At 35.6% G+C, this 144,179-nt stretch overlaps 11 protein-coding genes and 1 pseudogene across 13 annotated transcripts in view; 7 read left to right on the top strand and 5 right to left on the bottom strand.

Annotated features, from left to right (window-relative positions):
* Positions 1-36,360: 36,360 nt before the first annotated feature.
* On the top strand, positions 36,361-41,924 carry LOC143609002 ((+)-neomenthol dehydrogenase-like). The gene is made up of 5 exons (XM_077083879.1): positions 36,361-36,750; positions 39,951-40,100; positions 40,186-40,251; positions 41,043-41,231; positions 41,318-41,924. Exons 1-5 carry the CDS (start codon positions 36,361-36,363, stop codon positions 41,717-41,719), a joined length of 1,197 nt encoding a protein of 398 aa, XP_076939994.1. The 3' UTR covers positions 41,720-41,924.
* Positions 41,925-46,659: 4,735 nt separating this feature from the next.
* LOC143609001 (uncharacterized) lies at positions 46,660-48,268 on the bottom strand. The gene is made up of 2 exons (XM_077083878.1): positions 46,800-48,268; positions 46,660-46,689 (listed from the first exon to the last, which is right to left on the bottom strand). Exons 1-2 carry the CDS (start codon positions 47,154-47,156, stop codon positions 46,660-46,662), a joined length of 387 nt encoding a protein of 128 aa, XP_076939993.1. The 5' UTR covers positions 47,157-48,268.
* Positions 48,269-66,828: 18,560 nt separating this feature from the next.
* On the top strand, positions 66,829-75,361 carry LOC143608973 (putative WRKY transcription factor 14). The gene is made up of 3 exons (XM_077083856.1): positions 66,829-67,737; positions 71,009-71,149; positions 74,809-75,361. The coding sequence occupies exons 1-3, from the start codon at positions 67,187-67,189 to the stop codon at positions 75,293-75,295; spliced, it is 1,179 nt and encodes a 392-aa protein (XP_076939971.1). The 5' UTR covers positions 66,829-67,186; the 3' UTR covers positions 75,296-75,361.
* A 1,796-nt stretch (positions 75,362-77,157) lies between these two features.
* On the bottom strand, positions 77,158-80,680 carry LOC143608957 (coatomer subunit epsilon-1-like). The gene is made up of 7 exons (XM_077083845.1): positions 80,429-80,680; positions 80,262-80,351; positions 78,667-78,818; positions 78,411-78,546; positions 78,173-78,328; positions 77,852-77,931; positions 77,158-77,364 (listed from the first exon to the last, which is right to left on the bottom strand). Exons 1-7 carry the CDS (start codon positions 80,594-80,596, stop codon positions 77,271-77,273), a joined length of 876 nt encoding a protein of 291 aa, XP_076939960.1. The 5' UTR covers positions 80,597-80,680; the 3' UTR covers positions 77,158-77,270.
* A 7,459-nt stretch (positions 80,681-88,139) lies between these two features.
* LOC143608968 (BTB/POZ domain-containing protein At1g30440-like) lies at positions 88,140-92,650 on the bottom strand. The gene is made up of 4 exons (XM_077083851.1): positions 92,110-92,650; positions 90,914-90,983; positions 89,492-90,703; positions 88,140-88,824 (listed from the first exon to the last, which is right to left on the bottom strand). The coding sequence occupies exons 1-4, from the start codon at positions 92,166-92,168 to the stop codon at positions 88,222-88,224; spliced, it is 1,944 nt and encodes a 647-aa protein (XP_076939966.1). The 5' UTR covers positions 92,169-92,650; the 3' UTR covers positions 88,140-88,221.
* A 3,695-nt stretch (positions 92,651-96,345) lies between these two features.
* LOC143608972 (cysteine proteinase inhibitor 12-like) lies at positions 96,346-98,726 on the top strand (annotated as a pseudogene). The gene is made up of 4 exons (XR_013149358.1): positions 96,346-96,586; positions 97,902-98,114; positions 98,165-98,335; positions 98,410-98,726. The product of XR_013149358.1 is annotated as a cysteine proteinase inhibitor 12-like (transcript).
* A 572-nt stretch (positions 98,727-99,298) lies between these two features.
* On the bottom strand, positions 99,299-102,382 carry LOC143608967 (UDP-arabinose 4-epimerase 1-like). Of its 2 annotated transcripts, none has more exons than XM_077083850.1 (8): positions 102,199-102,361; positions 101,230-101,324; positions 101,049-101,156; positions 100,861-100,952; positions 100,629-100,770; positions 100,412-100,506; positions 99,906-100,035; positions 99,299-99,796 (listed from the first exon to the last, which is right to left on the bottom strand). In XM_077083850.1, the coding sequence occupies exons 1-8, from the start codon at positions 102,245-102,247 to the stop codon at positions 99,413-99,415; spliced, it is 1,095 nt and encodes a 364-aa protein (XP_076939965.1). In that variant the 5' UTR covers positions 102,248-102,361; the 3' UTR covers positions 99,299-99,412. The 2 variants fall into 2 exon arrangements, with proteins under 2 accessions (XP_076939965.1, XP_076939964.1); XM_077083849.1 differs by having other exon boundaries at positions 99,300-99,796; positions 101,230-101,343; positions 102,199-102,382.
* Positions 102,383-105,266: 2,884 nt separating this feature from the next.
* On the top strand, positions 105,267-109,936 carry LOC143608955 (gamma-soluble NSF attachment protein-like). Its single transcript, XM_077083844.1, has 9 exons — positions 105,267-105,386; positions 107,940-108,007; positions 108,115-108,200; positions 108,281-108,438; positions 108,646-108,783; positions 109,022-109,100; positions 109,231-109,310; positions 109,456-109,585; positions 109,679-109,936. The coding sequence occupies exons 1-9, from the start codon at positions 105,340-105,342 to the stop codon at positions 109,778-109,780; spliced, it is 888 nt and encodes a 295-aa protein (XP_076939959.1). The 5' UTR covers positions 105,267-105,339; the 3' UTR covers positions 109,781-109,936.
* Positions 109,937-113,184: 3,248 nt separating this feature from the next.
* Positions 113,185-123,538, top strand: LOC143608997 (protein unc-13 homolog). Its single transcript, XM_077083875.1, has 27 exons — positions 113,185-113,298; positions 113,407-113,582; positions 114,195-114,259; positions 114,889-115,228; positions 115,862-115,928; positions 116,174-116,327; positions 116,435-116,602; positions 116,744-116,854; positions 117,384-117,593; positions 117,738-117,839; positions 117,971-118,201; positions 118,429-118,503; positions 118,867-118,941; positions 119,030-119,215; positions 119,296-119,445; positions 119,553-119,645; positions 119,791-119,862; positions 120,012-120,129; positions 120,236-120,414; positions 120,609-120,690; positions 120,807-120,887; positions 120,968-121,074; positions 121,166-121,243; positions 121,321-121,416; positions 122,042-122,137; positions 122,300-122,749; positions 123,396-123,538. The coding sequence occupies exons 1-26, from the start codon at positions 113,291-113,293 to the stop codon at positions 122,459-122,461; spliced, it is 3,282 nt and encodes a 1,093-aa protein (XP_076939990.1). The 5' UTR covers positions 113,185-113,290; the 3' UTR covers positions 122,462-122,749; positions 123,396-123,538.
* Positions 123,539-125,031: 1,493 nt separating this feature from the next.
* On the top strand, positions 125,032-128,197 carry LOC143608999 (putative ADP-ribosylation factor GTPase-activating protein AGD11). The gene is made up of 10 exons (XM_077083877.1): positions 125,032-125,057; positions 125,323-125,428; positions 125,690-125,770; positions 126,164-126,248; positions 126,352-126,427; positions 126,578-126,741; positions 127,047-127,263; positions 127,408-127,524; positions 127,620-127,715; positions 127,786-128,197. Exons 2-10 carry the CDS (start codon positions 125,386-125,388, stop codon positions 128,071-128,073), a joined length of 1,167 nt encoding a protein of 388 aa, XP_076939992.1. The 5' UTR covers positions 125,032-125,057; positions 125,323-125,385; the 3' UTR covers positions 128,074-128,197.
* Positions 128,198-128,217: 20 nt separating this feature from the next.
* LOC143608998 (uncharacterized) lies at positions 128,218-134,719 on the bottom strand. The gene is made up of 10 exons (XM_077083876.1): positions 134,529-134,719; positions 133,155-133,291; positions 132,093-132,227; positions 131,855-131,965; positions 130,328-130,597; positions 129,905-130,104; positions 129,549-129,786; positions 129,123-129,233; positions 128,775-128,966; positions 128,218-128,686 (listed from the first exon to the last, which is right to left on the bottom strand). Exons 1-10 carry the CDS (start codon positions 134,689-134,691, stop codon positions 128,342-128,344), a joined length of 1,902 nt encoding a protein of 633 aa, XP_076939991.1. The 5' UTR covers positions 134,692-134,719; the 3' UTR covers positions 128,218-128,341.
* Positions 134,720-141,618: 6,899 nt separating this feature from the next.
* The window catches only part of LOC143608981 (protein MEI2-like 2), a 3,031-nt gene continuing 470 nt past the window's right edge, over positions 141,619-144,179 (top strand). The window contains exons 1-5 of the mRNA XM_077083865.1: positions 141,619-141,881; positions 142,571-142,615; positions 142,702-142,848; positions 142,930-143,351; positions 143,994-144,152. Coding sequence (XP_076939980.1) covers positions 142,585-142,615; positions 142,702-142,848; positions 142,930-143,351; positions 143,994-144,152 — 759 coding nt within the window. The 5' untranslated portion in view covers positions 141,619-141,881; positions 142,571-142,584. The remainder of the gene's footprint in view (positions 141,882-142,570; positions 142,616-142,701; positions 142,849-142,929; positions 143,352-143,993; positions 144,153-144,179) is intronic.

Raw genomic sequence — 144,179 nt, 5'->3', positions numbered from 1 at the left:
ATCAATATATCATCAATGAAGACGATAACCGACTTATCCAACATCGGCCGACACACCCTATTCATCATGTCCATAAATGATGCAAAAGCATTTGTTAGACCGAATGATATTACGAGGAACTCGTAGTGTCCATACCGCGTTCGGAACGCTGTCTTAGGGATGTCTGCCTCCTTCACCTTCAGCTGATGATAGCCTGATCTAAGATCTATTCGTGAGAACCAACTTGAACCTTGCAGTTGGTCAAACAGATCATCAATCCTTGGCAAAGGATATCTATTCTTTACCGTAAGCTTATTCAACTCACGATAGTCTATGCACATTCTCATACTTCCATCCTTCTTCTTCACGAACAACACTGGTGCGCCCCACGGGGAAACACTTGGTCTTATGAAACCTTTGTCGAGGAGTTCTAGAAGTTGGGACATGAATTCTTTCATTTCGGACGGCGCTAGACGGTAAGGCGCTTTCGCGACAGGCTGGGCTCCTGGTACTAAATCTATTTGGAATTCTATCTCTCGCTCCGGTGGCAACCCCGGAAGATCCTCAGGGAATACTTCTGGGTAGTCGCACACAATAGGAACATCTTTCATTTCTTTCATCTCGGCCGTAGCGTTGACGACATACGCCAGGTAGGCATCGTACCCTCGCCTTAACAATCCTTCGGCTTTTATCATCGAAATGACATTAAGCCCATAACTTTCCTTATCACCATAAACCGTCACCGCACTACCATCCAAGGACTTTAACCTTATTATCCTACTCTTACACACTATCTGAGCTTCAAACTCAGACAACCAATCCATACCCAAAACCACATCGAACCCTCATAAGGTCATAACATACAAGGTAACAGGGAACTCATGTCCCTCCAATTCTATCTTGCAGTCCTTAACCATTTTCATTATTTCAACCGAAGTGTCGCTAGCGGTTTCTACTATAAGAGTTTCAGACACTCGGCAACATTTCATTTTAGCTATTTTACTAAATGGTGTGGCTACGAAACTTTTGTTTGCGCCCGAATCAAACAATACTGAAGCGGAAATACCGTTTACTAGAAACGTACCTGTGACGACATCTGGGATCTGCTTAGCTTGCTCCTGGGTCAGCATGTAGGCTCTGGTTCTTGGCCTAGCTTGCTCAGTTTCCTTTTTCCCACTCCCTCCAGCTTCACCCTCGGTACACTCCCTAGCAAAGTAACCTATCTTACCACACTTGTAGCATGCAGGCTTAGCACTGCACTCATGAGCATAATGACCCGCCTTCCCACACTTGTAGCAAACATTCGACCCAACTCTACACTCTCCAGCATGAATCTTTCCACACTTATGAAATGTATCCGAACCCTTTCCCCACCTACACTCACCACTGTGTGCCTTGCCATAAGTCTTGCACGACCTGTTCTCCCAAACTCTCGGCTGCTTGTTCTTAGGGTTCCACATCTGGGTACCGGATCGTTTAACAGGAGCGACCCATTTCTTCTCTTTCTTCTCGTCTCCCACCACCACATCATCTGCAGCCAAGTCTGCATAAACCATCTCTGCGAGTTCGAAAGCAGAGTCAAAGGTAGCAGGTTTACTTGTCCTGACTAGCGTGCGGACTTTCTGAGGCAATCCCCTCACATAACATTTGATCCTCTTAGCCTCAGTGTTGACCATATCGGGTACCAACCTAGACATTCGGTTGAACTCGGTGGTATACTCACGATGTGTCATTGTCCCAGCCTTCAAATTTAGGAACTTCATCTCCGCCCTCTCAATCTCTGCGTCAGCACAAAATTTCTTCATAACCAGTCCTTTCAAATCCTCCCACCTCATAGCTTTGATTTCCTCTCGACTCCTTCTCTGCTCAACCGATTCCCACCAATACATCGCCTCATCTTCAAACGATTGGGTGGCATAACCGACAGCTTGATCGGGACGGCACTCGCTAATGCGGATAATTTTATCCATAGCGGTTATCCACTGAAGAGTAGCGATTGCGTCTCCCAAACCAGTCAGCTTCGGTGGGTCGCATCCCTTGAAGGACTTATAGTTGCACCCACCTCGGTCTCTCTTCCTGTCACCAGCTTTCCCAGACTTAACCACACTCGAGGCCTCCCTCTCTTCTTTCTCATCTCTCCTACCCTCGCCTCCTGCCCCTCCAGCAGTTCTTTCACGACTTCCAGCAGACCCTTCAGGGGTAATATTCTTCACAGCAATGGCTACAGCTTGGACAATAGCTGCCTGAATTGCAGGATCCAGTTGAAACCCTTAGTTGTTATTCGGGTCTCTTCTAGTTGCGCTTCCTTCATCTCCGGTGTTGGAAGCGGTCTCAACCGAAGGTTGTTGGGCACGACGAGGCCTGCCACGACGTCTTGCGGGGCCCTCAGTTCTCGCAATCACTCCAGCTCCTGCATCGCCTCCCGTTCCAGCCATCGTATTCTAAAAAAAGGGAAAACACAAACATCATCACTCAAGGAACTATTTAGTACAAGGATAGTAAGGCTAACAGGTAATAACAGTGGCCAGCTGTGATTAGCTGATCACGTTACCTTCCGTGTCCTATACACTTCTTTTTATGAGTCCATTTGTGCTGATCTACTTAAACAGTTAGTCAATCAAAACAATCAATTAATCCTATCCTTATCGATCACATATCCTTTCTTTATCTGTTATCATACATCATTTAATCATACATCTTGCCTTTGCTGAGCTTGCTTGAGCGACCCATGGCATTCTTGAACTGGCATCTTGTTTCTTTTCTTACTTAAATCTCATTCTCTGTTCGAGTCTAAGCATGTAGGATGCTTAAATCTCTCGAACTTTGCTCTGATACTGATGTGTAGTGAAACACACTTACTTTCCGTATCATTTTTTATCATGTTTTAATTGTTTTGAGTATAATTATTAAGTTTTATGGTTTGTTTATCCTTGATTTTACAAATATAATTGTTTACTTGTAGGTTGTGAAGTTTGGTGGAAAAAAGAGTTAAATTGAAGAGTTTAGGGGTCTAATTGTGCAACTTTCAAACTTATAAGTCAAAGCCCGACCCAAGCCCACTTCTTAAAAGCCTTTTATAATATTATATTTAACTAATAACAAGGATAATCAGCCATAATCTCACCATAATCCCGAAATCACACAAAACCCTAAAGCCCTAGCCTAAGTTCCGATCGGAACTCAGCCGGCAGCAAGAAAAAGAAGCAAAAAAATAAAGAAAGGAGGCGGCTGTGGTCTTTGGACGGCTGGAAATCAAAGAGGGATATCAGGGCAGCTGCTAGGGGCTTCAAACAAGCAAAGATCTCAGCCATAATACTTAGTAAAACATTCATAAACTTTATTTATTGTTCAAGAACCCTAACTTTGTTAATTTGATCTTTTGGTTTGAATTGTTTTGCAATTGATTGATTGTTTGTCTTGTGATTGATATTGTTTGGATCTTGAATGAGTTTTATAATGTTTATGATGATGTTTATGGTGTTTTTCTTGAGTATGCATGGCTGTCCAAAATTAATGAGTAGCTAAACTTGCTTGTTCTACCTAGGATAGATGATTGTTGAATAGTTTTAACTTGTTTAATGGATTGTTAATGTTCAAGACTTAAATTATTGATGTAAAGTTTAACTAAACCATAAATTAGATTGTGTGTGATGGCTGTGTTTTATTACTTATAATCCTCTTGCATTAGTTAATTGAATTGGTTTTGATTAATTGATTGCTTGTTAAACTCTTTACTTGGTGTTTTGGGTTTATTTGCGGGAAGTACAACCGTAGGGATAAGTGGGTAATATAATCATCTAAAATCAGTTAAAATACACCTTCTTTGAGACCGAGAGGTGATAAGAAGTAATATTGTCTCGTTGCTTTTACTTGTTAGAATTAAGACCGCGCGAGAGCGGGTTTTTGTCTTGTCAAGTTTGAGTGTTTATGTGCAATTAGTTGGTTTAATTTGGGTTAAGTTAAATTGTTCCTCTATCCTTGGTTGCGTAGTATTCGTTTCCATTAGGTTAGTGTGTCGGTGAGACCGAGAGGTGAGTCGGTATTAGAACACGTTAATAATTGTTTTTCCGGTTTGTTCTTTAAAATCAATTAAAACAAGTTAGAGTTTGTTAGAGAGACTGAGAGGTAATTTGACTTTCTTAAACAAGTTTTAGTTGTGTCATCTTTTATAACCGGTGTCTTGAATATTTTCAATCCGTTGTCTTGTTATTTCTATCAACATGATTCATTCCTAGGTAGACGTTTTTATCACTGCAGTCAAAGTTTTCAAAGAGTTTTGTTAAAAGTTTTCGTTTAATTAAGTTAAGTAGTTTAATCAATTTTAAATATTAAAAATCATTTAAATATTATTTTGGTGAGTCTTAGTTAGAGTTTAGTAATTAAAAACGTTTTCACGTGTCTTCGAGTTCGATATCCGGACTTTCCTTATCTGTGCTATACGAGATCGGTACACTTTCCGTTTGTGTGAACTAGGATAGATTGTTTGGTTTTTAAAGCTTAGTTGCGACTTGTGTTTAATATTTATATATATATTTTCGCACATCAGGTTTTTGGCGCCGTTGCCGGGGACACGGTTTGAGGCGTATTAAGAACGACTCGAGTTAGGACTTGCCTTGTTGACTACTTGTTTTTCTTATTTGTTTTGTTTGTTAGTTTAAAATAATTTATCTAATTTTAGTTTATTTCGCTTAGTTTAATAGTTGTATGCGACGTACTCGATCTCTAGGACCACCAGAAACCGAAGGATTTGTGGAGGATCTGCCTCCGACACCCAGATTCTCGATAGGGAGATTCCGGAGATTGAAATGGTTGCCGTAACAAATCAGTCTTTAAATGACGACACCGAGTCGCATACCCCTGAATCTGGCGTGTCTGCTGAGATCGTACGAGACGATCCGATGGACCGACCCTCGGTCGAGAGTCCTCCTCTTTCCTTAGAGCTTAAGGATTTACCTTCCCACATTGAGTATGCTTTTCTAGATGAAGAGAGGAAGCTTCCGGTTATCATTGCATCTGCGTTGAAAGAGGTCGAGAAGGAGAAGTTGTTGAGAGTGCTACAAGAGCACAAGGAGGCTATTGCTTGGAAGATTATCGACATCAAGGGTATCAACCCTTCGTTCTGCACTCATAAAATCCTCATGGAGGAAAATTTCAAAACTGTCGTCCAGCCGCAACGGCGGCTTAATCCGAAAATGCAAGAGGTCGTAAAGAAGGAGATCATTAATGTAACACCCCAACCCGGAGCAGGCTGACGTGTCACTATTACAGATATCATAGACCAAACAAAAACCATTTAAATGAAATGAAAAGAATCCCATGGCAATCAAAAAAGTTAAAAACACTTAAAGAGATTCTAAGTCAAATTTATTAAATGCTTAAAGAAAATTAAATCAAGTCCTTATTCTTGAGCTTCATTTTACTCTCATCACTGATCTCCCCGATTTCCCGAATTACCTGTTAGCAAATAAGACAGACACAAACAAGAAAATACGGCTGAGCCAAAAATTGCCCAGTAACGGAGAGAACAATAGTACAGGTAAAGGCATACGTAAGACAAAACACATACTGAAATAAAATTGAAACTATTGCGGATATAAAACCACGTTTTAGACCGAACTATAATTAGATGCGAAACATTATCCGATACACGATCGGGACGTAATCTGAATATACTCAAATTTAACCAAATGCGTATACACATATCAAAACGGACCTAAAATATAGCGAAACAAAATATAATTACTAAAATACACGACGATGATGTTAAAATAAATAGGTCGTGTAATACGGAAGCACCCAGAGCCTAAACAGAGGGGTACACAGCTAGCTAGTCCATGCACCAAGGAGACGGTGTGGGTGGCGTGCTCACATTGTTCCATCTCAAACAGAAGTCAGGAGTCAGGAGTCGGAGTTAAGATCGATCTATACGCCTCTAAGTAGCCAAGGTACTACATGCGTACTTTCAGAGACGCCGTGAACTTTGATTACGCACTGTCACGATAAGTGCCATGTCGTTGACGCCCCAACGACAAGTCAGAAATGCTCGGGTAACAGAGTACTGAACTAAAGTCGTATAACTAAAAGATATTTAAACAGGAACATGCAATAATGAATTCAAAATATATATAACCTATTGCATGCTATAAAATTAATATAAACCGAACTAGATAACAAAAATCCGCACTACGAAGTGACGGACATCGAATATAAAATGGACTAGAACCAATACTATGAGTGAAGAAAACATAATCCGTACTACCAAGTAACGACATATAATATACTATGAGTGAACAAAAACAGAAACCGTACTATGAAGTAACAAGAAACAGAATCTGTACCTCAGTAGTCAATAAGTAAGCACGCAACGTCGAGCCACGTTAAGTTGTACTAACACCTACATTTTATTTATAGTTTGAATTATATTTACAAAACTTAATTCAGTTTCGCTGGTACCTTTAGCTCCGGCGTCGGAGGCGTTTTTTTTTTTTTTTAAACTTTACTATAACATACTCGACGGTGGAAAGTTTCACCAATTAATTCCTCTAACACTAATATACAATATGTACCAGTTATGAAGTATGTTGACGTAAGTGTAAACAAACATTTATAATTTGAAGTTCATTAAAAGACCCTATTTTAATTATTGTATCAATATTAACAAAAGAATCAAGTTTACTAAGACACGGTTTTACCAATACAAATGTATACGATTTTAGTTAAAAAGATGTTAAAAAAAATTATTAAGTTTATAAAATGTTATTCACATTATTTGACAAAATAAACCATGTGACAATTATTTAATCTGTTCATACATGTAGGAACATAAAATAAACAATCAAAACACACTTAGACACAAACTCCATACACACACAACCACCACCACCCACACAACCCTACATACACCATGCACACACATTCACTTACACACCTGCAAACACACACATACACTCACCATGACCGCACACACTCAATACCCAAATACGAGTAGACTTTTCTTTGCGGAACCAAAATTAAACGAACCACGGTCGCCGGAACAAATCGAAACGATACCAAAATTTATATCTTTAAATTCAAATGAGACTAAGGTTTTGATTCGGTACCTCAATATATAGCCGAACACAAACTGAACGTATCAAAGAGCGAGAGCGGTGGAAGTACACGAGCGTGTGATGGTTATGAATCCGGTTATAACATAATGTTAGTTGCGCGGCGTCGGCGACGACTCTCTTCGTCACTTAATTACAACAGAAGGTGATGGTGGAGAATGCGGTAGAGATAAACAGAGGTTTGGGATGGGTGGCCAGAAAACACATAACCGAGATGAAGCTTTGGCGGCAACGCAACGGAACCGGAGAAGGATGGCGAGCAGTGACGTCGCATGGAAGCCCTAGAATGGTTATGCTTTAAGAGTTGAGGATTTGAGAGAATTTAAATTGACAAAAGGAAACTTGATCAACAAGAGATTCATTCCAAAGAATTTGTAGGTTGTTAGTTGTAGCTTACGTAAATAAGTTGGAAGGGATAAGGGTCATTCAAAATATATACATCTAGCAAAAATAGGATTAAGCTTGGTTCCAAGGATTTGGATAATTATTCATACATATATTTTTTTTATTCATAAATCAAATATCACATTACGTTCAAATACTAGCTATTGACAATATGCACAAATTAAAATTTATTATTACTACTATTATATGAAAAATATATGTTCAGATTAACAAATTTTCAGTTACTCATCATTTATTAAGTTTTTTTTTTCTATTTGATCACTCCAAAATTCCGTATATTACAATTCTACCACCCTTAAAAAAAGTTTCGTCCTCGAAATTGCTAAGTGCAGGCAAAGCAGGAAAATTTATTATTATTATTATTATTATTATTTTGCTACGTGAGATTACCTTAAACTTCTCAAATAAGATATGTGAAACTTTAAACATGAAAAATACAAGTGTCTTGATATAAGAGATAGAAAGGAAAACTAATTTTTAGTGTTTCGGAAAATGACGTCTAACTCTAGACTATTAACTGATAGGCATATAACTATGCGATAAAACGTAACTTAAACATATTACTTTATTATAGCCATAGTGATGTTGAATGAAACTAGTAACGCATTTGGTAAACTAAAACATGTAACTGATAAAACTTGGTCTTTTTACCTGAAAACATAAAATTTTATCTGAATACATAATCATATAATCGATGACTAGTAAATAAAAACGAAAATAACTGAAGACACCTGACAGAAACGTTTAGTTAATATCAGAAGCGAAAAATAAATAATTGATACATGTGACTTATAAATAACCAATCAGACACTTCAAAAATCCAAGACTTGAATGTATATATAAATTCAAATAACACATTTTAAATGTTACTATACATTTCTTAACTCGTGTATTATTATTTAAACAAATAACAAAAGACACATAACAATAGTGTGGAATAGTGAAAACTTATGATGTCATATCTGAATATTAAAGAAACCTTAATATGCATAGTGGATTTTTTTTTTAGTAGCACACATACGTACCTGTAAATTCACGATTACGTTCGCGACCATAATCGTCAATTTACCTTACGATTGTGTCCTAACTGTCCTTCCATTATGCACCTTAAAGACACGACTTAGCTTATAACAAAAAAAAATGACGTGACGACAGGCTAATTAAGAAATGATGTTTATTCAAATGTATAATTATTTCGGAAAACGTCGAGAGGCGTGCATGGTAGCAAAGTCTGAATCGAGCATAGAGGGCTATGTCAAAGTCGTGATCCTTTTAGTTGTGTCAAACGTTGTCTTCAAAAGTCATTTCCATATTTGTATAGTGTAAGCATGAACAATTTATTCAACTAAATGAAATCCGGAAAGTCAGAGATTGACGTAGGTGCCTAGAAAGGACTCTAAAAATAGACCGAAAATCACAAAATGATCGGCACGAAGATTGATATGAAATATTAATCCTAACCCAACGTCTACCCATTATCTCACAAGTCTGATTTTAAGGTTTAAGTTTTCTATAGGAAAGAGCCTTAGCTCTGATACCATAACTGAACTAACTGAAACTAATACATATACTAAATATAATACTAATACGAATGCTGATTAACCCAATATACTAAATAACATAATCGGATATAAAACAATAATAATAATAACCATATACAGAAACAGAAACAGATGCAGAAACATATATCAAACTACACGACAATAATATATCCATAAAATAAGTCGTGTACACATAATCACCCAGAGCCAGAAACAGAAACAGACTGGTACTCAGCTAGCTAGTCCATGCACCAAGGAGACGGTGTGGCTGGCGTGCACACATTGTTCCATCTCAAACAGAAGTCAGGAGTCAGGAGTCGGAGCTAAGATCGATCTATACGCCTCTAAGTGGCCAAGGTACTACATGAGTACTATCAGAGACGCCGTGAACTTTGATTACGCACTGTCACGATAAGTGCCATGTCGTTGATGCCCCAACGACAAGTCAGAAATGCTCGGGTAACAGAGTACTGAACTAAAGTCGTATAACTAAAAGATATTTAAACAGGAACATGCAATAATGAATTCAAAATATATATAACCTATTGCATGCTATAAAATTAATATAACCATATCATACGAATAAACCGAACTAGATAACAAAAATCCGCACTACGAAGTGACGGACATCGAATATAAAATGGACTAGAACCAATACTATGAGTGAAGAAAACATAATCCGTACTACCAAGTAACGACATATAATATACTATGAGTGAACAAAAGCAGAAACCGTACTATGAAGTAACAAGAAACAGAATCCGTACCTCAGTAGTCAATAAGTAAGCACGCAACGTCGAGCCACGTTAAGTTGTACTAACACCTACATTTTATTTATAGTTTGAATTATATTTACAAAACTTAATTCAGTTTCGCTGGTACCTTTAGCTCCGGCGACGGAGGCGTTTTTTTTTTTTTTAAAACTTTACTATAACATACTCGACGGTGGAAAGTTTCACCAATTAATTCCTCTAACACTAATATACAATATGTACCAGTTATGAAGTATGTTGACGTAAGTGTATACAAACATTTATAATTTGAAGTTCATTAAAAGACCCTATTTTAATTATTGTATCAATATTAACAAAAGAATCAAGTTTACTAAGACACGGTTTTACCAATACAAATGTATACGATTTTAGCTAAAAAGATGTTAAAAAAAATTATTAAGTTTATAAAATGTTATTCACATTATTTGACAAAATAAACCATGTGACAATTATTTAATCTGTTCATACATGTAGGAACATAAAATAAACAATCAAAACACACTTAGACACAAACTCCATACACACACAACCACCACCACCCACACAACCCTACATACACCATGCACACACATTCACTTACACACCTGCAAACACACACATACACTCACCATGACCGCACACACTCAATACCCAAATACGAGTAGACTTTTCTTTGCGGAACCAAAATTAAACGAACCACGGTCGCCGGAACAAATCGAAACGATACCAAAATTTATATCTTTAAATTCAAATGAGACTAAGGTTTTGATTCGGTACCTCAATATATAGCCGAAAACAAACTGAACGTATCAAAGAGCGAGAGCGGTGGAAGTACACGAGCGTGTGATGGTTATGAATCCGGTTATAACATAATGTTAGTTGCGCGGCGTCGGCGACGACTCTCTTCGTCACTTAATTACAACAGAAGGTGATGGTGGAGAATGCGGTAGAGATAAACAGAGGTTTGGGATGGGTGGCCAGAAAACACATAACCGAGATGAAGCTTTGGCGGCAACGCAACGGAACCGGAGAAGGATGGCGAGCAGTGACGTCGCATGGAAGCCCTAGAATGGTTATGCTTTAAGAGTTGAGGATTTGAGAGAATTTAAATTGACAAAAGGAAACTTGATCAACAAGAGATTCATTCCAAAGAATTTGTAGGTTGTTAGTTGTAGCTTACGTAAATAAGTTGGAAGGGATAAGGGTCATTCAAAATATATACATCTAGCAAAAATAGGATTAAGCTTGGTTCCAAGGATTTGGATAATTATTCATACATATATTTTTTTTATTCATAAATTAAATATCACATTACGTTCAAATACTAGCTATTGACAATATACACAAATTAAAATTTATTATTACTACTATTATATGAAAAATATATGTTCAGATTAACAAATTTTCAGTTACTCATCATTTATTAAGTTTTTTTTTTTTTCTATTTGATCACTCCAAAATTCCGTATATTACAATTAAACTCCTTGATGCGGGGATCATTTTCCCCATTTCTGATAGTGCTTGGGTAAGTCCAGTCTAAGTGGTTCCTAAAAAGGGTGGCATGACTGTCGTCACCAACGAGAGGAACGAGCTTATTCCCACGAGGACTGTGACGGGATGGCAAGTCTGCATTGACTATCGCCGATTAAATGATGCCACCAGGAAAGACCACTTTCCTCTCCCATTCATTGATCAGATGTTAGAGCGTTTAGCAGGTCAGCAGTACTACTGCTTCCTAGATGGTTTCTCCGGGTACTTCCAGGTTCCGATAGCTCCCGACGACCAGGAGAAAACCACTTTCACCTGCCCTTACGGAACGTTTGCTTACAAACGTATGCCGTTCGGACTTTGTAACGCTCCGGCCACATTCCAGATGTGTATGGTGGCCATTTTCCATGATATGATCGAGGACTCCATGGAGGTGTTCATGGAAGATTTTTCCGTATTTGGGAGTTCCTTCGATCATTGTTTATCAAATCTCGAGAGGATGATGTCCCGCTGCGTTGACACCAACCTAGTCCTTAACTGGGAAAAATGTCATTTCATGGTTCGCGAGGGCATTGTTCTAGGTCATCGAATCTCAAGTGCGGGGATAGAGGTTGACCGGGCAAAGGTCGAGACCATTTCTAATCTTCCCCCGCCTACTTCTGTGAGATCAGTTCGTAGCTTCCTAGGTCATGCTGGGTTCTACCGCCGGTTCATCAAAGATTTTTCTAAAATCGCGAGACCCATGACCAAACTTTTGGAGAAGGATGCTCCATTTATTTTTTCTGAGCAGTGTATCGAGGCGTTTGATCTTCTAAAAGACAAACTAATTAACGCCCCGATCATGGTTGCTCCCGACTGGTCGTTACCATTCGAGTTTATGTGTGATGCAAGCGACTTCCCAGTCGGAGCGGTTCTTGGACAACGAAAGGATAAACATTTCCATCCGATCTATTATGCGAGCCGGACCTTAAATAGCGCACAGGAAAGCTATACCACCACCGAAAAAGAGCTTTTAGCTGTGGTGTTCGCTTTCGACAAATTTAGGTCCTATCTGGTTTTGTCCAAAACGATAGTTTATACGGATCATTCCGCTATTAGATATCTTTTCAGCAAGCAGGATGCTAAGCTTAGTCTTATCCGATGGATCCTGTTGCTGCAAGAGTTCGATATAGAGATCCGTGATAAAAAGGGGGCCGAGAATGTGGCAGCTGATCATCTTTCACGACTAGAGGGAGTTGATTTAGGAGACTCGGTAGTTAGGATCGACGATCGTTTTCCGACGGAGAGTCTGATGTTCGTTACTGCACAGGAGGAAGGTTTTCCATGGTTTGCTGATTTCGCGAACTATCTTGCTGACGGATACCTCCCAAAGATGCCTTACCAGCAAAAGAAGAAATTCTTTGCTGACATCAAATTTTACCTTTGGGACGATCCTTATCTTTTCCGCATTGGTGCTGATCAGCTTATTAGGAGGTGTGTAGATGTCAAGGAAGGATGGCAAATTTTGAGCCATTGTCATGTGGGACCGACTGGAGGTCACCACGGTGTGAGTTCTACGACAAAGAAAGTCTTTGATTCTGGTTTTTACTGGCCGTCTATCTTTAAGGATGCTCACCTGTTCGTTAAGAGTTGCGATCGTTGCCAGAGTGTCGGCAACATTTCTTCGCGAAACGAAATGCCCCAGAATTCCATTCAAGTTTGTGAGGTTTTTGATATATGGGGTATTGATTTCATGGGACCGTTTCCATCTTCGCGTGGAAACAAATACATACTCGTGGCCGTCGATTACGTGTCTAAGTGGGTTGAGGCCAAAGCTCTACCCACCAATGATGCCCGAGTGGTAGTCCGTTTTCTGAAAAATCTATTTGCTCGTTTTGGAGTCCCGAAAGCCTTGATCAGTGATCGAGGTACTCACTTCTGCAACTCGCAGATGGAAAAGGGTTGAAGCGTTATGGGGTCACCCATCGGCTTGCGACCGCCTACCACCCACATACTAGTGGGCAAGTAGAAGTGAGTAATCGGGGAATCAAACGTATTCTCGAGAAAACGGTTGGTTCAAATCGTCGGGATTGGTCCGATAAATTAGATGACGCTCTATGGGCCATCCGTACAGCCTACAAGACTCCGACTGGTTCCACACCATTTCGGATGATTTATGGGAAGGCTTGTCATCTTCCTGTTGAATTGGAACACCGCGCTTCATGGGCCCTTCAAAGGGTTAATCTGGATTTACCCGCCGCAGAGGGTAATCGTTTCCATCAATTACATGAATTAGAGGAGCTCCGGGATCACGCATATGCACAATCATTTCGGTATAAGGAGCATACGAAGGAACTGCATGACAGGAAATTGAAGGGTAATAAGCAGTTCAAGTGTGGGATAAGGTTTTACTATATAACTCACGATTGAGGTTATTCCCGGGAAAGTTGAAATCCCGATGGTCGGGACCGTTCACGGTCACTGAGGTTTTCCCGTATGGCACGATTGAGATACAAGATCGAAGCGGGAAGTTTAAGGTGAACGGCCATAGATTGAAGCACTACATTGGAGAGCCGATAACTGATCAGACAGTCGAGGTGTTCTACCTTGACTCATTCACCGAGGAATAGTCGTGATGGATGCATCACTCGGGAGACAGCCCGAGTTGTAGAGTTTGTATTATGATTCCCTTTACTTTCTGTTTTTATTTGTTTTATTTCTATATATAAAAAAATAAAAATACAAAAAAAATAAAAAAAAATAAATATTTAATAAAAAAAATCAAAAAAAAAATTAAAAAATTCAAAAACACAAAAATATGTTTATTTCTTATGTTTCTGTTTTCTGTTTTGTACGCCGCTACATGCGAGCGAGTTTGAGTTGTTACAGGTATTATTATGCGCATGGTAGCTCTGATGGCGTTTTGGAACTGGTTCACCCGAGGTTGCGGCCGCGAATGAAATGCTATACGGTCGTTCGTTTGAGTCATATACAGCTGATGAGGAATTTGCATCTAAACCAGGTGAGTAACCCGTTCTCTATTTTAATTTCTGTTCTTTCAAGTTTTAATTTTATGTTTTACGTTTTATTTTTATTTTATTTCTTATCATTGTTCTCATCGAGGACGATTTCGTTCTAAGTGTGGGGATGGGAATTCATTTTACTTAGTTGTAGAAAAATAATAATAATAATAATAATAATAATAATGAAAAAAAAATGTCCCTTGTTTTTAGTTTCTTTTCCATTAAAGTGGGAGATGATGATATTTATCGGAAATCATTTTTTCAAACTACTAATAATATGAGATAAATAAAAGAAAACGCACTTAACTTGGGATGTGTCGGTAGGCTCAGCCTTGAAAATGAAAGGGCAAATTTGATAAAACGGTTAAACGGAAATCTTTTGTGGGTAAAGCGTTTTGTCCGTGGAAAATAAGCAATGAAAGGTCGGGCCATACTCAAGCCTCAAATTTTGGTATGAAAAAAGTGGAAATATCATGAGTTTTTAAAAAAATCTGAATACGTTATCATATGATGCTTGGGTAGGTTTAACGTTAGAGTATGCCGTGTAGCCTGTGATATAAATCTAAAAATGCTAGCTTAGTGTTTTACACCTCATCGGCGTATGGTTTTATAACCTTAAATCCTGTATTGATGGGATGCTTCGGGTCCGGAGACCATGGGTCTGTATGCAATCTATTTAGCTGGGTATGCACAATTCCTAAGTGGGGTTGTGTATATTTAAAATAAAGCCAAAGAGCAAACCCTTATAAGTCTATAAACATGATCACAAACAATACGAAAGTACAAATACACTACAGACTTGATCATCCACGCTGTTAGTCATGTGGGGTCCCCTTGCTCGCGTCTCATTACCATTAAGAAACGGACCACAAGGGACACGCTACATGTAAGCCCTACAGATAAAATTTTGCATACTCACCTATGGTTATGGATTTGGGGTATTGCTTGATAACGGGGGTATGTCATGTTGTGGGGAGCACTGGCTATAAATAATTGAACCTTAATCATATCTAATGGCTGCTTGGTGGACTTTGATGCTTAAGCTTAAGTGGATAAACAATACCCTTGATCGTCTTAACTATTCATAAATATTGAGCAACAAAGTTTTAATTCTGCTAATTTTGAGGTTTAAGTCAAGTTGGGGTGGTCTGGTCCGGTAAAAGCAGAAAATAAGCGGGTCTTAATTGTGTAAACCACTAAGTAATATTATTGTCGGATCTTATTTGTCCCGGTAAAGATTAAGGCATGGGTTTAGGTGGACAACAATATCGATGATCGCGGTTTTTTCGTTTTTCTGAGCTTTAAAATATAACCTATATGTTTGATTTAACTTTGATTTTCCGATTCTGATCCAACTGCATTAGACTTTTTCAGGGACGAAAAAGGTTTAAGTGTGGGGATGTTTGATGTGTAGTGAAACACACTTACTTTCTGTATCATTTTTTATCATGTTTTAATTGTTTTGAGTATAATTATTAAGTTTTATGGTTTGTTTATGCTTGATTTTACAAATATAATTGTTTACTTGTAGGTTGTGAAGTTTGGTGGAAAAAAGAGTTAAATTGAAGAGTTTAGGGGTCTAATTGTGCAACTTTCAAACTTATAAGTCAAGGCCCGACCCAAGCCCACTTCTTAAAAGCCTTTTATAATATTATATTTAACTAATAACAAGGATAATCAGCCATAATCTCATCATAATCCCGAAATCACACAAAACCCTAAAGCCCTAGCCTAAGTTCCGATCGGAACTCAGCCGGCAGCAAGAAAAAGAAGCAAAAAAATAAAGAAAGGAGGCGGCTGTGGTCTTTGGACGGCTGGAAATCAAAGAGGGATATCAGGGCAGCTGCTAGGGGCTTCAAACAAGCAAAGATCTCAGCCATAATACTTAGTAAAACATTCATAAACTTTATTTATTGTTCAAGAACCCTAACTTTGTTAATTTGATCTTTTGGTTTGAATTGTTTTGCAATTGATTGATTGTTTGTCTTGTGATTGATATTGTTTGGATCTTGAATGAGTTTTATAATGTTTATGATGATGTTTATGGTGTTTTTCTTGAGTATGCATGGCTGTCCAAAATTAATGAGTAGCTAAACTTGCTTGTTCTACCTAGGATAGATGATTGTTGAATAGTTTTAACTTGTTTAATGGATTGTTAATGTTCAAGACTTAAATTATTGATGTAAAGTTTAACTAAACCATAAATTAGATTGTGTGTGATGGCTGTGTTTTATTACTTATAATCCTCTTGCATTAGTTAATTGAATTGGTTTTGATTAATTGATTGCTTGTTAAACTCTTTACTTGGTGTTTTGGGTTTATTTGCGGGAAGTACAACCGTAGGGATAAGTGGGTAATATAATCATCTAAAATCAGTTAAAATACACCTTCTTTGAGACCGAGAGGTGATAAGAAGTAATATTGTCTCGTTGCTTTTACTTGTTAGAATTAAGACCGCGCGAGAGCGGGTTTTTGTCTTGTCAAGTTTGAGTGTTTATGTGCAATTAGTTGGTTTAATTTGGGTTAAGTTAAATTGTTCCTCTATCCTTGGTTGCGTAGTATTCGTTTCCATTAGGTTAGTGTGTCGGTGAGACCGAGAGGTGAGTCGGTATTAGAACACGTTAATATATGTTTTTCCGGTTTTTTCTTTAAAATCAATTAAAACAAGTTAGAGTTTGTTAGAGAGACTGAGAGGTAATTTGACTTTCTTAAACAAGTTTTAGTTGTGTCATCTTTTATAACCGGTATCTTGAATATTTTCAATCCGTTGTCTTGTTATTTCTATCAACATGATTCATTCCTAGGTAGACGTTTTTATCACTGCAGTCAAATTTTTCAAAGAGTTTTGTTAAAAGTTTTCGTTTAATTAAGTTAAGTAGTTTAATCAATTTTAAATATTAAAAATCATTTAAATATTATTTTGGTGAGTCTTAGTTAGAGTTTAGTAATTAAAAACGTTTTCACGTGTCTTCGAGTTCGATATCCGGACTTTCCTTGTCTGTGCTATACGCGATCGGTACACTTGCCGTTTGTGTGAACTAGGATAGATTGTTTGGTTTTTAAAGCTTAGTTGCGACTTGTGTTTAATATTTATATATATATTTTCGCACATCAGATACCAACTTGTAAGGCCCCGTTACCGGTAGCCCTACTTTCGTGTTGGATTTACTCATAAACGCAGTTCTAAATATCAGAGTTAATTAAAACATTCGCGGAACATTAAAACTTTCATAAAACATTTCGTAACAATACAAAACGTGTCTTAAACAAACAACTTGTCTTTCAAAAACAAAGTAATTAAAACATATCACGTCTTGAGCCTTCTGATGCCAGCCTCTTATTCAATGCCACGTGCCACCTCAAGCGAGCTGCCTCATCCTACTCACCTGCGTACATAATAAAAGTCAGCTACGCTGAGTGAGTTCTAGTTAATCATACATTATACAATACACACAAACTTATCTTCTTTCATTCATACTTTCATACTTTCTTTTGTACTAACTTGCTTTCATATCTTGCGTTATAAAGAGCATTACGCCCTACATTCCTCGAGTATTATTAGGGCTCGGTACCCTCCTTCCTCGAGTATTATTAGGGCTCGGTACCCTCCTTCCTCGAGTATTATAAGGAGTCGGTACCCTCTTTCCTCGAATATTAGTAGGGTTCGGTTCCCTAGTTCTCGAATATTAGTAGGGTTCGATTCCCTCTTCGTTACCATACAACCATACATCATACCTCGAGTATTATTAGGGCTCGGTACCCTTTTCGTAACCATACAACCATCCTTTCCTTCTTTTATTAACTTTATCACGTTCATACACATAAGCATACATATCATACTTACCTTATACATAGCGTTACAACCTGACAGTACGTGCAATATCCGAAGATCGTTCACGTACCATCAAGCAATCATTCAGACATTTCACATTATTCACATAAGGCATACACTTATCTCTTAGGATAAGCGTATTAACAACCATATTGAGTATGCACACAGCCCCGAAAACAAAACACATAAATGGGGCTAGAAACTCACCTGAATGCGGTTCCTTTCTCCGTTTATCATGGTTCCTCTCTTTAACTGTGCTCTGCTAACTGTATATAGGTTACACGTATCAATACTCGTCCTATCGTATCAGATTATTTCAACTTAGTGCTAAGTTAAACTTAGGTGAAGTTAAGCTTAGGTGAAGTTAACCTCAGGCGAAGTTAACCTTAGGTGAAGTTAACCTCAGGCGAAGTTAACCTTAGGTGAAGTTATCAACAGGTGAAGTTAACCTTAGGCGAAGTTAACCTCAGGCGAAGTTAACCTTAGGTGAAGTTAACCTCAGGCGAAGTTAACCTTAGGTGAAGTTATCAACAGGTGAAGTTAACCTTAGGCGAAGTTAACCTCAGGCGAAGTTAACCTTAGGTGAAGTTAACTTCAGGCGAAGTTAACCTTAGGTGAAGTTATCAACAGGTGAAGTTAACCTTAGGCGAAGTTGTCATCAAGCGAACTTAACATATGGCGAAGTTCTCATCAGGCGAACTTAGCTTGGCGAACTTAGCTGCAGGCGAGGTTACCTGCAGGCGAAGTTGCCCAGCTGCCGCCTCTGTTCAATCTTAATCCCCCACAATCATATTTGTTTTAACGTGAAATTCTTGGATGCAATTTTTAACCAACTCGCGATCAATCCTATGGTCGTTTTTGGATAAGGTTTGGCCCGAAAACGCATAAAGTTGGGACCTTTAAGTGTTCAAGACTATATCTTTCCATTTAATCGATTCGCACAGGTGTAAGGGTTCATTAGTTTCGTTTTAGCATCAATTTTACAAATTTACATTTCGTTTACCCCCGATCTATTCTCGTTCTAAGTTTCAAGGCTAAACATTTATAAAAACGTAAACTTTAGGATCAAAACATACCTTTTATCCGTTCGGTTGGTCGCGTTTTTCTTGGTTATCTTGTATCTAGCTCGTATATGAGAGATCTATTGCTATTCGATGTTCGTTGGTCGTTTCACCCTCTTCCTCTCTCTCGGCCGTAAATAGTAGTAAGGAAGTGTGTGTGTGTGTGTTTGAGTGTGTAGAGATTAGGATGGATATAAATGAGGGTTTAGGGTTTTAGGTTGGTTAAAGAGGGTATTTATACCTCTTGAAGCCCATGGACCTAAAGCCCATTACCACTTAATCCACCTTAATTAATTCAAGTCCATGCTTTTTATTAATACTAATTAATTATTCAAGCTCGATAACTAAACACAACTTTCTTTTATTAAATACGAGAATTTAGGATGTTACAGACATGCTTAAGAAGCTCCATGTGAACATTCCATTTATTGAAGCTCTCGCGAACATGCCAAAACACGCCAAGTTTCTTAAAGATTTGTTCACTAATAAAAAGAAACTTGAGGAGCTTTCGACTGTTACTCTTAGTGAGGAGTGTTCTGCCGCCGTACAGAACAAGCTTCCTAGGAAGATGACAGATTCGGGCAGCTTTACCATTCCTTGCTTGATTGGTAATCTTCATGTTAGCAATGCTTTGGCCGACCTCGATGCAAGCATTAACCTCATGCACTATTCTGTGTTTTCCAAACTTAACGTGGGAGAGCTGCTTCCCACCCGAATGAGTATCCAGCTGGCAGACCGATCTGTGAAGTTCCCAAGGGGCATTGTGGAGAACATGTTGGTGCAGGTGGACAAATTCATCTTCCCGGTCAACTTTGTCATTCTCGATATAGATGAGGACTCGAACGTCCCGCTCATCCTCGGTCGTCCATTCTTAGCCACCGCACGCGCTCTCATCGATGTCGCCGATGGCAAATTAACTCTTCAAGTTCATGATGACACGGTCACATTCGACGTGCAGAAATCCATGAGGCATACTCAGCAGCATGATGACACTCTCTAGTTTATCGACACTTTCATGATGCATGTAGGCGACTATCTTACGAAGGTCTGCCAGAGAGACACGTCCGACACCCAGATCATCGATGTGGAAAATCAGTCATCGAGATGACAGAATTTGCTTTTGAGTTGCAGGAGAAGGAGGAGCAGCAGTTACCTGAGACAGGAGGACACGAACCGATCATGAGTTCCCAAATCTTTTCTAATGTCTTTGCGGTTGAAGAGCGAGAGTTCCCCATCGAAAAACCATCAGTTGAGAACCCCCCATCTTTAGAGCTGAAAGATTTACCATCTCACCTTGAGTATGCGTTTTTAGGGGAGGGGTCACAACTTCCCGTCATCATCTCTTCGAGTTTGGAGACGGAGGAGAAGGAGAAGTTGATGGTTGTTCTGAAATCTCATAAGCATGCCATCGCTTGGAAGCTTATGGATATCAAAGGTATAAACCCGTCATTCTACACACATAAAATCTTTATGGAAGACGAGTTTAAACCTGTGGTTCAGCCGTAGAGGAGGCTTAACCCGAACATGCAGGAGGTTGTCAAGAAGGAGGTTATTAAGTTGCTCGATGCTGGTTTGATTTTTCCGATCTCCGACTCCGCGTGGGTTAGTCCAGTCCATGTGGTCCCTAAAATGGGCGGCATGACAGTTATCATGAATGAAAAGAATGAGCTCATACCGACACGGACTGTAACAGGGTGGCGAGTTTGCATCGACTACCGCAGACTTAACGAGGCCACACGAAAGGACCACTTCCCACTTTCATTCATCGATCAGATGCTTGAGCGTTTGTCAGGACAACAGTTCTACTATTTTCTTGACGGCTTTTCTGGTTATTTCCAGATCCCCATCGCCCCGGGTGATCAGGAGAAGACCACATTTACATGTCCCTTTGGCACATTCGCGTACCGACGCATGCCATTCGGATTATGTAACGCTCCAGCCACATTTCAGCGGTGCATGGTGGCCATTTTTCATGAGTTAATAGAGGATTCCATGGAAGTCTTTATGGATGATTTTTCTGTCTTTGGGAATTCCTTCGATGATTGTTTACGTAACTTAGATCGAGTGCTCGCTAGATGTGAAGAGACGAACCTTATGCTTAATTGGGAGAAATGTCACTTTATGGTTCGTGAGGGTATTGTTTTAGGTCATAAGATTTCTAGTGCGGGGATTGAGATAGATAGAGCTAAGGTCGACACCATTTCCAAACTTCCACCGCCCACTTCCGTGAAGTCTATTCGTAGTTTTTTAGGTCATGCGGGATTCTACCGCCGATTTATTAAAGATTTCTCAAAAATCTCCCGTCCGATGACCCAGCTTCTAGAGAAAGATAGGCCGTTTGATTTTAATGAGAAGTGTTTGAAGGCCTTTGAGTTGATTAAGAAGAGGTTAGTGAGTGCTCCTATTCTTGTTGCTCCCGATTGGAATCTTCCGTTTGAGATCATGTGCGATGCGAGCGATTTTGCTGTTGGGGCCGTTTTAGGGCAGCGTCGAGTGAAACATTTTCATCCCATCTATTACCCTAGCAAGACCCTTAACGATGCTCAGGAGAATTACACCACGACAGAGAAGGGAACTTCTTGCAGTTGTTTTTGCGTGCGATAAATTCTGTTCCTATCTCGTGCTTTCTAAGACTATCATTTTCTCTGATCATGCGGCTTTGCGGTACCTGTTCTCTAAGAAAGATGTGAAGCCTCTACTCCTTCGTTGGATCCTTTTGCTTCAGGAGTTCAATATAGAAATTAAAGATAAAAGAGGAGCTGAAAATGTCGCCGCCGACCACTTGTCACGACTAGAAAATTCCAACATGGACAAGACCCGGGAACAGGGAATTGATGATGATTTCCCGGGTGAGACTTTATTGTATGTAAAGGCGAGTGAAGAGGGGTTTCCATGGTTTGCTGATCTTGCTAATTATCTATCCTCTGGTGAGTTAGTGCTCGGACTGACATATCAGCAAAAGAAGAAGTTCTTTGCAGATATCAAGTTCTACATTTGGGAGGATCCATACTTATTCCGTGTTGGCGCAGATCAATTGATTCGAAGATGTGTTTTTGGTTATGAAGCTCGTAGTATTCTTCGACATTGTCATGAGGGCCCGACTGGTGGCCATTTTGGTGCGACTTATACCGCCAAACGGGTGTTTGATGCAGGATTCTATTGGCCGACTATTTTTCGTGATGCGTATGAGTTTGTTCGTTCATGTGACGCGTGTCAGAGAGCCGGTAACATCTCATCCCGAAATGAGATGCCCCAAAACCCCATCCAGGTGGTTGAGATCTTCGATATATGGGGCATTGATTTTATGGGTCTGTTTCCTATGTCTAGAGGGAATAGATACATCCTTGTTGATGTCGATTATGTGTCCAAATGGGTGGAGGCTCAAGCCTTGCCTAGAAATGACGCGCGAGTTGTAGTGGGATTCCTTCGAAAACTCTTTGCTCGATTTGGTACTCCTAAGGCCCTGATCAGTGATCGGGGTACCCACTTTTGTAATGCTCAGATGGATAACGTTTTGAAACGTTATGGGGTCACCCATCAACTTTCTACGGCCTACCATCCTCAGACTAGCGGTCAAGTGGAAAACACCAATCGTGGCATTAAGAGGATCTTAGAGAAAACAGTAGGGAACAGTCGCGGGGACTGGGCTGAAAAGCTAGATGATGCACTCTGGGCCTTTCGTACTGCATTCAAAACGCCTATCGGGACCACTCCTTTTCGATTAGTTTATGGAAAGGTGTGTCATCTTCCTGTTGAGTTAGAACATTGTGCGTATTGGGCTTTAAGAGCCATAAATCTTGATTTGTCTACGGCGGGAAAGAGTCGTCTTCTTCAGATTCATGAGGTTGAGGAGTTACGGAATGAGGCATATGAAAGAAGTTGGGGGTATAAGGAGCGGACAAAGGAACGTCATGATAAACATATTAAGGGGCCCAAAGAGTTTAAGTGTGGGGATAAGGTACTTCTATATAATTCCCGGTTGAAGTTGTTTCCAAGTAAATTGAAATCCCGATGGGCTGGTCCATTCGTTGTGAAGGAGGCGTTTCCTTATGGAGCGGTTGAGATAGAGGCTGATGATGGACATTCTTGGAAAGTGAATGGGCATAGATTGAAGCATTATGTTGGAGGTCCAATTGGTGATCGCGAGAAAGAGGCAATCTACCTTGATCCTCCTAGAGAGTAGAGGAGGAGAGCACACTCGGGACTTTGCCCGAGATTTAGAGTTTGTATAAAATTTTAGTTGCATTATTTTTACTTTCTTTTATTTTTATTCTGCTTTATTTTATTTTTCTTTGAGTCTTTTAGTCCTTAGAGTCTGTTTGATGTCTGCTTTGGGTTGTTTTGAGTTTTATTTTGCAGGATTGGATTTTCTCGTTCGTACTCAATCTTCATTCGGATGAGGATTTTTCTGAGCATGTCATATTGTAGAGGACACCCAGAAGCTGCGGCCGCGAATGAAATTTTATACGGTCGCCTTGGAACGAGACTTGTGAAGATAACTGCATTATTACCAGGGGAGTCTATTCCAATTTATTGTTTTCTTTGCTTACATTTTTTTTATTCTGCTTTATTTTCTATCTTTTTCTATTCCTACTTTGGGGACAATGTAGATTTTAAGTGTGGGGATGGGAACTGACGTTTTCTTTTGGTTTAAAAAAAAAGTTTAAAAAAAATAAAAATAATAAAAATAAAAAAAACAGTTTAAAATTTTATTAAAAAAAATATAAAATATAAAAAAAATTCAAAAAAAAAATGTCCCGAAATTTTAAGGAATTTTATTGCAAATAATGGAAAATGATAGAAAAATTTGAGATTGGTTTTTTAAACTACTATTATATATGAGATTAAATAAAAGATAACGTACTAAACATGGGATGTGTCGGTAAGCCCAACTAGCTTTGATGGTCTTCTTTAGCAGATTTTATATATCTAATAATTTGAAAAACGATGAAACCGAATTTCGATGCTTAGAGAGGATTACCCTAATCTAAAAACTTTGAGATGGTAAGACTTAGATGCACTCAAACAAGCACACCACTATATGGTTTAAAATATACATGTTATTATATAAATATTTCCTATCCTTTCAAGTATTTTGAGCCAGTTTTTTATTAAATATATTTCTATTTGGCTCATAATTGGATTTTAAAGTTTAAATTTTTACACGAGCTAAATTAAAGTATTTATGCTAAACTTGAGACCACAATGGCATCAAAGTAATAATTGGTGAAATAAATGGCCACATATTTTATGGAGTTTCATGTTAGAATGCTTATTAAAAGATAAAATTTCACGTTAACCATGCTTCAGTTACTTATGAGTTTTATTTTTTTACAAAGTGCAGGGGAGCTCGTTGAACTATTTCAAATGGACTCCAAGGCTAATCAACTAAACAAAAATAGAAAGAGAAGTTGGCCTATGAAATTAAACTTGTTGGTGGAGTTTGGAGTGAGACTTAAGTTTGGTTAATTATAGAGAATTATTCAAAACCCTAACATATTAATATAAAGAGACAGCCGAGACAAGAGAGAGGGGATAGAGATTAGAACAGGTGTTGCGGCTACTATTTTGTTTTGGTTTGGTGAAGAGCATGTTAAGTCACAAAAGTGTAATAGGCCTGCCACTGTGCTTGATTGAAAATAAGTCAACGAGAAAACAAATATATATAATAAGCTTGGTTTTGGTCGGCTGTGTTTGACGTGAAGACAGGGAACAAAGTCAAAAGTGAAGAACTCAAGGAAGAAAGAATTAAAAAAGGTCATCTCGTTATTTTTTTTAGCTCAAATACTTAGATCTTTATTTTATGAATCATAATTTCTATATTAGTTTTGTTTCATATCTTTATTATGAGTAACTAAACTTTTATACTACCTAGGTTTTGGTTGAGTACTATGTTAGTTTAATGGTTTGACGAACTATTATTTGATATTGGTTGATTTGGTATTATGGTAAAGTTTTTAATTGGTTTGTTCACAATATTGTTGAGTGATTAAATCTAGTTTATTACTTTAATATTTATTCCACTTGTGTTTAATAGTTTTTGGTGATTGTTAGACGCATGATTAGGTTGTCTACTTTGTGTTTTCAACTTGTTTGCGGTTTATGGTCGAAATAACCGTATGAATAATTATTGAAAGTTTATTAGATTTTATTGTTCTTTCACTAAAGAGACCGGGAGGTGATTTAGTGTTGTGTTATCTTTGTCTTTTGTGAGTTTGGGTAATAATTGCACGGGAGTGAGTTATCCTATGTCCCTTAAGATTATTGTGATACAAGTTGTGTTCAAGTTAATTAAAAATACCCTCTTTATATTAATATATATTGTATTCGAGGAGACCGGGAGGTGATTCGGGTTTTGGGGTACCATAATATTATTAGGCAATGTGAGACCGGGAGGTGATCCAAACCTTTAACAATTGAGCTTCACATGTCATTAGAGTTCTAAGGTGTCGTTGGTGAGGCCGGGAGGCGATCTAGCATATTTTAATGGTCTTTAATGTCATATTTTTAAGATATTGTTTTTCAACCAAGTCAAGTTCGTTAACTATTAATTTAACTAGTATGATTCCATTACCTAGGTAGTCGTTTCTCATATCTGTTTAAAACCCGATTTTTATAAAGTATTATTTTTATTTTAAATTTTAATTAGTTAAGTATTATTAGTATAAATAATATAAAAAAATTCTAAAAAAATCAAAAGAAAGTCTAGGTTAGTAATCATTTAAGTTTAATAATTAGAGTTTACCCATAGTGTCCTTGGTTCGATATCCGTTCTTACTTGCTAGCTACATTGCGTCCGGTACACTTGCCGATTGTGTGTGGTTTTTAGGTGAATTCGGTAAAACTTGGTTTTTAATATTATATACGATTTTCACACATCAAGTTTTTGGCGCCGTTGCCGGGGACATTGTCAAATTCTTTGTTTAAACCGAGTTGATTATCTGATCTGTTTATTTGCTTTTTAGTTGTTATTTTCCTTTAGGTGCCTTTACTTGCTATTTGTGCCTTTAGGTTTTTTAAAAAAAAATAATTAAATTAAATAAATTTTGTTTTAGTTCATGCATAATACCCGTTCTCAAGGCCCACCTTTATTCACTGCATCAAAAGAGCCCGAGAGAGAGTTTCAGGAACGAGTTAAGGAGACTACAGATAGCGAGAGCGATTCACCCGACATCCAGGTTAGCGTCTCTATTCCTAGAATAGATATGGGTGACGCCGTTCCACCGCCGAGACAAACCGTTCATGCTAGAGCCAACGATGGTTATATATTATAAAATTTAAGAAATTAAATCATGTTTAATATAATTAAAACATAAATTAAAAATAGTTTAATGGGGTTTTCAAAATGTTTAACTATTTTAATCAATTTTATATTAAAACATTCATTAGTTTTTGTTAGTTAAGTAACTTATGAAAAGATGATGATGATGATGATGATGATGATAAAAGTAGTAGTAGTTCAAGAATAATTCAAGTAAATTGCATGGGACATGTACATGAATATTTGATATTGATTATGAATGTTTTAAATGAGTATGCAATACCACAAGGGTGGTGAAAAAGTATAATTGCATAGAAATGATCACAAAAAATAAATGAAACGAAAACTGAGATTATATATAAAGTTTAATAGAAACAAAACTGAAAATTTAAAACGGGTCGAGTTTTTGGGTTTGAAAATTAACGAATGTTACAGTTATTTAAAAGGATCAGCCTTATTTTAATGTACTAATTTAAAAATTGACTTCAACAGACAGACCTTAGTTGTTGGTGTTTTGACGGATCGTTTGGTGTGAACGACAGTGTCGATCGTTAAGATGAACAAACGAAGGCGGAGATGGAGACATGCTGGAGATAAGAATCAGACGAATAGAATTAGGTTTTTAAAATGTTTTCATTCTACCCGTTTAAGATAACCATACCCGTAACCCGACCCGTAGCCCGCGAATTTTCGATTTTAGGATCATCGAGAGGGTTTATTCTCAAATGAAGGCATGTGATGGCTAACGAAAAAGAAGAGTGCGACGTGAGAGCTTGGAACACTTTCAGTTATATATAGTTGTAATTTTCAATATCATTGTAGCTACTAGCAACCTCCGAACATTGATTATGGAGTTTGTATAACCAAATTTATGATTTGAGTATGATCATATGGGTATAAATAACTAAATACTTGATTCAAATAATGATTTAATATTCCTAATGCATTATAATTTTTTTGTTAATGTTAAATTGCATTTCTCCTCTCCATCTAAAACTTTTAAGATATTTGTTGTTTTTGCTATTTGACTTAAAAAAAATTTGATTTATTACTAAACAGGTTTGAATTGACTTAGGTGATTACAGTTTACTAAATTAACATAATATTGTGGGGTTTTTTTTACCAATTTTGTAACTTTAGTCTCTTTTAAGTTTTAATGTACCTCGCTATAAGTCGTTATAAGGCCGTGCTTCAACGTTAAGAGCCATATATCGCGAGGGGTTCAAAATTTTAAACATATATATTATAAAGGCATTTTTTAATATCATTCGGGCACTCGAAATCTTAAATACGACCCCGCCTCTTGAAACAATTAAAGCTCAAACGTGTATTGTTTATCCTCCCAACATTGGTTAAAGGGCAAAAAAAAAACTCTTCTTTTATTTTTACCTTTCTTCCTCGTTTACCTTGTTTTTTCCAGTGAAAATATTTATGGTCAAAGTTGCAAAAGAAAAACTTGAAAAGTCAAACTAGGACATTTAAATTGGGACGGAGGGAGTACATTAAAAGTCACTACATATTAATTTTTATCTTTTCAACTAAATAATATTGTTTTATACAATATCATTAAATTTTCTTTCTTATCCACCCATAACCATTTTCTAATACAAAATAAATAAGTACAAAAAGTCACTATATTTTATGTCTTCTACTTACAACCTTATCCTATAATTATAATTTGGAAAATCGTCTCCCTTTTTTTTGGACCGGTTGAGAATGCTCTAAGTCAACAAAACACCAATTTTAATCAAAGTGACGGACGATACATTTTTACTAGGACAAAAACAAGCTAGTCAAGCCAAAAACGAGTTAGTTCAGATAAAACCTACATATCTCAAACCAAGTGATTCATAGAACCCAAGAGCAACAATTACAGCAAACTAATTGAAAAAAGAAAAAAAAAAGAAAAGAATGGGACTAATCTTTTTTGTGCTTAAATCAACCCATAATCGTCTACAAAGTAGGATAAAAAAAATAAAAATAAAAAATATATCTACTAAAGATTTAAATTTTATACTTTCAGATCTAAATTGTTACTTTTTTCAGACTATAAAATACTATTTTTCTAAGAACATAAATCATAGAAATCCGAAGATTTAGTAAGAAATTAGTATGTTCTTTTCAAAAACATAAATTGGGTTTGTTTAAGTGAATGGACCTCTTAGTCTATGTGTAGTAGATGACTAAAGAAAGATTTTTTGAGTATTTTTAAGTGGAACAACCCCCACCCACCACCCCACGGGCGACTTTTGGGCGATAAGTGGGGAGGGGGATATAGATTTGTTGCCGGTAGTGCGTTAAAAATAATAATAAAATAAGTTGGGGCGATTTTTGAGATACAAACCACTACACTTTACCGTGTCCCGAAACCTCGATTTCCGTTCCGTTACCTCGATATACGTACCACTTTCCAACAACGTTCCAAGAGAAGAGGAGGTGCTGCCCGACATCCCGACTACTACCTCGAAGTACGTGCCGAGAAGTATTGGTGCCTCGAGAAACGTGCCAAGTGTGGAAGGAAGTGTTGATCAAGTGAGAGTTGAAAAGCGAGTAGTGTCGGAGTGCTGCCCAAGTATCTAGGGTATTTCTAAGCCGACAAAGGTAGGCATAATGCCCGACAAAATAATAATAAAATATTACAACGGCTTAATACCCAAGTCGATGTTATTCTCGATAAACAAAGAAAGAAATAACAAAGAAAATAATGAAAGAGAAATAAAATATATATGAGTTTATATATGTGTATAAATATTCTTTGTTATAAAATATATTATTTAAGTATAATGAGTATACTTAAAATAATAAAGAAAGAAGTACGTTTCTTAATGAAGAAGAAACGTTGGGTTTTATAAATAAACTAAAGGTTTATAAAGATTACTTTATAACTAGAAGTTTTAAAGTAAAAAAGAAATAATGAACTAAAGGTTCATCGAGATGATAAGACTAAAGGTCTTAAGCCGGATCGTGTATCCGACTAATGAATGTTATACTCGTACTATAGGTGCGAGATAGCGAAGAGAAGAACTTACGGACGGTGTTGGAAACCGATCCCTATCAAAAGGTGAATACGCCCCACTTTTACAAACTTGTTTTCAAACAAACAAACGTGTTATGTGTAAAACTTTACATGAGGCTACGTGTCTCTAAAAACATTATAAATAAGAGAATAAGCCAGCCCTCAGGCTATGGTATACGTTTGTCTGGATCCTTACATATGTGGAACGCGGTGGGCACATCGCACCACGCTTGGTCAGGACCTCCAGCCATGATGGGCCGGACCTAAGTTACGTCCGAGTAGGGAATGGCCATGTGTATATTTATGGTACCTAAGTTATGTCATAAACGCTGCGGTGTTTCGCTGAGGTGACCTAGTGCAAAGACTCGAGTTAATGATGATTGTTTTAACTTGATTATTCCTAAGCCAAGATGGGCCGAGACTTACGTGGTCTTGAGGGGTAATTAAGTAAAGAAAATATTTTAGCGTCAGCATATTCACCAGCATTCGTTGCTGACGTATTTTAATAACATTTTGCAGGTAATCAAGATTAGAGCTTGAATGACGAAGAAGCTCTAGAATCCGATGGCTCGGATAATTTTTTGTAAATATTAAAACATGGTATTTTTGTAAACTAAAAACAAGTAAATACTAAACGAGACTTTTGTTTCGTCTTTTGTAATGTAAATATTTTATATTATCGATCCTTATGTTTTTATAAAGACTTCCGCTATAACCCGTTACTCTGATTTATTTACAAATATGGTACCAACTATGGATCATACCCCTAGGCCTAGAATGGGGGTGTGACACATTGTGTTTTTTACATTGTGTTATTTAATTGTGTTTTTATTTTCATACTGTTTTTTCCATTGTGCTTTTTTCATTGTGTTTTTTCATAGTGTTTTCCATTGTGTTTCCGGCGAAATTTCTGAAGACTTTTTTGGCAAGGTGGTGGCGGTGGGCGGTGGTGGTTGTAGGTAATGAGTGAAAATTTAAGTGGGTTTTTAAGATTAATTAAGTAGATTTTGAAATAAAATTAAGTGGGTTTTCAATATTAAGGTAGTAGACTAAAATACCCTTCTTCTTAGCCTTCTTAAGATAATCAAACTTCTTATTTAAACCTTTCTCATTATAATAATATATAACTAATCCTAACTTGATAATGCAAAATATAAGCTTAAATCAAGTAAATGCATAGAGTAATAAAAGATAATAAGAAAAAATAAGTTAATTTTTTCTAACCTTGGTCCCAGGGATTCAGCTCGGTATCATGCCCATATTACACAGGAATGCAAATCATAATTTTCTCTTGGAAAATTGGTTTTAAATAATCCCAACTATGCCCTATTGGCAAATAACAGTCCCAACTTAACACTTGCTTAGTGGCGCTCCCAATTAAATATACATTTGTTTACAACGGTCCGCGACTAACGGATGGTTAACTCTGTTAGTTTGATGCTTACGTGGCATGCTTAGTGGTCAAAAAAAGATTTACGAGGCAGCTTACGTGGAAAACCAACCTTCTTCATCATCCCCTACTTCTACACCCACAACCAACCGGCAACCACCACTACCACCACCATATTTCTTCTTCACACATCAGATTAGCACCATTGTCTAGTTTAGCAAATTCAAAGTTCAATATTTGGGGGATTATTCTCGTCGACGGATTTCCAACATCATCTTCCTCGTTGATTGGTTTCTTTAGTAGATTCTCAACGGAACATCATCCACCACTTCTGAGCTCGCCAGAATCTCAATCCCTTACTCCGGGGACATGCAACTCACAAAAACCCCCCAAAATCGTTTTTCCGAGTTCTGTTATAATTTGTTCACAAAACCCAGATCCGTTTTAAACCTTGCCAGAGTTTTGCCCTAATCACATCCTCGCCAGAAACCGCCTACATTTGATGCTCTGATTGCTTGTTTTCTATGGTCTTCAGATGGTGATCTACGGGATTTCAGATGATGGTTAAAAATAACGGACGACGTGGGTGCTGCAGTGTGGTGGTGGTGGTCCGTTAGCGATCAGGGTGGCGGCGGTGGAGCCCTTCGTGAGCAGAGTGATGATGGCCGGTTGCTTTAAGTTATGTTCTATGAAGTTGAAAGGTGGGTAGGGGTTAATTGAAGATCCTTGTTTGTTTGTTTTTTGTTTTTTAAAAGATATAAGATTATTGCCACATAAGCTGCCACGTAAATGTTTTTTTGACCACTAGGCGTACCACGTAAGCATCAGACTAACGGAGTTAACCATCCGTTAGTCAGGGACCGTTGTAAACAAATGCATCTTTAATTGGGACCGTCACCAAGCAAGTGTTAAGTTAGGACTGTTATTTGCCAATAAAGCATAGTTGAGATTATTTAAAATCAATTTTCCTTTTCTCTTTATTATAAGTTCTTCTTGTTGGAAAATTTGTTACGTGTGCATTAGTAGGTTGTTATGACACAACAAATGCACACTAATAGACATTGATGAATGAGATATCCATGTGTGATTGTGTATATTTAAAAGAAAATACTATAGTGGTGTATCCCACATCGGTGGGATGGAGAAATTGTGCCTTGTTTTTCCTCTATAAATAGAGAGGTAAACTAAGTTGCAACACACACCAAAACCTTACACACAACACAAGCATTGTTGCAAGGTTTTTCCAACTTCTTCTTCTTCTACATTTCTGGTTTCTTTTATTCAAACCTTTTTCAGGTTTACGGTTAACTCCGGCAGTACTACTGCTCCGGCTGTTGTACCCTGGGAAACAACGAGTTCTCTTGGGAGACTCGAAATATTGTTTTAAGGGCCCCGTGTTCAACACGATCCTCAGCCAAACCGTTTACATTTTTTTTTGTATTGTATTTGGTTTATTTCTTTGATTCTGTATTATATTTCAGATTCTTGTATTGTATTGTATGAGTAATAAAACTGTTTGTTAATTTTCTGTTTATTTACTCAATTCACGAATTCGATTCCTACAATCTTAAAACAATATTTTTAAAACCGTTATCGTGAAAACTTTGTTTAAATTTTCAGAAACTATTCTATTTTGATCCAAACCAGTTTTGTTTCAAAATAGTATATGTTTTATAAACAGTTTTTTCTTTACTGTTTTGGTCTCAGAATCAAGAATTGGATCTTCAAAGTTGGACTTAGACAGATTCGTTCTTGGTTTAGCATTCTGAAATCAGAAAAGGCTCCTTTTTTGGGCTGTTTTGGCCATCTCGCACGAGATAGTGTTATCTTGCACGAGATAAAGCTATCTCGCACGGGATAAATTTATCTCGCAAATTTCAGAATTTTCTGAATTTTTTTTCTAAGTTACTAACTTGGTATGTTTTCTGTGTTTAAGAATGACAGGACCAACCCCAAACACTTCTAATGCTACCCCTGCTATCCATTTCACCCCAGCCAATGTGGGAGCGACCACAATGGCTAACCATGCTGAAAAACCCGAAAAGTTCACGGGTGTCCACTTTAAGAGGTGGCAGCAGAAAAGGTTTTTCTACTTGACAACCTTGAACTTAGCACGGTTCTTGGAGAAAACAGCCCCCATACCCACTGCCCAAGATGATGCCCAAAGTGTGAGTGCTTTGGACGCTTGGAAACATTCTGAATTTCTATGTCGTAATTACGTGCTTAATGGTTTGGCGGATCCATTGTATAATGTCTATTGTGGGATAAAGAGTGCCAAAGAACTATGGGAGTCTTTAGACAAGAAGTATAAAACCGAAGATGCGGGAACAAAGAAATTTGTTGTGGCCCGTTTTTTGGACTTTAAAATGGTTAACTCCAAGACTGTGATCACCCAAGTCCAAGAACTACAAGTTATACTTCATGAAATTCATGCCGAGGGTATGACACTTAGTGAAACGTTCCAAGTTGCAGCCATAATTGAAAAGTTTCCTCCTAGTTGGGTTGAGTTTAAGAATTATCTTAAGCACAAATGAAAGGAGATGACTATTGATGAATTAATTGTTCGTCTTCGAATTGAAGAAGACAATAAAACGGCTCAAAAATCAGCTCGTGTGGAGCCAATGGCTAAGGCCAACATGGTTGAACTTGGACAATCTTCTAAGGGGGGCATAAGGGTAAGGGTAAAATGGATAAGGGAAAGGGAAAGGTGAACCTTGGACCGAAGAAGGAGGTTGTGAAAAAGAAACCTCAATCTTCAAACTTCCAAGGTGTTTGTTACAATTGTAATGAGAATGGCCATCGTGCGAACCAATGCAAGAAGCCTAAGCGTGAGCGTGCGCATATGGTGGATGAAAATGGTGAACCGTTGGTGGCAATGATCACCGAGCTCTCGGCAATGATTGAAGAAATCAATCTTGTGGGGGACAAACCGCAAGGATGGTTCATTGATACGGGTGCGACCCGTCATGTGTGTGGTGACAAGACCCTCTTTAGCACCTTTAAGGAGGCTGCTAGTGATGCTAAGTTGTTTATGGGAAATCAAGCAACGGCCGACATCAAGGGTGAATGGAATATGATCTTGAAGATGACTTCGGGAAAAGAGCTTACTTTGAGCAACACTTTGTATGTGCCCGAAATTCGTAAGAATTTGGTTTCGGGTTGGTTGCTTAATAAGTTTGGTTTTCGTTTAGTGTTTGAGTCGGACAAGTTTGTCTTGACTAAGTGTGGAATGTATGTTGGTAAGGGCTATGCCCTCAATGGTATGTTTAAACTTGATGTAACCGTGATTGGAAATGAAATGAATAAGGTATCTACTTCTGCTTATATTATTGAGTCTTTAAATTCAAATGTTTGGCATGGTAGATTAGGACATGTAAATTTCAATTCACTTCGTCGTTTAATTAAATTAAAAAGCATAACAACATTTCACATTTATACAAACTCGAAATGCGAAACATGTGTTAAATCCAAACTTACAAGATCATCCTTCAAATCGGTTGAAAGAATAACTGAAACACTTGATTTAATTCACACCAATGTGTGCGATTTAAAAATGTGCCCAACAAGAGGGGGAAACAAATATTTCATCACGTTTATTGATAATTGCTCAAAATATTGCTATGTATATTTACTTAAAAGTAAAGATGAAGCAATAGAAAATTTTATCTTGATTAAAAATGAAGTTGAGTTACAACTTAACAAGAAAATTAAACGTGTGAGAAGCGATCGAGGAGGTGAATACGTTTCACCATTTGCGGATTTATGCGCAAAAGTGGCATAATACATGAATTAACCGCTCCTTATTCTCCACATTCAAATGGCATGGAGGAACGAAAGAACCGTACATTGAAAGAGATGATGAATGCCATGTTGGTTAGTTCTGGGGTGAGCCATGACATGTGGGGGGGATGCCATTTTAACGGCAAATTATCTTTTAAATAAGATACCTCTCAAGAATAGGGACGAGACTCCTTATAAGTTATGGAAGGGAAGAGAACCTTCGTACAAATACATGAAAGTGTGGGGGTGCCTAGCTAAAGTCACCGTACCACCTCCTAAGGCTCTTAGGATTGGTCCCAAAACTGTTGATTGCATTTTCATTGGATATGCTCACAATAGTAGTGCATATCGGTTTTTGGTACATGAATCCAAAAATCCAAATGTACACGTAAACACTTTCATGGAGGCGAGCCCCAGTACTGTCTCGTATTTTGAGCACGTGTTTCCTAAGTTATGACACACACATGAGGCCTCATCATCACGAGCGAATGATGTAGGTGCAAGCTCGTCAACACAAAATGACGACTTAGTTCATGAAGGAACACATGAACGGCCCGAGACTGAGGATGGTGATTTAAGACGAAGCAAAAGACAAAAGGTTGCAAAATCCTTTGGTCCTGACTTCGTAAGCTTTATGGTTGAAGGTGAACCTAATACCTACCATGAAGCGGTGACCTCACCTGAAGGACCTCAATGGAAAGAAGCAATCAAGAATGAAATTGATTCGATCTTACAAAATCATACTTTGGAATTGGTAGATCTTCCAATTGGTTGCAAACCACTTGGATATCGTTGGATATTCAAAAAGAAGATGAAAGCCGATGGAAGTATTGATAAATACAAGGCGGGGCTAGTGATCAAAGGTTTTAGACAAAAGGAAGGTCTAGACTATTTTGATACTTACTCACCTGTAACACGTATAACCTCTATAAGGTTGGTGCTTGCAATCGCGTCTTTACGAAGTTTGGAAGTGCACCAAATGGATGTAAAAACGGCTTTTCTAAATGGTGATTTGGAAGAAGAGATATACATAGAGCAACCTGAGGGTTTCTCCGCCCCTGGTCAAAAGGGTAAAGTATGCAAACTCATCAAGTCTTTGTATGGCTTGAAGCAAGCTCCAAAACAATGGCACCAAAAGTTTGACCAAGTCATGATTGGCAATGGTTTCAAAATTAATGAGTGTGATAAATGTGTTTATGTTAAAAACACAAATGGAGGTTATGTTATTTTATGCCTTTATGTGGATGACATGCTTATCATTGGGAGTAATGATAAAATGGTTCAATCTACAAAAGACATGTTAAAGGCACGATTTGACATGAAAGACATGGGTTTAGTTGATACCATTCTTGGAATAAAAATCATTAAAACCAAAGAAGGTCTTACTTTGAGTCAAGCATACTATGTCGACAAGATTCTTGAAAAATTCAACAAGGAAGACAAGCGAGTGGCTCGTTCTCCTGTTGACACTACTCTACATCTATGTAAAAATAGAGCTGAGCCGGTTGCTCAATTAGAGTATTCAAGAATCATTGGAAGTCTAATGTATCTCATGACATGTACGAGACCCGATTTAGCATACACGGTGAGTAGGCTAAGTAGATATACTAGCAATCCAAGTGTTCAACATTGGAAAGCTATTATAAGGGTGCTTAGGTACATAAGATACACAAGAGACTATGGTTTGCATTATACCAACCATCCAGCTGTGATCGAAGGGTATACTGATGCGAACTGGATTTCGGATATGAAAGATTCCAAATCAACAAGTGGGTACGTGTTCCTACTTGGTGGGGCAGCAATATCTTGGAAATCATCCAAACAAACTGTAATTGCTAGATCCACAATGGAGTCTGAATTCATTGCCTTAGATAAATCTGGGGAAGAGGCAGAATGGTTACGTCAATTCGTGGAAGACATTCCACAATGGCCAAAGCCGTTGTCGGCAATTTGCATACATTGTGACAGTGAGTCTGCAATTGGTAGATCTCAACGTTCAATGTATAATGGCAAATCAAGACATATGAGACGTAGACATAACACGATACGACAACTACTGTCAACGGGTGTTATCACGATTGACCATGTGAGGTCAGAAGATAACATTGTAAAACTAGAGAACAAAAGGGAAAAAAAGGTAGCGTGAGAAAACATGTTAACTTAAAGCTTTAGCTTTTGATCTTAAAATATTTATTATGGAGTTCATGAAGAATAATAGTTATTTAAAAGGACCAGCCTTATTTAAATATACTAATTTAAAATCGAATTTAATAGGCAAACCTTAGTTGCTGGTGTTACGGATCGTTTGGTGTGAACAACAGTGTCGATCGTTAAGATGAACAATCGAAGGCAGAGATGGAAACGTGCTGGAGATAAGAAATAAATGAATAGAATTAGGTTTTTCAAATGTTTTTATTCTACCCGTTTAAGATAACCATACTCGTAACCCGACCCATAGCCCGCGAATCTTCAATTTTAGGATCATCGAGAGGGTTTATTCTCAAATGGAGGCATGTGTTGGTTGAAGAAAAAAAAAGATACAACGTGAGAGCTTGAAACACTTTCAATTATATATAGTTATAATTTTCAATATCATTATCATTGTAGCTACTATCAACCTCCAAACATTGATTATAGGGCTTGTATAACCAAATTATGATTTGAGTATGATCATATGGGTATAAATAACTAAAATGCAGCTGCTTGATTCAACGATGATTTAATATTCCTAATGCATTATAACATTTTTAATATTTTATTTCTCCTCTTCATCTAAAACTTTTAAGAAATTTGTTGTTTTTGCTATTTGACTAAAAAGCAATTTGATTTATTACCAGAAAAAAGGTTTGAATTGACTTAGGTGATAACATCTTACTAAATATAGTTTTTTTTATCAGTTTTGTAATTTTAATCTCATTTTAAGTTTTTATATACCTCGTTATAGGACCGGGCTTCAACGTTAGGGGCCATATACCGAGAGGGGTTAAAAATTCTAAACTTACATAGAGGCAACTCTATTGAATAGTAACCAAATTTTAAAATTATTTCAATTGTGTTACTCATTAGATGTTTTATTTCAGTCAGCTCACTAAAGTTTCATTTGTGTTATAATTTTAAATATTTTACCTGAAAAACAGGTTATGTAGGTTTTTTTTTTCTAATTAGTTTGACATTGAAATTTTTGTTTTAAAAAACTGAATAAAATAATTTTTAAATTGCGAAAAACAAATCTGGAAAATTGCAAAAATAAAATCTCAAAAGTTGCAAAAAAAAATTTTGATTTTTTTTTACAATTTTTTCTTTTTTTTGCAATTCAATTTTTACTAATTTTGTCAATTTAAAAAATATATATATATTGCAATGTCAAACTATTTTTTTTTAAAAACCTACATAACGTGCTATTCAGGTAAAATATCTAGTATTAGAACACCTTTACACACTTTAATGACCTGATTGCAATAAAACATTTTATGAGTGATCTGATTGGAATATAATGCATTCTTTTAACACTCGTCCAGGCACTCGAAATCTTAGAAACAACCCCTCCTCTTTAAACAGTGGAAACGTGTACCATTTATCCTCCCATCATTGGTTAATGGCCAGATAACCCTTCTTTCTTTTTTATCTTTCTTCCTCGTTTACCTTTTTTTTCCGTGGGGATGAAACGGTAATATAATAAATAACTATACATAAAACTCTAAGAGCATTCCGAGCCATCTCTCATCACCATCTCTATGATACACTAAAAGTCACTACATTTTCTTTTTACATTTCAATAAAATAATATTGTTTTATACATTACCTTTACATTTTCTCTATCATCCGCTCATAACTACTTTTAACAAATAATACAAAATAAATAAGTGCCATCAAAGTTTTCACAAATTTTAAAAAATCACTACATTTTCTGTCTTTCACTCACTACCCTACCCTGTAATTTGGAAAACCCGCTCACACTTTTTTTGGGGCCGTTTGAGAATGCTCTAAGTCAACAAAACATCAATTTAAGCACATAAGGAAGAAGATAAGAAAAAACATGCGTGAAGTTTCTAATCAAGGTGACAGACAATACATTATGAGGACAAAAATGAGTCAAGCCAAAACGAGTTGGTTCAGATAAAAAACAACATATCTCAAATCAAGTGATTCATAGAACCCAAGAATAACAAATACAGCAAACTAATTGGAAAAAAAATGGGACTAATCTTTGTGTGCTTAAATCAACCCATAATCGTCTACAAAGTTTATAAGTAGGATAAGATAAATAAAAAAAATATACATACTATAGATTTAACTTTTATACTTTGAGATCTAAGTTGTTACTTTTTTAAACTATAAATACTATTTTCTTAAAACCAAAAATCATAGAAATCCGAAGATTTAATATAAAATTAGTATGTTCTTTTCAACAACCGGGGTCTTAAATTATTATATATATTAAAAACCAAAAACTCAACCACTCACAATTTTTTACTATTCATAAAAATTACAAAGCATGCTTACTTGAATGTATTATTTGGTTGCACAATTGTGTGTGCTTTAACTTCTTTTCTTTTCTTTTTATTTTCCTAAAACCACTATAAAAACTTACCAATAGTTGTAATATGTGTACATTTTGTAAGTAGGCAACTTATAACATGCTACATGTCAAGAAAAAAATGTGTAAAAATATTTGCCCTAGGGCGCCTTATTTTATTATTTAGCACCAAATGCATTATGCTTCCGTCTAATTTTATTTAAAGAAGGCATAGTTATATAAAAGAAAAAAAAACACGACTAGCAAGAAACTAGACGCGTCAAGTACAGAAACACCTTCGGTATGTCACAATTGTTCATATGTCACAACATGTACTAATTGTCACCAAACAAAACACGCATGAATGCCAAATATCCCCCGTAGCAACGCGCGGGTAAAAAAGTACTTGTTTACATTAATTGGGTCTGTTTGGATATTGAAATGACCCAACCTTTACATTTCCATATAGACATTGGCTGACACATCTTTAATTATGATACACGCATGAGTTACATATGAAAATATAAAATTATGAAAAATGAAAATATATCTTTACACTCCAGTATAAAAGAGGAGAGGTGGCTTACTTCACTTCTATCTTCCAATGGAGGAGAAAAGGCACATCATCATTCATGACCATCAAATTTTTATATTTGTTTTGACAAACTGTTTATATTCAAAATCTTATATATATCTTCATATTTTAATATTTTTTCTTTTAAATCCAGAATTGCAGTTGTGACAGGAGGAAACCGAGGAATTGGACTTGAAATATGTCGTCAACTTGCTTCAAAGGGAGTTGAGGTCATATTAACATCTAGAAATCAAATTCGCGGGGAAGAAGCTGTAGAGAAACTCAAATTTCTGGACTTTCTAACATCGTTTTTCATCAACTAGATATCAGTGATCCGTCTAGTATTGCATCTTTGGCTAAATTTGTCCAAACACGCTTCGGGAAGCTTGATATCTTGGTAAGCAAAAACACCTTAAAAATCTTCAAATCTTGGAGTTTTGAAGTGTTACATATAAAATAAACAGATCTTAGATATGGTATAGATCAATAATGCAGGAGATAGCGGACTTATCATACATGAAGATGAATTTAGAGCCGGAGGAGGGTTTGTAAGTGTTTCTTTATATATACAAATTATTAAACATGTCACTTAAAATAGTTATAAAAGTTTTCAATGATATGAATATTAAGATTTGGTCATTTGGACATTCTTGTCACGGTAAAGTTCAATTAAAAAAAAATCAAAGACGAGGATGGCGACGATTACACACAAAAGATAGAACGTAGATAATGTTAATGTCATGTTAACGTCTACCGATTGAGATGAATTTAATAATAAGACGAAGAAGATCGGTGAGAGTCAGAGATCCATTAACATAACACAGACAGAGTGTGTGTGTGTGTGTGTGAGAGAGATTTAGTTTAGAGAGAAGATCGGCGAAAGAAAAGATATCCCGGTGACCAGTGACCACTTTGCGACCACATGCATCCAAGTGTTGTCATCATGTCAAAATAATTAACACATTTAACATTTGAGTTCACGGTTTGAAACTTTAAACCAGTCGTATAAACCAGACTTAACCAACTGTTTATTAATTATTTTTATTTTTGCAACATCCAGTTATTCTACATATAATATTCACATAACATTTTTATCATTTCTGAAAAAAAAAACAATAAACTAGAATTTAAAATAACAAACCTAGTTTAAACTGTCAAACTAAACCATTTTAATTTTTAACTCAACAGACCCAACCAACCCAGTCAGTTTGGCTTGCGGTTTTCCAAAATCATAGTTAGCAGCTCGTCGCATTATTTTTTCAAAATCGAATCATGAGCACCTCTACTTTATATGTATAAACCACCTTATAATGTGACTTATTATGTGTTATTGGACTAGTTACAAGTTCTCGATGATAACCCGCATCGTGTAACCAACATTTTGGAAGAACCTTATGAAGTGGGAGAAAAATGCGTGAAAACAAATTACTATGCAACCAAAATGGTTACAGAATCACTTATTCCTCTTCTCCAACTCTCTAAATCCCCGAGAATTGAGAACCTTACCTCTTTCTTCGGAGACCTATACGTAAGTAATTAACTCATTTATGCATATAAAAACGAAGAAAGTATGTATATAATTAACAAACTCTGCTATTACTTTATCGTTTTTAGCGGTTTCATAATGAAAAGCTGAAAGAAGAGTTGCAAGATGTTGATAATTTAACTGTAAAGAGGATAGATGAGATAGTCGAATGGTTTTTGAGTGATTTCAAGGCTGGTAAGGTACAAGAGAATGGGTGGCCGCGTACACTCTCTTCTTATAAAGTTTCAAAAGCGGCTCTTAACGCTTACACAAGGCTGATGGCAAAGAAGTATGAGAATATTCTTGTGAACTGTGTGCATCCTGGGTATGTTATAACATACATGACATCTCAAACTGGAATGATTACTGTGGAAGAAGGTGCTAAAGGTCTAGTAATGGCTGCTTTGTTGCCTGAAAAAGGGCCGTCGGGTGTATACTTCAATGAAACCCAAATAGCTCCATTTTTATCAACGGGTTTGAAGACAAATTAAAGCAGTGTATGATTGAAATGATATTGGTGTCTAATAAAGCTGCCACTGCCGTTCAAAAAAAAAATAAATAAAGCTGCCTCTACTTTTATTATCTTCAGTTTGTTCTTTTGAATCTTAATAAACTTTACACATTCAACAATTACAACAAAATTACGTGAAGAAGAATTAATAAGTTAATCTACTATAGAGTAAAGAAAATGCATAAGTTGGAACCACAAGCTGTAACTTGGTTACCAGCGGATTAAACGGAACTTCGTTTTTTTTAAATGTCACGGTGGTGATTTTATATAAACATATTTGAGTAAAACGATTAATTTTAGAACTCGAATAGACTATAGCTATGATTCTATTGCTTGTCCTCTAAGTAGTAATAATAACAATAATTTTAATAATATATAACTAATCCAAACTTGATAATTATTTAATACCCTTTAACTAATATTTACTCGCACGACAAGATTTCTTCCTTGTATCACTCCAACAATCATCCTCGAATTTCTGAACCAATTTAGAGAGGTCTTTCATTCGAGCAAATCCCACATCTTTTTGAACTTGATCCTTGCAAGTGTTTTCGCCAGTATGTCATCTCATTGCTCTTTGACACCGATATGTTCAACTTCTTATATGTGGATTCAATCACAGAGCAACACCTTACCTTTCACTAACTATAACACCCTAAATGTGATAGCGAATGTGATCACCCATCTACCTATGCGGCTCCTATGACACTTTTATAGTTTAATGTCTGGGTTGAGAAACCTTGTTTAAAGTTTGATCATATAATTTAATCATACAGTCAGTCAGGTAGTCAAATGTGATCATCAACTTGCGAGTTAATGTTGTGATTATAACCCGCGTATTCATACTATATTCTATCATGCTATTGTTGAATTCTATGTGTTTTTAAGTCTGTCAATCTGTCATGTTGAATCTTTATGTTTAGTCTATCATGTTGATACCAAATCTTTGGTGTTTAGTCTATCATGTCATTATTGAATCTATGTGTTTAGTTCATCATGTTACTTAGTATAGAGTAACCCAGCCCGAATAACCCCATAATAGGGTCGGGTTTCGGGTTTTTCTTTTGTCTAAAAGAACCCTATTAATAACCCAAAACCTGATCGGGTTGACCAGATTAACACCCCTACTCGTAACCATCATCACCTACCAGCCTACCATGCCCAATGCCCTGAATGATAAGCGTGAGCCCATTATAAATAGTCTTATTTATAATGTTTCATTGTGATAACAATAACGATTACATAAACAGGGTCGGAACCTAGAGCCTGGAGGAGCCTCATCATGTTTGGCCATTTCTATAATTTTAATTGAGGCAAACGAGAAACGGGTAGCCAGGCAGGCCAACGTATTTGTTTTTTGTTTTTTCTATTTCTCTTAATCTATATGTAAATCTATAAATTTTAAATATATTCTATTATGTTAAAAAGTACAAAATATAAAAGCAGCTTATTATTAAAAAAAGAACATTTTAATCTTAAAAAAATGTAAAAGTAGGTAATGATATGTAAACACAAAAAATATTTGAAAATATATGATGTTGGAGGAGAAATGAGTGTCTATAGCTGTTTGGAATTAATCTAATGTGTCGATTGGCGCAGTATGTTTGTGCAAGTTACAAATGTCGAGTTTTAAAATGATCTTAGTCACTCGCACACTTCAAATTCCTTGTACTAGAATTCATGGGCGAAGCTTGATTTGGCATGTTGTTTTTCAATTTAAACCTAGTTAAAACAAATCATGAATGTTTGTTAATCACCTTAAATGTGATATTCGTCACGTGTTATTGGATTAGTCACACTCCTCTATGAGAAGGCGCATCTTTTAACCAAGTGTGAAAATTAATCAATATAAAAAGGGTTACGGATTCGCTTATTCCTATTCTCTAACTCTCTAAATCCCAAAGAATTGCGAACGTTAGTTTTGTGAAGGTTGTTTGGCCTTCTGATGTATACTTTAATCAAACACAAATAGCTCCGTTTTCATTAACAAGCATGCATGTTATATAGAAGCATTATATCATACTACCATAGGAAACAATATGGATTTGTAAGTAACAAAGTTACTTCTACTTTTATCATCATCAGTCTGTTATTTGAATCTTAAAGCAACTTTTATTATATTCAGTCTGTTATTTGAATCTTAAAACTCGCTAATTAATAAAATTTAAAAAAGAACAATATCACACTCGTTGCATGTGCAGTTGTGCACATACACACAGTAAAATTGTAACACCCCAACCCGGAACAGGCTAACGTGTTACTATTACAGATATCAAATCAACGCCACAATCCAAAATACAACAAAAATTAATGCAACCTACGTCATATTATTAAACAAAATGAATTAACTTTTAGTAGCTTGAACTTCATTTTTTTTTATCTCTCATCACTAAAATTCTCAGAATCCCGGATTACCTGAAAACAAAATAAGAAAAACAAAACAAGAAAACACGGCTGAGCCAAAAATTGCCCAGTAACGGAAAGAACAATAGTATAGGTAAGGACAGACGTAAGAGAATAAATATACGAACTTCAATTCAAACTCGAAACCAACCCTTTATACCTAAACATATACTTAATAAAATTCGGATGTATGATCCGACACTTAGCCAGAACATGGTCAAACGCATGCGGAAATATATCAGAACTATAACAAAAACACCCAGAGCCAGAAACATATAACTTGTAACATATAATGTGTGACGTGTAACATATAACGTGTAACATTTAACTGAACTATAATTTAATGCGAAACATAATCCGATACACGATCGGGACGTAATCTGAATATACTCAAATTTAACCAAATGCGTATACACATATCAAAACGGACCAGAAATATAGCGAAACAAAATATAATTACTAAAATACACGACGATGATGTTAAAATAAATAGGTCGTGTAATACGGAAGCACCCAGAGCCTAAACAGAGGGGTACACAGCTAGCTAGTCCATGCACCAAAGAGACGGTGTGGGTGGCGTGCACACATTGTTCCATCTCAAACAGAAGTCAGGAGTCAGGAGTCGGAGCTAAGATCGATCTATACGCCTCTAAGTGGCCAAGGTACTACATGAGTACTTTCAGAGACGCCATGAACTTTGATTACGCACTGTCACGATAAGTGCCATGTCGTTGACGCCCCAACGACAAGTCAGAAATGCTCGGGTAACAGAGTACTGAACTAAAGTCGTATAACTAAAATATATTATATAAAATAACTGAACTCAAAATATAACCGACGCGTAACGAAAATCCGTACTACAAAGTAACGGAATAGAGTCAATACTAAAAGTGAACAAAAACAGAAACCGTACTACAAAGTAACAAAATAAAATTTATACTATGAGTGACAGAAACCAGAATCCGTACCTTGGTTTAGCACGGAAAGCAAAACAACTCAACTCGCCATTTAACAACAAAGAAAACCTACACGGATTAAAATATACGGAGTTCAACCTATATATCTTATTTATCTGTTGAGTGATTTTCCGACGACATAAACAAGAACACTTGTTCGTAAACATTCATTATAGGTACTTTATTTGAACCTCTCAGTTTTGACTAAGGCTTCATCTAGTCAATTAATTAGAATAATATAATTAATATAAATATTTAGTCGTATGTAGCTTTTAATCATTCCAATTAAATCGTATATTTGATAACATATTTCAGCTCAAAACAATTTATCGTATAACCTGCAGATTACCTGTAACCATATATATGTATTATATATATATACAACGATCATGGCGTTGACTTATCCTCCTATTAAATGTGATTGCTCCTAATTAATTGGATTAAAACTTCCTCCATATATTGATTTAAATACTTTCCAACGTAAATATAAAGCTTATATGTTATTATACAGTCATGTATATATATATACACACTCTATATCAAAACTTTGTTTGGGGGTTTAAGTGTGAAACTGATAATAAAACGAACAAACAAAAACTCTTGAGTGACATAATTATCATGTTTGTTTATGTTCACCAAATCAAATTTACATCTTAGTCGCCGGAAACGAATTGAAATAAACTCAACCCGACTACTCATGCAAACAAACGATTAACAGAGAGCCGACTATTACCTCAATAGCCGCGAGACCGAACGTATCAAAATCGAACACGGATGCGTCGGAGCGAGAAGTCAGGTGGTAAGAAGCAACATCAACGGTGCAAGGCGGCGGTGCGCGGATGCTGTAGTGGTTGCAAATAGCGGCGGAACCGAAATATGATGGCTGGTAGGGCGGCGAAGTTTGCAAGGCGGCTATGGTGAATATGGTAAACAATACAGAGAGATAGGGTTTCGATAAACAAATTGTTGTTGTATTTAAACTAAGATATCTATCCGAATCTCACTTCAAATCGCTAGGATTAGATTAGATTTACTTAAAAATAGAACTTCCGTTTTCATGGGGATGGAGACGTAATGGTTTCAAATATAGTTTAAGGAAATGTCAACTATGGTCCTCCATCTTTGCTTCTTAATTTATTTCCACATTTACTTAGCAAACATTTTGCTTTAGTGTTTGTTTTAAGTAACCTTTTACTTTTGGTTATTATTACTCATGTATATGTTAAAATAGTATTTATGTTAAAAAGTTTAGCTTATATTTCATTAACGTTCTACCCATTTACGAGATACTAACACTTTTAATTAATGATGTACTCAACAATTATTATTTTATTGTTTAAGAAATTTCCGAGTATTACAAAAATTACATAATATGAAACTGTTAACAGTTCCTCAAGCATAAAGTGAATCACAGCAAACAAGATTTAATAAGTTTATTAATTATTAAAGTCAAGAAATGCAAGTTATAAGTTGAAGGGCATTTGTGTCAATTCCAATACAAAGAGTTTTTAAACTTAACTAACCTGCAAACATGTAGTAAGCATCAACTGCGTAAAATAAGCTATTGCTTCTTATCTTCTGCTTTCCTTGGCTGAAAAGAATTTAAAAAAAATGGGATGAACACAAAATATATGTTTAAAACAAGTAAACGCAGAGTAGTTAAAAATATTAATAATAAAAAATCAGTTAATTTTTTCTAACCTTGGTCCCAGGGAACGACTGATGGAGCTCTTCAGCTGGAATAATAACGGGCCACTTCTCACCGGCTTCACGAAACATTTGTTCTGTCTCGAGCTGTTGACCTTTATCCAGAATCATCTTCCGGATGGTTTGTGCAGGTGTTGAGGTGGCATCAAAAACCTCCTCTGTCCCGTTCACAAATGTCACTGAGATCTGGGGCGGGAAGCTGTCAGTGCGGCGTTTGACCAACAGTTGACACGAAGGGTTCGACTCCTTGGCGGTTCGAGCATTGCACTGAGCCAAGAACTCCATACATGCCGCCGTGCGTGGGTCTAGGGCATTGAATTCGATCTTCACTTTTGACAAGAACTTCAACATTGCGTAAATAGTTTCAACTGCTCAATGACAAAATAGAGTTTATGCACTGTTAAACTATGCCAACAAATATACTTTATTGAGACAAATAAACAGCAGTGGTTTATGTGGATAATTAGACCGCTTCATTTGCACCTTCTTTGGTTATGTTTTCTCTATGGTCCAGATCTTGACTTAATTCCCTAACAAGTCACACAAATGTAAAACCAATTTTCCAACATGTTGACAGTTTATTATTACCTACTAGTCATAAAGAAATATTTTTTACAATAATATGAATCAATGTGTTGAGAACAAAGTAAAATGCTCTTTCTTTTTTTATGCAAATGCACGTTTTTATGAATTATGAAATTGAAAACGAACATAAAAGGTCGAATGCCCGATTTTGTATTCCAATTTTCTGATTCTCTAAATGCAAAGGTCAAATGCCCTTGTAATCGAAGACTCCCCATCTCAAACTGGGTCGTTTAATTCAGTAATCAAGTATCAACTTCGTTTTCAATTCCTAGATCCTATCAGGCAAATATACAGTGCATCCTTTTGTCGTGCCGATTACTTCTGGATTTATGCTCTACATTTTGTCGATCATTTAGGGCCTTACAACAACTGTATTGATTCAGTATCTTTTGTTTGGATGGACATGTGTTACTCTAGAATGAAAAAAACGTTATCTCTAACCTACACGCATAAGAAAGTTAATACTATTTATCGATTTGTTGTTAAAGATCGAGTGTCCGACATGATTTTGCTAAGTTTGGTTTTGTTGCAAAAGACATGGAAGTAGGAATACGTTGATACCTTGTGACAAGGAATGACTCTTTCGATATAAATGATGACAAGATACATGTAACAAAATTCAGTCTTACCATTAGCTCAAATGATGATGACCAAAACGTGGAGTGGGCACTAGGCACTTCCTACTAAGCCGACCCATATGTGGTATTGACTAATCCTGCTTAGGAGTTTCTAAAGACGCAAAATTTTGTAAGGTCCTACAGTCTACTCTCTTGTGATTCATTAAAATCATCGCAAAATTTAATAAATTAATGCAGCTTGTATGTTTCTAATTTCTATCATGTCTTTTTATGGATCTACTTGTATACAATCCATGTTGTTCATTCGTTTGTGGTTCTTTGGAATTAAATGAACACATGAATGTGCGTGTTGAGGCAAAAAAGAACACGCCATATTTATGGCCTGTTAGGTATCGAAGCACACACACACGAACAGAAATCAAAGAATAAAGAAACACGAGAGATTTACGTGGTTCGGTTACAGTGTGTAACCTACGTCCACGGGGGCAACTAGGGTTTATTATTTAGTGATAATGATTTACAGATATAAGAGATCTATTTATAGGATAGCTAATTAGGGTTTAACCCTTTGCTAATCTTGCTAAACAAGAAACCTAACAAACTGGGCTTTGGCAATTAGAGCTGGCTTTGGCAATTAGAGCTGGCCAGGCCCCCGTTTCTGCCTTTTTCTCTAATTCTCAGCTAACTCATTATGGGCTGGGCTGAAGACAACATATCTCCAACAATCTCCCACTTGGTGTCTTCGGACCTCGAACTGCACCATCTCTTCCGTACTTCTGTAAAATGAAGAATCCCCTTTATTCTTCAATTTTCCCTAGTTACCCTACTCTCCTCAACTATTCCTGGAGACCAGCTGAAGCTTTAGCTTCAGCTTATCCAGCACCACAGACTTGGTTAGCATATCTGCTGGATTCTTAGCACCTGGGATATTCTTCAAACTGATTGTTCCATCTCTAATCGATTCCCTCACAAAGTGATACTTTCTCCCAATGTGCTTCGTCTTTCTATGATAGACAGGATTCTTAGCAAGCTTCACTGCACTCTCGTTGTCACAATACAACGAGTAATCAGGCTGATGTTTTCCTAATTCTTTAAGAAAAATTTTCAACCAAATTAATTCTTTGCTCGCTTCTGCAACAGCCATATACTCGGCCTCTGTTGTTGATAGAGCCACACTTTTCTGAAGTCTTGAAGTCCAGCTCACTGTTGTGCCTCCCACTGTAAAAACATAACCTGTAGTGCTTTTGTATGTCTCTCTGCAACCTCCCAAATCTGCATCAGTATAACCTATACTCTGAGCATAGTATCTTTACCCTTAAAACATAACCCCATCTTTTGAGTACCCTTCAAGTATTTGAGTATCCACTTGACAGCTTCCCAATGTTCTTTACCAGGATTTGACATAAATCGACTGACTACCCCAACAGCATGAGCTATATCTGGTCGAGTGCACACCATAGCATACATGAGACTCCCAACTGCTGATGCATAAGAAACCTTAGCCATCTCTGATTTTTCTTCTTCAGACTTTGGTGATTGTTGTTTGGTAAGCTTCAAGTGACTTCCTAATGGAGTTTTTCTAGTCTTAGTCTTCTCATCATTCATCTTGAATTTCTCTAACACTTTCCTTATGTACTTCTCCTGAGATAGTGTTAGTGAACCAACTTTTCTGTTTCGGGTAATACTCATCCCGAGTATCTGCTTGGCTGCACCTAAATCCTTCATCTCGAATTCTTTAGACATTTGTTTCTTCAACTTGCTAATCTCATTCATGTCAGACCCTGCTATCAGCATATCATCTACATACAGAAGTAGAATGATGTAGGAATTTTTTAAATTCTTTAGATAGCAACAGTGGTCAGTTTCACAACTCTTGAAACCTATTCTCTCCATGAAGTCATCAAACTTCAAGTACCACTGTCTCGGTGCTCGTTTCAGACCATACAAGCTCTTCTTCAGTTTACAAACCCAATTTTCTTTACCTTTTACTTGAAAACCCTCTGGTTGTTTCATGTAGATGTCTTCATCAAGATCTCCATGTAAGAAAAATGTCTTGACATCTAGTTGCTCTAAATGTAAGTTCTCTGCTGCAATGATAACAAGAACCACCCTGATAGTAGTCATCTTCACAACTGCAGAGAAGATTTCACTGTAATCGACCCCCTCTTTCTGTTGAAACCCCTTAACCACTAAACGAGCTTTATACCTCTTGGCTCCATCGTTCTCATCTTTGATCCTGTACACCCACTTATTCTGAAGAGCTTTCTTGTCTTGCGGAAGCTTGACAAGAACCTAAGTCTTGTTCTTGTCTAAAGAGCCAATTTCTTCTTTCATTGCTTGCTCCCACTGGAACGATTCTTTTACCTTAATTGCCTCAGAGTAGCAATCAGGCTCACCATTATCAGTTAAAAGAAGATAATTAACTGACGGACTTGTACGACCGGGATTGAACCTGTCCGGCGGTTTAGTAGCTCTGGTGGATCTCCTGACCCACTTGTCAGGTTGTTGTGGCTGTTGTGGAGGCTGATCTTCTTCAGACTCTGAACTCCCACTATCTGAAGACCCCACTGTTCTTCAACTCCACCGTCATTATTATCAAACTCGGGATCTGAATCATCTTCAGGACCTGCTATAGATTCTGTAACTGGTTCTTTTCTCTTACTTGTGGTTTTGAACTCAACCTCTTCGATCTGAACCTCTGAGTTGACTGACTTTCTGTCTTTGTACAACTCTGCTTCATTGAATTCGGCGTGCTTGCTTCTGACTACCTTTCTGCTTTCAAAATCCCAAAGCCTATAGCCCATCTTTTCTGACCCGAAACCAATGAGTGTGTACTTCTTCGCTTTAGCATCTAACTTGTCACCTTTTGGATTAATGTCATAAGCACTGCACCCGAAAATTCTTAGGTGATCATACTTTACAGCTTTACCCTTCCATTCTTCTTGAGGAATCTTGAATCCCAACGGTACTGAGGGCCCACGGTTGATAAGATAAGCTGCAGTGTTAACTGCATCAGCCCAGAAAATCTTTGGGAGCCCTGCATTCAATCTCATACTTCTGGCTCTCTCACATAATGTTCTGTTCATCCTCTCTGCAACCCCATTCTGTTGCGGAGTTCCTGGAACTGTATTTATCATCTTGATCCCTCTTTCAGCACAATAATCAATAAATTCTTTGCTGATGTATTCTCCTCCGTTGTCGGACTTTAAGCACTTAACCTTCAAATCGGTTTCAAGTTCAACAGCAGATTTCCATTTCTTAAAAATACCAAAAACTTCAGATTTATGTTTAAGAAAGTAAACCCATACCTTGCGTGTTGAATCATCGATGAAGGTAACATAGTAGCGAGATCCTCCAATTAAAGCGACCGATGTCGGTCCATATACATACATCTGAGTGAACTAGCTCTAGTTTATGAGCTTTTGGTGCTCTACCTGTCTTCGCAAAAGTTACCTTCTTTTTCTTGCCAAAGACGCACGGTTCACAAAACTCAGACTCAACCCTCTTCAACTCTAGAAGCTTTCCCCTGGTGACAAGCATTTTCAACCCTTTTCACTCATGTGACCGAGTCGTTGATGCCATAACTTTGATTGACTCAGCCTACTAGTCACTACATTAACCCCGTCATCTGGTACTTCAACCATATATAAAGTACCTTTTTTCTTACCTCTAGCAATTACCATACTGCCTTTCACTACTTTCCATTGTCCTCTACCAAAAGTGACATCATATCCCTCATCATCAAGCTTACCAATGGATATCAACATCTTCCTTATACGTGGAATGACCCAGACATCTTTCAAGGTCCAAGTGGTTCCCAATGGAGTCTTTAAGTCTATGTCTCCCATTCCTGTTATATCAAGACACTGATTATTAGCCAAACGAACTTTACCAAAGTTACCTGTTCATAGTTTATTCATCATCTTCGTGCTAGAAATAGCATGAAAAGATACTCCTGAATCCATAATCCAGTCTTCAACAGGATTCTCGACACAACATATAAGCGCATCATCTGAATCATCTGATGCTGATGTGGCAGCGTTCACCTCTTTCTTTTCTTTAGGTGGGTTGGTGCATTGACTTCTGAAGTGCCCGTTTTCTTCACAATTCCAGCAAACTATGTATTTCCTTGGTTTTGCTAATCTCGACTTACTTCTTCGTTTAGACTTTGATCGTCCTCTGTTTCCTCCCCTACTACTGTTTCTTCCTCTACCCTCTGTACTGAGTAACGAACTTGTCTCTCCAGTGCTTCTTCTTCTCGAATCCTCACTTAGTATCAAGTCACGAACCTTACTGAACGTGAGAGCTTCGGATCCAACTGACCCGGTAACTGCAGTGATTGTTCCTGACCAGCTGTCAGGTAATGAGGATAAAAGTAGGCACGCTTGTAGTTCATCATCTAACTTGAAATTAATGGAAGAAAAACGAGACAAGTGAGAATTAAACATGTTAATATGAGCAGTAACTGAACTTCCCTTTTTCATGCGCGTGTTAACTAACTCCCGTATTAGGAACACTTTATTGGCAGCAGATGGCTTCTCGTACATGTTTGACAACGCTTCCATAATCCCACGCGATGTGGTTTGTTCTAGGATGTTGTATGCAACATTCATAGATAGAGTAAGCCGGATTGTTGACATAGCCTTCTTGTCAAGTGCTGTCCAAGCTGGTGTTATCGGTGTAGGAGGAGTCCCTAGAGCCGAATCCAAATCCTTTTGTACTAGCAAATCCGTGATTTGCATCTTCCACCATCCAAAATTCTGCCCATCAAATACCACAATTCTGGTCTTCCCGTCTACAGCCATTACTTCTAATTTCTGGACAGAACAGAACCAACAGCAGCAACAGTTCGGTTCTCAAACTGATCAGCAGCAGCAGCTGCGCTCGGTGGGTCAGGGGATGACTGTGGTCAACTGCAACAGATCTGGGTTGTCTTCCAGCAAAACCCTAGCAGTTGGCTACGATTGGTTTTGGGTGGGTTACGGCTGGGTTGTGTTCTTCGATGATCAAGAGCCGAGCCTGGCTCTGATACCAGTTGTTAGGTATCGAAGCACACACACACACGAACAGAAATCAAAGAACAAAGAAACACGAGAGATTTACGTGGTTCGGTTACAGTGTGTAACCTACGTCCACGGGGGCAACTAGGGTTTATTATTTAGTGATAATGATTTACAGATATAAGAGATCTATTTATAGGATAGCTAATTAGTAACCCTTTGCTAATCTTGCTAAACAAGAAACCTAACAAACTTGGCTTTGGCAATTAGAGCTGGCCAGGCCCGTTTCTGCCTTTTTCTCTAACCCATTATAGGCTGGGCTGAAGACAACATATCTCCAACAATGGCCAAGTCTCCCTATGAAAGTATTTTTCCAAAATTTATCAATACATAGCTTATTGTTCGTCTCATTATGTACCTTAATTTGTTCATTCAATCCAAAGAATCACAAACCAGGAAAAACATAACATATATTATATAACGCTAGAACCAAAAATGACATGATAGAAACACACTAGCGGCAATTATAAAGGATGAGAATATTTACACTGGATCACAAGAAAAAAAAGAACCTACCAAAGAGTGTGTCATTAGAATCTGCTGAGCTAAGCAGTTAATGCGAAAAAATATCAGATATCGGTCAAGGGCCCAATATTCGAGATATCAGTTATCGCATTGGAATATCGGTAATTTTAATTATCTTGTAAAATTCATATATATAGCAATTTAACAATAATAATTCAGTATACTCTCCTACCATTAACAAATTAACCTTTTGCAACTTTCAAAACACTAACAATCCGAACAAGCCGTAACTGATTAAGACTTCAAACACTAACATTGATAATTAAGACTTATAAAACTGATATCGGAAATATCGGTGATATTCGGTACCGATATTCTGATCGATATTTGACCAAGGGACTGATAACCGATATATCATATATCGGAGAACAACTTTCTTACGCTTGTAGCTACGAGACAAAGGTAGTGCCTAAACAGGTAAACTATACCGACGTAAATCAAAACTAACTATTGAAATGATAATATATTATGAAATGTAAAACCTAATATCCATTTTTCACCAATTGATGTTAAAATCACCGTGAAGATGAATGAAATGGAGGCAATAACATCGCATATTAGGTTAACTAAAGAATGGAAGCTTACAATTGAACGCAGCAGATAGTGAAGACGATGCTCCACAGGAAGAAGAAGAACTAGGGTTTATTAATTTGGGAGTGGTTGTTTTAACTCTTGACGAAATGTGTAATTTGTTTTAAATTTTTAACTATTTACAATTACGTTTTATGTCGGACTCGAAAATCATTCGTAATTAGTCTAGGAGTAGAGGTGTGCATGAACCAAGAGAAACGAAAAAAGAAAAAAAAATCCGAAAAACCAAGCTGAAGACGGTTCGGTTTTAATATCTAGTAAAAACAGAAGTGTCGGTTTTAGTTTGGTTTTGTGTTTTGTGAAATCAAATCCAAAAAACTGATTTATTGAATTACTTTTTTGTTGAATCATTTGTGTTTTATAAACATGGATATTTGTTTTATCTTTTTAAATTAGTCGTGGTTATGTTTTGTTAATTAATATGAAATTAAATCATTTTAAATGTATGTATCTTTTATTAGCTTTTAATATTAATATAGTGTGACAGAATATTATTATATTAATAATTATTATTTTTTTTAAATATTTGGCTTAGTTTTAAATATCATAGGCCTAAATTTTTTGGCCCGAAATTACTTGCCATGTTAGCAAAACGAATTGAACCTGAAACTAAAAAAACCTAAGGCCAAACGGATTTGAAAAGAAAACCCGAAACTTTGGTTTTGGTTATGTTTTAGTCCAAAACCGCACCGCACCGCACCGAACCACACACCCTAGTGGAAACCACAACAATTGGATAACCCCCACCCCAATGACGCAAATATCGGGACTTAAACAGTGACCTTTTCAAAGGAAGTGCGTCTTATTATACAAAGTGTTTACATAATGTTTAATAGATTGTTTTGGTACATGTTAGTTTAACATTCATCTCAATGTGCTAAATCGTAAGAGGGATTTTTGTGTAACTTTTGAACTATGTTTTAGACTACATTCTTGTACGCCTTTTGTTATATTTCAGTAACATTTTGATGTTAACATGAGAACTACTATATGAAAGTATACAAGACTCGTCAATACTCTATAACCAACGAGACCATGTGGTTTTCAACTGATTATGATGGAAAGTATGCGAAGGGAACTGATTCAACATGAGAACTGCTAAGAAAGAATATGAGACTAGTGAACTAAGATCTGGACCTAAGACCTATCACGAAGTGAAATGTGATGTTTACCCCTACACCATTTCAATATTCCATATTTCTTAGCGAGTTCTCTAATAAGGAACCCCCCCCCCCCCTAAAGCCTAACATGTTGTGGCAAGTGCCTTATTTGGTGGAATCGCCAAGAGTTTAGAAGTGAAGTTTGATCTATCCCCTCGCCAAAAGGCGGTGTTTGAATGCCTTCGGGCTCCTCAGGCTCAGGATTTTCTGACGGCCATCCCCATTGAGGGATTAGGTCAACATATGTCGTGTTTGGAGTATCGGGCTATCCTTAAGTACCGGTTAATGATCCCTATGTTCCCGACTGATGAACCTTGCCCAATTTGTCGCAAGGTCTGCTTGAATTCTTTTGGTGACCATGCAGTGCATTGTAAAGAATTGCCTAGCTTTAAATACAGACATGATTTGGTTAGGGATGTTCTATGTGATGTTCTTAAATGGGCAGGGATTTCTGCTAAAAAGGAGGCCCTTTTTAACTTTCTCACGGATCCTCTTGAAGGGAGGTCTACTTTACGACCGGCTGATATTCTTGTGTTCGGGTGGGCAGGGGGAAACACACCTGTGTGGATCTTACAGGAGTGTCTCCTCTTGTTTGGCTCAGGGACCGTGGGTTTGTTGTGGGTCAGGCTGCGTTGAAGGCTGAATCGGGCAAAGTTGTTAAACATGAAAAAACTTGTTTAGATAATCAACATGTCTTCCTACCATTTACCTTTGATACATTTGGTTTTCTGGCCCCAGAGGCTGTGAAATATTTTAGTAGGGTTCAGCGCGTCGTACACGGAACCTCTTCAGCTTCTAGGTCTCAAAGCTTCGATTTTAGCAGGATTGGCTTTGCTATTCAAAATGGGGTTGCGGCGCAGCTTGTTGCCCGTTTGCCTGCCACTTTATTGTAATCGTTTTATAACAAAGTTTTATATAAAAAAAATATTTGAGATTATTTCAGATAATTAGTCGTGGGTTGCTATGGGGCAAATATCTATATCTATACTATATATAAAGCATGAGTGAGATACCTCTTAAATTTTAAGAGGTACCAAACTTCTTGCTTTTAGTACAAACTATAATGCATAAGATTAAAACATTTTAGGGACAATTTTCTCTTTTAGCAAAAGCAAAATCATGTTATGTTTTATTTTTAATTTATTCAAATATAATTACAAGTTTGGTCCTTTAACTTTAATCACATTTTGTTAATTTATATAATAGTTACATATATACCCCTTATTTTAAACCAACTACCCCGACGACGTTTAAACGTTTAAAACTTTTTTACACGCTAATATTTTTTTAAAAAACATTATACCATAAAAACGAGTATTTTATTCTCTTTAATTTGAGTATGGTAATGCTACACTTTTTTCATTTTATAAACTTAACGTGTTACGTGATTACCATTAAAGACGGAAAACGAATCGAGCGGGTTCGGCCATTTGGATCATGGGTCTAAAAAGTTAAGGTTGGAATGAATTGATACAAAAAGGTTAATTTGGTTTGAGTCGGGACGGGTTTGGGTTGAAAAGGGTCAAGTCATAACGAATTTTTGTTAGATAATTGTCAAGCGGAACGAGTTGCGAGTCAAAACGAGTTCAATGTAGCATTACGCGCGCACTAACACCTGACTAAGCGTGCACAATCCTTGTGTGACGTGCTTACTAACACCAGTTAAGATTCCAATGCCGCAATACGAGCATACTATCGTCGGGTTACGCGCGTACTATTGTGAAGTCACGCACATATAGAGACAGTAACACCGGTTACGCATCTGATGTCATGTTTGTGTGGATACCTCACTGCATCGCGCGGGCACGCAGCTAGTGTTAAAAGATGAGATTGTCTGGAGCCAACTCATTAGTTGGGACTAGTGATATTTTTATATACAACTTTCTTTTTGTAAATAATGGATTAGTCATATTTGAAGGGGTTACAATTTGTGTTTCAAGTTGGACTAAAAGAACCCACAACTAGGGCTCGCAATTGGGAGTCCGTTTAAGACACGATAAGACATATTAATAAAAAAAAGTGTGGTATGTGATTTTTTATTTTCCTAAATAATTGAAATTAGTATGTTAGACACTTAGACTCCATCATTTTTCCTTATTGGTATATGAAACTTAAAACTGTATTATAGTCATGACATATAAAGTAGTTAAACGTGCAATATTCATGTTTGATATCGGTGTTAATCGCATCATTTTTAACCTGTTAAACTCGTTAAGACACGAATTGACAACTCTGCCCACAAGGCCACAATTAAAACGTTGCCCAAATAAACATTTGGTTTCCAACTAAACCTTAAATTACCAAAATTAGGTGACCATCATTTATTGGATTTATGTATGTGGTTTGATTTACCATTAATTAGATTTTTGTGGTGTGAGCTGTATAGAGATAGTATTAGAGGCTTTAACGTCCCTGCACAACGTGCCAGGGCTGCATAATGGGGTTGTATGGGGGGGGGGGGGTTGCATTTGGTTACCGGGTGATATAAGGAGAAAGCGGTGGGGCCATGGGTTGTTTTCACACATTCTCTCTCTTTTATACACGCACACGCGTGCGCGCACGCACACACACAAAGGGGTGCTTTAAACCACAACGAAACTTTATAAAAAGAAGTCATAAAACCCCGTTTCTTACGTGATGGTGGCGTGAAGGTGCGTTAAAGCCCCTTCACAACACATATTCTTGCCAGTCTACCACTTACCATCATACAATTTTCTTTTTTTCAGTAAGCTATACTACTTTTAAGCTATGTTAGTTTTTATAAACCAACTCAATGTCAAGGTTGAAATCTAAAACTTCCATACAAAAACATAACCATTTAAAGGTCATATGTTAACACAAGTCGTGGTTTATCTAACCTCGTTGGTTAGCAAGAGAGTGGCGGGATTCCTGTATGTTTTCCGGTTACGAGTCTCTTGGTTTTAAAAAGGTGTTTAAATTAAGAAAAAAAAAACAAACTCAATAAATAAAATTCATATCCAAATAATTGAAATACTTTTTTTATGGTTTCTCATTCATTACATATCTACAAAGCATTTTAATACATAACCAATATTTAAGTAGAGAAACCGTTTAAAAATAAATAAGTAGATAAGTAAGAACTACAAATGTATTCGGTATTTGTTCTTATTCCTTTATTGTGATGCAAAATACTAAATCGTGCACACTGATCCCTTCTTCTCCCCGTATCGTAAATATGTACTGTATATTTCCACACTTCAAATTCATTTATGTCCATTGTAGATCACCGGAAACAGGTACAAAATCTGTGAAATGAAACCCTAGGGTTCGAAATTATACGAAATTGAAGATAAATTAATGTTATTAGTGTGGATTTGAAGTATAATTAGTTAATTGATTGAAGATTTAATTAGAGATTGGAAGGAAGAAGAAACCTGGTGAGGTAGGGTTGGGTATCTCTGACTGTTGCAACTATCTGACCATTGATCTATTTTCAAATAAATCTGTGCTAAATTATTTTATTTTGGTTATAGTTCACGTAAAATAAACGAACATAACTGAGCATACTGCGTACGATTGTTTCGTACCGAACGAACATAACTGAGCATACTGCGTACGATTGTTTCGTACACCGGTACGAAACAATCGTACGCAGTATGCTCAGTTATGTTCGTTTATTTTACGTGAACTATAACCAAAATAAAATACGAAACAATCGTACGCAGTATGCTCAGTTATGTTCGTTTATTTTACGTGAACTATAACCAAAATAAAATAATTTAGCACAAATGTTATAGTTCACGTAAAATAAACGAACATAACTGAGCATACTGCGTACGATTGTTTCGTACCGGTGTACGAAACAATCGTACGCAGTATGCTCAGTTATGTTCGGGTGATGGGTTCGGCGGCTACTGGCCTGTTGTCGACCCTACAGGTGCGTAGGGTTATTTTGGCCTTTTTATATTTTTATCATCTTTTCCTAACTGCTTTTTGTTATTGCAGTGTCGGATTCGAATGAGGTGTATGTTCCACGGTGGAACATCCGCCGGGGAACAACCATTCGGACGGCTGTGGACTGCGTCGAGTGGGCGCGTCACGCGGCCCCAAGTGGCGCGTTGGGGGAAGCCATGTCTAGCTACCAGGAGGGTAGGCTGACAAATGAGCTTCGGATTCTCCTTGCCCGGATGCAGCCGCGCGTCGAGTTGCTTTGTCGTGAAAACGACAAGTTAAAGGCTGCGCTTATCCAAGAAGTGGCTCAGGCGTGGGCTATCCGAGAGGAGAACAGGAGACTTTCCGCAATTGCTGCGGAGAAGGAAAAGGCCTTCAAGGCCCTCGAGGTTGAAGTGCAGGCCCGGCTCGAGGCCCGTTCCAAGGCTACCCAAGCTGTTAACGAACAGCTTCGGTTGGCTAAGGAAAGTGCGCGGAACGCGACCGAGAGGGCCACCAAGGCTGAAGCCGTTGCTGAACCTCTGCGCGCCGAAGATGAGGAGCTTAAAGCCAAACTAGAGAGGCTTCAACAGGCTCATGATGCTTTGGTTATGGAAGACGCCAAGAAGCTTCAAGAGATCTTGGATCAGAGGGGTATGCTTGACCATACTGAGCGTAAGCTGAAGGGCGTTGAAGAGGCTGCTGCTAAGGAAGTGTTGCTTGCCAACCTTAACAAGAATGCAGCCGAACGCGCCCGTGACCTAGCTCATGCTGCCCTCCAAGAAGCTCTGATTACCAAGGAATGGCTTCTACGAGAAGCATTGTCGCAGGTATGCGTAGCTTCATAATATCAGTGTGGAAAGTTCATAAGTATAAATGTAAGACCATCAGCGTCAATGTGATAAGGAGAATCATTTCCATTAGAAGTGGCTCTCGGCCTTTTCTTTACAAGTTTGGAATTGATCTACATGCAACCTGTGTAATTGAGCTCCCTTCCATGTTCTTGGGATGGGAGTGTCATCGAGCCTTTCGAGCCGATATGCACTTGGTTCGGAATCTCGTTGTTTACGCAGTATATAGTCTCCAACATTGAAGCTGCAGTTTCATTCGTGTTTTTCCCAACTGGGGTTCAACACGCATTAGCCTGCCAGCTTTCATTACGCCACGAGGTGCGTGAGCGTCCCATCTCCGACAAATGCTTCGACGATGTCCTTCAAGTCTAAGCATTCCTCGGTGGTGTGGCCTCTTGTCCTGTGGAAGTCACAGAATTTGCTTTGATCAGCGTTTGGACGATGTCGGATAATTGGAGCCTCTGGCCATGGGAGCCTCTCAGTGGCGAATATCTCGGTGACGCTTTTGGTGAGTGGCGTCCATCTGGAGTTCCGGTTCGACGACTGCATGTTGTCCTTTCCCCTAACCGAGGGTGCGAGCCGGATGAGGTGTCAAAGTTTACCCTTGACTGCCAAACACCTAGCTTCCTCTTTTTGTTTAGTCGGGCGGTAAGGACGTTGTTTTCTCTTGTTTTCTGGGTGTAGAGGTTTGTGCTTTGGGGAAGATCTCTACCCAGTTGCTTTTCCGTTTCCGCGAAGCGTTTAGCTGCTGTCATGATGGCATCCCATGTGGATGGCATGCCGTCTTTACCCGTTAAGGTGCGGATGAGCTCTGGAACTTTCGCGCTCTGGATGAAAGCAGCGCGAACAAGATCTTCGCTAATAGCGTCCATACTCAGCTTCTTTGAGTTGAAGCGAGTGATGAAGTCTAGCAAAGATTCATCTTCCTCTCGTATGCAGTTGAGGATCGTCCATTGCTCTTCAGTGTACTTTCTTTGTTGACTGAAGTGTTGGCTGAACTTCTGTTGGAAGTCTGCCCAATCGTAGATGTGGTGGACTGGTAGACGGTCAAACCACGCTCTAGCCGCTCCAACCAGCGTCATCTGGAACATATAACACCACGTGGGTTCCGTCCAGTTGCTGACGGTTGCCCCCGCTATGAATCTGTTCAAATGATCGTCTGGGTCAGATATACCATCATAAGTGCCGATGTTGGACATCTGTTTGGCACTTCTCGGGGCGATTGCTTCCGCAATGTCCCTTGCAAACTTGGATGTTCCCGCATTTGCAGCAGTTGGTCTAAAGGTTTTGGAGAAGTCGCGTGGATTTCCCCCCGCGTTCCTTGGTTTGAAGGTGTCTCTGAAATTCTTTCTCGGTTGGAAGTCCGTTTCCTTACGCTTCCCGTTTGCCCTATGGCGAGGGTTTGCGTCGGTGTCGGATTCCTCCCGATCATCGTCCGAGTACTCGCACTCACTGCTCATGTTGAGCTGTTAAGTGCTTCCGAATTCGTCATCCTGTTGGAGTGAACGCAAGCGTTCATCCAACTCAGCTTGGAATTCCTTCTGACATGCTTCGGCCCACGCTTTAATTTGATCGAGTGTTTGGCGGGGGAGCCTCGTCTGTTGTCTCTCCAACTGGGCATTGGTGAATCCCAGTGAAGGATTGTTTACTGCACTTGCCCCGGCTCGGGTAACCGGGGTAGTGTTCGTAAAATTTACTGCACTTGCCCCGGCTTGGGTAACCGGGGTAGTGTTCGTAAAATTTGTGTACTCACCGGTGTTCCTCCCAGTAGCTGGGGTTGTGATTACCGTGGTTTTTTGGTCACTCGCTGGCTTTGGGACCGGAGTAACGTTAACCATCTTTCCAGAAGTTTGAAAAAACTGAGAATAAGTTCTAGCTTTTATCCCACGGATGACGCCAATGAAAAAACACTAAGTGACCCCGGGCAGATTACGGATAATCTGGGGGTTAAGTAGATGTTTCCCACGAGGGTTAGGTCCAGCAAAGATGGTTGTTCTTCTGATGACCTGCAAAACAGACACCGTGACCTCGTCACTGAGAAGGGGGTACCTCCTTGTGACCACCCTACGGCGTGAGAATCAGACTAGATTGCTCTGAATATAAGTGTATATATTGAGAGATTGCTAGAGAAGATAAGATGATGATACCGTTCCAAGGTGTTGGAGTATTTATAGCCGAAGGTAGGTTTCCAAGCAGGTACAGCCGGCTGAATAGTATTCATGTTCTACCAACTGTGGGCTACGCACGTGCCATGCTGATTGTTGGTGGGTAGGCAGCGGCTGATAGTGACCAGGCCGGCTGTGTACTATTCCTTTTCCACCAACTGCAGGCTATGGACGTGCCCCGACAGGGGTTGGTGAGTAGGCAGCGGCTGATAGTGACTTTAAGTACTAGAGCGTGCTGCCCGTCGTACTGTTGTCAGTGAGCTGTCGTAGCTTTGGTCAGATCTTTTGTCCATACCTTGGCAAGTACAGTACAAAAGATCCTCTAGTATCGTACGGACTGGCTCATTTGGGCGGGAGTATTCCCGGCTTTGGGCGGGAGTGTTCCCGGCTTGCTCATTCCTTCTTCAGGTGACATTACTGAATTATTTGAGAGTTAGTGCCTTGTGCGTGTAGCCTTGCTGTGCGGGTTGCCTTCCCTGATGGCTAGTATCCGTAGCTGCGGGAACAGGCGGAGTACGTCGACCATTGGGAGGCGTTTCCTGCGGGAGCAGCTTGCGTACTGCGCGTAAGGACGTCGCGTCTCTGAGCATGGTGGGTCCTGCGGATCCAGTTGGTCTTTGCGCAGACGTCCCTCTAAGGTGAGTCTTGCGGATCCAACCGCGCAGACGTCCCTCTGAGGTGAGTCTTGCGGGTCCGACTGCGCAGACGTCTCTGTTTGAGGTGAGTCTTGCGGGTCCAACTAGGCTCTGCTGGGACCTACCTCTTCAAGTAACATAAGGTTTGTTTTGTTGAAATTGATTATGTAATAAATGCTTATGAAATAAAAAAAAACAAATTTTACAGTTCCAAAAAACAAAGAATTCGGTTTTATAACTTTTTAGAAAAAATATAAATTACAAGACTCCAAATTTCTTTAGGTATAACTAATCATTCTTTCAATGGTTAAAAAGTTTTTTTAGAATGATTACGTTTATAATTTTAAATTAAAGATACAAAATTAATAATCACATTAATTGAAAATTTAAATTAAATAGCATAATTAAAAATTTATATATATGAAGTGAGAAGTCTCGTATAATTCAAATTTCAAACTGAATTCATGAGTTTTTATTGTTAAAACATGTGTTGACATCTTTAATAAATAGTAATGTATAAATTGAGCAAAGTTATGTTTTACGTTTTATATTAATATAAATAGTCATTAATGTATGCATTATATCTTAAGATGTAACTCATGGGTTAAACCATTTTCATCAATGACCCATGGATAGCATGGATTAAGGAGAAGAGAGATTAGAAGATTAGTATGAAATTTTAATCTAGAAATGAATGTGGTTATGACACCGAGACATCATTATTTTTGTTTATTAGTATTGTAAGAAGGGATGGTGCAACAAGAAGAATAATAAGTATTTTATTGCTTTTTCTGTTTTTTGCAATTTAACTTTTTTATTATTTTTTCCCTTTTCGTATATAGATATTGAGTAAATGAGACACCAGATGCCATAAGATCAATTTCAAGTTTTTTTATTGTTTTTTTTCACTTTTGCCGACCGATGGCGTGTAAACTAACCGCTTTAATCTTATGTCCTGAAAATGCTTGGGTTTCACCAACACCCTTTTTTTCTTCTTTTATTTTTTTGCTTTTTTAAGTCTGAACACTGCAACTAATGTAGTAGCAACCGACTGATGTCGCCTAGCCTCACCACCTTAATGTCCGGGACAAACAATGCTCGGTTTTTACCGACACCCAAGTTTCATCGACTGATTTACTCCATTGGGCCACCTCAATTTTTTTTCCTGTTCCAAAACTGTAACGAACGTGATTGAAATCAATCGAATTCACATCGATTGACCATGTCAGCACCCAAGAACCACAAAGCTTTGCTTTACCAACGCAGCAACGTAACATCGGGTTTTACCGTTCGAATAATCGTCTATTTAAAAGTTTTATTTTTTATAACTTAATTTATTGAATTTTTTGGGTTTTTACGTTCCGGTTTAACCTACATTGTTTATATCGTAACGAACGTAACTAATACAGACCAAATTCACGTCAACTAGCCGTCGTAATGTTTAACAACTCAATAACATTTTTTGTTGTTTTTATATAGACTTGTATATACGTTTTCACCATATTATACGAGTCATACAGGGTTATACAGTTCGTACGATATAATAAAAATGTTATATGGCTCGTAGAACTTGTCAACGGTGTGTGAATAGTGGCGTGCAAAAATATATTGTATTAAATATGTAATTTTCGAAAATTATACAATTGAAGTGTTTTTGAGTAAACATCATAAGAAAAGGAGGTTGTTGAAATCACCAGAGAATCTAGGCCTAAATGGGCCGAATCATGTGGGCTCATGTTCATGAGATCAGGGACATGATTATAGGGGCGTCCAAACCGCTCGCTCAGAAAATGCTCGCTCGTTTTTTCGTTCGATCGTAAATGAGTCGCTTTTCTCGGTTTAGTTTGCAAACGAGCCAAGCAACGAGCAAAGGTCTGCTCGGTTCGGTTTAGCTCGAATATTTTTAATTTATTTTATATATAATTATATATGAACAAATATATAAATATATAGACAAAACACATAAATATAAGCTTACAATTTTTTTAATCACTTTAAATTTTTTCTATTCTGTCAATTTTATAATTTTATTTGTTCGCTTCAAGTTTTTAGAACACTAGAAGTTTGTTTACATGATCATTTTATCTCACTTCAAACTTACATTTAATAAAAATTTACAATCTATTACACGCTCGTTTAAAAACTACTAATGTATTTATAAAATATATAATTTACAACCTTCAAACTTGTTTCTTATTAAAAAGTTTAAAGTGAAAAAGAAATAATTAATGCTCGAAATCGCTCGATGTTCGATCAAAAATGCTCGATTCAATTTTAGCTCGTTTCGTTTTCGCTCGGTTCGAATTTCAGCTGTTCGGTTCGATTGTAAACGAGCCAAGCCTTCGCTCGGTTCAATTCGGCTCGTGAACAACCCTAGATATGAAACACATCGGGCCACCCATAAGGAAATCCATTTGGCCCATAAAATGGGGGAGCCTCTCGTTTCAGGTATATTGTGGGGTCCCAGAATATGAGGGGGCCACAACATCCCTTTGCATCGTGTATGTTGCTTTTGTTTTCACTGAACAAGGCTAGCAACGAGTTGATATTAAGGTGAGTCCCTCATCTTAGTTTCCGTTTGTTCGTTAAGGTTTCTATTTGTTCGTTGAAGTGTGTTGATTTTGTTTTTACTTTTTACTGAATGAGGTTAGCAGCAATTTGGGGAATTATTAAGATGAATCCCTCGTTCTAGTATTCATTTGTTCGTTAAGTTTTCTATTTGTTCATTGAAGTGTGTTGCTTTTGTTTTTACTAAACTAACATTGACTCATGAGATATTAAGGCGACTCACTCATCGTAGTTTTTATTTGTTCGTAAGGGTTTCTATTTGTTCATTGAACCGTGTTGCTTTTGTTTTCATTGAACGGGGATAGCAACGACTAACATGGTGAGTCCCTCATCGGTGTATAATGGTTGTCCCATCGAGGCATAAACACGTAACTCATTACCAACCATAATGATATTTTTAGGTTTTTGTTTTTCATTATGTCTCATCAATATGGTAATGCCAAAATAGAGGTTTAGACTTCATGCATGCCTAGTGAATTATTATTTGTTGATGAGGAAAATTAGGTGCAACACTTATCCATTCCACACCGGTAAATAGCTTTTATTCATGAGTCATGATTATATCTTTTTTTATCTTTTTTAGAATTCTAGTATACCTAAGCAACTTTAAAAAAAAGATTTGCTAACCATGAAAACTCATTATATGAGACATCACGAACCAAATTGCTAACTACAGTTTTGAGAAAAGATGAACCAAACGGGCTAGGTTGGTTCGGTCAAACCAACCAATTTCCCCGTTTTAAGATTCAGTTTTAATAATTTAGCAGTTGAGACAAAATAAATAAATAAACTATAATTTCATATTAAACTTTTAGATAATAATAAGATTATTCATTGACATAATATACATACATATATATATACATACATACATATATATATATATATAGACACACACACATACACATTATACACGCAACTTTATATTCCTAAATTAATTATAAAAATTAAACAAAATATTAAATGTTAAAGGAGCAATTCAGTTTACATGGTCGGATCTAAATTTCAAACCGTGAACTAGAATGTACGTATTTCAAATCAGCAAATAAGGTTGATTTTCTTTGGTTTTGATAGTTTAATCGGTCAGTTTCATAGGTTAATATTATAGTTCTAATATTAGAACCCTGAGATCAAGTGAAATGCACCTTATATGTTGAGTGTTGGCCAAGTGACTTCCAAAAATATTAAACACATAAAATCAATCAAAGATTTATTTGAAAATGAAACAAGTGTAAATAGTCAATTTATAGTTACCAAGACATTTAATTAATCTTTTAAACTCTTAATAAACACGGAAAGATGAACAAACAAACTAATAAACAAAATGAATATAATCTTGGATGTATATTACAAAACTATATAATAATATCACATATCTCAGTCAGATAATGGCCATTTTAATATTCCCATTAACTAATCATCATCATCAATCTATAATAATAATAATATACAAACCTTTTTTTTCCTTCACTTTTCGTATGGAATAGAACTCTCTGTCATATATGAAAAGTCAGCGTCTTTCTCTCTTTCCATTTCCCTTTCCACTTTCATCTCTCTCATTCAAACCCTAAACATTATTATTATTATTAATATCATTTTCACTCATTCACCATAAACATTCAAACCCATTATCATATTCAAATCTCAGCTTCTTTGGTTGAGAAATCACATAGATTTATTTATCTTGTCACGAAACACTTTCTTGAATAAAATTCTTGAAGTCCCGTCACTCTTGTTGTATACGCTGGTCTATAATATTATTAATAATAATAATGGAGAGCAATTTTCAAGGTGATTTAGCGGATATATTCCGGCCAGGAAGTGTGAATGATCATCCTCCGGGATTGTCGGATCATTGGAACTACTTTGATGATCAAGAAACACAAGAAGCGACACAGATGATCCAAAAGTCAACAGCAAACCGTGATATTATACATGATCATCAGGGTTTTGGTCAACCCTTTACAAGTCTTCTAGCAGATCCATTTATTATTAATGAAGGGATTAATATTACATCATCAACTCCATGCTTCTTTAGAACAACAACAACTACTACTACAAGTTTGAATGAAAATAATAATCATAAACCATTAGGGTTTGATGATAATAATAATATTCATAATAATAGTAATAATAATAATAATAATAATAATATATTCTCAAAGATGCTACAAATTTCATCATCATCAAATGGTGCAAAGAGTGAGATCATGACATCAAATTCTAATTCTAATTGTTCTTCTTCATCTAAAAGAAGTTTGCTGGAAGCTTCCACCACCTCGTTACAGATCTCATCACCGCGAAATCCGGCCATCAAGAGAAGGTATAAATATATATATATATATCTATATATCAACCTTGCATATATTATTTAATATATTCTTTCTTATTGGAAACTGCTTCAATGAATTAATTTATAAATATATACTAACTATGATATAATATGCATATCATATTGCTTCATTACTGATCATTACTCCTATATATATATATTTGTTTACCTCGTTTTTACAACTTCTATGATATTTTTTAATCTTATTATTAAACGCGTCTCTTGTATACGTACAAGTTGATCTCACGCACACTCGATTTATGCTTAAGATCGAATAAATTAAACGTGTTATAGAAGTGTTTATGGAGTTTTTGAGAATAATCGTATTTAGTTGATATTAATTTGAGCATAATCACATTTGTTTGATAGCGTTTTGAGCATAATCATATTTATTTGATATTAATATGAGCTTTTAATACCGTATATAATCATTTGTTTGATATCATTTTGAGGTTGTACGTATCTGGAAATGTTAATATACAGATTAAATAACCACCATTAAAATTGTTAAAAAGTTTGTGAAAACCACTCTTAAACGATAAACTTTTACTTTTTATTTTTTTTATGTGTTATAACTCATCTTTTCCGAAACCATACATATATAGCTTGTAATCTACATATATATAACCTCGTTTTAGATACACATATGTAATTTTGCGAGCTAATTAAATTTATATATTTTTTCACTTTTTTATAATACTAACCTTCTAATTGGAAAAATTAAAAAATTAATGGTTGGTAGAACTTTTTGTGATTTGTAAGTTAAAAAATAAATATTCATTGAATCCCTAGCTATCATGTATATATAAATGTTTCTTTTAATTATAGGTTTTTAAAACTCAAAAGATTCTGTGCAGTACATGTATTATTTTACAGCAATACATATCATATTTATTTGGTATTATATAATTTGATTTTAGTTTCTACTTAATTTTTTTTTATTTTCTTAATTTCATTCAATTGTTTATATAACTTTGTCTTATTCATAATTAATGACTCAAAAATAGATCGTGGGGATGATACTTTTTTAAGCAATTTTTAACAAGTGTCATTATTTTAATTTGTATGATTTGCTTAGACTCGAGTTGTTGATGCACAAAAGACAGATCATGTGGATCTACATATTTGTTAGGGTAAACCTCTACTCTATAATCTATATATCAAAGACTTAGTTGTATCTTTTATAATAATTTAGAGAGTGAATTACATGAACATGTAGTTCTCTAACTCTAAGAAACAAAAAACATTTGATTTTTCAAATTTTGATTTTTTTCACATCTCATGAAAATGAATTTACAAAGTACGTACGAACCATTTTTTTTTAAAAAAAGCCTTGAAATTTTTATTTCGCTTTAGGCACCTTCAAATGAATTAACTTGGTTTGATTTCATGCTTACGTACATGTTGTCTATATGTGTTTATTTGTATGCTCCTATGTATTTTCCTCATATTCGAATATGGATATCATTTTAAGCTATTATAGGTGTTTATTCGTGTGCTGATTTATTAATTTAAGTTTGTATACGAGGCTAGGATTGGATGTTTGTTAGTGTCTTCATGATTAAACAATTTGATCATGTTTTATAAACGTTTTTTTTTCTATATAAATGATTATTTAAAAGTTAAAACAATTTGATTGTGTGATTTGAAGTTGAATAGTTGTTAATATGTCATATCATGATTGAACATGAAATAACTGTCTCCAAACAGGACCCCCACATGAAATGGAATTTTCAGATTAATTGTCCTTTTATTTTATATTTTTGTTATCATTATATTTTCAATCTTGAGCTACTTTTAGGGTTCTTTTATATAATATCTTAACTATATAAATATATGATTAGACATTTGAGTTGACATAAACTAGTGTTCAATTCATCAAGGTGTTGGTTCTAGCTTAGAGTATCCCCATCAATAATCTCACAATCTCAATCTCACATTATAAAATTAATTTCTCTCTCTTCAATCTACAAAATTTAACCCACTCTAATCTTTTACTCCCATTAACAACCTAATCTCATCTTTTTTTAATTAAATAAATTCAATTTATAATTAGTTTTGATTAAAATACGAAAGTTCTTATAATATTTATAGGGTTAAAATACGAATTTAGATACTTATTTTATTTTTGTGAACAGATAATGTTTGATTTTTTAGATTATAAATCTTATTCAAAAAATCTGACTAACCAATAGAAAACTAGTGGTTCAAATAAGATAGTTCAATAATGGTTAAAACTAAAATTTTATATAAAAAATACGATTTTTTAAACAAACTCCATTTTTAACGAAATTTATACCGGAATGCTCACAAAAAAAAACTAAGTAAGACTGTGTTTTTAGATTTTTTTAAAAAGTTAAATATAATAAGTTATAAAACATTAGAGTGGGTTAAATTTTGTAGATTGAAGAGAGATAAATTAATTTTATAATGTGAGATTGAGATTGTGAGATTATTGATGGGGATAGTCTAAGCTAGAACCAACACCTTGATGAATTGAACACTACTTTATGTCAACTCAAATGTCGGGTATTGGTAATCACATACTCATATCCGCTTGTAAAATGTCTCATACCAGGCTCATTACCCATCGGGTATTTGTATGGTAATTACCTGTCAGGAATCGGGTATACCCGTTGTGACTTTCAAGTACAATTTTTATCATTATAATTATTTTAAACCCTTGTGTTCATATAAGAATTATTACAAAATTAAATATAATACACTCCATATATATAAGCGTGTACGAAATACAAAGAATTTTCCGGGTATATGGTTCGGGTAAACGGGTATGTGGTTTCGGGTAATCGGGTCGGGTATCATCTAATCACATACCCGCCCTGTACCCGCGAAAATATTTAAAACCTAATCCCATACCTTGCTCATACTCATCGGGTTTCGGGTATACCCGTCCCATTTGTTTCGGGTTTCAGGTATACCCGTAGGGCTCAATCTTTTTTGCCATCCCTAGATGCCGTCATTTCATTGATGAGTTTAATATGCTAACAATATAATGACCATACGAGTATACGACAACTTACATAGAATTACAGTCAAAATTTGTTAACGATATGATGCCATCGTTACACTCAAGTAATATATACATTTCGAATCAGTATATATGGTTCGAAGCACATTAGACAATAAGTGATATTTTAATATATTTGTTGTTCCAAAACTTGTTGTTTCGGACATGCAAATATCATTTGGTTGCTGGTTTTAGGGTTTGTTACTAAAACTTACCATGGTAATAATTGAGCAGGAAGAGCCAGGCAAAGAAGGTGGTGTGCATACCGGCACCCACACCTGTAAATAGTAGACCAACAGGTGAAGTGGTTCCATCGGATCTTTGGGCATGGAGAAAATATGGTCAAAAGCCTATTAAAGGTTCTCCTTATCCAAGGTACGTACATGTACATTCTCTACTTAATGCACCCTTCTATTTAACTTAATGCACAACAGATAAAAATTTTGATTGAAGTTATTATTAGGGGTGTAAATTTCTAATACGACCCGAAACTCGACACGAAAAAATATATGTATTGGGTTGGTTGATATGACCTGTTTCATGAAAAAATATAGGTTTTGGGTTGGTTGATACGACCTGTTTTCTTAAACAGGTCAACCTGAACCCGACAAGTATAAAAAATAGGTCAACCCGAACCCGACCCGTTAAAAAGTGGGTTGACTTATTAACTCGTTTAACAATTTTAGAGAAGTTGATACTTTGATTTTAGAGATAAGAAGTTTTAAATTTTAAAGAGAAATTTAAAGATTTTTGATTTTTCATATGTCAATTAACTTTTAAAAGTAAAACTAATTTCTTTTTACACTGGTATTATCTACTTTTTGCATGTAACTTTTTCATTTTATTAGTTCTAACTATCGATCTATTATCTGGTTATTTCATTCGTTTGTTCTTATCTTGAGCTAAATTTGTGAACCTAAGTATGTTAATTGAGAATGAGAGATAAATACACAAAAACAATTAGATTATCATAAATTATTAACTAGTTTTATATGAATAGGAGTAATTAATTGTTTAAATTTATTTTCAAGTCAATATGTATTACTCATATTCGTATATGAACGTAAAATGGGTTCAGAACACGACACGATTTTAAATGGGTCAACACGACACAACACAAATTAAAATATGTGTTGGGTTAGGGTCAAAGAATCTCAACACGTTAACCTGCCAACCCAATACTCATCAACCCGCCAACCCGACACGATTGACATCCCTGGTTTTTATAGTGTATGAAGAGTTAAACCTAGACAATCGTATCAAACCTAGAGTTAAAACTATCTAATTAGATTTTTTTTTAAATTATCTAGCTAGTTAACAACTTAACATATAATATAGCTGACTCTTAATCAAATTTAGTTGTAGAATCATTGTCATTTGACATGTTTTGCACTATAAATATGAGGGAGGACCTTTATTGACGAAAAAGTCGTTGGTGGGAAAGAATTCATTGAGGATCACCAACATGGTTTACCGATGAATAACCTACGAATTGATGACACTAGACAAGGTCAATTAGTTGTGACAATATCATGGACGAGTTACCTGATTTGACCTATATGTCGTTGATTACATACTAGGGAATTACCGACAAATATTATACATATACACACAAACACTCACACACTTGTACATACATATATAACAACAACAACAACCGTACTCAACAAATCACACACATGCATACATATATATCTGTAGCTAATTTGTTTCAATGAAAGTTAAATTCTTAGAGTGTAAGATACATGCATATATAATATTTATATTACACATTCAACCTTATCACCTTAATATAAACAAAGTAATATAGTGAATACTAAGCAGTACGTATTTGCATACATTGTCCTACATATAGTTTCATAATAGTAATATATAAAGAAACACTTTGATTTGTATAACTACATGACATACTATATATGTGTATAAATATATAGGTAAAAAATAAATAAATCGCTGTACGTATATGCATGATGTGTGAAATAATGTCTGATGTTACTACCTTTTTTTATACAATGTACTTATTTAGATATTTCTTTGAAGGGAAATGGATTTTTATTCGTTGGTTGCCCAACAAAACGTAATATAGAGGAATATTGAAGAAATAGCCACTTGTTACAAGTACAATATATAATAGAGGTCGCACAATAATAAAGTTATTAAAAAGGTAAATTTTTATAATAATACTTAAGAATTAAGAGTCAGTTTCATGTCCAAATCTTTAATACCTTACAAAGTTTTTTCATTAGTAACTTGAGAAATAAAAAACGTTTTCTAATGAAAAAGAAAAAAAACCCAATAATAAGTTTAAACAAAATATTGTTTCACTTGTTATAAGAACAAGTGCGCAATATTTTAAGAATATTTGTTTGTGAAAGATCGAACGTCTTCTTTCCCTCTACCTCTAGGACGTCTTCATCTTTCTCTTTTCAGTTCCTCTTTTCAATTCGTCTCTTTCATCTTCAAATTTTTTAAATGTTCACAAAGGGATGTGGATCGTGTCCGTAGCCACATATAGAACACCCGCTCTCTCTTAAAAGCCTTCACGTACACTTTAAGCCATGCCGGTGCGCCATCTAGGCCACGGATTTCCGCACCCCCTTCGCGGCTGGCCAGTCAACATCTGCCTGATATTCATTTCATGCATACATAATGCATAGGTTTTTTTTTTTTTAAGTTAACATGTTTTGCATTTCCATATAAGCAACCTACTAATCTTTACACAATGTAGGTTATTTTAAGTGAGGATTTATATATGCCTTTATTATAAACTAATAACATTACTGTAACACATTTAAAAATTAAATTACCTACAACTAATGTATTCATCTAGTTGGATAGAGGGTTGGCATGGAAAATGACTTGCATGCCTTAGAAAATTATTTGGTTACAAAGTGCTGTTTGTTTTTGCAGACATAAACTGTCTGTAAGCTGATTTCATCTGTTTTTATATCTGCAGCTGAAGATATGGTCTGAAGCTCTGTAAGCTGAAAAAATAAGACTGTTTGTTTTTATAAGTTAACACTGTCTGCATAAACTGAAAATACAAACACATTAATTAATAAATTATTTATTAATTCATTAATATCACCAAGAAAGGGAAGTACAAGGAGTTCCAGAAGACGATGTAGAAGAAACTCCATTGTTACTATTCGAATCACCACCGCCACAAACGTCTTCGTCGTCGCCAGAAGACGTCTCCTCCGTCTCCAACCGTGACGGCGACGTGTCCGGCGTCTCAAACGGCGTATTTCCGGCGACCCTACTCTTTCTCCCGTTTTCCTCACCGTTGTACACCGGATTCGAAATGGATGGGTGGCATGGGCGATTAATCCCATCGGGACCGGAATGGCGGGGGCTCAATCGTTTATCGCGTTCAAGGGTTCCAACGGATCGATGACGGTGAAGACGTATAATATTAGCTCCTACTCGTCAATTGTTGAAGGGAAGATTGCGTTTGAAGTGCCGGAGGCTAGTGCTGAGTTTTCCGGTGGGGTGATGAGGATTTTTGCGACGATGAAGTTGCCGGAGGCGATGACGGAGGTGAATCATATCTGGCCGGAGTTTATGGGATGCTTATTGTTGTTTTTGGATGGTTGGAGAGGAGGCAGCAGGAGAGCAGGTAGGGTGAAGATGTGTGAAGCAATAATTTTTAGCTTCTTTTTTAAGATAAAAGAAGCTGATTTCAGATCTTATCTTAAAAAAAAAACAAACAGTCTTCATGGGTGATGTCTGCGCGCCTGCAGACATCACCCATCCTGCAGATGTTTTAATCAAAAACAAACACAACTTTAAAGACACATGAAACATATCAACGGAAAAAATGGATGAAACATATAATATTCAAGTCATGTGTTAAACAGTAGATGAATAATTAATACATATTTTTAGAGACATGGTTTAGACATGTATCGTATTGTCCGGCTAGCATTTTAACTTGAAAAGTAAAAATTATAGCTAGGGATTTTTTTTTTAATTTCAAGTTCCAGTTTTTAATTTTTATATGGTGAAATAAATATTTTTGTGACAATTTTCAGAGGGTACTATAGATGTAGCAGTTCAAAAGGTTGCTCGGCAAGAAAACAAGTCGAAAGAAGCCGAACTGACCCCAACATGTTGGTCATTACCTACACTTCTGAACACAATCATCCATGGCCGACACAAAGAAATGCGCTAGCCGGTTCCACTAGAACCCCACATCCCCCAAAGACCCCCAGTGAACCCTCAGAGCAACAACAACAACAACAACAACCGCAAAAAGAAAGCATAGAAGAGGAAGGACCAACTCTACTAGGAAGTGGCATACAAGTGAAAGATGAATTACAAGTATTGGAAGAAAGTTTTCCTCAAGATTACCGACCAGAGTTGCCCGATCATGGTGGCATTGGCAGTCAGCGCGATGATTTTTTTTCGGGTTTAGGAGAAATAGAAGTTGATCCTATAAGCATGATGTTGAACCATGGTTTCTTGGGTGGTGATGAAGAAGCAGAAAATTATAACAAGGATTTGGATCCTTTTGGTTGAAACTAATTAATTTTCCAATTTGGATGAATTCATTTGTCTAAAGAAATATATTTATTTGCTAATTGTTTGGTGTTTGTAACATCATGAGTAAAATATATATTTTTTATTTTATTAAATTGATTTGTTAATCTTAATTTTTATATTTTAGTGTGTGATGGTATATTGGATTTTTATAGCTCAAACTATGAGTTATTATTGATATTATATTTACCAGTAATTTAACTAATGCCAGTTATAACTTTCATTTTTATTACAAGGACCATCTCGGTCTAATGGAGAAGTAAGTACGTTTGCCCGAAAGGAACTAATTAAATAAATTTATCACAATCATACTGTTGATTATTTTGAACAACATAACTAAATAAAAGTTTATAACATAAGAAGTTACTTTTGCATTGATATTATCTTTAAGAACGAAAGTGAAAGTTATAAGTGTTACTGATTAAATTGTTACCGTGGGTTATATAAGTATATAAGCAACAACATTTAGTTTAAACAAATATAAAAAATCAATAACATTTTGTGTGTTTTTTGGGCATAAAACAGTGAAAAGATAAAGAGAGTCCCACACTCCCACACATTGGTTTGATGGGAATAACATAATTGGAGTGTTGATGAGACCGAAAGTTTTTGAGGAACAGTTGATGCAAAAGCTCATCAAAAAGTTCGGTGTTAGATGCAATTCACTTGTATAAATCACTCATACCATTTGTTGACAAGATTGTGCGCATTGTGTCTTTATCTTGAAATGAGCCAAACTCGAACTTACAAAATAACCCGTGATTATAATATTAGTCATTGATTAGACATTATAAAATTATTGACAAGATTGTTATGGGTCATGTTTTGTCTTGAAATGAGCCAAACTCGAACTTATAAAAATAGTCATCGATGATAACATCAATCATTGTTTAGACTAAATAAAAGTTTACAAGATTGATTTGGACAACTAAACTCCAACTTATATAAAGCCCATGATTATAGCCTTAAATCATTGTTTAGACTTATCTATAACGTATTTGTTTTGAAATGGACATTCTGAGGGTAAAATGGTGTGTTCCTCAACCAAGTGGTTGAAGGTTCAAATCCTGCGAAGTGCACTTGTGATTATTTTAGTAAAGTGCTAAGTTGAAAGTGTATGTATGCACGCTCTCCGGTCAAAAAAGAAAATTCAATAACGTATCTGACTTAAGCTCGGATTTTGTTGTGACCATTTACATATTTGAAATATTTTTTGTTAAAGAAACCACATTAATCCATATTTGAATTAAGGGATATTCGAGCTTTTCTATCCGAGCCCCCGACTGCTTCACAAATTCTTGTTGAGCTACTGAGCCAGGCTCGAGCTAATGAGCTAAGTCTAAAGAAAGTCAAGTGAGGTTGAGTTCAGACTTGGCTCAAACTTGTTTGCAATCCTAAAACCAAAAGAACGTTGAAAATTAGCACTGTCCACTTTTTAAATTTTATAGATTTAAACTAGTGCTTGACTGATGTAATCTGGGTCAAGACGTGAACCAGAACTCAATGCGGTCGGGCCTGGGCCGGTTAAGATCTAAGCATAAGCCGTGCTTCAGTCAAGTTAATGTTTTGATAAATGGATCTGATTTGGGCTTGATAACCCAACCGGGCCCAATATCTTTAAAATTAAAAAATAATAATCATTAGTTTTAAGCATTGCAGTATTACACAAATACACAGTGAAAAAATCATATAATTTTAACACATAGGCATACAGCTGGTGTGACATTCATAAAACTCTAGAATATCTATTATATATTTTTAGTCTTTTAACTGTTTCTCATTATAAAATTTGAATAAAACTCTGTCGAAACATAACACAATATATATTGAACACATAACTGCTAAACAGAAGTCTTTCAGAAAAAGTTCGTCGGATATAATACCGTTAACACTAAAAATGATCAATAAGACTTGAAAAGATGGAAAGAACAGTATCGCTAGTCACTTGCATTGATCAACCAACTGTTTGCAGGGCTCTATCAAAATTTTCTTCTGCAGTTAATCCCCGTTTGACCAACAGGTGTTCTGGATCGGACAGTTTCAACTGACTGCAAAGCAAACGAGTTATAGTACGTTAGGAACTAAACAGATATCATTTACGGGCCGGGGGGGTCCAGTCAAACTTTGAAAAAAAAATTAATACTTAATAGGTTGTGTATTACAAATCTATATTATTACAATAACACTTACTGTAGAAGGTCGTAGGCATTTAAATACCTTTACAATGGCTTTCAACCCATTTAACCCCGTCCAATCCGTTTTCAATTCAGTTCAAACATTCAACCCATTTGACCCGTTAAGATTAAAAAATATATATCAACTCATTCGACCATTTGTATCTAAAAGGTTGAAATTGCCACCTTTCTAATAACAAGATTTTGTTGTGTATCATAGTTTTGTTGACTAGAAAGCTAATCAGAAAGACAAGTCAAGAGAATTTAGCACTTTTTAAAAATTATTAAATAATGCATATATCCATTATCCTCATTTCTGTTCATAAAACTGATATCATTAAAGAATGTGCAATTTTCATACCTTAAAAACCGTGCAGAAGATTTCCCAAGATGAAGACTGCATACAACCAAATTAGCCAGTGTTTCACGGTCCTTTGCATCCTATATTTGTGCATCAAAAAATAACATCAGGGTTAGCTAACAAATCAAAACAGGTTCTCGTTGAGACAGGTCATTTTTAATACGAATCGAAAGAAGAAGCGTCGAGCCAGGATAGCCCGCAAAGCACGTCGTCAATTTACAAATACAGTTATAACGAATTACCAGAACAATAATAATCCAAATGTTGAATTAGATGACTTAAAGAGGTTGTACGCATTAAAAATAGACTTGTGAAATTTACCTTGTTTAGTGCTTCTAGTAAAAATGATTCAGCTTCATCAAAATTTCCCATGTGCATGCAGCATACAGCTTTCCCATTAAGTATTAAACTGGTCATCTGGTACTTCTCAGAGAAGTCCTGGAAGATAAGATATGCTTCCTGTATCTTTGAACCACCCTAATTCACCAAACAGTTTGAGAATTAATAATAGGAAAATACTAGATATTGTATAAGATGACCTAAAGAGAAGAATATGCACCACAGCCAAATTAAGCCATGCGGTTGCAAGCTGAGTCAGCGTGTGATCTTCGTCAATCTGTTGCATAACCCTCAACTGCTTCTCAGCATAATCTGATCGGTTCATCTTCAGGAAAATGTGAACATTCAATGCATATCTGGAAAGCACATAATGTATTAAGTCTATGGTTCTTGCATATAAAATGTATCATTTATAAGGGGCCGTTTAAACAAATAAGATATAGATAATTTTAGTAAAAGGCAAAGTAAGACTCAACAATTCCATGGTCCCTCCAGCATTTGTGTGTTTAAGAGCTTCATTGTAGTCTTGCTCATGCATGAATATGGTCCCTGCAATAAGCCTTAGTATTGGATTGTTCCCAATGGCAGCATCACCCAAATACTCTTTTAAACTTGAAATTGTGCTTTCCTGTAAAATTTAGAAACCAAATTATAATAAAACATTTGGTCCATTTGATCCGTTAAATAACAACGGAAGAACATGTACACTAAGGCCATTTATGCTCATCTTCATTAACAAACAGCTGATTCTTTCAGCTTTTGTAACCAATCCAATGTCATTTTATATATCAGATTATCATCAATAATGCAGTTTATACATTTCACCATTTCAGTGACATTCTAGATATAAATTTTCCTTTTGTTTAATATTATACAACCCCTAACTCCATAATTAAACTTTCAACAGAAGTTGCAAGTTTAGTGGAATCTAAAAATGAAAACCATTGCAATTTCCATGGAAGACAAGAAGCACATTTTATATGTTCTGTTATGGTTGCAAAAGTCGCTAAGCGCAGCCAGGTCGGTTGACTAGGGAGTTGCGAGTACTCGGCCTATTTGAACATTGTAAATTGTAAAAAAAAAAATTTAAGGAAATTTTATATGTCAAATATCATAAGTTTAGTAATACTGATAACCAAATGCTTGAATATCAATATAAATCAAAAAAATCATGCTCAAATACTAAAGTATTTCAAAAGTTTTAAATCAATATTATAGACATGAACCAAATCCTCATTGAATTTGATTTTTCCATTAGAAGGGGCTCGCACATGTTCTGCAGTACCCCCTGTGAATACTCCGCCATTTTTGTTACCGAGAGATATATTGGCAGCCGCGGATCGTTTGATTCGAAGAACCTATCCAATTTTTACAGTGCGATGGTTGGCTGTTCACGGCCTAGCTGTACCTACCGTTTCTTCCAGGGTATCTCCGAGAAAAACAACGAAAATTGATGATAAACAGCAAAAATCAGTAAAATATATGAAAAACAGTGAAAATCAGTAAAACTACGCGAAAAAACAGCAAAAATCCTACTAGTCCGAATTGGACCAAGTAGCTCCAGCTTTGACCGAGTACGAGTAATGTTGGTCGAGTTGACGAAACTTGCCTCGGCACCCTACCGAGCACCGAGTATTCAGCCGCCTATATCGATTTTTACAATATCCTTTTGTTTCAAGGTGATGTTGTCCCTTATATTCATGTTATATTCCTAATTAGAGGTGAGATCCAGTACAATGAATAACCTACTAAACATACAAATAAGTATCGGAAAATAATTACTCTATTGTTAACGTAATTACTCTAGTTATTTGTACGAGCGTTAAGAGGTGTGTATATTTGATCCTAACACTACCTAATTAACTATCAAAAAATTAAGTATCAGACTAACTGCAGTGACTAACTATACCTAATTAGAGTGAGATCCGATACAAATGAATTAACCTAACCTAATGAACGATACAAATAACTAGAGTAATTATTATTACTTTACACTAATATAATAACAATAATTACACTAGTTATTTGTACAATTTTCACAAATAATAATATAAATCATAGGAAGCTTCACCTTATTATCGGAACTGAACAGATACAACGCGAGCAGCTTCACAGCTTGTAGAGGCGTTGCCGCAGACGAGTCAATTTCGTTAATCACAAGCTATCAAATCAATTAACCAAATCAATTGAGTAAACGAGTGAATAATAATAATAATAATATATAACGGAATCAGGTACCTGATAGCTTCCGAGTGCGATGTAGGATCTGTAGACGAGGCAATCGCGTTCGATGACGTCATCTTCCGATAGGTTAGGTATGTCACTGGTGTTGATGGCGGCTTGGTATGCGCCTAAGTAGAAGTTGTTACGTAGATTGAATAACACGTCTGGTGCGGTGGTCGCCATGGTTGGTTTATTGGATCTGGATCGGAGATCAGAGATATGTTGTTAACAGAGATGAAAGATGTGCGAAAGAAACTTTTACTATTTATTTCATGTCACTCAAACAATATTATTATTATTATTATTATTTTTATTTTCGGTTTCCGGTTTAACGATTTGAATCAATAAATGTGACTTGGAAAATATGTTAGATATAACTCGGATATACTTAAAATTGTATAAGCTGAATGTGGCTCGTGTTAACACGTGGTTTAAACTGATGTACATGCTGGAGCGTGTTTAAGTGGCTTAATTAAGAGGATAAGTTTTATCGAACGTTTCAGTTGGATAATTCTGTTGGCAAGATCAAAGCTATGCAATTGTTTATCTTGAATTTTCTTTGACGAATCTTCTGGTACGGAAACCCAAAGCTACCTTCTCAAACGTGCCGGTCGTCAGGCTAATATCCGGATCAAATGGCCCATTAAATGAAAGCACTACATGCAAGCCCATGGATAGTGCTACGTCATAAATGAGTAATATATGTAGATCGGATGTAAATGGATGTAATCAAGTTGTAAAATCCCGATTAAGCAATCAGCAGCCCACCGACTAGTCGTCGATTAATCGCTATTTGTTCAAAATCGGTCAAAACTCAAAATTGAAAAAATATATATATATATTTAAAAATTTGATAGTCCGATAATCGCTAGTCGCTACCCAACCGTCTGACTAGTGCCTATCAATTTCTAGGTTAAACAATTTGTGATGATTAAGTTAAATGAGTTATAAACAAATAGAGCTTATACAAATTATTTTTATAATAGTTTAATCTTTGGAAACTTTGATTCTTTGAAGTTGTGATTATGAATTCCTTCTATATACAAAATCTCCATCTTACAGTTTACAACTTTATATGGACCTCCGGTTCTTAAACTAATAAACAAATTCACTTAGCCAAAACTAATATCACTATATCTAATCTAAGGTAATGCACCACCATTGGAAGGATGAGTTGGGGATCAAGTCTAACAAAGGATTGGACACAATACTTGTCTAAATTATATAGAAAGATGTTAAATTGTTAATAAAACAAGTTTTAGGATGTTCATATAATAAGATTTTAAAATAAAAAATTTGGATTTGGAAACTGAAATTTTCCCCCAAATAATAAGATGAAATATTAAAAATAATACAAAAACCAAACAAATTTACTTTGTACCTCTAAGCTCATGTTTCCTATAACATACGTTGACCACACAACATTTAAAGTCAAAATACAATTAATAAGCGCTATTAAGCATACAAAGTTTTTGTGATGCGTGTGTGCATGCTTCTAATGAGAGTTTTGGCAATCCACGAGTTTGCAGAGTTGTTCTTTATCTGATTCTGCTAGCCATGGATGAGACTGCATTTGTGAAATTAAAAAGGATCAGAATGGACCGTTATACCCATTGAAATACATGTCTTGTAATGTTAAACGGAGGGCGCAATGCAATTTTTTACGTACTAATAATAATTAATTATATCCCCTCACAACATTTTCATATGAAGGGACTATTTTACTCTTAAGTGGTAACAAGGATGGTAAAAGTTGTCTAAGGGTGAAATGGCCCATTCATATGGTTTTAAGTCAAGTAGTCAATCCAACATGTTTCGACACATATTAATATGTCTCTTCTAAATCAATGTTTTGAAAGATACATATTATTATTGGATCAATATATTTTTCTAATCATATATATAACTGTTTAGAAAAAAAAAATAAACTTTGGATGTTTAGATATATAATAGGGTTGATTTGTAAATATAAGTTAATTCTATCCAACACACAACATTTGGACTATTTTACCCTTAACTGGTAACAAGGATGGTAAAAGTAGTCTTTTAAGGGTAAAAATAGTTCAGTCATATGTGTTTAGTCAATCTAACCCGTTTCAACATAAAGTTTGTTACCTTCATATATATGTCAATTGCACGATACAATGCCATCCATCAGTCTAGCAAACTCGGGAACCACCTCAGCTAGAGACGTAAACTTCTGAAGCTTTAAAGTAACATCAGGTGCAACTTCCGCCAAAATGTCAATTAGCTTAGCCACCATAGTTACATGTGTCAAAGACGATGAATCCAACAACCGTTCATCCTCAAGTATATTTTTAATACTCATTTTCATTTAAATAATACGTTTTTATGCATTTATCATTATTTTTTCTCTCTCTACTCACAACCACTTTTCAAAAAGTACTAAAAAATCTATAGAGAACTTTCAAATATACAGATTAATCACTGTATTTTCTCTCACAGCACCGTAAACCACTCCATAAAAACCACTCACGAAAAGTAGTTGATGAGATGGAAATGTTCTAAAGCCACTTAAACAGTAGTAAAAAAACCATTAAATCACCAAAATCAAGCATCATCATCATCATCGTACTCAGTATATCCCATGAATAGCAAAGCTATGGTAGGGTCTGAGGAGGGTAAGATGTAGACAGCCTTACCTCTACCCCATAAGGATAGAGAGGCTGCTTCCGGTGAGACCCCCGGCTCGATAGTAGTTTTGCATCAAGCCTTGGACATAAGGCACATAGCACTCAATCATCGGGACCGGCTGATCGGTGCATGTACCCTTGTCTATCGGCTATCAACGCCACTACATGATGCCTGATTAACCGTCCGTCACTTTTAACGTTATTTTCACGAGATTAGTAAAATAACGTCAAAATTAGTGCAATTTCACTTTTGCCCACCCGAGGGTTCACACATATATACATCATATGTGCGCACCGCAAGCAGGGCTAACACCAAAATCAAGCATGTTAACTAAATTTGAGGGCAGGTGATGGCCTGGGGTGGCCTAACACTGCTATTAATCACCCTTGTGCACACCTTTAACACCAATGCAATGGGTGGTTTCCTTTTAGTTGTATCGTTCGTATCTTTGGTGTTGGGTGTCTTTGCCCACGTGGGAGTGGTGCCAAAAGCCACTACTCTGAAGCCAACTTGGGTCATTGATGGCGTCAACATCACGCACAGACTCATACTCTTTTCTATTATCATTGTTGCAATAGACATGGTCATGGTGTATGTCACCGTGTTTAAGATAGGTCGTATGCCACTTCCTCTTACTTAAACCTGGTGTGGGTATTCTCAATATTGAAATACCAATTGCCTCCAAATCATTATTAAACAGGAGAAAGTGGCAGACAGCCTATCTTAAATCCTTTGACATACACCGTGACCACGTCTATTGCAGCAACGATAATCGATAATAGTATGAGTCCGTACGTGATGTTGACACCATCAATGACCCGAGTTGGCTTCGGAGTAGGGCCTTTTGACACGACTCTTACATGGGCAAAGAAGCCCAGCACCAAAGACACGAATGATTCAACTAGAAGTAAACAACTCATTATATTGGTATTAAACGTAACACAAAAAAGGGTAATTAATAGCAGGGAGAAATCACCCCAAGACATCACCCTGCTCTTTAATTTCGTTAGCATGGAAGAGTTTTTTTTAGTGATGTGCACACCCCCTAACTTATTCTATAAATAGTTGAGTTGCTAAGCGGAAAAATGGTCCCTTTTTTAGTTCTGATAAAAACTTTATACAACCTTTAGTTTGATTATACCTTTAAAATACGTCTTAAGATTTTCATTTCAATTTGTTCCAAATATATAAATAGTGATCTTCGACAAATTTATTTTACCACTTATATTTCAATGATTGAAATAAATATATTAAAAGCTAAAATTAACCCTATGCACAGTTATAGTGTAAGCAGTGTTGTAAAAATCGCTAGTCGAACGGTGGGGTGGAGACTAGCGACTAATCGAGATTAATCGAGTTATTATTATTATTATTATTATTATTATTATAGTTCAAAAAGCACTTAAATCCAATAATCAGGAATTATCAGATCAGGCTTTAATGCATAATTTTCAATTTTCTATATACATGGACACATTTTTATATGTAATTTTCAGTTTTATACATACATGAACACATTTTGGCCGGAAATTGGCTTGAATCTTGCCGGAAACCGTTGGTTTTTTATGGAATCTCGCAGGAACCGGTAATTTTGGTCAGAATCTCACCGGAAACCGCTAATTTTGGTTATAATCTCGCCGGAAACAGTCAATTTTGGCCGGATTTGACCATTAACCGATTAATTGACGACTAGCCCAAAATTAATTAGTGAAATAGGGACTAGCGATTAATCGAGGATTAATCGACGCATAACCTGGATTTTTGCAACACTAAGTGTAATGCTTACATGCTAGATTAGAGTACTCAAGGTACACACCTTTGCACGTCAAACACTAAGTGTAAGGCTTACATACTAGATTAGAGTACTCAAGGTACACACCTTTGCACGTCAATGTGAGTTTGATAGCAACTTGGATTCCTCGTCCGCCCCGTTGACTTCCAAATATTTAACTTGTTTTTAGAAAACTAAATAAATCATGTGCAGCCCTTCCTGCGTAGCTGTTTTCATTGGATGATTTTACCTGCTAAACGACCACATTTTCTTTTGCTTTAAAATTCTGCATAAAATGCTCTACAAGGTTTCCAAACATGTAAAGAACACAAAAAACAGACACTCTGTTGATTTTATATGATTTTATTAAAACAACCTATAACTAGTGTAAAAGTAGCAAAAATCATGTTTATGCTTCCTCCATTATTTAACTCTTTTTCATAACTCAAACCCAAAATTAACACTTGTATTATGTTAGAAACATCAAACCTGGTAATTATGAACCAAAAGATATTAAAATCCATTCAAGAGTCATTTAGCCACATGTTCATTAAATCATTCAAAAATCTAAAATTACTTAGAACCTTAGTTTTATGATTCATCCATGAGTAAATTAAACAATGAAATTTATGGCATATTATAAACATAAAGCATGAAGTTTCTATACTAAACAACATTATATAAAACTTAATTCTATGGAATTAAAACTGAATCCATAAATTCATGGTGATTGATAAAGATGATAAAACTTACCGAAATCTCGATAGGAATAGTGTGATTATGGTTTGAGTGGTGGATTGTTTGAAAACTATGTCCTTCTACTTCTTTAAATAACAACAAAACTTTAAGCTTTTAATATTTGCACGTAACATACCAAAGACATCTCTATTTTAATTCCTTCAACTTGTAATATAAAGTTTAAAAAACTTATAAATTATAACTCATGTAAAATATAAAATAATATTCTACTTCAACAGCTACTTTATTTAATAATTTGAGATGTTACATGATGATACTATATTTAATTATTTATATATAAAAAAAAGTTGTGTTTACATCAAAACAAAAGGTAAAGAGATAACAAATTGTGTTATTAGTCATTTTTGAATGGCAAAAACCCATTTTTTTAGAAACCGCATTAATAGAACTTGGACATAATGGACTCGGCTAATTAGATCCACAACTTAATTCAGACACAAAGACACCAAAAGTATCAAATGCAAAAAGTATAAATACATGTTAGTTGTCAAGACACGTTTTCTCGTGTTTAGTCATCTTACATAAAACAACTTTTAGAGTAACCTGACCAGTGAAACCACTACTCCACAAGCCCACCAAAGAAAAACCCATGTTAGATCCACACAAAACGCGTACAGCTCCTCCTTTCACAAACCAGTTATATACGTACGCATATGCATTACATGTATTTTATAATAATAAATAACCGTAGGTTCTACGTTTAAAATCTATAACACACACTCCATATTATTTAATGTGGTTAAATGTTATGTATAGGTTTATATAGATAAACCGGTTTTATAAGCTAATCCCCCACGTACTCAGTTATATGTTTTCGTCCAAGCTTCGCCATTGATTATATCTATTCCAAAAGTAAATGAATTCATAAATTATCGCCTCCCTCAGTCACTTGTCGTGTTGTGAGTATACTGAATCATTTCACTTCACTTCAAGTGGGGGCTCGGGCTTGAATATAAGCGTGTTAGTTTCGCTTAACTTATTTATTTTAACAAGCTGGATTTTTAAGCTCAAGCTCTGCCAAACAAAAAAAACCCGAGCCAACTCGTTTTTTCTTATAATTTTAATAAAAGTAATACTTTATGACATATATAAAAAATGCACACTCAAAATCTAATAAATAAGTTGCGTATAAAATTACAATTTCACCTAACCATCAATTTTTGTTAAGTACCACTTATTAAGACGTCTCTGCATCCACATACACTGTCCAACCAATCTTCCATTACCTTAAGCAGATCACAAGATAATAAATTTTTTGTATTTTTATCTTTTTAATATGTTATTGAAAATCGGATATACTTAAAATCGTATAAACTGGATATGACCTGTGTAACAAGTGATCTAAATTGATGCACATGTTGGAGCGTGCTTTAATGGCTTAATTAGGATAATATATTTTTTTTATCAAACGTTTGAATTGAATCATTGGCCCATCCTCTTGGTGTGGATACCCAAACCTACCTTCTCAAGCCCATGGATGCATCTACATCATAAATACGTCTATCAGGTGTAAATGAATTTTAATCATTGTTAGTTTGTTACAACCCATCTATCATGCAAGAAAAGAACAACAGAGTTCGCGTTGACTCTATATATTATTATGATGATAAATCAATGTATTAAGACGCCAATCTTAGATCTTATGTTGGTTCGATACGTTCACATTTGAAAACTTTTAATGAAGCATCTAAGATTGAGTTATGCATCATAAGTTGTACATTATAACACTTGGATTATGCATCATAAGTTGTACATTATAACACTTATTATGGACATGGAACTCTTAAAGCAATAAACAACAAATTCACTTAGCCAAAGCGAATATCATTTATATAATTACATTTACAAGTCAGTTATGCATCATAAGTTGTATATCATGAAGTTATAGCTGTATTATCTTTTTATTTGACCAAATTATTCACCATCTTCTCTCTATTTAACTTTTATTTTCACAGCCGTCCAAATCATTTGTATTTTATGTCATCCAGTTGGACCAGTCTGGAAAAAACCTTCCACCACCGTGACGTTGCCTTTTCACCATTTTCAGACCACCCTCTGTCTTCCTTGTCGTCATCACTTTTGCACCATTCTCAAACCACCCTCGGTCTTCCTTGCCGTCGTCAATAAAGAAGTATTGTACACATGACTTGTCTAAGGCTATGTGTAGTAGAGAGGCTACAAAAAGAGACGATTTGTATCATATGATGCCCAGTCAGCAAATAGTGAGTTTTTGTTTTAGGGATGTAATGGTGTTATAGCCCTATATATATATATATATATATATATATATATATGCACACCAAAAGAATATAATAATAATAATATTATTCAAACATGCGCAAGCGACAAAAATTAGTCCCCCCCCTATCACCCCATTTGCCTCCGCGGGGTGGGGGGGTGTTCCAAGCCAAAAGCGCCCTTCACTTCTCGCCCAATACACATAGCCTAATATATATAGAATGACATTAACAAAAACAAGTTTTTGGATGTTCGTATAACAAGACTAAACCAAACAAATTTACTTTTTACCTCCTGCCACACAATATTTAAAGTCAAAAACATAATAAACAAGGGCTAATAAACATACAAATATTTTTCAAACTCAACATTTTATTTTCCAATTTTACCCTTCCCATGACAAATCTTTCTTGTGCTTTTGTTCTTTCCCTCTACTCTTCACAAGCTTCCCACTTGCATTATTATTATTATTATTATTATTATTATTATTATTATTATCTTGCTTACTAACACTTCCCTCTTGTGCACTACACATTTGAGACTTAAGTTTAAACCCGAACTTCTTCGACACGCTACTCCACGCACCACCGCCACCGCCACCGCCCTTAACCCGACCCAGTTTCTCAATCTCCTGTTTCATATCCGAACACTCCTTTTCAAGCTCAGACACCCTCATTCGCATACTATCCATACCGACTTTCAAAACTTGATTCTCTCTAACAGCCGTGTTCCAACCGCCGTCCTGTGAGGCTGCACCTAACCCGCTTCTGAACTGTCGTGACCCGTCTGCAAGATTGTCTGAGACCAAGAAACAACCGGCTATCGAGGTCCTGAGCTGCAACTGCTCAAAGAAAAGAACTTGGACTATGATTCTTAATGGTAGTCGTTCGTTTTGTGCTGCGTGTGTGCACGCTTCTAATGAGAGTTTTTGGCAGTCCATGAGCCTGCAGAGTTGTTCTTTATCCGATTCTGCTAGCCACGGATGAGACTGCATTTGTGAAATTAACAAGAAATATAAATGACCGTTATACCCTTCCAAATACCTGTCTTGTAATGTATCTCCTATGAAAATTCTAAATTTATTTTTGGCAAGTTTTTAAACTAAAGTTATTTTTGCTATAGATAAGAATTTCAAGTGAATGGACTATTTTACCCTTAAGTGGTAACAAAGAAGGCAAAAGTAATCCAAGGGTAAAATAGTCCATTCATATGTGTTTCAGGCCAACCCAACCTGTTTAAACACGTATCGATAAGTCCGTCCTAATTAATTTTAATGTGATTTACAGATTATTAATGGATTAATATATTTTTCTAATCATATTTAACACACTAACTATTTAAAAAAAATTAACTCAGGATATCATATATCTAATTAATAACAAACATTTTAATCAAGAGGGCTGATTTGTATATAACAGTTGCATCCATGCACAAAAATTTCATATGAATGGACTATTTTACCCTTTAAGTGGTAACAACAATGGTAAAAGTATAACTTCAAGGGTAAAATAGTCCATTTATATCCCTCCTAAATCACTTTTATTGAAAAATATACATTACTATTAAATTTATTATTTTTAAGCATATTTGACACAGTAAATATCTTATAAAATAATTTACTCGATTGGCTCGTTTTCCAATCATAAGTTTGTTACCTTCAAATAAATGTCAATTGCACGATACAACCCATCATCCATCGGTCTAGCATACTCGGGAACAGCCTCAGCAAGAGACATAAACTTCGGAAGCTTTAAATTAACATCGGTTGCAACTTCCGCCAAAAAACCATCAATCAGCTTAGCCACCATAGTGACAGGTGTCAAAGACGGTGAGCCCAACAACCGTTCATCCTCAATAGAACAAGGAGACGCGCCACCCGTTGCCTGGTCAATAGCCATAAAATGCTCAACCATCCGCAACACACACTCAATATTATACAAAGTCTCCATCGAGTAAGAAAAGCTCGGCATTAATAAATCTTCAAGGGTCGCCTGATCAAGCTGCATCCCGATTCTTTTCTCCAAATTCAACACGCAAGACGGGTCGGCCCGAAGAATCAAAGCGGTCCGTAAAAGCCCGAATAAAAACTTAGTTGAAACGAGCCCTTTTTGCATCGGAAGTAAACGGTCGATTTCCTCGAGTAAAATCTTTTGGTCTTCTTCCGGTGGCGGATCGATGGCGGCCCCCATCTGTGCACTTTTCCGACGACTTAACCCGGGTAAATACTTTTTCGCGTAATACTCGAGAGAACCCGCGATGATTTCTTGTTTAATCCCGCGGGCTTCCATTGCCAAAACCAACCTTTTGTAAAGAGGTAAAGTCAAAGACGAAACGTCATCAAACCACCAATCCGAGCTCAGGTTTAACGGCCGGGCCCCGGTGCTTATACCGTTCCACAACAAACTACCTCCTGGGCTCTGCATGGGCCCGCCGTGGTCAACCATGGGCCAACCGAACAAATTCGGGTCGGTGCTCGCCTTGACCGCTAACGACTCGATACACCGTTTCGTAATGTTGAGAGTTTCGGCGTGGGGGATAATCTTTTCGTCGGCACATGTTTGGAGGGACTTTAAAGAATCTTTCCAGTTCTTAAGAACAACTTGATTGAAAAAGATTTCGGTTTGGGAAATTAAGTTATCTTCGCCGTATTGTTCCGTCATTTCTAGATGCTCGGCGGCACATCGGAGGTTTACTACGTTTGAAGCGGTGATTTCGTGTTTTACACCGTAACAGAACTTAGCAACTAGTTCGAATGTTTTGGCCCCACCAGGAATGTCTTTTAGGTTTATGGTACAATCTGTATCTCCTTTCTCGGATGCATCTGCTATCAGTTTTTCCATAACACCGCTTCTCGAAAGCAAAGGAAACTGAAAAAAAAAAATTATTAAGGTTTTGAACACTCTTGTTTTGCATCTTCTTAAAGTCAAATTTTCATTGACTAAAAAATATAATTTCTTTATATTGATTTCACACTTTCAACAAAACCTTTATGATATATAAATTGTTTGCTCCCCTAAGTCAAAGTCAATGTCAAAGTATGTTCACTAATAGAGAACAGAAGAAACAGTCAACTTTACCTTATGGAGATGGAAAGCCATATCCTCCACTTCAACGACAATATCACTTGGAAGACTGGTTGTGCAAAACCTACAATAACAATCATAGTCAAACATTCAAACGATAAGTAAAATCACAAATTCGCCTTGACAATATATATACGACAGCAAGAAAAAGTCATGTATAGCAAATAATAACTCAAATGCACCAAACAGATCGACTGCCAAAAGAAATCAAAACTACAAACATGAAATAGCAAAGCATCTTATAGTCATTGGTCTATGAAGAGTCAAAACATATATACATTTTGAACTTTTGAGGTCCAGTGTTGACTTTAACTTCAATATTGATACGACTTCTTAAAATTCCTTGACATTTAACCTTCAAAATCAACTTAAAATACTGAAGAAACTCACAGTAAGAAAACTTTAATTCAACTAACTTTCTGTTGCAATAAAAGACAAGAACAGACGTACCCTTTTGACTTTCAAGGTCAAAACCATTACTTTTAAACTCTATTGATAAAACAAGTTCTTTAAATTTTAAAAAGCACAATATAGAGCTGCAAGAATGTGATGTAAACTTTAGAAAAACACCCCTCAATTCAACCTCTTTGACATAACAAAACCTCACTTTGACTTTTCAGGTCAAACACATAACTTTTTCACTCAACATTGATTTAGACCCTATATATCTCTAATCATTATTAAAAAAACATTTTTAAATAAAAACATGATTTTAAACCTTTCAAGAACACAAATTTGATGCTAAAACTTAGCATTGATTTAGACCCTCTATAACACTAATCATTATCAAAAAATTAATAATAAAAAAAAATGATTTTAAACCTTTCAAGAGCACAAATTTGATGCTAACACTTAACATTGATTTAGACCCTCTATAACACCAATCATTATTAAAAAATTAATAATAATTAAATAAAACATAAAAAAATAAAAACATGATTAAAACCTTTCAATAACACAAATTTGATGCTAAAACTTAACATTGATTAGACCCTCTATAACTCCAATCATTATAAAAAAAAACATGATTTATAACTTTTCAAGAACACAAATTTGATGCTAAACTTGAAAAAAAAACCTATATTGGCTACAGATGCATATACACACACATACATATACAATTAGTTATATCAATCTGCATTCACCAGATCAGAAACAATAACATATTTTACAAAGATTAAACAACATACCAAGCTTGCCCTTGTTTCTGGAAAGCATCTGCTTTAGATCCCAGCTTCATACAAGCCATTTTCACCACTCAATGCTCCACTTCAAGTCTCAAAAAAAACCCCAAATTAACCTCCAAGAACCCTAATTTTGGACCAAATTACCCCAACCCCAAATGCAGCATCAATCAATAAATCAAGAAAACCAAGACCCAGTTGTAAAAATGAAAACTTTAGGTCAACCACCCACTTGCAGCAGCTATTATTAATGTTTGTGAAATATAATAAGTTGTATATAACCTACTATACTACTACCCACCACAAGATTCCAAGAAATGAACCCTAAAATAGCTGCAAGAATTAAGGGGTCAAAGAGGTTCGCACGTGGTGGGTGTTTGCGGCTAAATTACACAACATAATCAATGATTTGTTTAACCCAAGACTACCTTTATTTCTGTTTTGTGAATAACTAGAAACGTGGGGTCGGTTTATGGGTAACCTACTCATTACTAGTTTCTTGAACTAGGTGAATTTTTATAAATAATGGTAGCATGGTGTGTTTAGCAATTATTAATGGTCAACAATTGAAATGGGTTAGGTTATGTGTTCAGAATTGGGGATACAAAATATGACGACTTATATTATGTAACGGTCAATTAATAAATAGTGAGTTGTTTTAATGGTGTTATTGGCTCATACATATATATATATATATATATATATCAATAAAATGTTGACACATAAAATTGTTTTATATTTAAAATAAAGGATAGGTTGGTAAATTTAACAATCCATTAAAATTTAAAAAAACTGGTTTCTTTTCCTATATTTATGGGATTACTAGAAGACTATTGTTTTCATACTCTAATATATAGTTAAAGTTATAACCGTAAACCCATCTTAAATTTTGTTTACGTGACGACGCTAGTATGAATTCGATAATGGATGGCGAAAATGGTAAATATATTATTTAATGTTTGTTTGCGATTTGCCATTGTTATCACTAATTAATATTTGCGAAGACATACAAAGTTGCTTTTGAATTCCGATCGGGGTCTAGGGTTATTAAAAAAAAACACAAATACTGTTTTCCATTAAATATGTTGATATTGTTAAAGGGTTATTTTAATATTATTTTCATTTGACCTTATTATTTAAGCTGGCATCGTTGGGGTATTTTTAGTTTGGTACTTTATAATTTAAACAAATGAAAAAATATATTATGTTAATTTTTAATGAATGTCGACGGCAATTGAATTTATGGTGTGTGTGTTTTTTTGCTTGATATAATCATGTTATTTCCATGTTACAGTGCAACAGGGAATTTGTGTTTGTTCATATAAAGATTAAAGTTAACATACATAAAACGATATATTATGAAAAGATTAATTAAAATAAATGGTTGTTCTATAAATTAAATGGACAAAAATGCCCCCAAGAAAATCCATGAAAAGATTTAAGTTAAGAAACACCATGCTTTTTTAATGGTTTCTAATCTAAGCCTTTAGATTAATCAATCTAATGGTCTATATTTATTCCTATCATTCTTAGAAAACAATCTATTTTTACCATAACTTTATCCTATATATATGTGTGTGTATGTGTGTATTACACATGCATTTGAATATAATAATAATTTCCAAACAACATTAACAGGCGACAAATACATATCACCCTTCCCCTACTTATCGCCCGCTTATAACCCGGGGCGGTTTTCCTCTCCATCATCACCCCCCTAAAATCGCCCCACTACGCATAGCCTTGCTAACTAAATTCATCATATCGAGATATACTCGTCTTTTGATCCAGGGGAAACTTTCACTTAAAAGCAACGTCAAGGAACACTCGCCCCAAGGCACGACGGTGCGGTAAGATAAAACTCATTTTAGTTCAAGGATCAACATAGTGAACGTCACCTACTCGCCTAGTCTCCGGTTGTGAAGCTTGGACGAAACGTCGAGGGGCGGACAGAAATACGTATAAAATTTTTCATAACCATTAGGGGGCGGGTTCAATTTTTTTAACGAAAAAAAGTAAATTTACACTAAATATAAAACTTTTGGAATAAAATATAACATTTTTATAACTGTCGATGCGACGGGCTCAAATTTTCAAACAAAAACAAGTAAACTTATACTGGTGTAAAAAACAGAGGGGGCCAGAGCATCCTCTGCCCCTAACTATGTTTCGCTAATGCTAGTCTTTCATCATCACATGTCAAACTAAATGATGAGAGTATAAATCAAACCTATGTCAGAATACCAAGCTCATTGGCCAGGTTTATGCTTAAATAAATGGGAGTTGTGTTATATAAAACTTTTTATTAGCCAAAATTCATTTCAAAATTGATAAAACAACTACGGTGAGTTTGGGTCCAGATAGGCCATGTGTGGTTGCTTGTTTACACATTAATTATTAATGAAGTTATTATTATATTGTACTGTTGTGTGTTGTACATCACCTATCATATCTTGGGTTACCCTTTTAATCTTTGATTATATATACACAAATGAATAAACTTTGAAATTTTATTCTAATATGACAAAAAAATGACAAACCACTTTGCATCAACTAAACTAGTTGACTCATTGACTAGTTGACTCGTTGACTCGTTCCATATTGACAACCAATTTGCATCATAGTGTCGTAATTGATACATACTATGAGGGTAGGGTCGGAGTGAGGATTAATCTCATTTTTGACGAGATGTGGGGTTTGAGTGTGTTTCCTTGACGATGTGACTTTTAAAGACAACAAAAAATGTTTTCTCCACCACTGGCGTTATGCATAGATCATTTATGTCACGAGATAAAAATCTTATCGAGATCTAAACTAAATTCAACAAACAACACAAAATATAGTTTTTCATAAACCATCCTAAATTTGGTCAAAAGTTTGTCTTACTGATTATGTGTTTGCTTTTATAAAATATTGAGTTCCCCTTGTGTGAATGTTTTTGCTGTGAGAAAGAGAGACAGTGGCGCGGCTGGCGCCTGGTTATGGCGATAGCCGACAGGTGGCTTGTTAAGTGGTGGTTGGTTGTAGCGGTGGCCAGTGGTGGAAAGGACATGATTAAACTTACCTGAAAATTTGGTGTTCTTTAGTGGAAAGGACGAAAGTTGCAACCTTTTATAGACATTAGGTACATTTTTTTTGACACATGTTAAGATAAAGATTGAATAACAAACTAGGAAACTGATTAAAAAAACGAAATTTATAACTTACTCTTTTTTATTGACGACCAAAACAATTTATTAAAAGCTAACAAGAAGCTAAACAACCGTAAAAACAATAACACTCGATACACAAAACGACCACCTAACAAAAAAACAACAACATGGAAATCAACAAAATGACAAGGATCATCCGCCCACCCATACAAGCTCTATGTTACACCTGAAATAGAAGCTAATCCTCCCAAAACAAACCAAGCCTTCGTGATCTATTCTTGATCCAAAGAAAGCCCAACACCTTAATTTCCTCAACTAAACTAGTAGCTTGAATGGGGATCACATTATTAACTAAACCATTCATCTTCATCCACAAGCACCACAATAAAATCAAAGCAAATAGCATGAAATATTTTAGCCTTATCCTCATGAAACGAGGTAAACTTATGTAATTGCAACACATTCCCGAATACAAAACTGCGAAATCAAGCACAACACCGTTTGAGCAAGACCACACGAGATGAACACGTGTTCAATCGACTCCTCAACTTCCCCTCAAATTGTACATATAAACGAACTAACCGGCATATTCCTTTTCACCAAGGCATCAAATGTCGGTTTACGACCCAAAACCGCCCCTGTAGCAACAAAACCGACTTTCTTCGGGACCAACCTATTCCACTCGAAAACATATTCGGGACATGAAAACGAATGTAAAGTTATAAAAATAAAAGAACAAATTAATGTAGCCAGAGTTGCGCAAAACAGTATAAAACTCAAAACCGAGTTGGGTTGAAACTAGTTCAGTTGATCAACAAATGTCAAAACCGATTTCGGCTAGAATTTTGATTGGTTTCGGTTCGGGCTTTGACTAGTTTTCGCTGGAAGTGTAACCCGTTTTTATAAAGAAAATTACAAATCGATTCCAAAAGTAAATTTTCATTTGAATCTAAACTCTCCTTGAGATTTACGTTAACGTGTACTTTTGATAACACGCGTACGCTTCACGTTCACCGTCAGATGAACACAACACAACACAACACAAAGAATATGAATATGAATATGAATATGAATATGAATATGAACTCACGTCACAATCACGAAACCTCACAAAATCAAAAACCAATAAACCAAAAATGCAAATCAAACGCTACAATAATCAGATTTTTCTGCTACTACTAGTCGTAGCATCATCATCATCATCATCGTTGTTGTTGAATTCAATGGCAGATCACACTCCTGCCGGAAGCTTGCAAAACTCATCGTCTTCCAACACTGACGTCATCGACGGCCTCGTTCGTTTCGCCATCGATGAACATAACAAAAAAGAGGTCGTTTGAGATGATTTGTTAATCCGTTTCGTCTTTATGCTGATTCAATTGTTTATTTTGTGACTTAGGGTTAATTAGATCGCAAAGTTAGGGTTAATTGGTAGCTTGAGTCTAGTATTGATTACACTAGCTCCGGTCTGAGATCGAGCCTAAAACTAAGCTTGTTTAATTAAAAAATTAGCCTGAGCCTGATCCCGAGCCCTCACTTGTCAAGCTCAAGCTAGCTCACGAGCCTAAACAAGTTAGTTATTTATTTAATTTTTGTTTAATTGAATATATAATTTTATGATAATTATATTATTATTATTATTGTTATTGTACGTCCTGCTTGCGGTGCGCGCATATAATGTATATATGTGTGAACCCTTTGGTGGGCAAAAGTGAAATTGCACCAACTTTGACGTTATTTTACTAATCTCGTGAAAATAACGTTAAAAGTGGCGGAAGGTTAATCATGCATCATGTGGTGGCGTTGATAGCCGAAAGACTAGGGTACGCGCACCGATTGGCCGGTGTCCCGATGGTTGAGTGTTATGTGCCTCGTGTCCAAGGCTTGATGCAAAACTACTATCAAGCCGGGGGTCCCACCGGAAGCAGCTCTATATTCCTACGGGGTAGAGGTAAGGTTGTCTACATCTTACCCTCCTCAGACCCTACCATAGCTTTGCTATTGGTGGGATATACTGAGTACGATGATGATCATCATTGTGGCTTTTTATTTATCATTGTGTTTTCTGTTTATTTTCGTCATTGTGTTTTTTTTCTTTAATATTTGTGTTATATTTTGCGATCTATTGTGTCTTTGTACCCTTTATAGCTTTAAGAGATTGTGTAGGGTAACCCAACCCATATTATGTTATGTATAAAATATATAACATTTGCCTGTTTATTCAAACAGTGTTGGTGGAATCATCAATGTAACTGTATTTGTGTTCCTTCATATGCATCAATATGTGACTCATATATTAAAATTCAGTTTTCGCAGATCATAATCTTGAAACTAAACATGATGATTTAGGACAAACTAGGTCGTGAATTAGAGGTATGACGAATGTTATACGGTTTTACAAATACATGTAATTTTTGTTGGTGTTGAAAGTAATATATTTACAATTAAGACAAATCTCAACTGTAAAACTAGGGATTTGAGAAAGGTTGTTAAATAGGGTAGTTCTAGGTGAAACTTCAAAACCTAAGCAAAATTCTTGATCACTTTACTTCTTATTTATTTATTTATTTATATTTAATTATATCATGATATGATTTATAAAGAATATAAAGAGAACATTAATCTTAAGGTATGCATTTTCATCAGAATAAAATGCTGAAGTTGGCAAGGGTGGTCAAGACGCAAGAGCAAGTGGTTGCAGGCACTTTGCATCATCTTACACTGGAGGTTGATGATCATGAGGGAAACAAGAAAATATACCAGGCCAAAGTTTGGGTAAAGCCATGGTTGAACTTTAAGGAACTGCAAGAATTTATTCATATTAGTGAACACAACTCTGAACATGATGAAGTGAAATAGGTAGATACTAATTCTTGTCAAACTGTTAGCCAAATTCAGTTTCTTGACAGCATAAGTTTAATGTTTTGAAACCAGATGGCGGTGTCTCAGGTTATCAGTCAGTACCTGTTGAGGATATTGTGGTCCAGGATGCTGCAAATCATGTCATCAAAACACTGCAGCAGAGATCTAATTCGTTATATCCTTATAAATTGCTAGAAGTAATTCATGCTAACACAGAGGTATGCTACTTTTGACATTTGAAAGATAAAAATGTAACCTGAATTAAGCCGTTAATTTAAAAATTATGTGACAGGCTGAGGAAGGATTGGCAAAATATGATATCCTGTTGAAGGTAAAAGGAATGACAAAGAAGAGAAATTCAAGGCTGATGTGCACAAGGACAATGCAGGGGTGTTTCATGTTAACCACATGGTGCAGGACCATTCTTAATTGGATCTTGCTTCATGAATCTGACAGGTATTAACTGTATGCATGTTTTATGTCTAATAATCCTTCGGTACTGGATCATAATACTTTGATTACATAATATAAATACCTTTGTTTTGTGGTATTTGATACGATATGACTTATGAGTAATAGTTTATTATGTAACTACCATAAACTTGAATGTTGACCCTTTTTTGTAGAAATTGTATGTTAAGTTGCTTAGTAGCGAAAGCTATGTTGTTTTAGATTATATGCTTGGTTAGATGTGTCGGTTTAACTGAGTTGTCTTTGACTTTTGAGTGTGTTGATTTGAGTTCTTTTTTGTCTTTAAAGGGCAAAATTAGTATTTAGCATTAGTAGCCAAAAGGGGAACGGGTACCAAAATTAGCATAAGTAGCCAAAAAGGAAACTCGGTCCTTTTGACCGACTTGGTCTTGAGTTTATTGATTTAAAAATGCTGCTTTTGGGAGACGCCAAACACTAATACACTATCCGAACATAAGAAGTATATTAGACACATAGGGTGCTTCTCATGGAATCTAAGCAGTAGAAACATTGAGGTATAACATAGTTGTAAAATGACGTGTATACTTTAGTGATTCTCTTAGCAAGATAATACTGAAAAACAAAGAACCAAAATGTATTATTCATCTCTCTCCATGATCACTCTCAACCCATATGATGTACGGGTTGCTCTCCTACTACAACCCTCTACCCCCCTTCCCTCAATGCGTAAAATACAAATACGGAAATACCCATTACAACAATATTTGTCCAAAAGACCCTATAATCATATTTGTATTCATGGTTTTCTTCCTATGCAAAAGTTTATAAATTTGAAATTTCTTGTATGAATTTGGTATAAGTTTCTATGATGAACCCTTTGTGGGCCCATACCCATTATGATGCAACTTTTGCCATTTCCAGGCCACCTGTAAACTCTTTTCCAGATCAGTGTATTTTGCTGTCCAGTTAAGTTCGCGGTGTATCTTTGTGGGGTCACTGTACACCTCAGCATAGTCACCGGGACGACGTGGCAAAGATTCAACATCTATGGTCACCCCTGTTGCCCTTTTACAAGCTTCAACAAACTCCCTAACTGATCTTCCTTGTCCCGTACCAACGTTGTATATTCCTACTTTCCCAGGTTGTGCTTTCTGTAGTGCTTTTACATGAGCATCTACTAGATCGGTTACGTCAATGTAGTCGCGTACGCATGTTCCGTCTGCGGTTTTATAGTCTGTTCCTCGAATCTGTTATAGTTGGTTAATTGTTAGATGATGAAAGTGTTTAAAGTTTAAACCAATATGTTTAAGAGTATATAGCAGAGTTTCTAATGAGATTAGATCAGATTAAGCTAACCTTAAGCCCTTTTGTAATTCCGCGAGCCGCATCAAAACACGCAGTTGATATCCGTCCGTGTTCACGAAATTCTGGTCTTGGTGCTTCTCCTAACCTTCCTTCTGGATCTGAGCCAATAACATTGAAGTATCTGCAAGTTGAATATCAAGGTAAAACTACTTATTTGCCAATCTTGAAATACAAAATATGAATGTACTTGACGGTAAACCCCGTCAACACGTTTTGGATCGGGCATGGGTCTAAGTGGGGTAACTTTGTGACCCGGGCTGGACTGACCCGCCAACACTTTTTGGTATTTTTTGAATTTTGTAAATAATTGATGCATCGATATAATTTCTTTTCAATAAACTGATTTGAGACGCAAATTCGAGTACATGTCTAGTACGTTTTTTTAACCGTCCGGCCTGTTCCATTTCGAACCTTTGTTTAAAATATTTGACCAACAAAACACAACCCCGATTGACCCGTTTCTACATAAATGGATCAAACGGTGCACAAACATAAACCTTAAGATCATGAAAGCCATCTTTGAGTTTTTATGAAAATCCAGGATAATATCTTCTGCCATCTTCTTGGCTTTTCCATACGGGTTAATCGGGTTCTAAAATATTCAACAGAAAAAACACAAGCAAGATAAACACATTTCGCACCACAGACTAATTTTATATAGATAACATCAAAACTCTAATATATTAGTACTCAAATAAAAATCTTTAATATTACCTGAGGGGTATCTTCGGTAATTGGCATTATATCGGGTTCCCCATATGTAGCACAAGTACTAGAGTATATCAAAGTATTCACATTATGTGCTGCCATAGCCTCTATCACCAGCATGGTATTTGATGTAATATTGTGATAATATCTGCATTATAACAATAACAAAACTCGGGCATCAAAGTAAACTCGAGCATCATATAAAACGGGTTACAGATCCGAGAGGTATCGTTCTTACTTTAGGGGGTCAAGGGTACTTTCGCCAACGTATGCAACTGCTGCAAAATGCATTACCGCATCAAATGCATTTTCTGAGAAGATTTTCTTTAGCTGAAATGTTTGATCAAGGAAATAAAACATATCCATGTAAGGTTGTTGTTTGTGCTACACATGATGTTTTGTTACCTAGTACATATCAAAGGATACAGCTTTTGGATCACCCAAGTCAGCTTTAATAAACTGAAGTCTACCGGGTTCCAGAAACAGGTCTTGAAGAACTTTAACTGCTCCTAGGTTTCCCCTGGAGAGATTGTCCTGTCACAAAACAACAAATGAGCACACCACATCTTAATATCATTACTTGAATATATTTAGTTATTTAATTTACCACAATTGTGACACGGTAAGAGTCTTTTAGAAGGCGTAGTGAAGCATGAGAACCGATATAGCCAGCACCGCCCGTTACTAAGACATGAGTAACTCCTGTTTCATGAACAGAAAACTTCAAAACAAACAAAAAGAGAGTATTAAAAATTGCAGGAGGGTCAAACTAATGCAAATTTATAATATACATTATACATTTATAACAACTGAACAAAGTACAAGCAAGCGCATAATTAGATATAAATTAGACCGTGATTACTAGTTACTGTTTAAACTATTTTGATAAACATTAGAGTAAACTACAGTTTTCGTCCCTGTGGTTTGTTTAAATATGCAGTTTTAGTCTAATAGTTTCAAATTTGCTATTTTCGTCCATGTGGTTTTATTTCACTTGTAATTAAAACCGACCCCAATAACACCGTTAAATCTATTCGTTAAACCCATCAGCATGCACCTCACGTGAGGGGCAGTTTTGTCTTTTTTCTCCTCAAATAAACCCCAGCCCCTCACGTGAGAGGGCTTGCGAAATAGGGTTGGGGTTTATTTGGGGATAAATGAGACAAAACTGTCTCTCACGTGAGGTGCACGCTGATGGGTTTAACGACCAGACTTAACGGGGTTAGTGGGTCGGGTTTAATTGCAAGTGAAATGAAACCACTGGGACGGAAATTGCAAATTTGAAACTATTGGACTAAAACCGCATATTTAAACAAATCACAGGGATGAAAACCGCACTTTACTCTAAACATTAACAAAGACAGTTAAACTTATTATCATTATTTGGCATCCTTGAGTTCCCAACATCAGATTAAAAGTCAAGATTATGATTTGACTTCCAAAATATTATCCTATTCCTAAGTCGAACAACGGAAGTTTGACCGTGGATGATTAAAAATCGTAACCATAAACAGTTTATCCAGCAAAAGAATTGATAAACTTAAAAGTATAAGAAAACAGGAACCTAGTTACTTACCGGACACGGTCTGCTGAAATTCGCGGATGCTTTGATTATTACGACACATAGCGCGATAAGACCCGTGGCAAAAATAAGCTTTCTTACTAAACCACTCTTCTTCACCGGATCCACAAAATCCATGCCTGTAAATACAGCAAAGAAAACTGTTTCAAATCCTCTACAGTTTCATGTTATAAAGTAGTTAAAACTTAAAACCATATAAGAGAAGTATAATTGTCATATGGCAAGCCAGCCTACAAGTTTGACTTTATGAAGCTTGAGTTTAACTCGTTGATTTTATGAGTTTTAATTTTGATTTTTTTTTGTTTCTTATTATTTTTATTTGATTATTTTATTTATATAGATAAATTGCTATATATATAGCATTATATATGCTATGATTGCTATCTAGTTATTTTTATCGTGTGTGTACACACATATATGTCTGCGTGTGCGCTAATATTGTGTAATTAAATATTTATTATATTAAGCAAACTTTGTTATGCGTAGATAGCTCGCTTAGACTCGTGAGTTTATTTAAACATATTTAAGTATGTGCTTGAGTTTCACGTATTAATTAAGTTTCAGTTTAGGCATGGACTTGTTCAAGTTTGACTCGATTTAAGTATTCTCTACTCGAATTTGTTAAAGTTTAACTCGATTCAAATTTTCTTGAGTAGACTACGAGTGGTTCATCTTGTTTTCATGATTTCATCACCATGTTCCACACATAATTGTGATGACTATTGATTTAATTTAGAGAAATGTTAAATTGTATTATTTGTTTTTGTACTTTTGTAATGATGATAATATATATAAAAGGAAGAATAATAAAGACAATTGTTGGAAACATTTGATTAAAAATTACGTCGGTTACGACATCGTTTTTCTAGGCAGGTGATTGCCGTTCACGTTGACATAAAACTAATTGTGGTTGGATGTCGCAAAATAGGTTTCATGTATCCAATTTATAACGTATGATTAAAAAACTCTTGGATCGTCCTACTTCGAGGTGAATCTGGTATACGGTTTTACGATATATTAAAATTTTTCATTGGAGTATACAAAAGTCGTTTATTTTTAACTAAGACTGTGTGTCGTTGAATAATATAGTTTTGCTAGTTATTTTGTCATGTCACTGTCACGTACGCAGAGAGACAATCCCATGTTTTATGCGTTGTGGGATAACCCGGCTTTGCTAATTATCATGTCACGTGCCGATTTTTCAAGAAAAAGTTTCTAATGTTTATTTTTATTATTTTTATGAAATACTACAACATAATACTAAATATTCTTGTAATTTATTAAAATCAAACAAATCAACATTTTTTTCTAATCATCGTCTTCACATTCATCATTATTCTTGTTCAACCGCAAATGTTCTACCAAATCTGATGTAAAACTTGAATGTTTCTCCCTGTTTTGTATTTTTCAACAAGTTACAAAGTATCTTGTCGCTGTTTATTAGTGTGGTTGGTGATCCCGTATCATCGTATTCGTCTTGGCAAGTTCCTCGGCCCAAGTCCTCAATTATCATATTATGTATGTTATTTAAGATTATATAAGTATACATAATGTTTGCTAACCTGTCCTTGCAGAGCAAACACGCCGGTTGAGCAATTATGCTCCATCGCTTATTTAGTATACCAAATGAGCTAGCCCCACATTTAAATGACTCTTTTCAAGTTTCAACACAAGCCCATTTAAGTCATTGTGAGCGGAACCGAATTAATACTTTTTAAACCTTCCGTCGAAACATAAATAAATCAACTTTACTTTAGTATAGTAATTAATATTGGAACCCCATGTCAACCTTGATGAAAGTAACCTTTAATTTTGCTTAAAACGCATGCCATGCATTTATTAGTTCTCTTAAATTAAATAAGATGAATATGAGAGCTGCATGCACGTGACCCCTACCTTGCAAAATGCTTAAAACCATCACATGATATGCACGTGACATCTTACCATGAAAGTAGTAATTCATATTTAAACTTTTTAAGATTTTTTTTTTTCATTTCTTAATTTAAAAACCACACCCTAAGTGTGGGCACTTCCTTTTACAAGTATCGGTATCATACCAGAAACTCTCGTTGTAGTCACACCGCTAACAAAAACTTACCAATGACTCGTTTGAGAAAAAGAAGAGTCACACCACTGCCACCCTCGATCCCATTGTTCGAATATCCCTGGCCATATCTTATTCATTTATCTTAACCCACCACCTGTCTTATGAGTGATGACTAGTGACCAAAAAAATAGTTTGGTCATTTTACCAAACTTTCCTAAGTATTTAAGCCTATTACCCTGCCAAACCATATGAAACATCTTTATAACTATTTCAAAAACTTATCATCATGATTCATGTGCCTAAAAACCGAGTTAAAAGAGCATATATCTCAATGCACAAGATCAATAAAAACTTTATTACTAGAACTCTACAAGGTAACATTGACTCAAAAACTCATTATAATTTACCAATTCATGAAGGTGGATTGATAATCATAATATTTAATATGTTAAACAATAATTAAATGCACAAAACAAGCTCTCTAATTTTATTAACCTATAAAACAACTCATTCTTTATCTAATAAATTAATTAACTAGGCATAATAAATCCATTATAACTTCAACTGATTTATCTCTAATTGATTTAAACAAAGCTGCTTAGGAACCAAAAGTCCAGAACCATGCAGGAACGGTTCCGTGTATGACCAACAAAGTCAATAACCAGGCCAGGCAGGAACCGTTTGCTTGTACGGTCAGGTATTTGACCGAGTATTGTCCGAGTTTTATCGGGTTTCGGTCCTGGTTCGGTTTTGACCGGGTAAGGTGGAACCAGTTCCACCAGGTCTGATTCGGTTTCGGTACGATTTTTCTACGGAACCTAACCCCAGTTCATACCCACGGGTCATGTCGTGTAGAAACCGGTTCCAAATCAGGTCTAGAACCAGGTTTTTTCCCACCAAGTAGCAACTCGATTCATATGGTCGAACCGGCCCAGCTACCCGGCCCATAACTCGAATTAGCCCGATAAACTAACAATATCCAACCCGGCAGTTATAATGGGCTTGATTTGAACCGGTGGGTATAATGAACAGTGAGAGAAGATCCGGAATTACTAATTAGAGAAGAAGACGGTTACGGAGATCGATCCATGGCTAGTGCCGATCCTGAAAAACTCATCGCCAAAGCCGATAAACTGTCAGTTTATTATTATTATTATTATTATTATTATGATCATTAGTATCTTCTAATTTCATTTTGTAATTATTATTATTATTCAACTAGGTTTATAATTAACACTTCATTTCCACCAGTTAGGGTTTATTGGAACACCATGACGTAATATAATACGTGTTTAAGTTGTTACCGATAGCTGTGATTAGGTTAAGCTGTAGATCAGTTCCAGCACTCGAATTTACAGATCACTGTTATTCGGTTATAATTGCTTTATAATAGATGTTATTTCAGTTTATCACAGTAGGTTTAAAATTAACATTTGATTTCCAGCAGTTGGGGCTTTTTCGTTTGCTTCGGTGATGATTGGACTCGAATTTAACGACGTTAAGTTGCTGCCGTTAGCTGTGATTAGGTTAGGCTGTGGATCAATTCCAGCACTCGAATTTACAGATCACCGTTTTTAGGAGTCAAAGTCTGTTTTTATCTAGTTATAATTGCTTTATAGATGTTATTTCAGTTGATCACAGTAGGTTTAAAATTAACATTTAATTTTCAGCTGTTAGGATCTATTTGTTTATTTTGGTGGTTATTGGAAGTGTTTTAAGTTTTAACGAACACAAGGACGAGACATTAAGTTGCTAGTGATAGCTGTGATTAGGTTAAGCTATACTGCTGTAGGTCAGTTCTAACACTTGAATTTACAGATCATGGTTTTTAGGTGTCAAAATCTGTTGTTATTCAGTTACTTGTTTTATAGGTGTTATTTCAGTTGATCACAGTAGGTTTGAAATTAACATTTGATTTCAAATAGTTAGGGCTTATTTGTTTGTTTTGGTGGTGATTGGACTCGAATTTAGTCAACACGATGAAGCAAGACGTTAATAGTGAACACGATGAAGCAAGACGTTAAGTTGCTACTGTTAGCTGTGATTAGGTTAAGCTGTAGATCAGTTTCTTCACTCGAATTACAGATTACTATTTTTAGGAGTCAAAACTTAATGCTATTCAGTTAATTGTTTTTTTGATGCTTTGACAGTTGATCACGGTATGCTTGAAATTAACATTTAATTTTCAGCTGTTAGGGCTTATTTGTATGTTTCGGTGGTTATTGGACTTGTTTAATTAACACAAGGACGAAAGACGTTAAGTTGCTAGTGATAGCTGTGATTAGGTTGAGCTATACTGCTGTAGTTCAGTTCCAGCACTTGAATTTACAGATCACGGTTTTTAGGAGTCAAAACCTATAGTTATTCAGTTAATTGTTTTATAGGTGTTATTTCAGTTTATCACAGTAGGTTTAAAATTAACATTTGATTTCAAACAGTTAGGGCTTATTCATTTGTTTTCTGTGATGACCGGACTCGAATTTATTGAACATATTGACGTAAGACGTGTTTACATTGTTCCCGATGGCTGTGATTAGGTTAAGCTGATGGAGCTTGTAAAATATCCGTATAGTTGCAGATCAGTTCTAGTACTTGAATTTACAGATCAGTAGATCACCGTTTTTAGGAGTCAAACTTCAAAGCATATTGTGATTCAGTAAATTGTCTTACAGGCATTCTTTCAGTTGATCACAGTAGGTTTAAAGCAGCAGTTACGGCTTACTCGTTTGTTTTCTGTGATGACTGTACTCGAATTTAACGAAAATTAATGACGTAAGACGTGTTTAGGTTGCTACCGACGACTGTGATTAGGTTAAGCTGATGGAGCTCGTAAAATATCTGTGTGGTTGTAGATCAGTTCCAGTACTCAAATTTACAGATCACCGTTGTTAGGAGTCAAAACATATTGTTATTAAGTTACATTCTTTCAGTTGATTTGCAATCATGGAGAATGGAGATTTGTACGGGATTCTCAAGAGGTTAGAGTTCAAAAGATATTAGGTAAGATAGAGAATTAATGACATGTTGCAGTGCCTGATCTGGACATTTTGATGTGGTCTTTTTGTCAAGTGTTGGATATGCTGATCACCTAAGATATGATTTACAATAATGAACGGGAAATCATGCTTTCATTAGATCGCCTGAAAAAGTTGATTTGTTTTGGATGAAAAGATTCACTTTAATTTTGAACCGTAGAGTGTTAAGTAGTTCCATTGGTTTCCATATATAGTGAAAGATTGCAGTCCTAGTGAGATATGGAGTACCTTATTTAGAACAAGCTTTTAGAAAATGATATATGATCTGCTTCCATAGATACAGATGGAAGCCTAGCTAACACATAGTTCAATTTGTAAACAAGGTTAATCATACATTTGCCAGTCATCCAGATAATATGATGATGTGGTTTGTTACATGGCAGAATACACATACATTTGCCTTGTTTCTTCACGAACTCACATTGATATTAGTTACTGAATAGAAGTTTTGTAGGATGACGTAGATAGTATGCGATAAATACTGCAGGTAATAAGTTATTGAAGTCAATATCTTAGTTAGGGATTCTTGATTGCATTATAGGCTTTATATATTTTTTCTACTGAATATTACATAAGAAAAAGGTACTCCTTAGCTATATTACTTTCTTGTTTAATAATTGTTTGGTTAATTTCTTGCTCTCATATTGCAACAGAACAAAACTCACTTTAACGCGATGGAGTGCCGACTGGAGGAATGCAACTCAATATTATGAGCAGGCAGGTAAATAATTTTGTAACATTAAGAATAGCCGTTATAAAGTTTTTGCAGTTACATGTTTAAGAGGTTGTTAGTCTAACAAGGATGAAGTTATGTCTTATTTATGGCAGCTACTGCTTTTAGGCTTGCCAAAAAACATGAGAAAGCAAAAGTAGCATTTGAGAAAGCTTCAAAAGGACAAGAAATGCTCTCTTCATATCCTTTCTAAACCAATCATGTCTTTCTGTTAGAGAATCATTTGTGTTTACAGTCGTCTAGCCTTAACAAAAAATCAAACCATGGGATGCTGCTAAGCATATGGAGTCTGCTGGTGCTTTAGCTGTTGAACTAGGCATATGGAGTGAAGTTGCTGACTTTTACAGAAGGGCTGCTGATCTGTACAATGAGTGTGGCAGGGCACAACCTGCCTCTGATGCCCTTGCAAAAGGTGCCCGGTAGGCATTTCTTTTCCTTGCTAGCTGTAAATAACATGTTTCATATTACACTTATACATTTTGAAATTTCTTTCACCAAAATCAAATATGATGATAACCACATATCATTGCAGCCTAAGTTGTGATATCACTTAGTTTAGTCAATCAGAACAATCATTTTTTTGGGTCAAGAAGTTCATGAAGATAATATATCAATTTATTTTACAGTGCTCTAGAAGATGCTAAGCCTGAGGAGGCCATTACAATGTATACTGATGCCTGCACACTACTTGAGGAGGATGGCAAGGAAAATATGGCATTTGATTTGTATCGTGCCATTACTAATGTTTACATAAAGCTTGAAAAGTAAGGGATCTTTTTCTCTGATAATATCTTTTTAAATACTTATGCACATGGTTTAGACAATTTACTATCTTTGCTTGTTATTTATATACCATGATGGCTATTTACAGCTGTAATTGTCAATATGGCATTTGATTGTGTAATTGTTGATAAATCCTGTGGTACTTAGACTTTGCATTACCAAGCTTTCTTTGCAGATTTTATTTTTTCATACCAAACATTTTTGTTAATTTGTTTCAAGGTACACTGATGCTGCAACTTTTCTTTTGAGATGGGCTGTGGCAGCTAATAAATGCAATGCTCTTCATAGCCAGTGCAAGGTGCATAAGTTTTTCTTTCTTAAGTTTCATACTTCTGGGCTCTGTTTTTCTACTCTTTCAATGTTAATTGTTTTTCTTCATGTAACTGTTTTTGCAAGTATTTACTAAAACATGTTTTTTTTGGATGCAGGCTTATCTTAGTGCGATTATTGTATACCTATCAGCTCATGATTACAAGCAAGCAGAACAGTGCTATAATGATTGTTGTCAGTAAGTTCACTTTATTTTATTGTTTTTCATTTTTTACCTTTTGGTTCCGTAACTTGGTAAAACAATTATCCCGGATTACAAGTATTTAAGGTTTTAAAAAGCATACTAGTTTTAATTTAGGCATTTTCTGGCTTCTGTTTTGCAGGATTGATACGTTTCTGAGTAGCGATCAGAGTCATTGTGCCAGTAAGCTTCTTTCTGCATACAGAGAGGCTGATGTTGAAGAAATCAAACATGTAGCTAAATCGGGTACTGTATCCGGCCTTGATCACATGGTAAACCTTTAACCTTCTGAATAATTTTGAGCATTATATACAAAAATAAATGATATATTAAAAATCAACTTACTTGATATAACAATGTTACAGATTATCCGACTTGCCAGGAAGCTGCCTACTGGTGAACTGGTTGCGATGGAATCCGGCTCACTGGAGAATGGAGAGGCCCTTGATGAAGATGATCTCACATAGTCATAAACATATATGAAATATGTGTGTGTTGTGTGTGAAAATGGTGACATTATATATTTGATTGATTATGCGGCATATTATTATTTGCATGATGCATTATAAAGTTGTTCTACATAATATGAATTTGAAAGTATAAGGGACTTGAAAATTATACTCTTTGTTTGCCTTGGTTGCTCACTTTTGAAAATTAGAGAATTACCGAACCCAAATGGTCTTTTGGGGTTAAGTCGGACGCCTATTGGCGACACATACCAAAGGGCTTGTGGCTTTGGGTATTAAGGTGCAAGAAAATGCGTCCCTTTTAAAATGATGGTTCTAGTCGCATGTTAGATAGGGAGTGAAGTCATGAGTGGTTTTACAGGGTGTTTGAGTTAGCCGTTTAAAAAGTAGTGGCGATGTATGGTAGCAGGACGAGTTTGTTTGAACAAGTCACTTTTATACTTTAGTAATGGTTGAAAATGACGGTGTTAGGTTTTCTTGATGTGTTCATTCAATATAAAGATTAATAATATTCAATGGGTTTTATATGTTTCACGTGTTTTTTTAACTATTTTGTTGGTTTGACTCGAGAGAAACACAATAAGGTTGAGGTATATCAATTACTAGGTTAAAAACCCGTGTATTGCATGGGGTGGGTATAATAATAAGATCGGTAAAAGCTAGAGAATAAGACCAATGTATTCATCAATATGAATATTGAAAGCCCGTAAACGAATCGAATGAACACCAACAAGGGCATATTCGTGTTCGTTCATTTAACTTTATAATTAATCAAACAAATATTTATAGTCATGTTCGTTTATTTAAAAATGGACATTTGTGTTCGTTTATGTTCATTTGTTTAAAATCTAAACAAACATAACCAAACAAAGATAAAGGAACATAAATAAACGTATATGAACCAATATGAATGAACACAACCAAACATAAACAAACTTAAATGAAAACACATAAATGAACGCAAATTAACAAATATAAAATCGTTAAGCTGATGACATATACGGATAATATTTAATTATATTCTATTAATACATAAACGAACGTTCATGAACATACCTAACGATCCGATTACAGTATAATAAATAACCAAACCATAAAATCCGATTGCAGAAATCAGAGCAGCGACCATTACGTTCCCAATCGCCAAAACGAGTAGTCTCGGGACCGTGTGGGCCACCGATCTCGCCGGTCTTATTGTTTATATCAAGTTCATCGACATCTTCATCTTTTTGGTTCTTCTTCTTCTTCTTCTCTAATTCGGTTAGGGTTTTGTCGTGAACCTTTTCAGCCGATCTAGAGACTGATGATCGTACGGTGGAGAAGAGGCGGCGCAGAGAAGACATTGTGATCGCAAATTAATTAAGTTTGCGATTTCAGATTACTCTAATTAAGTTTATAAATCCAAAAAAACCAAACACATAAAACAGCCAAGTGGAGTGGAGACTGATGGGTGGTTACCGACAGTGGTGCTGGAACTTGGAAGAGGAGATAATAAGGCAGAAGAGAAGTAGCGATGTTGTTGTGTTATGTTAGTAAGCAGATAGATCTAGGGTTTTAGTAATATATTTTTTTTTTGATAAAATATTGATCATTTTATATATAACACAAACCAAACTACATCTGGATAATGGGTAAGCGAGTAACAAGCTGCGCCGCTATCCCCTTTTGAATCGCAAAGCCTATTCTACTAAATATAAATCATTGGTTCCTCGGGCTCTGCGAGTCACTGTGGACCACCTTCTGCACCCGCTCCAAGAAGCGAACCGCCTCGGGAGCTAGGGATCCAAAAGTGTCGAAGGCAAATGGAATGAACACGTGCTGATTCTCCAAACACGATGTCTCATGCTTAGCAACCTTCCTAGACTCCGCTCTCAAAACCGCCTGTCCCGGTACGAAGCCACTGTCTCTCAGCCCCACCAACGGGGACACCCCAGTGAAGTCAACACACGCATGCTTACCCCCTAATGTCGGATATTTCGGATACGGATTCATATTTGAAAAGTTTTCGACACCCCTACTGCCAACATGAGTTACCAAACATTTATGTTTTGAAAGACGGTATAATTTTAGAACATCAAAATTGCACCAACTATTCCAAATTTCTTTGATCCTGGTATTAGAGGTGCAGAAATCAGGTTTTTAAAATACCCAAGTTTGGGTATGGAACCGGGTTCAAGTATGACCGAGTATGGGTAAAAACCATGTCGGGTTTGGGTTTGGGTCCGGGTACTGCCTCTAAAAACCATACTCTATGCATCGGGTTCGGGTCGGGTATAAAACCGGGTATTTGAATACCCTTTTTTCGGGTATTGAAAAAGCCCTTTTTGTTGGTTTTTTCGGGCCTTTTTTTCGGGTATTTTTCGAGTATAGATTGGTTTTTTCCGGCTTTTTTTCCAGGTGTTTTTCGAGTATAGATTGGTTTTTTCAAAAGTTTGCACTTTTTAGGGGTATTTTTTGGGTATTTTTAATGTATTTTTCGGGTATGGAACCGGTCGGGTATTATCGGGTACAAATCGGGTCGGTTTCAGGTTCGGGTTTTAGTACCGAAATGCACACCCTATCCGTACCATACGGGTATTAAAAACCCAGGTATTAGAAAAACCAGTTCGGGTTTTACTGATTAATTTTGCGCTAATCGGCTGTTTAATTGGTCAACGGTTAAATCCGGCTAGAATCGGTGGTTTTCGGCGAGATTTTGACCAAAATTAGCAGTTTTCAACGAGATTCCGACCAAAATTAGTGGTTTTCGGCAAGATTATAGCAAAAACTAGCGGTTTTCGGTGAGATTCCAACCAATTTCCGGCCAAAATATGTTTATGTATGTATAAAACTGAAAATTACATATAAAAATGCGTGCATGCATATATAAAACTGAAAAATATATACATTAATGTCCAATCCAATTAATCTCGATTAATAGTCTTTACTCCACCGCCCGACTAGCGATTTTTACATCGGTTCAAACACCACGTAAACAAATTCGCTATTAAAATTTTTGTATTGTTAGTGAAACTACCGACGAACTTGCAAGTTGTATGTCACCTTTTACACATTTGTCAAACATATAGCCAGCCACATGAACACTCCAAGTAAAATCCAATAATTTGAGTTTGTCAGTAATTTTACTTTTGTGTAGTAAAAATAATACTACGATGTAAATGAAAGATCATCCTAGTACACATTTTCATATATTTAATTCTTTCTTTCTTTAATCATAGCCAATATTCTTATAATTTTATAATTGCGGTAATATTAACATGTATTGTATTTTGAAATTTTTAGTAATAAATTTTCCTTTTATAAAAAGTAATAACTGGACATATCACTGTTCACAAATACCCATCTCTATCTCTCTCACTCACATACACATACACAAACACACAGTCCAATCTCACCTCTCTGGTCTTCGCAAATCGCAAGTAATCCAGTAAACGTTGATCTCACCGCATTTAGATTCACACTTCTCTCATTGAAACCTCACCTGCCACAGCAGCAGATCTCGCATCCTCAATGGAAGAGTTTGTCTACTTCATCTCTAATTTCAATCATAATGTAATAATAATATCAATGTTATGTTTACACAATTGATTGATATGCGGATGTGTTTATTATTATTATTATTATAGTGAAAACGAAGTGGAGCTGTTGCAGAGGTACCGTCGAGACAGGCGGATACTTCTCAATTACTTGTTATCTGGTAGCTTGATTAAGAAGGTTGTGATGCCACCTGGTGCTGTCTCGTTGGATGACGTGGATCTGGATCAAGTTAGTGTTGATTTCGTTCTCAATTCTGTGAAAAAAGGTAGTAATTATTTAATATTATGTATGTTCTAAATTAGGACCTGCATTTTGACCTTGAATATCATGTATTTGAATTAGGATGTTTTTCACTTATTTGTATCGCGGTTGGAATTCGTTCCGGATATAGGTTAGGTCAAGTGTATGTATAATTATTAGGTTAATAATAGAAATCAATTTAGTCCTTCCGCGCCTTAATTACGCTTGAAATAGAATTATTGCACGTTAAATTAATTAATTACGCAACTTATGTTAAGAATTAAGCAACCTATATTTAAGAATTTGCACGCTAAGTGGTCCTTTAGAAAGCAATTCAGTGCGTGTCTGTTTCGTTGAATTTGTTAAGTCGTTATTTTGGAGTTTATTGTTGAGGAATTTTAATTAATTGAGGAAAATTAGGGACTATGTTGAAGTTTAGTTTTAGCACTTAGGTTAGTATGTTAGCTTGCACTTTGCAGCAAGTGATTATGTGAATGATTGTATGGAAGTTGGAGAGCACTAGGTCTAACACAAGTACAAAATGCAGCTCTTTGAAACAAATGTGGTACTTAAGGTCGTGCTCTTAAGAACTAAGATCGACATTGTTACTAATTGATGTTGTTGAATTGTAATGCAGGTGACATGCTTGAGCTTTCAGAAGCTATTAGAGATTATCATGATAGTACCGGATTCCCTCATATGGTAAGTTGAAAGTTCAACTAACTTTTGTAGTTCTATTTAATATTAAAAGTCACAACTGATATGAGATAGTTTATATTACTAATATGTGATGATAAACCTAGTGTTGTCAGGAGTGATTATGGAAATGTGGTAGTTATTAGTTACATGTCTTATTGGTAAACGGAGTCATGGACAAAGACAGAAACTGTATCTATTTAGATTAAAACATCTTGAAGTGACCCTGCTATGCTGCATTTGTTTTTCTAATGATAATGGAAAAAGAATCTATACTCTGTGCCTGGCTGTAAATAATAATTGACTATATGATGTCAAATCAACTTTGTATTACAAAATCTTTTGATGGATATACTTCATGATGGAAGAGATAAAAGTGTTCCATACACCTCCTAATTTCTTAATCGGAGTAAATCCTTGGGTCATCATTCATATCATAATTAGTTTATATATTTCCAAGAACAATGATTGCAATCTGTTGAGGACATTCTAAATTGGCGATTGCTACAATTTTGATGAATTGAAAGTGATATTTGACTGGTGCACTTGTTACTAATAGTCCTGAATCTTGCATTATCTTCTATTTTGTTTTTTTATTTATAAATTTTGCTTCTTTTTTTTTCTGCACGTTGAAGAATGCAGAGTCTGAAGGTGAGTTTTTTCTGGCTACCAATCCTGAATCATCAGGTTCACCTCCAAGGAGGGCCCCACCAGTTGTCCCTTTTGTGGTACCGTCACCCATTATGCCAGATTTATCGTCATCACTGCCCTTTGATGCAACTGAAGAGGATGAACCTGCTATGATGTCAAAATCACAATCCATTAACACGACACAAGGTCGTGATTTAACTGTTGACGACATTGATGATTTTGAGGATGAAGATGATTTAGAGGAACTTGCTAGTCGTAGGTATTCAAGGAGATCATTGAATGATACAGCTGATCTTGTAGTGGGTTTGCCTTCATTTGCAACAGGTAAATACAGATGTGGAGAAGCCTTTTCAGTTAAAAACTAACCTTATTATTTTCTTTTTGGGTAATAATGCAATTTTTTTTCATGAGAGTCACAATATTGTAAACTTTTGGGACATGATTTTAAGTTGGTTCTGAAGGAGATTTATGGAATTGGGATGTTTAGGGTTCCAAATATTACTCTGTTTAAACAAGCTCAACAGTTATATGAGATTTTTTTTTCATAATTATGTCTATCTAGACATGTATATGCCTAAAGCGGTTGCATTATGACTATCAGTTTGATCGCATTCAGATAAATGTCATATGTGCTTTGAGTTTATGTTTGAAGTTCTTATGAAAACAAATGTTAAGTTTAAAGATCTTGAAACATATTTTGTGGGATTTTTAGAGAAATTACCATGGGGATAGCATAAGTCATGGGCTCTTCAATACAATAACAACAAACTTTGAATAATTTATTTTAGGTATTGGCTTGGGTTAGGCATGATATATAGCTCTGGAATACCATGGCATTTCACAAGTGTTTTTAATTGTTGTTAGAACAGGACCATAAGTGGCTGAAAATTTTATGTGCAGAGGTTTATTCTTTATCTGAAGTTTCATAGTGTAATTTGAGTTTGGTCTTTTCTTCAGGTGTAAACGATGATGACCTCCGTGAAACCGCCTATGAGATTCTGTTGGCTGCTGCTGGGGCTTCAGGGTATTTTTTTTCTCCTTAATATTTCTTGGCCTGAACTTTATAGATATGCATGTAAGTGTAAGTAGATATATATAGATGTGCGTAAATCTGTTTGTGTATGATCTGTATGTTTTTTTTTGTGTATATACATATATATATTCTATTTTAATGTCCTATTCTCAGTCTTTTTTTGCTGTGCTTGGTTCTTTTGATGACCCTAGTCCTGCCAATATCTTTTGACTTTAATGTGATTGTTGTTTGAACAGGGGCCTTATAGTGCCATCAAAGGAAAAGAAGAAAGAAAAGAAATCTAGACTGTTGAAGAAGCTTGGACGGAGTAAGAGTGAACAGGTTACAGCCCAGTCCCAACAGTCAACTGGTTTGACTGGTTTGCTGGAGACAATGCGTGTCCAGATGGAGGTACAGTGTGGACATATTTATTAAATTTATTCTGTGTCATGATTACAAACATTAAGGAAAGTTTGCCAGATTTTTTGTTATAACAATGATGATTGTTGTAATCACAGATTTCTGAGGCAATGGACATTAGAACAAGACAAGGGTTACTGAATGCAATGGCAGGCAAAGTGGGAAAAAGAATGGACGCTCTTTTAGTTCCTTTGGAGTTATTATCTTGTGTTTCTCGAACTGAATTTTCTGACAAGAAAGCTTATATTAAGTGGCAAAAAAGACAGGCAAGTCCCTTCTTTCTTCTTTGATTTCTCTTTCATCAATTGCCTTATATCGTCTCATTGTTTTATCTTATAGTGGTATAAGTAAATCTAAGACTTTATTTAATATTCATGTAACATGTTTCCATTATTGTGTTAGTTCAGTTGAATATGCTGGAGGAAGGACTTGTGAATCACCCAGTTGTGGGATTTGGGGAATCTGGGCGCAAAGCAAGTGAAATGCGGGTTCTTTTGGCTAGAATTGAAGAATCCGAGGTAAGTGTTTTACTATTAAATGGTTTAAAGTTTAAACCTTTTTGAACTTATCAATAATGGTGCTTAGTTTCTTGTTTTCTTTTTTCATAAAGTACCAATGTACTTTCACTTTTGTCCCTTTTTAGTCATTAAAAATGGTATCTTGTCCTGTTTGGATCGTTACTTGGACTTGCTGTAAAATTTTTTGTTTCGTTTGGGCATCTTTAGAAGAACCTTTTATCGACCAAACACTCAAACAGAACAAAAATCATCTTTTAAAGACCCAATTATAAAAAAACCAAAATATTATGACTAAAGCTGTATAAAAGTGAACATATGCTGATATTTTAGCTAAGAACACCCTATCTTTTCTTTCTTTCTTTTTTTTTTTTGCTAATTTTGTTTGGTTGAAAGTTAGCGGAGGTTCTATACTGTTTATTTCAATACTCCATAGTTGGGTTTAAAATCTGTTCCGTTTTGATCAATGTTTAAGACTGACATGCCAGTATATACTATTCTATTGATTATTTCATAATTCGTCCTATCTCAGTCATTTGCACCTTCTGTGGGTGAGCTTCAACGCATAGAATGTTTGAGATCTTTGAGGGAGATTGCCATTCCACTTGCAGAGAGACCAGCTCGTGGTGACCTAACCGGTGAAGTTTGTCACTGGGCGGATGGCTATCATTTAAATGTCAGATTATATGAAAAACTTCTTCTTAGCGTCTTTGATGTTCTTGATGAAGGAAAACTAACGGAGGTTAGCATATTTAACATTAAACATTTAGTGCTGTCTTTACATTTTATTAGTGTCATGAAAACATCTTGGAAGTCGTCTAAGCCACCTTTAAGAACAAATAATATTCTAAGAAGTGTGGAATTTCAAACTCTGCTTTGCATACAGGAAGTGGAAGAAATACTCGAGCTTCTAAAGTCAACATGGCGTATTTTGGGAATTACAGAAACCATTCACCACACCTGCTATGCATGGGTGCTATTCCGTCAGGTATTAAATATAATTCTAATTTGTAGGCAAGTTTGCTGGAAGTGATGCATTTATTTCAGTCTTGATAAACACTTTTATTTCCTTGTTATTGGATTACATGAAGTGCTTCTTACAAATGAGCTGTTCTGCAGTTTGTTATGACCAGGGAGCATGCACTTCTTAAGCTTGCCATTGAACAATTAAATAAAGTACCCTTGAAGGAAGAACGGGGCCCACAGGAGAGAATGCACTTAAAAAGCTTGTATTCCAAAGTTGAGAATGAAGAGGGTCCTCAAGAGCTATCCTTTTTACAGTCCTTTTTAATACCTATTCAGAAATGGGCTGATAAGCAACTTGCAGATTACCATTTGAACTTTTCTGAGGTTAGTTTATCTTTTTTTTTTTTTTTAATATTGTCTAGGTGTTTTTTTGGAAAGACCAAGAATATTGTCTAGGTGATACCATTGTTTGGATTTCTTTTATTTTTATTTTTTCGTATTCTGAAATTTATGCTGAAAAAAAAACCAAACCTTTAGCCTGACTTGATGCTTTAGACTGTTTTAGCATTAGAGTTTGATGCTGACTTGGATCTTTCTTCCATATCTTATAGGCATTGGCAATGATGGAGACTGTAGTATCGATTTCAATGGTAACAAGGAGGCTTCTTCAGGAGGAACCTGGATCGGTGTGTTACAGGCCATTCATCTTAACTCTCTAATTCATATTAGCTATTTGATGCATAAAATGCCAACTTAAACTCCTTAAATAACTTGCAAAGCATCATCTAAATATGGTGGAAGTAGAACTATGCTGTCAATAGTAGTCAGTACTCAGTAGTTTACAGTTTTTTTGGATTTGTTTTTTTAATCTACCCTTGCTGGTTTGGTACAATAAATTGTCTGTTGCAATGCAAACTAATTTCTCTAAAGGAGAACTTAAAGAAATATATTACCAAATCAGTATCTTATGATTGTCAGTTTACTTCACAGCACATCATTCTTTCTGATAGCTAAAAAAAGTTCACTTTTGGTTATCATTTGTTTTTCAGGCAATGCAACATGTGACAGATGGAGATAAGATCGAGTCCTATGTGTCATCATCCATCAAAAGTGCATTTTTAAGGGTAAGTGGTGCCTTTTCAGCTGACTGGAAGTATCAATTTTGTAAAAAAATGTCAAATATAATAAACTGCTGTCTCTTCTTTATTTCAGACATTGCAGGATGTTGAGACAATGTCCAATGCAACAGATGAACATCCACTTGCACTATTAGGAGAAGAAACCAAGAAACTTTTAAGAAAAGATGCAGCTGTATTTATTCCAGTATTATCTCAATGGCATTCACAAGCTATTGTTGTTTCAGCATCTCTTCTTCACAAGCTTTATGGAAGCAAGCTGGTAAGCTCATCAACTGCCCAACTGGTTACTTATTTAATTATTTTTTTCTTCAGCATCTCACATTTTTGTTAAATAAGCAGAAGCCTTTCCTTAACGGTGTTGAGCAACTTACAGAGGATGCAGTTTTGGTATTTCCTGCTGCTGATAGTTTTGAGGAATATGTTATGGACCTTATTGCATCTTCAGGTGGACAGTCAGAAGTCTCTTTAAAGAAACTTTCTCCATATAAGGTTTGGCTTTCTTTATTTATGTATGTGTGCATGTATCAGAACTAATATAGTATCATTATTATTGTTATTATTATGATTATTTATAACCGTTTATTTTCTTATAACAGATCGAAACAATATCTGGAACACTAGTGTTGCGTTGGGTCAATGCCCAACTAAGCAGAATTTTGGGTTGGGTTGAGCGAGCCATTCAACAGGAGGTAACTAATTAAATGATTTCTGGCCTTTTCCTTTTTTTACTCAAAAATAGTAAAATACTTTTCTTTCTTTGTATCTGAGTATCTCAATTATCTAGGTCACAAAAATCACACATTTGGCTAATGATTTTTTTTAAAATATTTTCAGCGATGGGAACCTGTTTCAATGCAGCAACGGCACGGGAGTTCAATTGTTGAGGTTTATCGCATTGTAGAAGAGGTACCTAGTAATTTAATAATATATATTTTACTTTTTATGATAGATAAAGTTTTCCTGGAAATAATTTGGTTTCTCTTTTTCATATTTCTTTTACCTTTGTTTCCATTCACTTTAATACATAAATAACATGTTATTTCATATTATTTCAGACTATTGATCAGTTTTTCGCTCTAAAAATTCCTATGAGGTCCGGAGAAATGAATAGCTTATTCCGAGGCATTGATAATGCATTTCAAGTATACGCAAAACATGTTGTTGACAACCTGGGTATGTATACTAAGTCTTTATCAAATATATCGATGAAAACATATTTGACAATGTACACATAAAATATTATCCGTTTATATAATAGTGAACTTAAATAACCATGCAGCTAGCAAGGATGATATCATTCCACCTGTGCCAATTCTAACAAGATACCGGAGAGAGAGTGGAATTAAAGCTTTTGTTAAAAAAGAATTAAGTGACCCACGACTGCCCGATATGAGAAAGTCAAGAGACATTAATGTTTTGACAACACAAACGCTATGTGTGCAGTTAAACACTCTTTATGTGAGTGTATATTTTATTTTTCTTTATAATTTGGCAATTTTATTGTTGGATACTATGAGAATACACTCTACGTTTTTCTTGATATTCTTCTGATGACAAGAGAAGTAATGACTGTACTTGAAGTCGTTTCTTTTGTAGCCATAAGAAATTTATATTATATTTATCTTTACTAATTTATTTACTTATTTTTGTAGTATGGAATCAGTCATCTTAATAAGCTGGAAGACAGCATATGGGAACGCTGGACAAAGAAGACAAAGCAAGGAAAATCTATTAGTATGCCTTCTAGACCATTACATATCGTCTCAAATTTTTATAATTTATCGTGTTATATTCTGAACAAAATATGTATTACAATGTTTATTACATTTAAATGAGTATTCGTTTTACAGATGGGGACTCAAAAAAAGAAAGCTTTGATGGAAGTAGGAAAGACTTCAATGCAGCCATTGATCGGATTTGTGAGTTCACCGGTGAGGCATAATACCTTTTGACTTCACAATGATTAAAAAAGATTTCGAGCCCTGATTTTAATTTTCATAATTTTGTACAGGAACTAAGATAATATTTTGGGATCTAAGAGAACCGTTCATTGTAAACCTATATAGACTGAGTGTTTCTGAATCCAGATTGGAAACACTCATTGAGCCACTTGATGTGGTATGTGATGTTTAATTTTTATTTCCTTTAATAATGTGAAGATAGAAATAATATTTTGACTAATGTGTTGCACTCTCGTCAACCACTACAGGAACTAAATCAGCTATGCGATGTCATCGTGGAGCCACTTCGAGATCGAATTGTAACAAGTCTCCTTCAGGCATCACTGGTCAGATTCTTAATTCTTCTTTTTTCAAATGTGTTCCACAGTTTTTTCATTTCTTAATAAATATTGTTGTTTTGCAGGACGGTCTAGTTAGAGTGTTATTAGATGGAGGTCCAGCGCGGTTGTTCATTCCTTCTGATGCTAAATCCTTGGAAGAAGATTTGGAAGTTCTAAAGGTATGTAAAAAAAACTAAAGTTATACATTGTTCTGCAATTTTTGCAAAATATATATTTAAAAAAACTCATGAAAGATGTTATTTTTAATGTTTTTGTTTAGTTATGATGATCCCCATCTTGTAAAACCACTAACCAACATCATTGCATTGGAACATGTGCGAAATTATATATATCATTTACTTTTTGCCTTTTTGGCCTCTCAACTTTATTTACAAAAAATCTTTGGTTAATTAGACTTTTGCCACAAAAGTTTCATATATTTACATTTTGGCCCCTCAACTTCGGTAATAAAATTTTTGCCTTTTCAACTTACATCTTTACTTTCTGGCCTCTCAACTTTGGTAATGAAACTTTTGCCATAAAACTTTTAACATAATGGATCGAACCGATACCGATTACCGACCGACTTCCCGCCTGGTTTCTGTCGCAACGCACGGTAGCTTTTGAACATGTGATGCATTTAACCCGCTCCGCTGGAACGCGCGGGTGAAAATATTTGTATAATATAAACACTTAAATGCCAATATAGTTATCATATTTGCATTGTTTTCTAAATAAATAGAATGAATTTACCCAAATATATTTTTCCTGATTATAAACATTTTTTTGATTGAATTTTGTTAGGAGTTTTTCATATCTGGTGGAGATGGACTTCCTCGTGGAGTTGTTGAAAATCAAGTCGCACGTGTTCGACAAGTTATAAAGCTGCAGGGCTATGAGGTTAGCTTTTCTAAAATATTTAAAAGGCTGGGTACAAAAATAATAATATTAAATATAATTTATAATATTAAATAATAATATTAAATATAATTTATTATTTACACATATTTATTTAATAAATTGGGCCCATTTGTTCACTAATGAATGGTTAACGAAATGCAGACACGGGAGCTCATAGACGACCTAAAGTCTGCAAGTGCTACAGACCGAAGCAAGTTGGGTGCTGATTCGAAAACACTTTTGAGAATATTATGTCACAGGTGTGATTCTGAGGCTTCTCAGTTCCTAAAGAAACAATACAAAATCCCTAAATCTGCGGCTTAGGTGGGTTTTCGGTACATGTCGAGTGTTTTCATCGTCTGTTTATTATGTTGTTTTCTTATAATTTTGGGTTAGAGGAAAACAAATAGCTCATGGAGTAATTATACAACCAAACTTCTTGGCTTTGAATCTGTTTTAAAAATATTTGTTTGTAAATTTGGAGGTTGATCGGCGTTTTGTATCTACGGGTTTGGGTCGAAGCGCATAGTATAGTACATGTCTGGTTGTGTCGGTCGAGTTGGGTTGGGTTCGCGTCTAAAAATGTTTGGAAAGTAACAGGAATAGGATGTGGTCGTTTTAGGGGTGTTCTTCGGGTTCGTTTTTCAGGGTTTTCGGGTCGGGTTTCAAAGTTTTAAATCTTAACCCGAAACCCAACCCAAATCTCTCATGGGTTTTTCGGGTTCGGGTTTTTTCGGGTTGGGTTAATCGGGTTTCGAGTATCCTAGAAAACAAAACAAAAAAAAATTAAAAAACTTCAATGCTAACATTAAAACAACATATTCTTCTTTGCTCGTAACGTAAATAATCAAATAATAACCAACATAACTTGATAAAACAATTCAAAAGAAGAATAAAATTAAGTAACTAACTCGAACCATAATCTTTTTCAATCGGACGTGATTTGGTTGTTCGATTACGGTTGTTATTAGTAATGATTGGAAAACAGAAATTAACATTAATAAACAACCGATCCATAATAGTTAGAATGACAACAATCGATTAGGGTCAGCAATTGATAACTTTAGTGGCTAAGACTAAGCCTACTATACCTAAATATATATTTAATTTCAAAACTAAAAGTTTATTCGGGTTGACCTGGAACTTATAAATCAAACATGAAAACCAACCCGAATTACTTTGGTTCGGGTTCGGGTTAGTTCGGGTACGAGTTTTTTCGGGTTGGGTTTCTGGTTTCGGGTAAAAGTTACAGCCCTAGGTCGTTTATGAGTATTTTCTATGTTTTAAAACTAATGTTGATAAAAAGTCATGGCGTGCAAACTGAAAATGATTGTTGTTGAGACACAAAAGTTTAATTTTGTTTATAAAAAGTTACCTTAATTTTAAAAGAAATATTTAAAGTCATCCAAGTATTATAACAAAGTTATCAAAGTAACGTTATTTTTAATACGTAGCACATGTTAGTGGGGTTCGAAATTTCATATTGGGTTAATAAATACAGTAAATGTTAATGATGAGACTTAATTCAAACGTGATAAAAATGTAGACATATTATATTTCAAGGTGTTTGAAAAATGAGTACTAGAAAAAAATAATATATCAACAAAATCATTACAAGTGAGTTAAATCATGAAAAGTTTAATATTTAAATATGTGAATAGCGAAAAAGTATATACGTATTATGTTGAAACGGGTCACACGATATGATTTATTTTATAACCAGCCTCCGGTACGAAAGTAAAGTACCATGTGTGTTAACGAAAGTAAGAAATAAGAAGTGACTGTATGTGAAGGTGGCTGTAGAATGGTATTTATAATTCCTTGGTGGTTTATTAACATTTAAAAACTTTATTGTTCATGCCTAACTTTGCTATAAGTTATGGCCTAGGCAATGCTATAAGCCTTATCGTATTACTGTGTCGGGTTGCCAGATGGTCAGGCTGCGAGCCCAATGCATTATGCTGGTCTGGGACGTATTGTGTGGTTATTTGTTGGGTTCGTTGTGCTGGCCTGGCCAGACGACATAGTTGTGTCTGATCTATTCGTTACATGCATCCCGACTGTTTAGGTTGATATGTATACACCAATGAGCAACCCCTACTGGTCCTAGGAGGCAGCCACATGACACTTCTCACTCTACCGGTCTCACTGGAACACCCCCCCCCCCCCCCCCCCCAATAAATTGATCACGCGTGATCTGAGCCCACTGACCACGGTAAGTAACGTCACACGAGAATGGTGGCTTGGTTATCTTTATTTCTTTTCTTTTTCAATTCTTTTTATTTTTAAATAATTGAATGGTGATGAACGATGGAGAATGAGTGTTTCCTTGGTTGAAGAGTGATGTCGAATGATAGGAGAAAGGCTAACATGACGCTGATGTGACGAATGAAGAAAATGGTGTTGATGGGTGTACGCGGTATACCCCCTTAGCCTTACTATAATTGTGGAGTATAAAACTTGAAGGTGGGGTACGTTTGGAATATATATAAATGTTGAAGGTATTATATATAAGTTGCCATTGATAAAGACAGCCCAACGGCTGAATCACCACGAAATGTTGTATCGACGTGCAACCATCAACTAACAAAATATCTTATTTTCCTTCCAAAAAACCCCAACGATAATAATAATACTAATAATAATAATAATAATAATAATAATAATAATAATAATATTCCGTTAATTAGGGTTTGTGAATCCCCAATTCACCGACACTTAATATTTCACAAGTGACAAACATCATCTCAATATATATATATATATATATATATATGTGTGTGTGTGTGTGATTACAAACACTCAAAATATATCTATAATTTTCTTTCTGATATCGTTTTCATCTCTCTCGAATTCAATATCTCCGTCACATTGCTGTTAGTTATTGTTGCTAGCTGCTGGTGTGTAGTCATCCGGAACGGTAAATAATATCATCCTCTAGTTTGATTTAGGTCGAATTATAATATTATACGATTAATAATTTACATGCATAATGTGCTGCTGTTTATTACGATTACTACTTATTATTAGCTTAGATCGTTTAGCCGTTATCTAGTTGAACCGAGTTAGGGTTCAGCAGGAGACGCGTGTGTCTTATGTGTAATAGCGGTTTTTGAGTTATATTTACTCCGCATTATATTGAGTATGTGTGTGTGTGTGTAATCAGTTTGTTATTGACAATGCAGATAGAAATACGGAGAAATCGTATGGTTACGCATCGGTTTCTGTGTTTCGAATGCTGAGGAAGAATGTCTGCGAGGAAAGAAGGAACGGATGCCGATCGTTCATCAGGTAGTGACTTGTTTTCTATGCATGCTTGTTTGTTAAGTTAAGTTATTGAGAATATAGTTCATGTATGCATTAGTTGAATATAGATCAAACTGTTTGATGTAACTCCGTGTTTTGACAATTGATCAAACTAAAAGATGAGCATTTAAAGTACATGTTGTTTTGATTGTGCTGCTTGCAAAAATTTTTTAAGCAGATCCAGCTTTGTTCAGTTCTAAATTTTACCACAGGCCCGGCTATAAATGCACTTACTGCGTGTTGCAGGAGTTTCTCTGTTTGACCTCTTAAGTTTAGATGATGAAGATAACTGTAGTGATGAGTTAAATGTAGAGACACCTCCTGCAAGTAGGTTTTCTGCACCTGTTGGATATTCTCTAGGTTATGACCTGCTTAGAACTTGACTTTGCATTAAAGCCTGACAGTAACAGGCAACAATTTGTTAGGTGGATTATGCACAGAATCTATGTTTACTGCTTGTAACCTCTTGACCGTTGTAACAATATTGCTTTTGTAATTATAAAGAACACATTAGTAATATAGGCTTGTTTTGAGCGGTTACTCGGCATGCCCTCAAACATGTGACTTATGTAACTTATTAATTAGATCCATAAAATACCATTTATGCCTTTTTTTTCCGTAAATGGCACATCTTCTGCTTTAGAACAAAGTGTCAAATGCTACTTATCGGATGTATAAGTGAGTTTGATTGCAATGCTAACTTAGTAACTTTCTCATCAGGTGCACAAAGGAAGCTGGCAAGTTTTTTGTCTGAATCTGGTAATGAGTTATGTGCAGACTGTGGAGCACCTGATCCAAAATGGGTGTAAGTGTATTCACAATTTTCTGATTACACACCTCTCTGCATAATCTATTTTTGTATTTTTCTCGAATTAATAAGATTTTTACCTTCTGTACTGTGTGACTAGATCTGTAAATCTTGGAGCGTGTGTTTGCATCAAGTGTTCTGGAGCACATAGAAGCCTTGGAGTCCATATATCAAAGGTGTAGTAAACACTAACTTCCTCGTTTACATTATTGATTCATAAATATATACTTTTAGATGAGTCTGCAACAATTAGATAAAACATAACTCACTCATAAGTTAACGTGTTGAAGCCAGCACCTCTGATATTGTTATCCTTGTTGGTGCAGATATTGTCAGTAAATCTAGACGAATGGACAGAGGAAGATGTTGATAATTTGATAAAACTTGGTGGAAACACCGCAGTAAATTTGAAATATGAAGACAGCATTCCAAACAGTTGTAGAAAACCGCAACCAGATTCTTCGATAGAAGACCGTACTGATTTTATCAAGTAAGATGGCAAAATGGGCATGTTGGATAATGGGTCAAAACAACTAATTTTTTAGTACAGGTCAAGTTGACCTCTGTCACTTTTTTGCCAGTTTTTCAAAAATATTATTAATGTGTTTATAATGGTGAGAAAAACTATATTAATGCTTTAGTTAACTTTCAACCCATTTGACTCGTTAGGCAACAAAAAATTACTCAAATTGACCCATCTATAGCTCATGTAAATGGGTCAAATTTGTCACATTTAACTACAATTATGGTGATAAAAGTTGTAACATCTCTTGTGCTTTTTTTAATAATATTCAGGAGAAAGTATGTAATGCAACAATTTTTAAACACCGATGAGCAGCTGTCTTGCCCCTTCACTCCAGAAGTCATCCACTGCAGTTCAACAGGGTTGAATTCTGTAGTGGAAAAGAAATATTTAAACAGTATGCGGTTACATAATTTCGGTCAAGCATTTCTCAACACCAGAAAAAGAAAAGACGCTGAACAGAAGTCTGCAAAGAAAAGTAGTTCAACGGTAATTACTTTTATTAACTTAACTATACAGGCAAGTGACCTGGCTGGTTGACCGGACACGCCTTTGTTCTAAAATTTTGAATTTTTGGTACATAATATAGTTTAAAAAAAATTTTGAATTTGTGATACAATATATTGGTTATAGGCAGGTATGGTGGAATTTGTTGGTATGATAAAAGTCAATGTGGTCAGCGGCACCAACCTTGCTGTCAGAGATATGAGGAGTAGTGATCCTTATGTTATGCTCTCATTAGGAAACCAAGTAAGCCGAGTAATATTATTTATTAATTGTTCTTTGATGTAAAATACTTTAATTGTGTGTTGTAAAAATGACAAGATCTTGTCTTTTGGCTGCAGTCAATGAAGACACGAGTTATAAAGAGCAACCTCAATCCCGTCTGGAATGAAAAGTTAATGTTATCGATTCCCAGCGACGTTCCACCTTTGATAGTGGTAAGTCAAAATAAAATTACAGAAACTGATATTACAATAATCTGGTTAAGAAGTTATTTAAGTTATGCAGAATGTTTTTGACAAGGATAAGTTTTCAACTGATGATTTTATGGGTGGGGCTGAGATTGATATCCGACCCTTGGTTTCTGCTGCCAAAGCTTTGGACAACGGTAATGCCAACGGGCCAGCAAAACAAATCGAAAAGATGGAAGAGGGAAAAGACAAAAATACCCTCGTCGATAATGAAACGATCATGGTGTCGGAAGGGAAGGCAAAGCAAACCATTGCTCTAGGACTGCAAAACGTTGAGAGCGGTGAACTACAGATAGAGATTGAATGTGTGGCTCTAACCCAATAGCATGAAAGTAGTTTATGATATGCAGTTGTTATTCAAGACCGTTACTGTTAGAGTGATTCTTGTTCTCGTGTTTGTGATCTTCGTGTGTATGTAGGACATTTTAAGAAAAGGTCAACTGTGAATCAAATGCGTTACAAACTGATGTATTGTTTTCTTATAAAGACTTTAGAACTCGCAACATAACGGTTCTAGAACCACATATATTTGAGCTATAGACCACTTATAACTTAACTGTAACTAAATTTAACAAAACTATTCTATATGATGTCTAATCCGCAACCTCCATTACACAAACTTTGTCATTAGAACAACCTTCTAAACAAGCATAAATAGAAGAACGGAACTCATACGAGTTATGTGACGAGGGTATTATGTCAACCCACTCTTTGTCAACCAACTCCACGTACTGGTTTGACCTCAACACAGCGACAAACGTCAACTGGTTGACCCGCTTAGTCAACTGTGTCGCAAAATTTATAGAAAAAACCAGGTAGAAATCGTTATCAACACCATCGATGCCGTTAAACGTTTTTATTCCGACGTGAGCTTCGCTTGCATCCACCAAACCAAGCAGATTATCCCCACCTACATGCCTCTGATCAACACTAGATATCTGCAAGACAATGAAATTTCGAGCGTTGTTATGTGTATGATTTAAAGTGATTATGTGATTCTACGTTAACTGTTATTATGTGTGTTACCTCGATATACTCAATGCCCAATGCAGTAAGAGACTCTAAAATATTGTGGGATGAAAGTAAGCTGATTACGCCACCAGATCCAACTGGTGTTTGAAGTATTGCCCATGGTGATTTCATCAAGATTTTGTGTTTTTTATTTTCTCCGGATGAAGAATTTACAGCTGGTAATTTTTCTTCTTCCAAAATCCAAACCTGTAAAACACGATGAATGAATTTAGTCTTTGAAAAGGCGCATCATATAGGTTGGCGTTGGATATATTTGCAACAAGATTATAATATTAAGCAGACTTGCAACTATATTTCAACAAATTAACTGTTGAAAAAAAAATTAATAGAGAATTATGAAACCTTTTCAGGGTCAAAGCCAAAGTAGTCATTGTCTGACATCAAGCTTTGAAAAGTGTCTAGGGTGTTATCAGGACAAATCAGAATCAAAGGTGTCGTTTGACTGTTTTCCATCTGCAAACAACAAGTTTTGGTCATTGGATACTGCAGAGTATGCTTTTTACAAAAGATTATATATGTTGGCATTTCAAAATCTAACAGTTAGTTTCCATATGTGTAATAAATCAATTTCATGTGCTTGCTCTCTTGTAATTTCAAAATAAAGTAAAACAAAGAACATTTGACTTTCATGATCAAGTATGCGGACTTTCCTAGAAGCAAAATGTGTGTTTGACTTCAAAAGTCAACTCACAAAGTCCAACTTAAGACAGGCTTAAAGCCTTAAATTAATAGTAATAACAGACTTCAATAGCTATGTTTATGCATTACCTGAACTAATCTTTGGATGAGACTATCGGTTTCTTCAGAGTCGGAATTCTGCGTATTAGTACCCTCAACAACCATAATATTTGCAACTTTGCCACTGGATATCAGAGCACTGCGCCTCTCTCCTATCTTGGAACTTGTGGACTCCACACCTTCACTAACAAGACAGCCTTTTGATACCTTAAAAACATGTCTTGTTTTTTCTGTATCATAAACTGCTAAGAACTTGGACAACTGCCATCTGGCATCAAAAGGACACAGAAATTAAAGAAGTTAATGTATTAGATAATTACTTCTCCAAAAGGTTTTTGTCATAAATTCATTGAATATTCTGAAACTGAAAAGGAAAAAATGACCACCTGTCAGAAGGTGTCTCGATAGTCTGTAATGCTACTTGAAGCAGTTGGGAGTTAACATCTACTATATGATCTGCTAATAGGCTCCTTTGGGCTTTCTCTCCGTATCTAAGCCCGTCAAAAACATGCTTTTGCTCCAATTCAGACAGTTTCTTTTTTGCTGCTATAAGCTGTTTTTGAAACTTTTTTCTCTCTTTCCATTCCTGAAACAATTACATTTACATGTTTTTAAGCAGTAATTCCAAATCAAAGTTTCTTTAAATGTGTACACGTGAACAAAATTACAAAATTTACATGTTTCTCGTAACTATTTGCAGTTAATATGAGGAACCCCTAAATCGATACTCTTTGAAATTTTTAGAAATCTAAAACACACACGGAAATCAAAAAAAGGTAGAAAAATGGCAGATCAAAAGTTTGACTCACAAGCTGTCGACGCTCTTTCTTTGATCGCTCATCAGAGTGTACATTTAACTCAAGAAGCCCTTTAGGAGGTGTAATTATCATTTCTCTTTTATCTAAATCTACATGAGGAACAATCGCTTCAACAAATGGGACCCACACAAGGGGTGCTTCCGATTTCAAGTTCCCATTTTTGTCTATCATCTCCAAAGACGAATCAAGCTTAACTTGTAAGAGATCACGTCCTCCAACATCATAAACATTCACAACGGTTCCCACTGGTTCACCAGTTTCCTGAAATGAAAGTTATCAGATACTTCTACAAAAATGAATATTAAATAACAATATACTGTTGTGTGCCACGATCTGGCATCACACCCATGTTTCCATACTTTCAACTCAATGCCATGCAATGCAACTTTTCTATGTTCTTTGTATTTGTTCATATTGATAATTGCTCGTTTAATATCTTTGTAGTGGCCTAGTGGGTAGTTAATTAAGTAGTGGGTCGGTTATGTATCTTGGCTATATAAGCCACTAGTTCTTATGTGTTAGGATTATGAATGAAATATTATGATTTGATAAATCAAAGTCTCTCCCAAAAATCTATGAATTCTATTCTGGTTTCCGTCTATTTTCTTTGGACCATTTGATTAACGAACGAGGTTCATAACAGTGGTATCAAAGCGGTCTTGATCCCTCTATGGACGCTCAAAAATGGAACGAGTCGTTGGCTCGAATCGAGTCAACACTTGCGGAGATGATCAATCTTCTAAAAAACTGGCCTCGGTTCCCAGCCCCTGTTGCTTCTACACCCACAACGCCAACACCGGCCACTGCTGCCGCACCACCATCCGCTGTCATCAAACCACCTCCACCTGTGTTGTTTGCAACCACTGTTGTACCGCCATTATCACAACCGCATGCACCAACACTTGGCTCAACCCTCACTGTTTCACACCCACCTCCACGACCCACCCCAGCAACAACCCTTTTCCATGGGTTTGATTTTGAGTATTTTACCCGCATTAATCGAGATAACCATGCATATCTCCGGTCTTTCAAGGAGTGGCGCCCACCGTGGTGCCTCGTGGTGACTACTCCGAACGCCGTTGGAAGGCTCGAATGGCGACCACCATGGCAAGGCGTCGTATCGTGTCCATATTCTCAACCGTGCGGACACGGTTTCTTCAAGCGGAAGGGATTGTTGTGTGCCACGATCTGGCATCACACCCATGTTTCCATACTTTCAACTCAATGCCATGCAATGCAACTTTTCTATGTTCTTTGTATTTGTTCATATTGATAATTGCTCGCTTAATATCTTTGTAGTGGCCTAGTGGGTAGTTAATTAAGTAGTGGGTCGGTTATGTATCTTGGCTATATAAGCCACTAGTTCTTATGTGTTAGGATTATGAATGAAATATTATGATTTGATAAATCAAAGTCTCTCCCAAAAACCTATGAATTCTATTCTGGTTTCCGTCTATTTTCTTTGGACCATTTGACTAACGAACGAGGTTCGTAACATATACTCACAAAAATAAATACCTTAAGTGTAACTCTCAAGCCAACAAGATCACGAGCATAGAAATCACCTTCCTCCAACTCAGGTCTATCTTCATCCAATACAAGTATAGTTGACCCGACAAGCTGTTGAGCCTACAAAAATGCAGAATTTAAAACATACATAGTGGTTATGAACTTATGATCAACAAACACTGCTTTATTTATCATGACTCTAGTAAGATATTAACTTTGCATTTTCTTTAAAATATAGTAAGCATACCTGTTCTACTTTGTCAATATTATTGAATTTAACTATCCAACTCTTTTGTCCATGGTGTCCTCTTCCCTCGACCAGTTCAACTTCTTTGATTGTTTCTCTCCCTAATAGTTGTTGCTTCAACCATCTTCTTCCTGGCTAAATACAACATAAAATCTACTAAGAAACATAAGACTACACATTTATCCCAAAATTTTTAATTCACTTTTAAAACTTCTTCTTAGTGAGAAACAAGTATCTTACAAACCTTTTTATAACATGTTAAATCACTATACTTGGATTTTAGTTCCATTGTTTTTGCAAATATACAAATAAAAACAGCATGAGTAATTTTAGGGGTGGCAAATGTGACCCATGGGTTGAATGGGTTGTATTAAAATGTATATAATGGGTCAGAATGGGTCAAACTAAAAAAAGAAAATGATAGAAGCGGGTCAAAACGGGTTGACATTTCTCGAGAAATTTTTTTTTAATTTTTTTTATGGAATGAGAAAAACAGAGAAATTTTTACTGTTTTTACTTTTTTGTTTATATTTCAAGTTATAATTTTTTATTTATATTTTTGAATTTTTTTAATGAGGGGTTTATGAAATCTCAACTCATTTTGACCCATTTCAAAAACCCATCATTAAAAAATTCAAAAACAAAATAAAAAAAATCATAACTCGAAATATAAATCAAAAACTAAATAAGTAAAAGTACTAAAAAATTTCCTACGTTTTCTCGTTCAATATATATATATATATATATATATATATAAACCTTCAAGAAATGTCACCCCGTTTTGACCCGTTTCAATCATTTCTTTTTTAGTTTAACCCATTTTGACCCATTATATACATTTTAATACAACCCATTCAACCCAATGGGTCACATTTGCCACCCCTAAGTAATTTTAAACTAAATGCCAATTGCAGTGGTGTTTATACACAATTCACACTTAGTGACTCACAACATGGACACTGAATTTGAAATATGCAAGTATGGATTATGAAAACTAATAATAAAAATTATTCTAGTTATGGAACACTGGAAAGTGGAAATGGAAGTATTTCAGACTCGTACCTCTGAAAATCTTAGTTCTGGAAAATCCGTGCTAGGCTTCACTCGAACCTCTCCTTGTAGTCCATGAACACTAGATATGTACCCAATCTCAACAAATTGGGAGTCAATCTCGCTAACTTCAACAGTCTCTTGAGTAGCTGAAAGTATTCATTCTAGGTATTCATTTCAAGACTTTAAATTCAAACTAATATTCATTTAGCATTGTGCAAATATAACTTGATCTACAGCACTTATAAGTGCTGGCTATGGATTCGATATAACAAGTAAATGAATAGTTCATCATTTAATTGTTTGGTCGTTTGTACATTATCAAATCATTCTCATCTTTTAGTGTTGAATTTTGAAAGTCTTCTGTATAGATCTTCTTTTTAATCATTTTGTAGAAGCTTTTCAAACTTTTATTGTTCATAATCATAGAACTGTTTGTGATATTAATTTTCAATATCATGATCTTTGATTTCAACTAATTTAGTTCTGTAGGTTTTCAATGGAGCTATAAAACACTTAAAACTAACTAAAATATAGGAGTGTGCATGAAACCGAAAAAACCAAACTGAAACAAAAACCGACGGTTTGGTTTTATGTTTTTGTAAAACCTAACTTGATTTTGCATGTAACAGTAACCGAAAATTTTGAACCGAATATAAAGATTTTCACTTTTATTTCTTTTAAGTAATTAATAAGATTTTAACAAATATGCAACTCATATATTTTAGCCCAAATGTACAATAATCAATTAGTTTTTAATTAAAAAAAATGATTTAGGCCCAAATTCATTATTTTGGCCAAAAAAAGTTGTTGGCCCAAAATTTTCAAGCTCAAATGACAAAACCGAAAAACCAAAACCGAACAGTTTTCAAGAATTTCGATTTTAGCCCAAAACCGACCCAAACTGAACAGTTTTCAAGAATTCCGGTTTTAGCCCAAAACCAACCCAAACCGAACCGTGCACACCCTACTAAAATAAAAATCTCACAAGAAAATCAGCCAGTACATCCTAATTCCTAAATCCATTCCTTCAATCCAACTTTACTCCTACTATAATCACAAAACAACATACCTAATTAATATACACCCTGGGACCCAAAACCACTAAATATCTAAACCTAATCCAAAATACCTCAAAATCCAATCAAATTAAACATAAAAACATAACAAAGCATCAAACTAAACCTCCTAACATCATATCATCAACTTAAAATATATAAACACAGTCAAATTAAACCTCTTAACATCATAACAACCCTACATATCCAAACCTAATCCAAAACATCTAAAAATCCAATTAAATAACACACTCAATAACATGAACAAACAATCAAATTAAAACTCCTAACATCATAACATCAATAAAATCACATAAATATAATTTACCAGTAGCCTGCAGAGAAGACATGCGAATTGGATGAAGCAGCTTCACAGAAGTTAACGTGTTCCGATTGAAACATTTTGAAGTTTTGAAAGGAGATAAGAGTTTGAGAGGTGAATTGAACAACGGAAGTGAGGTTGAAGCTTGTAGAAGAGTAAAAGCCTCCATTAATGGCGGATGGATGCTTCTTCAGCCTATAATAATGACCAGAACACTGTGACTTTGGTGTGGTGTGTGTTAGCTTAGCCTAAGATATTATTATTATTATTAAAAGAAAATATGATATTATAAAATCTAGATACGTAAACGAACTGAACATTCGGTTAAATGTTCGACGGGAAATTTATTTATGTTCGTTTATTTAACTAATGAACGGGCATGAAAAATTTTGTGTGTTCGTTTAATTAAACGAGTGAACATTAACACATGTTTCGTTCGTTCATTTATATTCGTGAACGTTCGTTTATTTATGTTCATTTATATCCGTTTATTTATTTTCGTTCACATGTTAATAAAAAATAATTAAATAATAGCATGAAGAATCATTCACTTAAGGCGCGTTCATTTTACAGAATTGAATTGAATGGAATTGGAATTGGAATTTGCATAGGATTTGAAATTTGAAAGAATTGGATTTTGAATCTGAACATTCAAATAGGAATCGGAATTTGAAGAAATTGAAATCCAATTCCATTCTTTATGTACACGTTTAACATATGAATTGTAATCTATCACCACAAATTTGGGGTTTTCTATTAAGATAAAAAAACATCTCAAAAATATATTCAAAAATAATTTTAAAAAATCATAACTCAAATTATAAAAAAAAAACTAAAATGTTTTATTCGTTGTCCTCGTTAAAAAAAATAAAAAATAAAAACCTTGAGAAAAGATTCCAATGAATTTATTTGAATTCCTTCACATTTTGAAAAGATTTCCTTTATTTAAAGGAATTTGAAGGAATTGAACTCAAATTCCAATTCCAATTCTTTGAACGAACACACCAAAATGGAATTAAAGTTTCCAATTCCAAAGAAACGAACACATCATGTCATGAGATTTTAATTCCAGTTTATTTGAATTCCCACGAATTTTGTGAAACGAACGCGCAATGGTTTTATATTTGTTTGTGTTCATTTATGTTCGTTTATATTTGTTTGTGTTCGTGAATTGTTTGTTTAGAACTTATACAAATGAACACGAACACGTTTATTTTTTTAAAGAAACGAGTCCGAACACAAAATATGTGTTTGATAAAGTCTTCATGTTCTTATAAGTTAAATGAACAAACATGAACATGCATTTGTTCGTGTTCCTTCGATTCGTTTACAAGCCTGATAAAATCGGCTAGTTGCATATAAACGAGCAACAAGTGTGCGGCAACTCCTTCTGGATGGCAAAAGTGATACAACTAAACACAAAACATTAGATCTTAAAGGCCGAAGAATTACTGTGTGTAACCCGTGAGATACTGTTAAAAACTTTCACGACCTCAAAAGCTAGAAAACTATATATATTAAAAGATATTATTTTTGGGCCCTAAACACTTGCCTAATATCAATTAGGTTTTAAATGTTGCAAAATTGGTGATGATCATCAAGCTAGGTAGGGGTGTCCACTATTTGAATCCAATAACATGTGATTTTAATAAATAACAAACAATTGATTGTGATTTTGTTAGTCGGGGTAGCTTGTTTTTTTTCTTTTGTAATTGTAATTTGTGTTACATTTTGAAAGTAGTAAATATGGTTAAAGAGTTGCAAAAGCTAAAGTTAAAGTTTTATTAAAGGTTAAATGGTTGATTTTGAGCAAAATTAGTTAAAGATAAACACTTCTTTCAAAATTTCAAATTGTCGAATCAAACTAGTTTTAATTGCACTTACATAATTTATTCTATTCTAAATATGATAAAAGAGACGGGTCAAGTTCTCTCTCTCTCTCTCTACAATTATCTTTAACACATTACAAACAAGTGTTTATATATTGTTGAAAGCTAACTAAAATTTAGTTACATGTGAGACACTCCGTCAATACCTAGAAGTTTAAGGTGAATAATGACATCAAATAAATTTTTTTATACTTGTAAACAAATTTGGCATGTCATGTTACCCTATACTATGTAGTATGTTAGCCCTTTTAATATGGGTATGCCGTATGGGTATGGCCGTATGAGAGGGTTTTAAAAAGTTATGATTCTCTAACTTATTAACTTAAAGGGTATAATATTTCCAAACACTCCTAAAAAACAACTTATTAACATAAGTTAATCCAAACACTTTTATATAAACTCATTTTCAAAAAATAATAAGTTTATAATTCATTTTCATATAAAGTCCTTTTGGACTTAAATAAGGAATCCCAAACACACCCTGAGTTACAAACACACATCAAAATTGAATGTTTATATATATGCAATTAAATTTGCACTTGTTTGTAGGTCCAATTAAAAGCGTGTAAAAATATACTATTAGACATAAGATTGAAAAAATATTAATCTTTAAGAACCATAATTTAATATTCTAAGACATAACATATTTTAATGATTTTGTAAATAACGTAGAAATATGTATGTATATGTAAAGGTTAAAATGTAAAGGGTCACAAAAAATAGACTGTATTGTGGTCAAAGCCATCATCAAGATTCACTGTATCATATTGCATCGTTTGGTGCTAACTAGACGTTGACTGAGCACTGGATAAAACCTTACTAAATCACTTGACCATGTTATGATGAGTGCGCCAATAACACCAGTCAAAACATTTTACCTCATTCCCACAATTGTCCATTAGTGCCCTTGAGTCGGCTGAAGCATCATCGATAACACCTCCGCTAGCTTGAACCTATTTTGATGTGCACGAGTAATGTGGTAACGAGCATGAGGCTAGTGACCCCAATAACCTATCACAACAAACGGTCTTATATATACACACTGTTAAAAAAGCACATTATTTTTATACATACATTATTGATTGTGACTAATTGTGGTTATCAACTTTTTATACATGTACTTACTTGAAGAAACACTAAGTGACCCCGATAGATTAAGGATAATTTTAGGGTTAAGTAGATGTTTCCCACGAGGGTTAGGTCCGGCAAAGATGGCTATTCTTCTCGACCTGCAAAACAGACACCGTAAGCTCGTCACTGAGAAGGGGGGTTTCTCCTTGTGACCACCTTCCGGCGTGAGAATCAGACTAGATTGCTCTGAATATAAGTGTATATAGAGAGAAATAGCTAGAGAGAAGATGATAATACCGTTCCAAGGTGTTGGAGTATTTATAGCCGAATGAAGGTTTCCAAGCAGGTACGGCCAGCTGTATATAATATTCCTTTTCCACCAACTATGGGCTACGTTCGTGCCACGATGGGAGTTGTTGGGTAGGCAGCGGCTGATAGTGACATTTTGTACTGGAGCGTGCTCCTCCTCGTACTATTGTCATTGAGCTGTTACCCTGTGATTGGTTAATGGGCTGCTTTTGTCAGATCTTGTCTATTTGTCCATACCTTGGTAGGTATAGTACAAAAGATCTTCTAGAAGCGTACGGACTGGCTCTTTTGGGCCAGAATATTCCCGCCCTGCTCATTCCTTCAGGTGACATTGCTGAAGTATAAGAGTTAGTGCCTTATGCGTGTAGCCTTACTATTAGTGCGGGTAGCCTTCCTTCTTGGCTTGTACCCACAGCTGCGGGGACAGGCAGGGTACTGTACCAAGGGAGGCTTTCCTGTGAGAACAGCTGGCTTACTGCGTGTAAGGTCTTCATCTCTCTGAGCATGGTGGGTCCTGCGGATCCAGTTGGTCTTTGCGCAGATGTACCTCTTCAAGGTGAGTCTTGCGGGTCCAACTGGGCTTTGCGGGGACCTACCTCTTCATTACTCTTACAAAATTATTATAACTAGATAAATAAAATTTTGTTACATCTTTTATTTGTATATATTAAAACTAATTTTTTTTGTTCCAGTTTTAATCATATTAGTGGTTGTTTAAAATTGTTTTTTTCTTTGCTTGACGTCTACTGTTTTGCTAAATATGGAACCTAAAGCTTTGGTCATTAATCAATGAAGATTGCAAGCCACTTTATTTGGTAGCTTAGCCTTTTCATTCAATTCACGTTTTTGATTAAAGATGTAACTTTCACAGTAAATTGGCTACATTTTGATGTGTTACAAGTTAGCTTCTACTGATATTAAGGAGTATAAATTTCTACTACCATTATCGAATGGATTACACTTAAAAGTTATCGTTACACGTCCATGGACAATAATATGCTCATAATGTCTTGTGAAAATAGTTAGAAAGATTTTGACATAGATCATGTGATAACAATTATAACGCTTATTTCAACTAACATTAACGATCTACACTTACAAAATGGGTACATTGTACGTTCACACTAACTAGATGCTCGAAAGGCCAAAAATAGATCTCGCGTGTTTATGTCATAATCGTATACGCTATATTATTTTCTTTTAGTAAAAGAAACACATATAAACTCATATTTAATGTTTGAGATGTTGGTATGTTCTTGTCATAATACTCACTAAATATGCTAGTTGGTTGCCTCATTTCGTATTTCGTACTTGGGTTTCTTGCTTCTTACTTGGAGTTTTCCGATAGTTTAGTATATTTGGGTCTTTAAAAAATTTGTTATTTAAACTTATTCATGATACATGAAGATACAATTTTGAGTATTAATAGGTACTTGGTTTGTGTTTATAGCAAAATAAAACATAAATACGCTACAATAGTTTGTGTACACATGGTCATTATACTTTCATAATTTTCACTTAATAAAAATACGATTTTTGTTGATATAAATTCATAGATGCAATAGTTTCTAGTGTTTATTTATTCATACAATTTTCTACCGTTAATCCTTGAGAAACCTATGAGTATCAAGGTATGGTTTATCTTGTATGGGTTTGTTAAAAGATCGAATGTATGCATGTTTCGAATACATGAGCATATTTTTATGAGAGACATGTGTCGAATTCCCCTAACATAATCGGTAACCAATAGTGACATGTGTTTCGTGCGTGCATACTCGTGTCGGACATTTGATTACTAGCATTGATGTAATTGCTATTAACATGTCAAAACAAACAATTCTATTAATGAGTCTAATTCATCAACATCCCCTGATAAATGGCGAATTTGTGTTGTGTTTATGAGGAGAATTTTAACGGCCCACTTACGTTCACATATCTCACTTACACTTAGTGGTACCATACATGGTGGGTATCTGATTATTCAATGTAAGGTATCACGTCTATCAGTTAACTTTTTAAAAAGTAATTGTCGGAATTCACAAGTATACTTCTCACTATTTTAATTTCTATTAACAAAATAATAAAAAACTAAAAAAGTATAAGACTAGAAGCCAATATATTAGTAAACTACTGTCACAAAGAAAAAAATATATATTTACGAGTATAGTTCGGGCAAATGAGTATTTCTTATGCATGTTTTAGATGACCGGACGGCGTATCGTATGATGCTATATCGACAAATTTAAAAAAAAAATAATCTAATACCTTAATATCCTCCTGAAAATTTTGAGGTCATGCATCATGTTTAAATTTGTTTGTCATCCATTAAAACAATGGATATTTCATCGACAAAAAACCTAAATATAACTTTAGAAAACATTAATATAATTTACAGATAAATATAAAAGGGCATATCGATTTGAACAAATGTTAGTTTTTTAATTATTAATGCATAATACAAGAGATGGGCATACACAATATGTTCATGATTACATACATATTTAATCACATCATTATCTTTTATTTTAGACTTGCTAAAAAGATTTCAAGCAATACGCGTTTTATATATGTTAATATAATAATAACATATATAAATCAAATAACCAATATTCAGATTTGTATTTATCTTTCTTACAATTTTATAGTTGCCAACTGTAAGATATGTTCTAAATGGGATTACACAAAATATAAAGATAACAAAATCAATATTTAACATAAATAGTTTTTGTGAGCTGTCTTAGTATATAACTTAATCACTTAAAAAAAAGTAATTTCCTAAAAAACAATCTTACAAAATTGTTGTACAAGCAATTTCTCCCCGGTTTTAACCGTGATACAAAACCATTATTAAACTACTTATCTTACCCGACTCCATAGTAAAAGCTACCGTATACATCGTACAAGTGTAATTACACGGTCTGTAACCATATATGAATAACTTATGATGCTGCATTAATTAACTACGTTTTGAGTTTAAAAATATTTAATTCTTCTAGAAGCTTTAATTCAAACTTATCTACTAGAATCAAGCCTTACCTCTAACATTTAATATCAAGATCAACATTAAATTAGTCACTCCTTAACAATTCCAAAAAAAACATGACAAAGGGTAAAACAGTCATTTCATTTAAAAGCCTTTATCTACTAAAATCAAACCTTCCTTATTGGAACAAAGAAAGAGCATCTCCCATAAAATTAAATACCTTCGATATTTAATATAAAAAAGATTACCATTAAATTAATATCTCCTCCTTAGTATATCCGAAAGATAAATAATATTGTTTTCAATAGAGCTGGGCAAATAACCGGTTAACCGAACTGACCCGAAAATCAAACCGAAACCAAACCGATTATATGGAAATCGGTTTGGAACCGGTTGTAATTTTCTCCACCAAAACCGGTTAATCAAAACCTATCAAAACCGGCCAAAACCTGAACGAAAACCGATAAAAACCGAACCGAAACCGATCGTCATTGTTCAAGAACCGGTTTCAACCCGAACCGAAACCGATCATAAACCAGTTTTGACTTTTGTTAATCAACACGAACCGGTTTTAAGTTTTAAACCGTTTGTACACCTTTAGTTTTCAAGGGCAAAAGCGTCATTTGGGTGATGTTAAAAATCAAGATACGGACACCAAACACATGAGAGTTTAAACAATCTTATCTTTTATATCTTTCTCTTCCCTCATCAATCATTCTTCTTTCTTTCTTTCTTTCTTTCTTTCTTCACTTCATCCAATCACAAACTTTCTCTCTCTCTCTCTCTCTACATATACAATAATAATAATAATAATAACAATAATACATATAGATACATACACGCATCATCATGTATCTATAGATATATAGATTCCGTACGCCTTTTGTTTTTCTAATTAACAAAAACACACACAGTTCTCTCTTCTCTCACGTCTCCACTGTTTCTCTCTCTAAACTTCTTCTTCTTCTTTCTCTCTCATCCGATCATCATGTCTTCGTCGAATCTCTTGCAGATTCACACACGGTTTTGAATCCATTCCATTCTTCATAATAATAATATTATTATTACTGTCTTCAACGCTTGTCTTTTTAGTCTGACCTTTTTCAGGTACCTTTTATTTCGCTTCTCTTTCTCTCTCACACACACATGAATTACATGTTTATAGTGTCATTATTATTATTATTATTATTATTATTATTATTATTATTATTATTATTATATACTGTGTTTCTAGGGTTTCGGATTTTGGGGGAAAGTTAGGGTTTAGTTGTGATTGTGAAATTGAATGATTGTTATGAGGTTTAATTGTTTTGCATGTTGTGATCGGTGTGTGGATTGGTGGTTTAGGGTTAATTGGTGGTGTGGATGACTGGATCATGCAATTAGTTGTCAATTTGAGTGATTGTTTGTTGTTAATTTGGATTTTTTTTGATAGTTTTGTGCTAGTTTATCGTAATTTGTGATAAAGTTTTTATCTTATTTTATTTTTTTATGATTTTTTATTATTTTTTTATGTTAATGCATTGATTTTGTAGGTAATTGTAAGCAATCTGGTTGACTAATTTTGATTTGATTGGGTTTGATGTAAATATGTTTCTGTGTGTTATTTGAAATTGATTTTTGCTGCTTGCATAGTTCGATCAGAATCAGGCAATCATATACAAAAATAATCAGAAAAATTGAAATCAGAATTCGATATAATTAGATCATCTGTATTCTTTTTATATGCTTATAACAAAGGTTGATTTGTGGCGAATACTGATACGTTTGAGTTTTGACCTGATTTTTTTTGACAGAAGTGTGATTCACAATGCAACATTCTTCGCAGCATTTTCCTTTCGGTAAGATTGAATTTTCCACTGGTTTTTGGTTTACATGCATTGCAGTAACTAGAAAGTTATTGAAAAAGATATGTTTTTTATGGTAGGTCCGTCAAAATTGACCCCAATGAATTATTCAAAAGCTGTTGGAAGCGGGACAAAGGACATGTTAACCAGATCTGATAATTATAATGATGCCTCAAGTGATACCGCCCTTTTCTCAAGTTCATTACCAGTTTTGCCCCATGAGAAGTGTATGCTTTTATCCTCTTTTAATGAAAATTTTCTAACCTAAACGTTGCTTAGGTTTAATTTTTTTTTAAACTTAAATGCAGTGATACCGAATACCGCAGAGAACAATTTTCAGCCATTAGATGGGAGTGATTTGCTAGAAGATATTGCAGATCATACAATTGGGAACTTGCTACCTGATGAAGATGAGCTATTAGCTGGTGTAATTGATGGGTTTGACCTCACTGCTTTCACTAACCGTGCAGATGAGTTGGAAGAGTATGATCTTTTTGGAAGTGGAGGGGGTATGGAACTTGAATCTGATATGGATAACTTGAATTTGGGTATTTCAAAGGTGAGTTTAGGTGATGGGGTGGTTGGTAACGGGTTGTCCCATTACGGTATTGCAAATGGTGTGGGGACGGTTGCTGGAGAACACCCATATGGAGAGCATCCTTCAAGAACTTTATTTGTGCGTAATATTAATAGCAACGTTGAGGATTCGGAACTCAGAACTTTGTTTGAGGTAATTAATTCTACCCATCCTGTTGAATTTGTCAAATATATAGTAGTTTTTGCTGTTCAATGATTGACAAAAAAGTTGTCTTTTGTGCTTATTAGACAATAATATAGGAAGCACGTTACTCTCGTGTAGATCTTGACACATTTTGTCATACCCTAGATATTAAAGCCCTGAATTTTTGGACTGTTGGATTTGGCTTTTTGCATGGGATAATTTATTGTTCTTGTGAAAACGTTAGCAACAACCAAAGTTAACCAAATTTATGATTGCAAACAAAAAGCTAGGTCTGATTGGTTTGAAAAGTCAACCACTGGCCTATTACATTATTTTGCGAATGATTATGGAATTAATGTGGAAACATTGATGAAAAAGCCGATCACGTGCTTCGTATGGAGTTGCACAATCTTCTAATTTATAGTATTCACTTATGCAATTTATAATATTATAATTTGTCTGCAACGAAAAGCCAAATGATGGAAGTGGTTGCACTAATTGGGATTTTTGAAAAGTGAAAGTTCTCTGTTCTCTAAGAATTTTAATATATTATTTTCAGTTCTTGATACACCAAGTGGTTCTAAGATCCTTTTTCTTTGTTTTTGTATTCTTTGTGATTATTTACTAACATATTATTGTGTTACCTTGTAGCAATACGGTGATATCAGAACACTATACACAGCATGTAAACATAGGGGCTTTGTGATGATATCTTACTATGATATCCGTGCTGCGCGGACTGCTATGCGCTCGTTACAGAATAAGCCACTACGAAGGAGGAAGCTAGACATTCACTACTCGATTCCAAAGGTCTATATTTGAATTTATACATTTTGT

Source organism: Bidens hawaiensis, unplaced genomic scaffold, assembly GCF_021521415.1.
Source record: "Bidens hawaiensis isolate Kalapana, Puna unplaced genomic scaffold, B.hawaiensis_p1.1 tig00419464_1, whole genome shotgun sequence".
Taxonomy (NCBI): domain Eukaryota; kingdom Viridiplantae; phylum Streptophyta; class Magnoliopsida; order Asterales; family Asteraceae; genus Bidens; species Bidens hawaiensis.
This window is presented reverse-complemented; position numbering and strand designations above follow the sequence as displayed.

Bases quoted from the DNA above. Each gene is read 5' to 3' on its own strand.
- LOC143609002 (XM_077083879.1), top strand. From the start codon at position 36,361: ATGAAAGATTCCAAATCAACAAGTGGGTACGTGTTCCTACTTGGTGGG. The intron at 40,101-40,185 runs GTAAGCAAAAAC...GATATGGTATAG, and splicing joins TCGGGAAGCTTGATATCTTG to ATCAATAATGCAGGAGATAG. The intron at 40,252-41,042 runs GTAAGTGTTTCT...TTATTGGACTAG, and splicing joins TTAGAGCCGGAGGAGGGTTT to TTACAAGTTCTCGATGATAA.
- LOC143609001 (XM_077083878.1), bottom strand. From the start codon at position 47,156: ATGTTGAAGTTCTTGTCAAAAGTGAAGATCGAATTCAATGCCCTAGAC. The intron at 46,690-46,799 runs GTTAGAAAAAAT...AATTCTTTTCAG, and splicing joins AGTCGTTCCCTGGGACCAAG to CCAAGGAAAGCAGAAGATAA.
- LOC143608973 (XM_077083856.1), top strand. From the start codon at position 67,187: ATGGAGAGCAATTTTCAAGGTGATTTAGCGGATATATTCCGGCCAGGA. The intron at 67,738-71,008 runs GTATAAATATAT...ATAATTGAGCAG, and splicing joins AATCCGGCCATCAAGAGAAG to GAAGAGCCAGGCAAAGAAGG. The intron at 71,150-74,808 runs GTACGTACATGT...GACAATTTTCAG, and splicing joins AAAGGTTCTCCTTATCCAAG to AGGGTACTATAGATGTAGCA.
- LOC143608957 (XM_077083845.1), bottom strand. From the start codon at position 80,596: ATGGCGACCACCGCACCAGACGTGTTATTCAATCTACGTAACAACTTC. The intron at 80,352-80,428 runs GTACCTGATTCC...TTGATTTGATAG, and splicing joins TCGCACTCGGAAGCTATCAG to CTTGTGATTAACGAAATTGA. The intron at 77,932-78,172 runs GTAAATTTCACA...GCACAAATATAG, and splicing joins TACTAGAAGCACTAAACAAG to GATGCAAAGGACCGTGAAAC.
- LOC143608968 (XM_077083851.1), bottom strand. From the start codon at position 92,168: ATGGCTTGTATGAAGCTGGGATCTAAAGCAGATGCTTTCCAGAAACAA. The intron at 90,984-92,109 runs GTATGTTGTTTA...TTGTTATTGTAG, and splicing joins CAGAAACAAGGGCAAGCTTG to GTTTTGCACAACCAGTCTTC. The intron at 90,704-90,913 runs GTAAAGTTGACT...TTTTTTTTTCAG, and splicing joins TGGCTTTCCATCTCCATAAG to TTTCCTTTGCTTTCGAGAAG.
- LOC143608967 (XM_077083849.1), bottom strand. From the start codon at position 102,321: ATGGATTTTGTGGATCCGGTGAAGAAGAGTGGTTTAGTAAGAAAGCTT. The intron at 101,344-102,198 runs GTAAGTAACTAG...TTTGTTTTGAAG, and splicing joins ATTTCAGCAGACCGTGTCCG to TTTTCTGTTCATGAAACAGG. The intron at 100,953-101,048 runs GTATCCTTTGAT...CAAACATTTCAG, and splicing joins ACTTGGGTGATCCAAAAGCT to CTAAAGAAAATCTTCTCAGA.
- LOC143608955 (XM_077083844.1), top strand. From the start codon at position 105,340: ATGGCTAGTGCCGATCCTGAAAAACTCATCGCCAAAGCCGATAAACT. The intron at 105,387-107,939 runs GTCAGTTTATTA...ATATTGCAACAG, and splicing joins ATCGCCAAAGCCGATAAACT to AACAAAACTCACTTTAACGC. The intron at 108,784-109,021 runs GTAAGGGATCTT...ATTTGTTTCAAG, and splicing joins GTTTACATAAAGCTTGAAAA to GTACACTGATGCTGCAACTT.
- LOC143608997 (XM_077083875.1), top strand. The intron at 115,229-115,861 runs GTAAATACAGAT...TCTTTTCTTCAG, and splicing joins TTTGCCTTCATTTGCAACAG to GTGTAAACGATGATGACCTC. The intron at 115,929-116,173 runs GTATTTTTTTTC...TTGTTTGAACAG, and splicing joins GCTGCTGCTGGGGCTTCAGG to GGGCCTTATAGTGCCATCAA.
- LOC143608999 (XM_077083877.1), top strand. From the start codon at position 125,386: ATGTCTGCGAGGAAAGAAGGAACGGATGCCGATCGTTCATCAG. The intron at 126,742-127,046 runs GTAAGATGGCAA...AATAATATTCAG, and splicing joins GACCGTACTGATTTTATCAA to GAGAAAGTATGTAATGCAAC. The intron at 127,525-127,619 runs GTAAGCCGAGTA...TTTTGGCTGCAG, and splicing joins TGCTCTCATTAGGAAACCAA to TCAATGAAGACACGAGTTAT.
- LOC143608998 (XM_077083876.1), bottom strand. From the start codon at position 134,691: ATGGAGGCTTTTACTCTTCTACAAGCTTCAACCTCACTTCCGTTGTTC. The intron at 130,598-131,854 runs GTATTTATTTTT...CTTTCATTTCAG, and splicing joins GCTTGAGAGTTACACTTAAG to GAAACTGGTGAACCAGTGGG. The intron at 129,787-129,904 runs GTGGTCATTTTT...TTTTGATGCCAG, and splicing joins ATCGAGACACCTTCTGACAG to ATGGCAGTTGTCCAAGTTCT.